A 113,391-nucleotide genomic window follows, 5' to 3' on the forward strand; every position below is an offset into this window, starting at 1 on the left:
ATCACTATGTTGTACACCTGAAACTAATATTGTAAAGCAACTACACTTCAATTTAAATTTTGTTTCTAATTTTAAAAAAAGAAATGATAAATTGAACAAAACCCATTTGTGCATTTAGCACTAGAGGAAACTTTGACCTAGATTAGTTTGCCTGTCTCTAGAATATTCTTAAATTTAAAGGCCGGAAACTGTCTCAATTGCTATGGATTCCTATTTAAGTTGATGTGAGAAAGACCATTAAGCAGTCTACATAAATCCTGGAAGAAATCTCAAAGGCTACTGTGGTAGATCACTGTAATATTGTCCTCAAAGAAATCATACTTCCTATATCCACATCTCTGTAATGTGTCACTTCTTCTCATCAAGAGACAGAGTCTATTTCTTCACACGCTTGAATGTGTATTTCACTTATAAGTTTGTAAAATAAATGATTTGCCTTGACCAATAAAATGTGGCAATAGTGAGATTGTGTGAGCCCCAGAGACTGGGTCATAAAAGGTCCTATAACTCCTGTTGGTTCTCTTTTGACACCCTGACACCACCAAGCTGTGAAGCCCAGTCTAGTCTACTGGAGAACACGAAACCACCTGGAGGAGAATTGAGGACGTGTAGCCAACAGCCAGACATGTTATGCAGACATCTGGGACACTGCAGTCCTAGATGGACCATCAGATGACAGCTGGCAGTCCCATGAGGGGGCCCAGGTAAGTACAGCAGAATCACTCAGACTGCCAACTCCCAGAATCATGAGAAATAATCAAGCATTGTTGTTGTTTTAAGCCACTGAGTTTTGGGGTGTTTTTTTGCAGCCAAAGAAAATTAATACATCTCCCAAGAAAATCCAACTATCCAACCAAACTCTGAATGCTTTAAGTACACTAGCTCTTTAAGAAAAACTTTCCTATTTGGAAAACGAAAGTATAATCTTCATTGTCACCACTCTAATTTGCCCAAATATATTAAATATATTAATATCTCCTATGAACTAATAGTTCATAGGACTAGATCTTAAAATGATGAGATTTTCTACTTGCAAAGGATTTTTCAAATGAAACACTGAATTGCTTTGAATTACAAGTCCCTTGGTTAAAAGTAAATGCCACACTGACAAAAAGGAAAAAAAATTAAATACATATGGATGAGTGTGTATAAAATAATAAATTCTTAATAAAAAATTAAACATTCTTATTCTCTAAAAAAAATTTTATCTAAAGTGTTTTTGGATGAGAATAAAAGAAATATTCCTTTGGTCTAATAACCTCAGGGTCCCTGCACTGTTACCAGAAAAACTACAAAAGAAATGCAAATGGACAATAAGCTAATGATTAGGGATCATGAAAAGGCTGAAGAGAAACTAAAAATAAATACAAAAGATTCCAGGTCTAAATTCCTTTCAAATATATTGTTGCAAATTGAAAGATATTTTAAAACCTTCTTGTCCTAAAATTTAAAAACCAAAAAAATAGAAGTTATGATAGTAAAAATAAATATGAGAATTAAATTTTAATCCAAGTTCAGTCTAATCAAAGTAAATTGATATGTGAATTTTAGACATACAGGATTTCTACATAGGTCTTTTTTTTTTTTGCGGTACGCGGGCCTCTCCCGTTGTGGAGCACAGGCTCCGGACGCGCAGGCTCAGCGGCCATGGCTCATGGGCCCAGCCGCTCCGTGGCACGTGGGATCTTCCCGGACTGGGGCACGAACCCGTGTCCCCTGCATCGGCAGGCGGACTCTCAACCACTGCGCCACCAGGGAAGCCCTGTTTTTTATGTATTATTTGTGTGAAAACTATTAAAACCTATTACAGTACAGTACTATATAGCCGACTGTGTTAGTTGGGTACCTAGGCTAACTTTGTTGGACTTAACGAACAAATTGGACTTATGAACACACTCTCAGAATGGAACTCATTCATATGCAGGGGACTTACAGTATTTGGTTCATTCAACAGGCATTGATTGAACTTTCATCTATTGTGCAAACTGTGAGAAGTCAGAGGGAAGAGACAGCATGTCATGTCTAAGGAAGTGTATCAGTTTCATGATGAGGAGTTGGGGGTAAATGAAATGAGAAAAAAACAAGAAGCTATCACAGTAATTCACGAGAGGATAAACCCCTAAACAGAAGTAATAGCAAAAGTACAAAAACCAGAAGACACTTGTGGGCTTTACTGAGGGGGCAGACCCTGAAGAACGGGGTGACTAAGGAGTGTTACAGGAAAATGAGGAGGAAGAATCCAGACCCACTCACAGCTTTCTCCTAGTAAGTCTCCAGGAGCGCACAAAATGAGGAGCCATGTTGGGGATGAAGTTCCTGTTTTGAATTTGTTGAATTTAGGGTAGCAGGGAAACATCCAAGCAGAGGAGAAAGAAGATAAGTGTGCGATGTATCCAAAGCTGGGGCAGAGATCTAGGCTGGTCTGTTATCACCATTTAAATGGTAGTTACAGCCACAGGTGTGGCTCAGGTCGTCAAAGAACCATGCAAAGCAAGGAAAGGCCAAGAACAGAGCCTCAGGAACATCAGCACCTCAGGAGCAGGTAGACAGAGAGACACTTAAAGGAGACTGGGAAGCAGCTTAGGAGAGAAAATATCACAGAAGCAGGGGAGAGGATTTAAAGAAGAGAGTGGGAGACTTCTCTGGTGACGCAGTGGTTAAGAATCCGCCTGCCAATTCAGGGGACGTGGGTTCGAGCCCTGCTCCGGGAAGATGCCACCTGCTGCAGAGCAACTAAGCCCGCGAGCCACAACTACCGAGCCTGCGCTCTAGAGCCCGCGAGCCACAACTACCGAGCCTGCGCTCTAGAGCCCGCGAGCCACAACTACTGAACCCACATGCCACAACCACTGACGCCCATGCGCCTAGAGCCCATGCTCTGCAACGAGAAGCCACCGCACCACAACGAAAAGTAGCCCCCGCTGGCCCCTCCCACTCTGACCAGCTCACGACAAAGGCCTTTCCTGACCACACTAACTGAAGGTGCTTATTTACTTACTTATTCCGTTGCTCCTTCAACTAGTACATCAGCCGTGAGAGTAGGGACCTTGTCTGCCTTCTGAACTGCATCCCTGGTACCCGACAGCACCTGGCACGTGATAGGGGCTCAGTAAATACTGGCTGAATTTGATGTGGATTCAAGAGGCGCTTGGACCTGACCATGCAAGGAAAGCATCCTCTTGGACACCTTGACGCCACCAAACACAGACAAAGCAGATCAACCTGGAGATTTTGCTTAAACCAGAAGTTAGCTCAACTCCTAAGCCATTTACCCAGCCAGACTTTTTTCCTTCTTGTATCTCCACTCCAGAAACTGCTGCATCAGCCTGCCCAGCCCACTCCCAGGCCCGCGGGCCCTGCACCACTGGCCTTCAGAGCCCCAGGTGGTGGCAACGGATGCCCTCCTCCCCGTGACGTTTTCTTTTCTCTTCTTTTCTATGAAAGTATTACACACAAAGAAAATTTGTAAATTACAGAGAAGTATGACAAAGAAGGGGGGACATAATCCTGATACATTTAACATACTGGGAATTTCCTTATTCTCTTTTCAAGGCACTTTCTTCTTGAGATAAAAACTGTAAAAAGTTTGCTAAACTTTTCTTCTCATTATATTGTTAGCATTCATTGTCATTGGAAATTGTTCCATAAATATAATTAAATAGCTTAATAATATTTCACTGTCTGGGTAATTACTGAACCAGTTCTCCTTTAGACATTTTAAATTCTAACATGACCATGGACATTTATCTCCAAACATAAATATTCATATTTTAAAATTTTTCCCCAGGGTAGAGACCCATCTTGATATGTCTCTCGAGAGCTCCTGATAGAAACCAGGTAGAGCCAGCACTGAAATGCTGGCATCTCAATGCCCTAAGCATTGAAGAAACTACAAAAGTCCTCCCATGTAATAATTCATAATAAAAAATAGCAAACAATTACATCACACCCCATAGTTTCCTGTATAGAAGTAACACAAATGTAAAAAATGCATGATTGTCAAACACTCGTCTCCTGCTAAACCATCAGTCCCATGAACACACGGACCTTGACCACCTTATTCATGTACCTCGCATATAGTAGGTGCTGAGTAATTACTTGGGAGACAGATAGGTAATCAATGTACCAATGAGAATTTGAAAGATAAATCGAGAAAAACTGTTGAACACCAACCTCCAAACAGCAATTCCCCTCCCACCATCCCAACTGCACATCCAGTAGCAGGACTCAAAGCCATGTCTGTTCCATTTATTCCTCATACAAATATTTTACAATTTTTTAAATCATTTACACATATTCATACAAAGAAAAATAAATTTTAGGATGGAAACTTGGGACCACGGTAGTTTTAAAAAAAATCTGACCATTAGCTACCTAAGACAAGGCAAGAGGCTTCCCGGCCGCTTCAGTCGTTTCTGGGCTCGGGGCATCTCCCCGGCAGAACCCAAGCTGCTCACTCACTTCCTCTCAGCCTTCGCCTTGTGGAGGTGATATGGGGGAAGGGGATTTTCCGACCCTCCCCGCTACAAACATTTCAAGGACAGCAAAGGCTCAAGGTAACACTGAACCCTCTCTCTGCCAGGAATTTGGCAAGACTGCAATTTCTGAACCAACTTTCCAGAAGAGCTAGCTCAATTCCTACTCGCAGGTCTTTCTAAGAGGAGGGGGATGGCTGCACTCAGGACATTCCTCGTCCCACCTGCTCTGTCCTCCCTCCACAGGCCCCCAAGCCAGAGCCCTTGACCTGAGCCTACGTGGTCCCTTCGAGGCTCATTCCACAATGAGGTTTCCTCTCCCCACACCCAAACACTCTGTAGCAACTTAACCCCGGCAGCCCCTGAGGACCCCTATGGTAATGACGCCCATTACTGCGCACAGCATTATCCAGGGACTCTGAGCTATAGCCAGGAGAGGTCCAAGAATGACAGAACTACGAGCACCCCTAAAACCTCAGCTCTGCTGAGCCAAATCAACATTCAAATCACACAGGCCAACTCCTAACACGTCCCACCCTACAGTCATCAGAGGCGCTTGACAGAACCTGCCACACACCACTGCGCGAGGAGGCTGGACTATCATCAAGTCCCAGTAAAAGGAGAAAGGAGGGGGAGGACAGACGCTACAAATGTGGTAGACCCAATCAGAAATGGCAGCAGATGACAACCTGTATCTTTGGGTCCTTCCCAAAAAGCAGCACCAAGAAAGGGCGTGATGAGCAGAGAGATCTGGAGCTGCACGGACAGCCCTTGAATTACCAAGGGACTCCGACAACACAGCTCATCTTCCTACAATTATGCAGGAACTAGAACCCAGACTACCCACCCCTACACTGAGGCAGCTCCTGAGAGGCAGTACCGCTTGTGGCCATCAGCCCACCCCCTTGGTAGGCCCGTTTGGGGAGAGGGGATCACATCCAGAGCAGGCACCCCTCCAGGCAAACACTCGCAGGGCAGCCCATCCCACTGTCATTGGGGCAGGCCGAACATTGCTAGGAGGGTGGACAGATCCCGGGCATCAGCCGCCCCGTAGGCGTTGCTCTGGCCTAACATAGACAAGGCTAAACGCAGGGTGCTCCAGATGTTCTCCGACATGGCACCCCCTTCGCCCCGAGGGCCCCGGCTTTTCCTCTGCATGTTCAGGGCCTCCAAAAAGTGTTCCACCGCCTCACTGCAAGGGAGAAGAATGAGAGCTGGTGAGCAGAACCAGTGGAAGGAGGTAGGTCAGCTGGCATGGGGAGAAAGAAAGCTGGAGCTCGAGGTCAAATAACAGGATAGAGAATGAGGAGCCAGGGCCAAAGGCAGGGAGTTCATTCATTCATTCATTCATTCATTCACTCCTCAGTAGATACTCTCACCGGTGGGCCCCAAGGTTGATGCAGCTGATGCCCAGGTTGTAGCGGGACCGTATATAGCCAGGCTGGAGCTCGAGGGCCCGACGGTATGCAGCTACTGCTTCTTCACTCTGGTTTCCATTGGCCAGGGTGGCCCCTAGCTTATTCCACAGCAAATAGTCCTAAGATAGGGATGGACAAGGGTTAGAAACAGGGCCCAGGCTCAGATCAAATTCTGCCCGATCTCCCCCTGGCTCCCCACTCTGTTTCTCTAACGCATGTTACGATTCCACTCCTGTCTCCACAGGTCACTGTGTGGCCACGACGTTGTGACCATGACGCAACCACTCACCCCCCGCAGACTCCCCTAAGTCCAGACGACCCTAGACTCCCGCTCTTCTTTTCCCAATTCTCCCAAGGCAACCAGTACATGGAACACTGGAATGAAATATCCCATGACTCCGAAGGTCCCAACAAACGATTCCTCCATAAGGTATAGAGTCCTGTCCTATCTCCCTTCCTCCCCTGAGGCTCACATTGGGACGAACGCTGAGGGCGGCTGTGAAACAGTCCACCGCCTTGTCATACTCCCCACTCAGGTTGAAGAGGACTCCCAAGCCACACTGCACATCAGGGTCAATGGATGTCGGGTCCAGGCGCACAGCTGCCAGGAAGAGCTCTTTCACTTCGAGAAACAGGGAACTGGACACGGAAGAAAAAAAAAATGCAAAAAAGCAGGTGGATGGATACGTCTATATTCCTACCCCTCCCAAATAATCCTTTCACTAACCAATCGTACCCCCAAGATGCGTCTATCTATCCTCCTTCCAATCCTGAGTCTTCCATCCCACTCTTAGACCCTGAGCCTCAATCTATCCAAAATTCCACAAGCCAGGTCCTCCTTCTACTCGGGTTGCCACTCGTCATCCCAGGAGGTCCCCACACTCACTCGGACAACAGAGAGCCCAGGATGCGCTTGCTGGGGCCCAGTCCTGCCCCGCTGGCCCCTTCTTCCCCGGCTGCCACCAGGTGGGCATAGGCTGGTGTGTAGCGCAGCCAGTCTCGCAGGGTCTCGCAGGCCTGCCGCTGCAGGGACTCGTTGGTGAAGCTTACAGCCAGCGCCATCAGTGCCGTCCGGTTGTCTGGCTTTAGCTCTAGGCACCTGTTTGGACAGAGATGGACAGAGCTGGGCTCTGAGGCTGACACTGCACCTATCAGCACCCTGGGAGCCGAGCCAAGCTTCAGAACGCAGAGGTACCTGCCAACTCCCGCAGTTAAGGTACGGAGGAATCCTCTACGGGTGGCTTATTAATAAAGTTACAGTCCTGAGAAACGGAACATTTCAGCAGCCAAGGAACCAGCCAGGGTCCCACAAATAAAACCAAAAGCCTAGGAACAAATGGAGCCAGTTATCTCCAGACTCACCCCAAACCTTAGAGCTTCATCATGAGAAAACACTCGTGTTAGTAGCCAGAAAGAAGAGTAGGCTCTGTCATTCTAAAGGTTATTTGTAGAGCCCTGGGACCACCCTGCCCCCCACCCTTTCAGTGTACTCACCTCCGCAGGGCGCTGATGGCTAAGAGTTCTTGCTCATTCTCCGCCTGGGTGGTCCCCAGGTACTGCCAGGCCTAGAGGGAAGTTGCCAGATTTCATCACCCCGGTTTCATCACCCCGGTATTCACCTTCCCACCACTGCTTCCTCTGCTCGCCCCACCCACCACCTCACTCTCAGAACCCGACCAGGCTGTCGCCCGGGCCCTAATATCGGCACCACCCTCAGGGGCCTCCCTCAAAACTGGAGGGAGCGTCTCCCATCTGAAGTCAGAAGAACGAGCTGCTCACTTCCATGTGCTTGGGGTCCTGCTGCACAGCCGCCTCGAAGAGCAGGACAGCGTTCGGCAGGTCCCCCTCCTCAAGTCGCCGCAGCCCTTCCTCAAAAGGCTGGGGGTGGTCACGCAGGGGGTTCTCCTCCTCAAAGTGGTACCCCTACGAGGAAGGGAAGCCAAGTGAGACCCCGTCCCGGAGGGGGCCATCACAGAGCAGCAGGAATGGGAGCTGACAACCAAGACTGACGTGGAAAAGAAGCTGAAGGCCTCCAAAAAGGTATCCGGATAAATGCTGGCAAGTTCTCCATGTCATAAAGGAGATCACCTACGACCACAGTGAAGAAATTCCGGGTCATGCCCACAGCGACTGGAAAGCCAGGCAAACTCTGATCCTAAAATGAGCTGGGATTAAGCTCATTTTAGGAAGTTTTTATCAGCCGGTGTTTCCACATCCCTGATCTCTCATTACTGGACAGAGCACATGTCTTAACAGGATCTGCTTACAGTAATGAGATAAGTTCTCTTTAGCTATTCAAGGGGCATTTCTTGTTATCCTGCAATAGTGTGATAATCTATAAAGGAAATGCAATTTGGAGTCAGAGGCCCTGCTATTCAAATGCAACTCTTACCCAGCTCACGGAGTCCTGTGCACACTGACTGGACAGCATGTGTTCAAGCACTTTGAAAATTTTAATTTATTTCCCAATTTCATTCTTAAAAGTTATGAATATTAATCTGTATCTGATAGTAAATTAAAGCTAGATGCCAAAATCCTGAGGGCAGAAAACGCTTCAGAAAGACCAGTCCTCTTCTAGCTGAGGCTTTCTCATTTGAGGGAAGTTATGATGCTCTGTGCAGAGCTCTGTCCCCAGGGCTTCCACGTAGGCAGAGACGTGTTAAGATAAAATGGGTCCCTAGTAAGCGTGTGACTTGGGACAAGGGAATAAAATGCTCCTTTTTGGAGAGCAGTGGTTACCATCACAAAACAATACCCCAGAATGAACACAAGATGCAAAATACAGGGCAGGGCCCTTTCTAAACGCAGTTAAGGACAAATCAGAATGAAACTGTACGAAACAAAGACATGAGTGAGGCCCTTCTTCACTACCATTGTGAAACTGCTCAAGAACCAGAAACGCTCAAATCTTGCCAGCAAAGTTCTAAACCATTATAAGTAATCTGCAAATTATTTGTAACAAATAAAAATTAAATAATTACAATGGGGATTTAAGAAGTGAGACATACAGGAGATGGATTTGGGATAAACGTATAAAACGTATATTCATGTTGAGAATAGGTAATGTTCCTGGGACACCTCCGTGCAACAGGAAAACTCAGAAGATAGGAAAGGACCCTAGAACAAGGATCAGCAAGGGGCAGAGGATAAATATTTTGTCACAACTACTCATCTCCACCAGAGCAGTGAGAAACTAGCCACAGATGATATGTAAACAAGCATGGCTGTGTTCCAATAAAACTCTATTTATGGACACTGAAGTTTGAATTTTATCAATATATAATTTTCACGTTTCACAAATTATTACTTTTCATTTTTTTAAAACCATTTAAAAATGTTAAAACCATTCTCAGCTCACGGGCCATAAAAAAAAAGAAAAAGGTGGAAGGATAGATTTCCCATGGGCCACAGTTTGCCAGCCCCACCTAGACTATTAGAGTTCCACAAGATAAAGCCTTCTGCATTCACCCTCCCATGTTTTAAGCCACCCCGTAGGAAACAGATCATTGTCACCGATAACACAATTTCCTCATGAAAGTAATTCCTGCCTCTCAGAGTTACTGAGAGCATCAGATGAGAATATCTGCCACAGCCTTACCAAAAAGGTTAAAATACGACGCGTGAATAGGTATTATCCTCAGCAGACAATGCAACAAGTCAATTCCATCATGTTGCAACCACAGGGTTCTCTAAGTATGCTCTTGTCTGTGTTATCTATCCTCCTTGAGATTTTATCAATTGCTGATCAGAGAGGAATTTTTCAAAAGTAGAATATTTGTATAGATGAAAAAAAAAAAAGAGTCCTCTGGAGGAACCTTTAACAACCCACAGGATGCAGGATAAGCTTGGGACCACTGTTGCATCTTAAAAAGTCTAATCCAAGCCATTCATCAGGTCTGATCCATCGTCTGGTCTGCTCAAAATTTCATAGGATCATACTGCAAAAATAGGATCACTACTAAGTAGAGTGTGTCCCATCACAGAAATTTCTCCTTCACGCTAACAGTATACAGTATCATATCTGCTCCAGCTGTAGGTGTAGCCTTGAAAATTTAAGGATCATGAATAAAAAATACGACATTCAGATACCCATGAATTTACCTGATAGAGTCAGATCAACATTTGAAAAATAAAAAACAAGTGCTATTGACATATAATTTATTAACAGTTTAACAAAAGGCAGACAAAATCTGGAACCTTAATGCAAATGTTTCTAATCCTAATTTTGCAATATCCCAAGGTATCAATGATATCAAAATAGGGTTCAAAAATCTAAAAACATAATTATGTTTTTAGGTTTTGAATTAAAGAATTTATTCCAACTATCATGTCATTAATACAGAAGTAAAAAATGCTAAGAGGAGGTGCTGCTCATATGAAGTTAGAGCTATGTCTATACTTATCAAAAACCAGGAAAAATTTTTTTTTAATTATTTTTATTTATTTTTTGGCTGTGTTGCATCTTCATTGCTGTGCACGGGCTTTCTCTATTTGTAGCGAGCGGGGCTACTCTTCATTGCAGTGCACGGGCTTCTCATTGCGGTGGCTTCTCTTTTCGCGGAGCACAGGCCCCAGGTGCATGGGCCTCAGCAGTTGTGGCACATAGGTCAGTAGTTATGGCTCACAGGCTCTAGAGCGCAGGCTCAGTAGTTGTGGTGCACAGGCATAGTTGCTCCGTGGCATGTAGGATCTTCCCGGACCAGGGATTGAACCCGTGTCCCCTGCATTGGCAGGCGGAGTCTTAACCACTGTGCCACCAGGGAAGTCCCAGGAAATTTTTATCTAAACTTTATACCTTGCCATTTGTAAGTCGACAGGGCCTGTGCAACTTATCAAGTGTCTATTATAAATTAATAAAAGTATTATCTCCAGGTATTTCCTTCAGTTCTTCCTCATCACAAGTCTATAGAAGAAACTCTTACTATGGAAAAACCAGAGGATGGGGTCCCAAAAGGTAAGCTCCCTTTTCTATTACATCACAGAACAACTCTCAGAAAGTCAGGCCGGGGTAATAAACAAAATCATCTTTTTCCTAGTACTAAGATTTTCATTGGCTTTTAAATCCTAGCCTTTTCTAAGTTATCTTGAACTCTGTTCTTCTCTATCTTCGCAAGATCTACCTCCAGAATCCTGGCCCTCTAGTTCTAGCCCCAACTAGGTCTGAGCTGAGAAAAAGACACCACTGATCACCTCCCCAGTTCCTGTTTTGCCTTTTTCAAAACCAAGCAATCTCTCCCTCCCCAGTCATGCTTCAACTCACAGCTCAATTATTACCCACATGTCCGAATGCCCCACAACCCGCAAGCAGATTTTTTTCACAGTGATACCCCGATATAACATATGCTTCTAAGGCAACAGTATATACTACATGCAAAATTCAATCATTCTTCACCACCGACTTCTGGGAAATTTTCTTAGCATTTGAATTATTTAATACAATTCTTCGAAAATACCCTAAACTGGGGGCAAGTGGTTAGTACCTACAGGAAGAGATCAGAATTTAAAATAAACTTGTGAGTTAAAAAAGTAAATAGATACTAAGGTGGAGGGCAGAGAGATGGCCCACCACCTACCACTCTCTACCAAAGGAGCTATGAATCTTCTTAAAATGTTTTCAACCAACCTCCAAAGCAAGGCCCCTTCCTCTGTGCTCTTACTGCATCGTGTGCAAACCTCTACTCTAGGTATTTTGTCGCTTACTGTTGTTATTTGACGAGGGTGGTCTATTATCATTAACTTCTACATCCCAAGAATAAAGCATACTCTCAATAACTGGAGGAGCGCAGGGGCAAGGGAATAATTCAGGCTGCCTTTCACGGAAAGGGGCTCAAGAAAATAATTACTTAAGAGTGGGTACCCTTCAGATTCAGGATTAAAGGAGAGACAATAAAACAAGGAAATCCTGCAGTCTGAAAAACTAGTTCTTACCTTATCGTAGGAAGCAGCTGTGAGGTCGTCATAGTCAGAAAGCCAGGGGTGGGCCTCAGCATCCCGTTTGGCCATCTCCTCCAACTCCGCCTGCAACTTGTCCCAGAAATCGACCTCAGACTGTAAGGAAGGCAAGGCAGAGAGAAACAGAAGATTCATCATGAGCACCCCGCCCCACCCTTAGTTCCACCAAGATGGAGTCCCTATGGCAGTAGTTGTTTAACGTCAATGTGTTTAAGATCACCTGAAGAGCTTCTTTGCATGCAGGTTCCTAGATCCTACCCCCAGATTCTGACTCAGTAGTCTGTGATGCCCAGGAATTTGCATTTCTGATGGGCAACCACCCATCCCAAGCAATTCTGACAAAGAGACTCCAAGAACACTATGAAATACAATGTTCACCCGTCTCTGATGTTAAGACACCTACTCTCTCCAAAGAAGTGTTTTCTCTTGGACTGGTTACACCTGTACTAGCTGCTCTCACCTCTATAGCTGACTTGGCTCGTTCAAACTCCATATCAAGAGCAGATGTGTTTACTGGTCTTGTGAACTGGTCAACCCAGGCCTCTGAAGTACCCTGTGACAAAGAAGGATGGTCATACCACCACCACCAACTTTCCACCCACTAAATGTCAACTAAATACCCATTAGACACCACCAACCTGGGCACTTCTGAGAAGAACGTTCTCAGAATCTCTTTCCCACCCACTCAGGACCTGGATGCTACCAAACAAGCTGGCAATAAGATCCCTTCCCCATCTGGGACCACTGAACACTGAACCCACGGCCGGGGGCACCAGCCGGCTCTGAGGTAGGACTGGGAGGTGACAGTGTCCTACCTGCTGCTGAATAAACTCTGCTGCCCACTGCTCTGCCTGAGCTCGGCCCGACCCTGCGCCGGACTCCAGGGACACCTGCCCCTCGCCAATCTGCCGCACGAATTTCAGGAACTGGGGCACAGAGACACACACAGGCCACTTGGGAGAGGACTTCCGGGTGTGCCCTCTCAACCACGCCCAGAGAAGCCTGCACTTACCCCTCCCCCTGACCATCTCTAGCTACAGACAAGATAGGCTAAAGACGCTGGAAAAAGCAGAGAGCAAAAAGAAAGGGATTTCTGGCTCGAGAGATCTGAGAAGGCACAGAAAAGACAAAGGGTTAGTAGGCAAGGAAATGAGGGCAAGAATACTGGAAGAAGAGGCAGGGTCGTAAGTCTCTGTTCTCCAGACAGGAAGGAGTGGACCTCGGATCTCATCTCTTTCGCCTTAAACTAAACTGGGGTCAGAGAAGCAGGACTCCTGAGTTCTCAGACCAGCTCTGCTGGGCAAAGTAGCAGCGGGACGTGGCTCACCTCAGAGTTAGCCAGCTTTGGGTCATCCACCTTGGCCACAAAGTCGCTGGCCGTGTGCTGCAGGTCCTCCTCAGGCTGGTATTCATCATACCTGGGACAGGTGAGGACTCGCTCATTTTACACGTTAGTCTGCCACATCCTTCCCCACTCCCAGCCCGTGGCAGTTACAGTTCTCATCGGGGAACAGAGAGGGTGACACTACTCCTCTCTCTGGTTGAGGACCTACTAATTTCAATTTACATTAAAGAAGGACATTTGGGCAGGAGTGGCAAAGCACTAGCTACATGCTTTCACCTCTCTCTTTCCCAAACACGTCTTTTCAGAGAGAAGGAATAGACAGTGGCAGGCTCCAAATTAAAGGGGGAACAGGGTGCATAAGATAAAGTTACAAACTTTTGGTAGGACAGTTAGGATTCTCGACTCGATTATATTTGAGACATAAATGAATCAGGGTAATGATACAAGTGGAAACCTTAGAGCAGAAAATGAAGGGATTGCAACTTGGTTTAAGAATGTGTGGATAGAGGAGCTTGGTGGAGGGGAGCAGGAAAACTGTCCCACTCCTTCCACAGGGAGCCGTCCCGAGCGAAGCGGCTGGACTCACCAGCGAGCAGTGGCGGCCGTCCCCTCTGGTTCTCCCAGCCACAGCTTCTCCTCTGACTGCTCCAGGTATTCCTCAGCCCAGCGGGCCGGAGACACAGACAAAGGGTCTGCAAGGAGCAGACAGGTGGGGAAATCAGTGAGGGATCAGGAAAGGGAGAATATTAACTTAACCAAGTCAAAGCAGAATCCCTCAGAGACCACTGGTCAAAAGAAAACACTACTAAACTTTCAACATCCAACCTGCTCCCAAGGGGCCTAGGGCAGGTGTTTACTGAACTGGGGACAGGAGACCAAATAAGGAGGCTCAGGGAGAGAAGTAGGGACCAAACCCTCTTGTTTGAAGTGCAAGAGTCCTCACTAAGAAATAGTGGGCACTGGGCCTCCACCTTCCTCAAAGGTACTGCAGGGACCCGGCAGGGAACCAGGGGAGAACACAGGAGCTCCCATTCTTTAACCAAACCTTGGTCTGTCCTCCATTTACAGAGTTCACACCCTCCCAACAAAAGGAGCCTCATAATTGGGAGACTGGGATCCACATATATACACTATTGATACTATGTGTAAAATAGATAACTAATGAGAACCTACTGTATTGCACAGGGAACTCTACTCAATGCTCTGTGGTGACCTAAATGGGAAGGAAATCCAAAAAAGAGGGGGTGTATGTATATGTACTGCTGATTCACTTTGCAGTACAGCAGAAACTAACACAACATTGTAAAGCAACTATACCCCAATAAAAATTAAAAAAAAAAAAGGAACCTCATATTTCATCCTAATATACCTACCAAGAGACTCTGAGAAGCAGAATGCTGGGCTAGAACTAAAGATACATGAGTCCACTCTTCCCACTGGATTTTTTTCATTATTCGAGATGTAACATACAAACATGAAGGTACGTAAAGTGGACCAAACTTAGGTGAGCTGCTTCATTAATTTCTACCCGTGAACACGCTCAAGCCACCACCACCCGGATCACGACATGGACCGCCTACAGTTCCCTCACAGGCTCCCGCAGGCCCGCACCCCCCGGATAAACATTATTCTGAATTCTGTCACTTTTGACTGCTTTTGAGGGCTACGTTTTTAAGTCTAATTCCAGAAATTATCTTAGCAGCTCTCATGAAAAAGGGCACTGCTGCAACATCAGAATAAACATATCAAATGAGGGTGCTGAACTTCTCTCAACCTCCAGGACTTTGCTCTTTACTATTCTAGGGCCAGGAAAACAAAAAAGTAATGACACAGATTAGTTAAAGGATTTAAAGGGACCCTAAAGAGTGAGCGCACGCAGAGAAGGATGGGTCGGCGTGTTCTTTCCTTCTGCTCTGCACCCATATCCTCAAAAATGGTCATCCTGTCTCTGTCCCTAATTTAAAGATCTGTTACTGCTTTGAACACCAAGAAGGCAGGTTTACCTCCTCGGGATTCATATGCAACAGAACTTTCTATTCCATTTAACTGAGACTCTGCCTGAGTAATTTCAACAAACTCATCTCAACATCTGAGAAAATAATGTCAAAATCTGAAAAAGAAAGGAAAAAAAAGATCAAGACTCACAGATTTCACCTGATCATAAATAATAAGTGATTTATTACTAATAAAATAAAAGATACAGTTGACAATATTTTTGATCACAGACTTGGTCTCTTAATTTCGAGAACTCCTAACATTTATATCAAGATTTCCCTCACTAGCTTTTACAAGCAACATTTCTCTTTCCTTTGCCCCAGCTAGACTGTTAGCTCAAGTCTGGAGACCTAATAAGGAAATGCTTAATAACCCGTCCCATTCTGCTGAAAAATACCCAGCCCCCCTCCTCACTCTCCAGTCACTCCCTCTCAGCTAGAGTGTTTCACAAAAGCGTATTCTGGCCAAAGGTACTCCACAAATTGCAGAGAAAACCATTTCTGTGAAATGCTCCTCTGAAGGACAAGCAGCAACAGAAAAAGTACAAAGCACCTGGACTTTAAAACAGACAAGAGGTAGTTTAGAAAAAAGAATCGCAGAGATGAGTCATCCTCATATAGCTGTAATTTGGTATTTAGCCACATTGGCCACAAGACTCAGGATTTTCTGGCATTGGGAACCTACTCCAACAAAGAAGTCAAAATAAAATAACGAAAAGAATACTACCTGGCCTTCAAAATACTTTTTGAGAAATTCTTACAGAAAATCAGATTCATCTGGATCCCTGTGAGATGGAAGCAACTAAGTCCTGCTGAGTGGGAGGGACTGTCCTAGGGCACAGAGATCAGAGAGTGACAACCAACAACCTAGACACCAAACCTGATTCAGTGTTCACCTGGCCTAGGTTCTCACTGTGTGCTCACTTCATCTGGGCACATCTACCCCAAGCTCAACAGTCAAAAACTCAGAACTTCCCACCTTTACCCATGAAAGTTTCCACATCCCCTAAGTAACACAGTGATCAAGAATGCAGGTTCTAGGGTCAGGCTACCTGCACTCACATCCCAACTCCACCACTTATTCACTGTGAGTCTCCAGACAAGTTATCAACCCTCTAAGTTTCCAATTCCTTATCTATGAAGTAGATATAATAGCTACCTCACAGGGATTCTTGTGAAGACCAGATGAGATAATGCCTATGCAAAGCACAGAGTAACAAATATTAGCTATTATTATCATTACTGTCTGCTCAAGGAAAATCCATACAAAAGTGGAAAACATCACAATGAGATTATTATTCCTTTTATTCCATAGCCTCTTCCTCTGCCATCCAGGGGAGAGCTACTGCCAATCATCATCTGCTACTGCTGGCCATTGCCCTTCCTATCAAAGTACAGGCTTATCTCTCATAATTGTCATATGAACCCCACACACCATTTTAGCTGAGGCTGTCTAAACTCAAAACCCCTTAAAGATGCGTTTCTTCCCTAGAGCTGAGCAATCACAAGATGGACAATTATTTGGCGCAGAAGATTGGGGTGAGAGGGAGAAGCGGAATTCCACCAAGAAATATTTCAGGCTAAAAAATGAGCTTTATGTGGTAATGGAATAATTCTATATCTTGATTGCAGTAATGGTTATGCAAATCTACATATGTGATAAAACTATAAACATACAAATAAAGGCATGTAAAACTGGTGAAATCTAATAAGATCTGTGGATTGTACCAGTGGCAATTTTCTGTTGATATTGTACATAACTAACAAATGCAAAATGTCACCACCGGCGAAAACAGAGGGAAAGACACACAGAACCTTTCTGTACATTTTTTTGCAACTTCCAGTGAAACTATATTTCCAAATACAACATTCAAACAAGAAAAAAACTAAGCTTCAAGGTTCCTTTTAAACTAGATTCTAGAATCCTAACAATGGGGAGTTAAAAATAATGAAGATTTAAAGAATATAACCTTCTCTCAACTTGCAGTCTACTTATCCACAAAGAAATAGGTAACCTATATCACTACTGTAATAATATCAGCCACAAATGCTATGAGGCTAGTATCCACGGGTTTCACATCCACAGATTCAACCAACTGTGGATGGAAAATTTTCAGAGGGAGAGGAGCAGGGAAATTCTAGAAAGTTCCAAAAAGCAAAACTTTGAATTTGCCCCATGCTGGCGACTATTTACAAAGCATTTACATTGTATTAGATATTATAATAATCTAGAGATTTAAAGCATACGAGAGGGTAGGTTATATGCAAATATTATGCAATTTTATATAATTTTATATAAAGTACTTGAGCAATTTTACATATAAAATTGCAATTTTATATAAAGGACTTGAGCATCCAGGATTTTGGTAACCACAGGGGTCCTGGAACCAATCCCCTGCAGATACCAAGGGATAACTGTACTAGAAAATCAATCCCCGTTAGCTCTTTCTCCCAGATCTCAATTCTCTCATTCAGTAAATTCTGAAGCGCCGCTACATACAAAGCAATATACTACTGCAATAGGACATTTATATGAAGGCAGATCCCACATAGCTCAATATCCCTTTCCAGCTTTCCACATCCCTGCCTCTGTGAAGCAGGCACAGTTCCACAAAAACGTACAGAACAGAGGAAGCGAGAGATCTCCCAAAGGCCATTTAACAGGTCAGACAGGTCCAACGTGTTTTTCTAAAGCAGTTTTTCATTTACAGGTTAAGGAAGATTTCAATGGCTCCAAGGATTCATCTAATTTTAACAAAAATCTCATCGATCTCAATGCTTAGAGTAGTGATGATTTTTTCCTGAATTATCAAAAATGACTGATGCCCATACATTATAACAGAAGTCTCCCTGCGATAAGAAACAGCACTTAAATCTAAGGTTTGTACGAAAAGCTGACTTTCGGTCTGGTGGCGGGTCTTTATTGCAGCTCAGATTTTCCAATTGGGGCAATTCCACACAGAAGATTCTCCATGATAGGGTAATGATTCTAAGTATGGAGCCTGGAGTCAGACAGACATGAGTTTGCATGGAATCTCTGTTACTGAATGATTTCAGACAAAGTATTAACCCTTCCAAATCTCAGTTTCCTTGTCTATAAAATGGGGGAGGAATACCTACCTTGTGTTTCTGTGAAGTTCAACTGGCTCTGAGAATATAAAGTGCATAGAAACCAAGAACACCCATTGTTCTTCCTTAAACTCCAACTTAAAGGAGGGAAAGGGAGTCATGATAAAAGAGACCAACAGCTTTTATTAAAGGTGAGTTTTAGTTGGTACGATTTGGGGGTTTTTCTCTTGTGTGTGGAGGAAGCCCTGTCTTTAGGAGAATAAAAATGATTGGGGGCAGGGGGTACCAATTAGGTCCCATCAATCATGTCATGAAAATTCAGGAACTATGATGATGTGAGCACTCTGAGAGGCCAGAATCTTTGCAACTTTCTCCCTTTATCTCTTTTGTGATTCTTGATTTCTTAAATTGGAAATAGGCTAACAGTGCTCTCTTTGAGAGCAATCAGGAAGAGCAAAGAGGAAGAGAATGCCCTTGCCCAGGCCTGTAATCAGAAAGGCCTGGGGGAGAAGAATCAGTCCCCCAGGATGCAGTGAGCACAGACAACTCAAAGAGGAAAAATTAGGCTGGGACCCTGAAGAGCTTAAGTTGCAGGCCTGGCAGTATAGCTTAACGGGTAAGCCCACAGACTCTGGAATCATTCAAACCCAGAGTCAAATCCCATCTCCACCACTTACAAAGCTATGACTCCTTGGGCAAATTATTTAACCTCTCAGCCTCAGTTTTCTTATCTATATACTAGGAATAATAACTACCTCAAGGGTTCTCAGGGGGATTAAACGGACAATGCATTTAAAGCACTAAAACAAAGCCTAGAACATGGTTAAGTAAACATTAGCTCTTGTTATTAATTTTTATTATTATCATCAAGACCATATACTTCAGGCCTTTGAACTCCAGAATTCCACTTTCCAAGGCTCTAACCCTGTTCAAGATGACTTAATGCCAGAATCCCAAGGGATGTGTTAAACATTTCTCTCTTCCTGGGCAACACTGCCATCCACCCAATCTGTGGATCCTCCCCACCAAACTACAGTACTAAAGTTCCAGATAGCAAAGAAGAAACCCGAACTCCTCGTGTTCTCTCTCTCCTCAAAATCTCTTATCCAGTTCAAACGCACGCCTCTGTTTAATATAAGCTTCAATTCCCTGTTACCACCTAAGAGAAATCAGGCTCAGTGCCCTATAGAAAAGAGTCAAGAGTCCAGAAAGGTCCTAAGCAGTTGAAATCACTCTATATCCTAAAATGAATGAGGGTAACAGCGTAGAACTTTGCATCACAGGCGCCACTGTAGATCTTCCCATAAGAAGCCTCACCCGTAACTTCCGAGATGAACTCTTGGGACCAGTCAGTCTCATTGTAATCCTGAGTTACATCCACAGCGTCTCCAGCTGCAAGGAACTCCTGGGCCCAGTTCTCCGACAGGGCCAAGTCGGCCACACCAGGGGCTTAAGGGGGAGACAGAGAGAGAACTAAGGAAAATACCTATCATTCTATCATGCCTAAGGAACCCTGAGTGCACATGAAGACACTCTGTTCCTTTTGTCTCCTTCTGCATCTCAGTTCCTCAATACCAGCAGCATCTAAATACGGAATCCCCTTGTCCCTACCTGCACAGAAAATGGTGACCCCCCGCCCCCCCAACCCAGAACCAGACTCTGGACCCACCTCTCTGGGGTGCCTGGCGGAAGTTTGACTGTTCAATCTCCTGCATCTCTGCCAGGAGGTCATCCATCTTGAAGGTCTGAGGGGCACGGGATACAAGTGGCGCATTCTGGTCCTGGAGGAATTCGGCCACCAACTGTCAGAAGAGAGGTGGTGAAAGGAACCCAGCAAGAGACAGGGGCCCATTGGATGAGGGATACTAACATCAAACACAAGGAAAGGGAAACACAGAAACTATAGATTTGGAAACACTCGAAGAATACTTAAACACAAGCAGGAGAGCTGAGGCAAATCTCATTTGATCAGGGAAGTCCACAGACTGAAGTACGGATGAGCCCAGTTTAAAGGAAAAATACAATGGGCGAACGAAAAATGCGACAGAAAAGACTGGCATATTTACCTCATCTTCAGAGGCTACCCCCAAAGGCTTAGAGACCTAAGACAAAAGAAAGGGAGACAATATGGTACAGTGGTGAAGACCACAGCCACACAACTCAGTTAACCCTGGGTTAAAATTTCAGTTCTTCCATTCATAAGGCAAGCCACAAAACTTCTCAAAGCCTCAGTTTCCTCATCTATAAAATGGTTGCCTTCGTCTATATAAAGACGTTCAATGTTTAATATAGTAAACACCCGTTGCGTGGCAACTATTATCATTTCCAACACAATAGAGACAGCAGTTATCCCAAAGTGTGCATCCGGACCCTCCATCCCAGGTCACAACTCGAGCTTTCTGCCTGAAGAACACTCACCGCCTCCGAGGCTGGGGCTCCTGGGGGCCAGGGGCCAGGCCTCAAACCCTCCTGCCGAAAGGCCTTGTCCTGGGTGAAGTGCCCGGCCAGCTTCATGAGCGGGTTGGCACCCCCGCATTCCGCCTCCACCAGCTCCCGCATCGCCATGGTGACCGCCGGCTCTCTGATGGGCAGAGGTTTGGAACTGAGGTCCCGGAGCCAAACCATTCCCCAACCCACAACTCAGCCCGGACCTGGGGGAGGCGGTTTTTGGCCGCTGGCCACTCTCCACCCCTGCGCCTTCTGCTGCGGCCCCCACCTCTGCCAGGAGTCGGGGGGTCGCTGCCCTCCTGCCGCCCCCCTGGGCCTCTCCAGCGGCCTCCACGACTGCGGTCTCTGGCGGCGGGACAAGCGGCAGCCGCCCCCCACAAACGGGCCTGAACCCCACGGGAGCGGGAGGACAATTCCGCAACTGAGCTGTACGGGAGCATTGGCCGGGCAAGGGAGAGGGGACACGCCGCGGGACCGTTAAGCCCAGTCCCCTACACCCGCAGTCACCAGGCGAGCACTGCTGGGGGCCATGCCCTCTCCGTAAATCACCTGAGCCCCTCCCCCTGCTCGGCCGGTCCCGGCCCACCCATTCCGCGCTCAGAGCACCCAGTCTCCCCCACCAGGGTCGCTGCTCAAGCTCCGCCCCCCACGACCCGCGAGGACACCGCAAGGGCTGCTGGAAGACCAGGAAGGTGTCCTCGTGCCCCCTCGGGGCCCGGCACTCACCACCGCGCGCGAAGCCGCACGACCCGCCGGGGTACCTGGTGCGGGCTGGAGGGGGAGCGGAGAGAAGGGGTTGGGGAGCCAGGGGCGGGGCTCGGGCTTAAAGGGGCCGTGACCGCCGCGCGACGGTCGCGGTCCTACGGAAGCTGTTTGGAGGGGCGGGGCCTTAAGTCTGCGACGCAGCGTGATGGGAGGAGCCGTGGGTCTTAAAGGAGAAGTCTTGGAGCCTCGACTCTGCGAGCACTCGAAAGGATCGCGGACGCTACGACTTGTTTGATGGAAAGCTCAAAGAAGAATGGAGCTAGCAGGGGCTTCCTGACCTTTGGGGGAAAGCCGAGCACGCAGATCCTGGGCTCAGATCATTCTGCCTCTTCCCGGGGGCGTATTGTGACCCAAGGGGATTCCCTCCCTTTCTGGGCCTCGGTTTTAGAGAAAGGCCCTAATGCGGGAGTGGTGGGGGTCAAATCCGGGGCCTTCCCCAGCCTTCTAGGCCTGCCCGCTTCCAAACTGCCCCTAGCAGGACAGCGTCACGGTCTCCATAGTGACAGAGGCCTGCCCCCAATCCCTCTGCCACATCTGCGTATTGGGGGAAATAGCACTGGATGACGACAAATTCCGGTTACTAAATTAGGGTCCAACGCATCCTGAGACCTCAAGCCGATAACCTACTGGGAAGGTGCACAGTGAGTCACTCCTCTCCCCTCCTTCCTCCCTCACCGCTGGTCAAGGTCACTGTGGTGGCCTTATTCCCACTGCCTCAGACAGGGAATGCACAAATATGATGCAAGAAGTGATCTCTAATCACGAAATAAGCCTCAGGCCCCACCATCTGCCACAGAATTGGCTCTGGTGTCAAACCTCAAGGACACTGGGAAACAAACCCTGAAATCTCACCTGCCTCCAAGTCCAAGGGTGTCCCGATGTCATGAAGAAGGAAGGGCAGGAGGTGCTCAGGGCTGCTGGTAGATGGGCAAGGACAGGTCTGTGCCAAAAGGACAGAAGTACCGTCCCAGCCTAGGATACAGGAGAGGAGGCAGGTAGTCAGCAGGTGGCACCCTGGGCCAGGCTGGCTTCCTGGCTGTCCTGCAGATTTCACAGGTGGAGGCCCCAGGGGACCAGAGGGGCATGGCTGTGTAAGCTCCTCCCTGAAATGGTAGAGAAGCTGTTCTGACACCTCAGGGGAACAGAACAGCAGGGAAAACCTGAGACTGTGCAAAATTTCTCTTTTTCCTTACCTTTTCACCATGGATCCCAGCCCTTGCCTGTTTTCTGGTCTCAGGCTGACATTGTAAAGCAAATACCTAGTACCTAGTAAACTAAACCAAGCCAGTGAGGAAAGGATGCGCTCTGGAAAGTGCATACTTTAAAAAAGAGGATCCCTGGAGAGAGCAATGTTTACCTGAAAGCATATGATACAGCAGAATGTCAGAAAATCAAGGCAACCAGATCCCAGTACCATTCAAACCATAACACACATAGAACCTTCAGCTCTGCTAGGCGTTTAGTAACTGATTAACAATAACTCACTATGTATGCCGCCTGTAGGAGAATCGTAACAATGATAATAACAGATGTTTATTGAATGCTTACTTAAATCCAGGCATTGTACTAAACATTTTATGTGCATTAACACTTTTAATCTTCATAATACCCCTGTGAAATAGGTATTGCTAATCCCAGTTCACAATTAAGACTTAGCCAAAAGTCACACAGCTAGGAAGTCAAAGTTCAATCCAGACATAACTCCAAATACCTATCCATTACAACACTGCCTCCCAGTCTTCCTTATAAGCCCTGGAGAGCTTTGGTCTCCTAGGCCATAGGTCTTCACAGAACCTGGCTCACACGTCCAAGAGGGACTCTGGCACTGGGAAAGCACCACTAGATTTACTTGGGTATTTAATATTTATTGAAGTTCCAGATTTAAAACCTTAGAGTTTGTTACTCCAGATTCAACTTTAAAATCTTATTCTATTCATAACAAATATTTTTATTAAATGGATATAATTATTTTTTACCTTTTCTGTAATTAATATTTTATTTATTCTTTAATTAATATTTGATAAATTCAAGTTTAATAAGTTAAATTCCTCCAATTTTTAAACACTTATACTGTATTTACTATGTGCCAGGCATTGTTCTAAAGCATTTTTCAAATACTGATTTATTTAATTCTCACAGTAACTTAATAACAACTATTAGCATCCCCATTTTATAGATGGGGAAACTGACGCACAGAGAGATTAAGTGACTTGCCCAAGCTTATACTAGTAAGTTGCAAAGCTGTGACTTTAACCTACACCAGGGGCATCAAATTTTATCTGTAAATGGCCAAGCAGAAAATATTTTTGTCTTTGCAGGCATACGTCTCTGTCACAACTACTCAACTCTGCCGTTGTAGCATGAAAGCAGCCATGGGTGGTACGTAAAGGAATGACTATGTCTGTGATTCGATAAAAATTTTTATGGACACTGAAGTTTGAATTTTATATCTTTTTGTGTGTGTGTGTGTGTGGTACGCAGGCCTCTCACTGTTGTGGCCTCTCCTGTCGTGGAGCACAGGCTCCAGATGCGCAGGCTCAGCGGCCATGACTCACGGGCCCAGCCGCTCCGCGGCATGTGGGATCTTCCCGGACCGGGGCACGAACCCGTGTCCCCTGCATCGGCAGGCGGACTCTCAACCACTGCGCCACCAGGGAAGCCCTATATCTTTTTTTATGTTATAAAATATTTTACTTCTTTTGATTTTTTTCAACCATTTAAAAATGTCAAAACCATTCTCTGCTACGGACTGTACAAAAACAGGCAGCTGGACATAGTTTGATGATCCCTAACGTATACAACCTGCTCCCAGAGTTCCTGCTCTTAAGCATTATGCTAGACTTACCTTTTTGAAAAATAAAATTTAAAGATCTCCTTAAATATTTTAAACTACATGGCATTTAATATACATATTTTAAAACACTTTAAATGGCTGACAGGGCACACCACCCCATCAGGCAAAATCTTTCTAAACCCTTATTCAACCCTATAGGTCTAATAAATTTATAAACATTTATGAAATTACCTTAGTCCTCTTCAAATCTCAAGTCTAAAACTTTACTTCCCAAATTGAAGGGTCATACATTAGATTCTCTTAAAGATCAAACGTTTTAATTCATAACGTCACTTACACACATCCGGATAGCAAATTTACTGGCTCAGGTAGGTCAAAATTACTGGGTTAAATTTTTAACCACAGTACAGGTACTTAAAGGGTCAGAGATTTGAGACCAAGACACAACACTTAGGACCTACATACTCCAAAGACGATGCTGTCTGAATCACAAGTGAACACTGTCAACCCATTTTTAGAGATGAGTTCTGTCTCCTGTGTCATGGATCCCCAAGGCCATCTCCTTCAACTGATAACGATACACAACTCACAAGTTACAATCTTATCTAGTTTTGTTTGTTTGTTTGTGTACGTGGGCCTCTCACTGTTGTGGCCTCTCCCATTGTGCGGAGCACAGGCTCCAGATGCGCAGGCTCAGCAGCCATGGCTCACGGGCCCAGCTGCTCCGCGGCACGTGGGATCTTCCCGGACCGGGGCACGAACCCGTGTCCCCTGCATCGGCAGGCAGACTCTCAACCACTGCGCCACCAGGGAAGCCCCTTATCTAGTTTTTTTTTTTTTTTTTTTTTTGCGGTACGCGGGCCTCTCACTGTTGTGGCCTCTCCCGTTGCGGAGCATAGGCTCCGGACGCGCAGGCTCAGCGGCCATGGCTCACGGGCCCAGCCACTCCGCGGTATGTGGGATCTTCCCGGACCGGGGCACGAACCCGCGTCCCCTGCATCGGCAGGCGGACTCTCAACCACTGCACCACCAAGGAAGCCCCTTATCTAGTTTTTATTATCTCATTTAGGTGCAGCTAATTTCTTTCACAGCTTCACTTGGGTAAATTAATGTCTTTACTTCCTAAGTGTTAAGTTACTTTGTAGCTTTTTGTTGGGAGAAAAGTTGGAAATGAGGAATCGCCTCATCTGATCTGATTCTTTAGGGTTTTTGATGATGTTAAGGTGCAGTGTAATGGAAATATCCATGCTCTGGAAATTGCAAATCAAGGTACAGTCTTCACACATGTACCCTTAGAGGGGCTTGTTGGTTATGATTGCCCATCCTCCTTTCACCCTCAGTTGACATCATTGGCAGAGACAGCTTGACAAGGGAGGAAAGCTGTACGTGAATTGAGACACAGCAAATCCCAAAGCTAGGCTCATCTAAATACACATGGACAAAACTCACTTTGCTTTAAAAGTGTTCAGAGTAGTGAAATCTAGATTTACCCAGGTGTATCCAGAACTACCAGCGTAGGTTTGGGTAAAACCCAACATACGTTTGGGTACCTAACTCCATCCCCTGGACACATAGCAGGGAATTCCCCCCAGATAGCAACAAGGACCATCATGCATATTCCCTTTATCCCTGCTTGGAGCGAAACCTTACCACTTTTAGCAATACAGGGAAGATTCAGTCTATGTCACCCTTACCAAAATCCAACTGGGAAATCTTTGATCCTTTCTCCCCGCAAAGTATGGACGGAAGGAAGGAAAAAAGAAATCAAGTTTATTGACTTGGGAGTATTTTTCCCAATGAATGGTTTTGCTCCCTTTTCAGGATTTTTCACAAAACATCTATAGGATACACAGCTATACAATGTGTTTGTATGTTGATCTATTTGTTGGGGGAAGACTTCTGCTTTGGGAAAGATGGCGTAGACTTGATTTTCTCTATTGCTCCCATTAAATACAACTGAAAGCCCTGGACATTATAGGTAAAACAAACATAAGAAGATTCTGAAAGGTGGAAAAAAGAAAGTGGACTGGCTAGGACCTTAGGACCCAGGACACAGCATGGTAGTGAGTTCTGTGGGTTTCTTTTTCCCTCATACATCCCAGACTGGATGCTAGAGAGGTCAGCAACCTGGAAATACCAGCATGCACAGACCAAAAAGAAAGCTCCAATAAAAGTCGGCTCTCTAGGGACTTCCCTGATGGTGCAGTGGTTAAGAATCCACCTGCCAATGCAGGGGACACGGGTTCGAGCCCTGGTCTGGGAAGATCCCACATGCCACAGAACAACTAAGCCCATGCGCCACAACTACTGAGCCTGTGCTCAAGAGCCCACGAGCCACAACTACTGAGCCTGCATGCCACAGCTACTGAAGCCCACACGCCTAGAGCCCGTGCTCCACAGCAAGAGAAGCCACCGCAATGAGAAGCTTGTGCACCGCAACGAAGAGTAGCCCCTGCGCGCCACACCTAGAGAAAGCCCGCACACAGCAACGAAGACCCAACACAACCAAAAATAAATAAAGAATAAATAAATTTATTTTTTAAAAAAGTCTGCTCTTTAGCCAAAAGACCAGGAAAGGGGTAGCCTACAAAAACAGAAACTTCCAGACAATAACCACTCTTCTCCAGCCAAACACCAACTAAAAAACTGTGGCCCCCCCACCAGCAAAGGCCAAGAAGGGAGCCTAGACTACCAACCTCAAGAAGCTATAATGAGACACCCCACCCTGAGGTGGTGTCAGAGAAGGCCAGGTAAGGAGCCCATCCCCACAGACCAGTAATGAGGCTCTCCCCCATTCCTGGCAGTGTTAGTGGAGATCATGTGGGATGCTGAAACTAACCCCCCTGCCCAGCCCAGCAGTAAGGAGAAGTTCCAGCCCCTCAAGTGTCAGTGGAGGCCAAATGGGGAACCTGGACTTCTTCCTCCACATGGTGGTAATGAGGTAGTGCCCCTTCTTTCCCTGCAGGACTGGTGTACAAAATAAGCCATTCAAAACGGAAGGCTTAAATAAGAGCCAGAGTCTATAACAAAATGCAAAAATGTCCAGGTTTCAGTAGGAAATCACTCATCATACCCAGAACCAGGAAGATCTCAAACTGAATTAAAAAATGTCAACCAATAATCTCCAAAATTTACAAACAGTTCATGCAGCTCTATATCAAAAAAACAAACAACCCAATCAAAGAATGGGCAGAAGACCTAAATAGATATCTCTCCAAAGAAGACATACAAATGGCCAAGAGACACATGAAAAGATGCTCAACACTGCTAATTATTAGAGAAATGCAAATCAAAACTACAATGAGGTATCACCTCACACAGTCAGAATGGCCATCATCAAAAAGTCCACAAACAATAAATGCCGGAGAGGGTGTGTAGAAAAGGGAATCCTCCTTCACTGTTGATGGGAATGTAAATTGGTACAGTCACTAGGGAGAAGAGTATGGAGGTTCCTTAAAAAAACTAAAAGTGGAGCTACCATATTATCCAGCAATCCCACTCCTGGGCATATATCAGGAGAAAATATTGGTTCAAAAGGATACATGTTCATTGCAGCGCTGTTTACAATAGCCAAGAAATGGAAGCAACCTAAATGTCCATCAACAGATGAATGGATAAAGAAGATGTACATATATACAATGGAACATTACTCAGCCATTAAAAAGAATGAAATAATGCCATTTGCAGCAACAGGGATGGACCTGGAGATTATCATACTAAGTGAAGTAAGTCAGACAGAGAAAGACAAATATCATATGATATTGCTTATATGTGGAATTTTTTTTTAAATGATACCTCTGAACTTATTTACAAAACAAACTCAAAGACTTAGAAAAAATCTTATGGTTACCAAAGGGAAAAGGTGGGGGGATAAACTAGGAGTCTGGGATCAACATGTACACATGGCTATATTTAAAATAGAAAATCCACAAGGACCTACTGTATAGCACAGGGAACTCTGCTCAATATTCTGTAATAACCTAAATGGGAAAAGAATTTTAAAAAGAATAGATACATGTATATGTATAACTGAATCACTTTGCTGTACACCTGAAACTAACACATTGTGAATCAACTCTACTCCAATATAAAATAAAAATATTTTTTAAATGTCAACCAATAGATGCCAACACCAAGATGACAGAGATATTAGAATTATTTCCAGGTAACCATGATAAATATGCTTCAAGAAGCAATTACAAACCCACTGAAACAAATGACATAGAGAACCTCAGCAAACAGATAGAAGCTATCAAGAAGAACCAAATGAAAACTCTAGAACTGAAAAATGCAATAACTAAATTAAAAGCCCAGTGATGAGCTCAAAGGAAGAATGGATAGGGCAGAGGAAAAAAAATCCATGAACTGGAAGATAGGACAATAGAAATTACCCAATCTGAACAATGGAGAAAAACTAGACCAAAAAAAAAAAAAAAAAAGGAAGAAGAAGAAGACAGAAGGAAAAACAAAAACAGGGCTTCCCCGATGGCGCAGTGGTTGAGAGTCCGCCTGCCGATGCAGGGGACACAGGTTCGGGCTCCAGTCCGGCAAGATCCCACATGCCGTGGAGCGGCTGGGCCCGTGAGCCATGGCCGCTGAGCCTGCGCGTCCGGAGCCTGTGCTCCGCAACGGGAGAGGCCACAACAGTGAGAGGCCCGCGTACCGCAAAAAAAAAAAGTGATTGTCCCAAGCAAACTAGTGTTCCCAGAATCTGGAACAACGCATTATACAATCCAAACCCATATTTACTCAGGTCCGTATTCCCTCATCTTAAACTTCTGGGACCAGTTGTGTTTCGGTATCCAGAACTCGGGGGATTTTCCTGAGGTAAGTGTAGTACATGCATTACAGCAGCGTATATGATCACACACCTTCCCCAGCCAGGCCTGCGGCAGCCCCCGAGAATCAAGCACATTAATACTTCTTCTGAAAAAATATGAATACTTACTTTGAGATAAAGTCTATAAACAGTTTCACCTGTTCAGGGCAGGATGAATTTTGGCATCAGACTCATTAAAAACACTTTTGGTTTTCAAAATTTTGTGGACTTCAGGATGGCTGGTGAGAGATTGTGTGACTATGCAGCCAAAGCCCATAGTAAAGACTTAGAAGTCACTAGAGAAAATGAATAATAGGAGAAATATTGGTTTCAGGGTCCGGCTCTGCGAGTGACTATGAAATTAAACTCTGTTGAAGGGATGCTCCAATCAGGAGGCTGATGTGGTGTAATGCTCACGTTCCATTGGCTCAGCCTTTCGGCCACCTTAATAGAGAAGGAACCTGAGAAATGTAGTTTAGACTAAGGCCCCGAATGGGCTGGACTAAGGTTTGGTGAGCAGCTGGCGATCTCTGCACCAGTCCACCCTTCTGGTCACCAGTGTCAGGCTATACCAGAGACTATGATATTAAACTCCATAGAAAGGATTTTCCAACACAGAAGTTGGTGTAGCTGTTTCAATCTTCCAGTTTTTAGTTGTTCCCTCATGGACTCTACTGCAGCTGACTCCAGGCTCCATAATTAGAATCTTTACACCATCATTGAGAAGCCTCTCTGTGGAACTGCCCCAGTTGGAAAAATCTGAGCTGTAATAAAGACCCGCCACCAGACTGAAACTCAGCTTTCTGTACAAACCTTCGATTTAAGTGCTAGCTCTTCTGCAGAGAGACTTCTGTTATAATGTATGGGTGTTGCCAAATCTGGCTCCCTATGCATCGATGCCGAACAAAAATACGGAGACAGAGAACTGGAAGATAAGAAATAGAGAGGCTTTTTATTTTCTTTGCCAGGCAAAGGGAAGACACAGTAGGCTAACGCCTCAAGAACTGTGCCACCCTCCTAGGGGGATCAGGGAAGAATTCATACGTGGGGCTCTCAGTCCGGGGTATGTGATAAGGATCAAAAGTGGTGAAGGTCTTGCATTTCTTTTCTTCTGCAAACTTATGGCCAAAGCTGGCATCAAGTGGCTCAGCAACCCGGTCTGGTGTCCCTGAAGTTATCGGCCCGTGACCTTCTTTCTGAAATGAAGAGTGCTACACGGGAGTGTAGGGGGAGAAGAAATGCCAGATGCAAAGGGTAATTTGTATGGAGTCAAGAGAGTAATCAGCTTGGTGAAGGCCAAGTCTAGCCTCGAGTGTTTGTTAGTAGTAACAGCTAAAGAATAACCAAGATTAATGAACTCTTTCAGGCCTGTTTACATTGCTTCCCCAGACGATTCATTGTTTCCTTATTTTCCTTGTTTATCAGAAAAGTCTCATTTCTATTTTGGCTGCAACATGGGCATCAGTCATTTTTGATAATTCAGGAAAAAATCATCACTACTATAAGCATTGAGATCGATGAGATTTTTGTTAAAATTACTTGAATACTTGGAGCTATTGAAATCTTCCTTAACCTGTAAATGAAAAACTAATTTAGAAAAACATGTTGGACCTGTCTGACCTGTTAAATGGTCTTTGGGAGATCTCTCGCTTCCTCTCGGTTGTGTCCTGGACAGGAGCTCCCTCTTGGCACCCCCTGTCTTGTCTGGGCCATGCCTTCTCCATCTCAGGTTTCTTTAGATCCCATCACTCTTTCTGATCCAAAAACTGATACCAGCTCCACAAACACCCCATCATTGTGAGTATTCGCGATGTCTAATGCGTGTAGAAAAGACTATTTCCAGTTACCTGGGGTTTAAATTAATATTTAATTTATTAAAGTTGTAAGTATAAAACATGGTTTTGCTTAAACCTTGAAATTCAACTTAAAATCCTGAAATTCTATTTATAAATGTACTACATTTTAAAAAATTACTTCCACTTGTTCTTTGATTGATGTTTAACTCAACTCGAACAGATTTAAATTTCCTTAGCAATTAGTCTCATCTACAAAGTTGGTAAAATTTCCATGACTGTTTTACACCATATTCATACACTTAATATATCTGATTTGTTCCCCCTCATGTACTTCAGTTGCCCGACAAGGTAGTATTTAAAATACTCACAAAATCTTTCTTACAACGTAAGCAACTCTTGTAAGTCTAATTACTTAATTGACCATGTTCTGCTGTTTGATTTCTCTTGAATGTTCTAATACTGTTTATAAGCTTTCGACTAAAAATCATAACTCTAAAATCAACAGATATTTCAAGTTGGAAACAACAAAGTTTAACTTAAATTCATACAGATTTTTAAAAATAAATTTATTTATTTTACTTATTTATTTTTGGCTGTGCTGGGTCTTCGTTGCTTCGCATGGGCTTTCTCTAGTTGTGGCGAGCGGGGGCTACTCTTCGTTGCGGTGCGCAGGCTTCTCCTTGTGGTGGCTTCTCTTGTTGCGGAGCATGGGCTGTAGGCACACGGGCTCAGTAGTTGTGACACACAGGCTCAGTAGCTGTGGCTCACAGGCTCTACAGCACAGGCTCAGTAGTTGTGGTGCTGGGCTTAGTTGCTCTGCAGCATGTGGGATCTTCCCGGACCAGGGCTCGAACATGTGTCCCCTGCATTGGCAGGTGGATTCTCAACCGCTGCGCCACCAGGGAAGCCCCATACAGATTTCTAAACTTAAAGTTAACATCAAAATATTATGATTTACTTCACTGTCTCTATTCTAAATTCTACCCTTTCCCAGAAGAGTCAGTTTGACCATTGGGAAGGCTGAGGTTATTAGGTCAAAAAATTAGTGCCGTAGACCAGTTAGCTGTCAGATTGAAGAGCAGAGCGGGAGAGCTCAGGGCTTCAGGGCTGCATGCTGCAAAGTAATCCTCCTGTGAACTCCCTGAGCGCTCCCCAGGTGGAGTTACCTCTGCTGACCGCAGGGCGGGTTTTCAGCTGGACCGGCTCACAATTCACATGAGCAGGGCATCTTTTGCATTGTACCTTATCCCGCCTTGGGTAGATGATCTGCTGCTGTATCCCCACCTAGATGTCAGCAAATTTCCTTCACTTATTAAGTCCTTTTGTATTTTTCTTTCTTACCTGATCCTCTAGCCCTGTCGATGACCTCTCTTTTCTAAGCCTCTAATTAAGTGTCATCAGACCCACATAAACTTGCTTTTCCCTTTCATATCTGCCTGGCCTCCCAGACCTTGCACTCCTTCCACATGTATCTAGCCTGTCTTCAAAGACCATAGACCTTTCTTCCAGTGAAATCTACCTCTTCCTCCAGCTTAATCAGCCTTGTATTTTTCCTTCAATTTTCACCTCTTTTATTCCAGAAGAAAGACCAAACTTTATGTTGTTATTTTGTTGTTGTTGTTGTTTTTAAGCAGTTCTTTCTTGACGCCTTGAACAAACATGCTTGTTAGAATCAGAATGTTCCAGACACTGACCTTCTGGATTGCCCTGTTGAGCCCTTGGGTTTGCAGTAAGTTCAATTTTTTCTCTATCTTCACAGGAAAATGATACATCCCCTATTAAATAAGGGATCCTCACTCCTTTTGATCTCTTCACTGGAAAAAATATACCACCCTTGGTAGCTAAAACCACAGTCCAAAATTCAAATTCTTGGCCAAGGATTGTATAATTGACTAAAGGATTATAAAGGTGACAATTCCAGAGCCACCTTGAGATGGGTATTGGTAAGTCCTGGGAGCTTGTGGACTGACACAGTTCACAAGGACAGGTAGAGGCTGGTCACGCATGGCCTACTTGGGCCTACACAAAGTTCACGGACACATGCTCAGGAGTGAAACTCAGCTCCTTTTGAGGTTTGAGGGTCAGCCTAAAAATCTGGCTGAAAACATGGCAGAACAAAAAGTTATTCCATCCACCAGTGCCTTACCTGGAAAGCCTTTGTAGCTAATATTCTGCCCATTTTGAGGTAAGACCAAAAGACCATATATTTGGTGAACTAACCTCTATTTTTGCCTTACCTGTAGTGCCAGGTCACCTTTGCCCATGAAATCGGCACCCGAAAGCCTGTGAGCTCTTGTTACCAAGACCCTGTGGTGCTCCAAGGACAATGGTGCTTTAAGGACAAAGGATGACCCTGCCTGAAAATGTTCCAGCTGTTACACCCCCTACCGGACTCTTACTCGCCCTCCCACCACGTTGCAATGGTTACAAGATTCCTGAGCCCACCTGGGCGACGCCCACCTGGGCAACCGGACCTGTCCCAAGTAAGGAAAAGCATCTGCCCTGTCCCACTCCCACCTATAGAAGGAAGGTATATGTGCCTCGACCAATCAGTAAATGACATTTTCACCTCGGACCATTCCTTTGTTTTCTGGCTGTAAAAACTGATCAATAGCACATGTTCAGGCCCGACTCTCCCAGACTATTAGGAAGTCAGCCCGCTGTTCTGGCAGCGACCCTTTCCTCTAATAAATTCTATCTTCTTTACATTCTGCCTTATATCTGGAAATTCTTTTCCAACCCACGTTCAGAGCACGACAGACCCTAGCAGCTCCTGTTGGTAAGGCCCCCACTTATTAAAAAAATAACCTGGGGCTTCCCTGGTGGAGCAGTGGTTGAGAGTCCGCCTGCCGATGCAGGGGACGCGGGTTCGTGCCCCGGTCTGGGAAGATCCCACATGCCGCGGAGCGGCTGGGCCCGTGAGCCATGGCCACTGAGCCTGCGCGTCCGGAGCCTGTGCTCCGCAACGGGAGAGGCCACAACAGGGAGAGGCCCGCATACCGCGAAAAAAATTAAAAAAGCATGGTGCTTAAAAATAACCTGTGCTTGTCTAAATCAGCCTGGTAACTATAAAAATAGCCAATCTCCTATGGACATGAGCCACGGTAAGCTTCCGTAAGCTGCCAAAAGGTAAAGAAAAACCCAGGCATGTCTGGCTCCAAAGCGTGTGTTCAAAACCACAAGCCCGCGCTGCCTGGGCTTCAGGGGGAAGGAGCTTTAGGGATCCTGCCATCCCCGAGTCTCTATGCTTTTCAAGACCCCATTGTCACCAGGCTAGGGATGGCTCTGTCCATCTCCCAATAATTAATGATAATGATAGCTCACGAGTAGTAAGCCGACTCTGAGTTGCTTCAGAAAAAGTGATCTTATTGAAGCCTCACCCAAGCCTCGGAGTAAACAATTCCTTCTGATACCCGGCGAGCCAACACTTAGAGGAGCTAAAGACCAAGGCCGAACACTGAGTGCTGGGATTTGAACGCAGGCGGAACTGATAGCAAAGGCCTCCTGAACCCCTCCTCCCTCCTCCCCACCACCTCACAGTAGGAGGTGCCCTCTGTGCTTTGGGATTTCCTCCAAGCAGCAAGATGGTATAGGAAGAGTAGGGCCCTGAGGTGGCCTGGTGGCCTGTGGGGGGACAAGGCAGCAGAGCAGCTAAGTCACCTGGGCCTGGTACCCTGGGGCTTCGCTCTGTGGTCGTCTGCAAATTGTATCACCCTCTGTTCACCGTTCTGTGCCCTTTGGACTTATTCGCCCTCTCTGTGGCACCCGGAGCACAGAAAGACTCCTCTCCCTTCAGCAGCCTGACTGAAAATCAGGGCTTTTCTCAACTGCTGCTTTTTCCCTTTGGCAGCCAATGGAGAGAAAGGGCAGGATAATCCCAACTCACCTGTTTAAGGGAAAAGACCACATCTCATGGGGATAGGGGAGGGGCTGCAGAGTGGGGATGAGAACTTCAGCCATTTGGGTCAGGTCTTTGAGAATGGATATTCGGGGCGTCGAGGTGATAAATGGAATATTTATAAGTGGAACGGAATATGTACAAATGGAATATTTCCTGCCATATCAACAAACAAAGGATGTCACAGTCACCAATGATTGCAGCCCTCCAGCGTGAGCTGGTGAGCCCTGAGGAAACTCAGGGTGTGAAAATACGGGCCCCAGGGAGCTAAGGTGCCTATCAAAGGAATGATTTCAGTTAGCCCAGACTCCTGCATCTTCCCATCCACAGGAAAGTGCTAAATTCCTTAACTTGAGATGTCTGGTTTTCTTTATTTAACAATAATCTTTTGACGTTCCCAATTACCTGCTCTTTGTTGCAAAACTCCTATATATCCTGGTTCCCCCCTCGTCTACCCGGAGCAGTTTATCACAGTTACCTGAAACGCTGTCTCCCCAGCTGCAGTCCTCATTTTGCCCCAAATAAAACTTAACTCGCAACTCTCACGTGTGCCTTTGTTTAAGTCAACTGAGGCATCATGGGGTTCCAATTCCGTTTCTGACAAATCCAGCTCCACCGCATCCCAAAGTCCCCATGCCCCACCCCCTCCCACCCACTGTTGCTAAATTTAAACCCTCATCTGTCCTTTTCCTGTAGGACCGGGGTATTTTAGGGAGCGACAGCGTGGTGCCGCAGTTGATGCCGTGACACCAGCGCTGTGAAAATAAGCGTGCCAGCTCCCCTCGTGGGTCAGAGGCGCCCGCCCGCCCCGGACTCGCAGATCTCCTTCTGCACCGTCTCCCTTCCTCCTGTTCCTCGTCTCTCCGAGAGGGGACGCCCTTTGAGAGAAGCCTCGGCAGGACGCTGGGTGAGAAGAGGACTCGCAGGGAGGCGAGGTCCAGGACCCCAGAACCCACAGCGCACCGAGGAACACTGTGGATGCAATCTCAGTTCATTCTACAGACACCCGGGAACATCCCAGGGTCTGGGGATTTCACCCATCAACGCAGTCCAGAGGAGCCCTGAGGGGGCCCAGGGGACATGCCTTGGGGGCCAAGGTGGAGGTTAAAATCTAAGGGGAATACGAGATCTTCCCCGCCCCCAGGGCAGGGGCTGGCGGCTGGGGAAATGCGAGTTTCAGGATTGTTGCTGATGGTACATCAGCCTGCAGGTTGCAGGGTGGTATACTCCTGAACTGGGCAGAGACCTGGTGTGTGAGCGCGTCTGTGTGTGTGTGTGTGTGTGTCCGCCCACCCGCCCGGAAGACACAAAAGTGAGCTTTCAGGTCTCCGGTCTGGTAACAGGAAGCAGAACGCATTTGGTTCTTGAGCGCTAGGTTACCGTCTCCGCCTCTACAGCCCGGCTTCTCCCAAGGCCTAGTTTCTCCATCGTGCACTTTTCAGGAAGCTCGTTAATTTTCACTGCAGAGAGTGGACTGCAGAGGAAAACAGCCTTTCAGTGCAAAAGAAAAGACTTGAGTGAGGCCAAAGGAGATGTTTGCTGTTTCAAATTAAACGGGACTAGGGAAATTGGAAACCCTGCCCAAGGCCTGGCATCCTGGGCCTTTGGCATCTTCTGTGAGGGACGTTGGGGAAGAACTTTCCAGGAGACCTTGAGCAACAAAATAAAAACCCATTTGGACTCCTGCCTGCTGCCCTTTCTCTGCACGATGGGGGATGGCATTCCTGTTGCCTATTTCCAGTGTGTGGTGTGCGTGTGTGTGTGTGTGTGTGTGTGTGTGTGTGTGTGTGAGACAGAGACAGTGAGAGAGGAAGGTGGGCCTACAAGCAAAAGCAGTAATTTGGGGCATGTGTGGCTGCGGGGGCACAAGGGCTTCAAAGTCTTCTCCAGGCACCCACACTCCTGCTGACACTGACCCCATCACGACACGACCCCCCAGCTGTCATGCAGGGAGGGGTTGGCAACCATGGGCTGGCCTCTGGAGTGTCAACACTGACGGTGAAAAGGACGGACAGGAGGGACTTCCCTGGTGGTCCAGTGGTAAAGCCTCTGTGCTTCCACTGCAGGAGGCATGGGATCGATCCCTGGTCAGGGAAGTTCTGCATGCCTCACGCTTCAACCAAAAACAAAAGGGGAGGGACAGGAAACGTTACACCTATAAGACACAGTCAGTGCTCGGTGGTTCTGACCCTGGAGAGTGTCTGGAAAATGAATGCAGAACGGCGCATTTCAGAAGAAACCCCCGCGTGGTCCCAGAGACAGATGATCCAGGAAGGCTGGGAGCTGGGCAGATGCTAAGAGATGGACTCTGTGCTGCTGATACGTGTGTACTCAAGAGAGGGACAGAGGGCCCTGCAAGCTCGCCCTCTTCCCCACCCGAAAGCTGGGGCTTGAACTTGAATGGAGACCCCAGCTCCCGAGTCTCAAGCCACAGTGTAGGGGCTCCAAGGGCAAACACTTGGCTTTGGCTCCCCTTCATGGGAAGCTGTGGTCCCTGAGGCCAGGGGTGCGTAAGGACTAGAGGGGACGGTAAGGTGGGAGGGTGGTGAGCACTCTGAAATTTAAGACCGTAAATTAAAAGCTCTCTCTCACACCCCATCAGTGCTGAGGCTCCGGATGTCTGAAGGCTTTGCCCGTTGAGCCATCACTCTGAGCCTCTGAGCAACTCCGGGTAGAACAGGCAGGGCTGCCCCCCATGTGTTATTGCCACAGACATGGAAACGTGACCTTGGCATCTGCGGGGGCCCCTCCAGGAGAGGCTGCTGCAGGCACCTGCTGGGCCACCGCTGTCCTCTGTGCACTGGCCCCCGGGCCAGAGGGCCATCAGGGCATCGCCATTCTCCCCTCCTACCAATACGTCTTTTCTCTTTTTTTTTTTTTGCGGTACGCGGGCCTCTTACTGTTGTGGCCTCTCCCGTTGCGGAGCACAGGCTCCGGACGCGCAGACTCAGGGCCGCGGCTCACGGGCCCAGCTGCTCCGCAGCATGTGGGATCCTCCCGGACTGGGGCACGAACCCGTGTCCCCTGCATCGGCAGGTGGACTCTCAACCACTGCGCCACCAGGGAAGCCCCCGTCTTTTCTATTATAATCAGTCTGAGAGCTACACACGTCACCTCATTCATCATTTATGGAGCCCCTACTGCACGCCAGGCCCTGTGTGAGTTCTGAGAATACAGCGAATCCGGTGGTGGAGACAGACGTGCACCACGACGTAGTAAGGAGGGCTGTGATGGAGGCGTGAACAAGAGGTGCCAGGGCACAGAAGACTTCCTGGAAGAGGCAACGCTGGAACGAGGTCTTCAGTGATAAGGAGAAGATTGCTAGGCACACGGGGGGAAGGGCCATGCTAGACAGAGGGAACGGGACATGCGAAGACAGAGGCGGGAAGGAGTAGGACAAGTTTGGTGAAGGACTAGTGGTTTGTGTGACTAACACCCAGGTGTGCAGGGGTGGTGGCAGAGAGGGGCAGGGAGGGGGTTTGAGGGGCCTCTCAAGGTGTCGGGACTTGACCCTGGCAATGATATGGAAGGTTCTAGAAGGAGAGCTACACTTTATAAAAGTCACTCGGACCCAGAGGCGGGTGGAGTGGAGCAAAACACGGGAGGCAAGGAGAAGAGGTAGCAGGCAGCAGGGAAGCTCCTGCAATAGACCAGGCAGGCATCGAAGACAGTATGATCAAGGCAGTGGCAGCAGTAGGGGAAGAGAAAGAAAAGACACACGTGAGAGGTTTTAAGGGGTAAAAATGAGAAGGTTTAGTCATCATTTGGACATGAGGGTAAGGGAGAGGGAGAAATCCAGACTGGCTCCCAGGTTTCTGTTTAGGTAACTGGGAGAAAGGTGAAAGGGACAGGTAACAGCAGAGAGCAGAACCCGGGACAAGGTTGCGTTTAGGCACAGGATGTCCTAGGGGAACTGCCAATAGTAGTTGGGTGGGAGGTCTGGGTGGGAGATTAAGTATGGACATCAATACATGGCTAGTGGCTGAAGCCAGGGGGAAGAATGGGCGCCTGGCAGAAGTAAGACCAGGCACAGGTGGTGCACGCAGCGGGCCAGTAAGCTCCACTTCCACCCCACTGCGTCCATGAGAACCGCAGAGAAGTAGGGGAAACATTCCTGATACTCAAACACCCCATCCCACAGAAAGGAATTAAGACCTGGATCTCTAGTCTTTCCTGGGGCCGGGACAGCACAGGAAGGATGCTCCCCTACAGCACACTCTTCTGAAATAACCCCATCTGGTTCCCGCCCCTTACAGCCTGGGGGACATGTCTCAGAGCCCGTTCTCTCTTATTACAAACAGCAGGGTTGGGCTTCCCTGGTGGCGCAGTGGTTAAGAAACCACCTGCCAATGCAGGGGACACGGGTTCGAGCCCTGGTCCGGGAAGATCCCACATGCTGCGGAGCAACTAGGCCCATGCGCCACAACTACTGAAGCCCGCGCGCCTAGAGCCCGTGCTCCGCAACAAGAGAAGCCACCGCAATGAGAAGCCCGTGCACCGCAATGAAGAGTAGCCCCCGCTCGCCGCAACTAGAGAAAGCCCGCGCACAGCAACGAAGACCCAACGCAGCCATAAATAAATAAATAAATTTATAAAAAACAAATAGCAGGGCTGCCTGCACTCTCTCCCTAGACTCCGCGGGCAGGGCGCCCCAGCACCCCAGGCTGAAAATTCCAAGAGATGGGGAGGGGTTGACAGTGTCCCCCACAAAGATCCAGAGTCTGCGGCATTCCCTCAGTTGTCTATACTCTTCCCACAGGTGCTGAGGGAAGGAGACAGTGGGAAACAACCAGCCCTGCCCCTTACTTCAGCTCAGAGGCCGAAGGGGCCCGAGACCCCAGAGCTGCCACCCGCACAGCGCCCACCGGGGATCAGCCAGGCCAGAGGCAGCTCACCGAGCTTTTTTCTGGTTGTTTTATTTGAAAACCCTAGGGTGTGTCCCCTTCCTCAGCACACCCATCCCTACCCTAACCCCAAGACGTGACGATGCCACACGCACACGAGGCTGTGAGCTGCACACGGAACACAGGGGCTGCGCTCACGACGACATGAAAAAATATACATTATATATAATACACCCGGGGCCCCTACAAGCCAGCCACAGCCGGGTCCTGTAGGAAGGGCAGGGGCCGTAGGACCTCAGGCAAGGAGAGGAGGGAAGGGGGCCAGGAGGAGAAGCAGGGATCCCCAGAAGGAAATGGAGAGAGGCGGGCTCATAAGAGAAGCAGGGAAGGCCCGGCTGGGGGTCTGGTGGGGGTCTCCGTGGACAGGAGAGTAGGCAAGGGCAGGGTACAGGGTTTCCTTCAGTCCGCCCTACAACCCATACAGCGCGTGGCCGGCATGGGGAGAGACAGACAGGGGTGAGCGAATGGGCCGGCTGCCTGCCAGTCTCCCACCCCGGGGGTGGGGGGGGGGGCGGGGGGGAGGAGCCCAGAGGCTCGTAGGGGGGTGGGCTAGGGGAGAGGGGGAGGGGGTGGGCTCCGGTAGGGCCACGGGGTTCTGAGATTAAAGGATGACTCTTCCAAGAGCTGCTCCCTCTGGGTCTCTCTTCTCTCAGCGTGTCCTCCTCTCTCTTCGGGGGGGGTGTCTGTCTCACCAGGGCGGAATCCTCTCTCTGTCTGGGGAGGGGTGGAGGCCTTAGTAGCGGTGAGGGGGGGTCTCGATGATGCGTCTCTCGTCGCTGCTGGGCGAGTCGGCTGCCTCGGAGTCGCTGCTGTCCTCGTCCTCCTGCTGGCTGCCCGCAGCGCCCGCCATGGAGGTCTGCCGGCCCTGGTAGGACTGGGGACGGCAGGGAGAGGGGGAGCTCAGCGGGACTCCGCATGCTGGCAGTGCGCCCCAGCTGCGCCCCGACGCTGCCGACACGCCCCGCCCCCCCGCCCCCGCGCACCTCCATGGGGTTCACGATAATGGTGAGAGCTGAGTCATCCCAGAAGAGGTCGGGATCCTTGGGGTCACTGGAGCCCCCCGGGGGTCCGCCGGCCCCCGAGACACGGCGGTGCAGCGAGTGGATGCGCACGAGGCCCAGGACGACCATGAGCACCAGGAAGCCCACGCACACCACGATGATGAGGGTCGCAGCACTCGGGACCACTGCGGGGAGAGCCAGGCGCACCTGAGCACACTCCGCTCAGGGGCGGAGTCGGGGGCCTGGGCAGAGGGAGTCCCCGAGCAGAAGGCAGGGTCCATGATGGCCCAGAAGAGGGGTCTGCCCTGCAGAAGCTGGAGGAAAAGTAGAGCTCCCCCCGGGGAAGGGCGGAGACGGGGAGGGACAGAGAGCCTGAGGGAGGGAGATCTGCAGAGGAGGCAAGGGCAGGGGGAAGAGAAGGGCTCCCAGCCCAACGCTGTCCTGAGCAGCCCTGTTCTCAGCGCACAGAGGGCAAGGCCTGGGCCCTGCCGGGTCCTTCTGCCTGTGCCTTCCCCAGGGACCACGTAGTCCAGGAGGGAGGTCCCCAGAGCCCAGCGGGGAAAGGAGAGAGGCGGCCACACAGGCTTGACAGTGCAAGAGGAGAGAATGTTCTTTCTCCTGCATCGTAATAGGAGGAGCAAGCTCCAAGCGTGGCCTGGCACCCAAGCTGGGCACAGGTCCAGGGCACAGACAGCAGCCCCTTCACGCGCCCACCTGGACAGAGCTCACCCCTGCTCAGTAACACCTCCCATCTCCTTGCGGGCTCGAGCCTCCTGGACACCTGGGGCCTCTGCTCCCCTTGGGGTACACCCACCTCCCCCTCGGCCCTGTCAAGCCTCTGGGCCCGCAGCCTCACTTTGAAGCCCGGGCTCAGGGGGCCGTGGACTCTGAAGGGCAGTGAGACGCAGAAGGGCACGTGGACCCTCACTCGGACCTTAGAGCTGATGGCAGCAAAGCAGACATGCAGGCGCAGGTACGCGCCCAGGAAGAGCGTGTGGGCACCCAGCTGGACCGGGCTCACCGTGCCCCACACCTGCACCGGGCCTCTGCCGGCCTGCACGGCTGCCCACACCAGCCACCTGGAGACCTGCTCGCACGGCAGCATCAAAGGGACGCGCCTGAGGGTCTCCACCAAGGCACAGGAGAGCCACACGTGCAGTGCCACCCAGCTCCCCGCCAGCTGGGCAGACCAGGAGAACCCCTGCAGGAAGGTGTAAACGCCACAGACCTGGGCCCTGAGGGCCACAGAGCCAACAGCCGTGAGCACAGCCTTGCCCACCTCCTGTACACACACACACATGCACACACGCACACGAATTTACCCACAGCCTCTAAGACTCACATGCTGAAAGACAGAGCAGAGCGCAGGGAGCTCCCCACCCCTGCGGCACACCCATCCTCCGGCAGCACACACACGCTGCCACGCGCTCCAGAGCCACCCAGGTGTGGGAGCACCCCCACCTGAGTAGCCATACTACCCTCACCCCTCCCTGAGGCCGCCCTGACGGCGCTCTGCCAGGTCGGTCCCCAGCCTGACCTGACCCATAGCCCACCTGGGGCCAACGAGAGCTGACTCTGCTGAGCAGGCCAGGTGGGCTCCCGGGCACTGGCTCCGGGGAGAGACAGGCCTGGCTGAATGAGAATTTCTCAACTGTCTGGGGCTGGGGGAAGAGACGGGGGAGGCAGAGTTGCCCTTTCTGCTCCTCTGTAGGCAACAGCCCCTCCCACGTCTTCGTGTCAGTGGGCAAGATCCGAGGCAGTGACCCCACCAGCAGAATGCCCCTGTGGCTAAGCCCGGGCTCTAGAAGGAGCAGAAACCCCTCCTCAGAGTGGAGGCCATAGCAGGTGAACTCGCTCTAGGGGCACAGTGATGACGAGCCAAAGCTTCTGTTTTGTGTCTTAATCAAATGCATTTGCTCCTCTGAGCCCCTGGCCTGGTGAAGGAAGTGACAAGTTGACTGCCTGGAATAAGAAATGACCACAAGAAAGACAAAAGGCAGACCCTCTATCTGCAGGCAGACAAGTATGGTTAGTTTCTAATCAGCCAGGAGGCCAGGGAGATGGGAGGATTTTTAAATTAGTTACAGACAAAAATCAAGAGTTTAGGAAGTACCGTCAACCTTTCTTTCTACATTAGACCCAAGCAGTTGATTCTGGCCTTGAATGACCTCCAAGGACAACACCAAGGGGTGTTTCAGTTTTAGCCAGTGGCCCGTGTGAAACTCCTGGTTCCGTGTGATTGTGAGACAGGGTTGAAGCCCTGTCCACAGCCCCACGTGGAGCCCCCTTTCTGAAGAGCCTAGAGAGAAACGTCCTTCTGCTCTGGGTCCCCGGGCTTCTCCTGAAGCACTGGTTGGTCCCATCCTAGGACTTTCCTAACTGCTCAGCTTCCCTTCTGCTTCAGCTACAAGGAAGCTCAGAGTCCAAATTCTGGCCATTCTAGCAACGTCACAGCATCTCACAGCAGGTATTTTATGAACTGACTTATCCCTTGGCTTCATCGTCTTCTTTCCTCATTGTCCTTTCCTCCTCGCTTCCAATTTCATTTTCTATTTGTATCCTACCGCACTGCAGGTCTTTCCGCAAAGTCTCGGATACATGTAGGTAACAAACCAGGAAATGGTTCCAAACTTGGCTGCACGTTGGAATCACCTGCGGCTCTTTAAACACCCCTGATACCTGGCCCCCGACCCCAGACCTTCTGATTGAACTGGTCTGGGTATGGCCTAGGCACCAAGCGTTTTCACTGTTCCCCAGGCGATTGTGATGTGCACCAACATTTGGGAAGACTGGATAAATGTTGTCTTCATCGCTCATCTTACCCTTCTCAGACAGCCTCGTTCTCCCTAAACACAGCTCCCCCATACCACCCACCCACCCTCAGTTCTCAAACTCTCATTCTCCCTCACGTCCATCTACGCTTCTACCCTTCAAGGTCCAAGCTCAAGGTCTGAATGCACCACCGGACCTTCCCCGGCTGACTGTCCTGGTTCACGCTGATCTCTCTTTCCTCATGCACTTGGGAGCTTCAGAGAAATGAAGCCCCTGTCTCGTTGGAGGGAATTCTATCTCTTGCTCTTTTGCATGGTCAGAGTAATTTGAAATTGCAAAACCACAATCCTGTAACTCCACTCTTGGGGCTGGGAGGGAGGGGAAAGGGAGAGAACACCTTGAAGAGTCAGGAAGGGCACATAGAACAGGTTTGATGAAATGGATCTCCTGATAAGCTCAGGAGATGTCAATCACCAGGGCCCTCAGGTGAACTATGAACTCTGTGTCCCACTCAGGCCAAAATCAGGGGAAAAGGCAAAAGCAGGCTGCCGCTCTCAGGTGGGATCTCAGAGCAAGCAGAGAAAATAAGGGTGAGAGTCTTACCGAGCCCAGCAGCAACGCCAACCTGGACGCGCCTTGAGCCTAATCTGAGTGGCAGAACCCAGTATCCAGCCCCGAAGAGGCTGAGTGGGATGATTCCCAGTGAAAGAACTGGAGGAAGAGCTAGGGAGTTGTGGCCCCAAAAGTCTATTTAACAAAAACAGGTTTAGTTCACTCACACACCTCGAAAGCTTCCTAGAACCTTTGCAACTTGGTTACGCCTTATACTCCCTCCTCACACCTACTTCCATCTGCTTTGCTGTAGGAATCACAGGAAGAACACTTAAAAAGGCGTCTGCAGTTGTTTTCAGAAAGAGCAAGGATGAAGGGAGCCAGCCCCAGGGAAAGGGAAACACAAGAGACAGTGCAGTGGTGGCCACTGCCCAAGGAGAGGAAAACAGACTGAACTCCGGGGGTACCAGGGAGCTAGGCTCAGTCAAAGACATACTGGGAAGCCCTCAGGAGCTCCCCCAAATTAGGTGCAACTATAAAGTAACGAGACTTTTTTTTTTAAAGCATCAAACATAAATGGACAGGGTATAGAGGGTGATGGTTAGGGCACGGGCTCTGGAATCCTGCTGCCTGGATTCGAATCCTGGCTCCACCGTGTTTTAGCTGTGTGACCTTGGATAAGGTACTTAACCTCTCTGGGCCTCCATTTCTTTGCCTTTAGAGGGGATAATTCTAGTACCTATTCCATCTGTTGTCTGTAATGATTCACTGGGTTAATAGGTGTAAAGCCCACGGGCAGGGTGCCTGGCACACCGATGTGTTCATTATTCTTCCGATTACATGGTTGATGTGCGAGCTGTCCTTTCAGGGTAGGGTTCAGTGACCATGACCTCCCAAGAAAGCATTTTTGGAACTCTTTAGGGAATTGCCTTCAGAGCCTGAGATACGCCTTTTGACTTTTTAAAAAAGTGACAAATCTCTGAGAGTTGGTTTTATGTTTACAAACACAGAGCCAACTCTGACAAAAGTGGATGCTGAAGTCGGGTAATACTGAACTGGGCCAAAGGCAAGGTGTGTACCAAAAGGAACAAAAATAAATGCATCTCATAAATTGACTTTGAAAGCAATTCTCAAAAGGGATTCCAAAAATCACTTCCAGCAACATCAGAATCATTGCCGTTTTTAACAATGGGGGAGAAGATTCATTTTATAATATTAGGTGTAAATATTAGGTTACAAAATAGTTTGATCCCAAGTTTGTTAAAAGAAAAAAAAAAAACAGGCACAGACAAAAGTTGGCACATAATAATAACACCATATTAACAATGGCCAATTGTGGTGGAATTATGGCTGACTTTTCTCCTTTATACTTACAGTTTCCAGTTTTTCTATAATTAAGTAACTCTTAAATTGTGAATTAAAAACTGCATCACTAGTAAACAATCATGGCCAGGGAATGAGATTGCTTTGAAGGGCAGCGCTCCAGCTGGATGTACTACTTGGCGTGTTTGCATATTTTGTTTTAGAAGCAGTCTTATGACTTTATAGTTAGCACATAATTACACACGCAATAGCACCAACTTTCTCCTTGAGGATAGGAACTGTGTCTATCCTATAAATTTTGTATTCTTAACTGTATTGTGGACAGTGCTAGTACACAGTAGGTGCTTAATACATACTCGGTAGCTTCCCTATTGAGGATCCCTAGGTCCAGGGCTAACTTGATACTGTTGGGGGAGGGCAGCAGGAACAACAAAGGCTAAACCCTCACTGACCATGATCCCAGGCATGAGTGCCCCTGTGATGACCCAAGGCTCGGACTCTCCACTAGGCAAAGTGAATGATCTGGGGGATAAAGGGATTGGATCACGGCCGTCAACTAAGTCAAGTTCCACAGGGAACAGAATCCATGGCTCCACCCCGTTCCTCCCCCCACCCCACCCCCACGGCCCAGTGGTGGAGGGGAGGACGCTCGTGCCCACCCACTCCCTCCACCCACCCGCCCGGCTGGACCCACGCAGCCTTACGTACTGGAGTTCCGGTGGGAGCTGGCCAGACTGTGTCCAGCCATCTCAGGTGGGGGCTGGTGACCTCGGTGCAGGAACTGCTGGGAGCTGAGCATGTGGCTGGGGTGAGTGACCCGGTTCACGCTGTGCAGGACGCTGACCTGGGGCGAGGGCAGGCTCAGTGGGCACGCTCGCTTCTCCCCGCCCCTCCTCCAGCCCCCGAGGGCCCAGCTCTCCCCCGCTGCCCCCCAGCTTCCCCACCGGGGCCAGGAGTCCCCTGGGCTGCAATTTCCATCCCCACGCACCAGCAGGTTCAGTCCACCCCACCCCGGCTCCTCGCCAGCGGGGTTGGCTGTGGAAGGAAGGGGACTCTGGGTACCTCCACGACGAATTCATTGCTGGAGTAACGCCCATTCATTTCTGAGCAGGAAAGCCGGAACTTCCTGGCATAGAGGGCAGCCCCGCGTCGCAGCCGGTAACGAGCCAGCCTCAGGATCTCTTCATACACAGTGATGCCCTCCACCCCTGGCGACCAGGAGGCAGCTCAGGGCAGGAGCCAGCGAAGAGGCCTGGAGTCTCTCTCCCAGACTCCCACCAGCTGCCACCCCTCAACAGGGGTGCGACCCGAGTTCTCAGATGGAGAGACGCTCCCCTGCATCCCCACCAGCTCCGACTGACTGGGATAGAGTAACCGAGACTCCATTTCTGCCTCCGCCCTCCTCTGAGAGCTGGGAGGAGGGATGGAGAGAAGGAAATAGGAACACCCTGCAGGACAGAGGGAGGTGGCAGCAGGGGGGAAACGGAGAGAGGATAACACAGAAGTTCTCGGTGAGGCTCTGGAAGGGAACGGAAACAGGAAGGAACTGACCGCCTCATCTTCTATTCTCCCTGATGGAGCATCCTTCAGAGAGGATGAGGCTTCCCTGGGAAGCTACCAACAAATCATTACCACCAGACGGTAAGAGATGAGCACTTGACTTAAAGCTGTGCTGTGTCCATGAGATTAGTGAGATGCAAGACAGAGAAGAGGGCGAGTACCAAATGGCTAGAGGATTAGAAAGCTACTCAGAGGACTTCCCTGGTGGCACAGTGGTTAAGAATCCGCCTGCCAATGCCGGGGACACGCTTCGATCCCTGGTCCGGGAAGATGCCACATGCCACAGAGCAACTAAGCCTGTGCGCCACAACTACTGAGCCTGCGCTCTAGAGCCCGCGAGCCACAGCTACTGAGCCTGTGTGCCACAACTACCAAAGCCCACGTGCCTAGAGCCCATGCTCCACAACAAGAGAAGCCACCGCAGTGAGAAGCCTGCGCACCGCAACAAAGAGTAGCCCCCGCTCGCCACAACTAGAGAAAGCCCGTGCGCAGCAACGAAGACCCAATGCAGCCAAAAATAAATAAATAACTTTTAAAAAAAAAGAAAGCTATTCAGAGACTGAGCCAAAGAAGAGTGGAGACCAAAGTGGAGGTGAGCTGGGATGGAGAGAGAAGCTGGGAAAGAACCATCAGGAGCCCAAACCCCAGCCACCACCTCTAGGGACAATCCGAAAGCCAGAGGACATTCCAGGCAGGGAAGGTGCAAGGGGGCACTTGGCCACATCCCTGAGCCTGGAAGGAGGACCCTCTGAGTTTCCCAGAGACTTGACCATGGGGAGGGGCGCACCCAAGGAAAGAGGACAGGTTCTTGGGCCCCACTGACCGGCAATGGTGAGGTAGGCAGACGTGTTGGTGAGCTCCAAGCCTCGCTGCTGCAAAGACGCCACGTCCAAGAGCAGGCTTTCCCGCTCAGGATCCAGGTCATCCCCCACCAGAGAAATCTCACAGCCATCCAGGTTGTGCACGATCTCATCCGACATGCGTGTGTCTGTCACTGGACAGGAGGCAGTGAGGATGTGGGTCAGAGCTGAAGGGCCCACCTCATGGCCATGCTTCCTCCCCTTCCGGGGTCATCCCCTGAGAGCTGCCAGCATCATTGTCAACAACGTCACTACCCATCAACCTTTTGACACCCGGGGGTCTCCCGCTGGCTCTCGTTCCTAACAGTCAGTGGTTCTAGAAAAGTGAATGAGGGATGTTGTCGCTCTCATGGCCAGCCCCAGAGCTTCTCCTTCACTCTGGTTCCAGACACGGACCCCTTCTCTGGACACTATCACTCCTTGAGGTCACCCTTACCTGTGCCCTGCCAACTCTCGTCCTTTTTGGCCTCCACCTGGTGAGAAATGGAGCAAGTGATTTGAAGATCAGGGAACAAAGGGACCCCCTCGGGTCCCTCGAAGTCCACAGCTGGGAGGGCAAAATGAGCAGTGCCACTCAGCAGGATCTGAGGGGCATCAGGCTGGAGCACCACCACGTAGCCCTCCACGTCGGGGATGGAGACACAGGATTCTTCGCTGAAGCACCTATATGAGAAGAGGGAGAGAGGCAGCCTGTGACCCCATCATCCCCTCCCTTATAATCTATATTCTGACCACCACTCTGGGCCTCCACCTCTACAGAGAGCACCCCATGTCAGGGAGGGAAAGGGGAAGAAAGGGGGATAGTGTCTCTGCACGACCATCACCCCCATAGCAAAGCTGGAGGGGGAGATACCCTTTCCAGGGAGGATACCACTGCAGGGAAGGGCCAGGGACAGAAGGTTAGGCAGCCCTGACCTATGGGGATGATGACATCACCAATGCCCTACCCCCAAGACCATGGAACATCTATCAAACAGTATTTTACAAACTGAACTTACAGAAATATATATACATACATAGTTCTTCACCCAAGATGTTAAAAAAAAAAAAGTGTGTTTCAGTACAATATCTGGTAGATACGTGTCAAAAAATATTCAACAACAGGGCTTCCCTGGTGGCGCAGTGGTTGAGAGTCTGCCTGCCGATGCAGGGGACACGGGTTCGTGTCCTGGTCCGGGAAGATCCCACATGCCACGGAGCAGCTGGGCCCGTGAGCCATGGCCGCTGAGCCTGCGCGTCCGGAGCCTGTGCTCCGCAATGAGAGAGGCCACAACAGTGAGAGGCCCGCGTACCGAAAAAAAAAGAAAAAAAAAAAGAAAAAATATTCAACAACAAAAGTGGGGTGGGGGTGGGGAGCATATCAAAGGATGCCCTCCAAACTATAATTCAAAAAGATACATACATCCCTGTGCTCATAGCAGCATTATTCACAATAGGCAAGACATGGAAGCAACCTAACTGTCCATTGACGAATGGATAAAGGAGATGTGGTACATATATACGATGGAATATTACTCAGCCAGAAAAAGAACAAAATAATGCCATTTGCAGCAACATGGATGCAACTAGAGATTATCCTACTAAGTGAAATAAGTCAGAAAGAGAAAGACAAATATCCTATGATATCACTTATATGTGGACTCTAAAATACGACACGAACCTCTCTATGAAACAGAAACAGAATCACGGACGTAGAGCACAGACTGGTGGTTCCCAAGGGGGAGGGGGTTGGGGGAGGGATGGAGTGGGAGGCTGGGGTGAGCAGATGTAGGCTTTTATACATAGAATGGATAAACAACAAGGTCCTACTGTATAGCACAGGGAACTATATTCAATGTCCTATGATAAGTCATAATGGAAAAGAATATTTAAAAAGCACATATATGTATGTATAACTGAATCATGCTGTACAGCAGAAATTACAACAACACTGTGAACCAACTATACGTGAATTAAAAAAAAAAAAAAAAAAAGGATGTCCTCCTGCTTGGAGTGTCTCCAATTCAGCCCCTCCAGTATCAGAGAAACACATTTCAGGACGTGAGCTAATCTGACCATCTTGGACCTGCATCCACCATCCCATGAAGCCTCGCTGATCCTGGTACCAGACAAACCCTCCCTAGAGGACTGAGCCGGCCCAAACCAACAACAGCACAGCTTCTCGGGGAACACGCTCCCAGGATTGCCTCCAGCCAATCAGTAATTCTCAGAGTGCTTTCTGCTTTGTGAAGCATTTTGTCCACATTCTTTCATTTAACCTTCCGTGGCTGCTGTTGCAATAGGGATAAGAAACCAAAGCTCTCGGGTCAAGCATCTTGGCCACATCAGAAATATGTGTCCCGGGCCAGGCTTGAACCCATTCTTCTCATTCCAAGTCCACGATTCTTCCACTAAACCACAGCCACCACGTGGGTTTGCATGAGTCGAATTTATTTGTAAACAAGTGCCCCCTTGGAAGTCCCTGGTGGTCCAGTGGTTAGGACGTGATGCTTTCACTGCCCCGGACCCAGGTTCAAACCCTGGTCAAGGAACTAAGATCCTGCAAGGTGCACGGCGCGGCCGAAAAAAAAAAGGAAGTGGCCCTTGAACAAGCAGTCTTCACAGGGGAGGTGGTAATTCCAGAGCAGGGCCTGTGGTCCACACACCCGGGCTAACAGAAATGATTTTGTTGAAAGGACTATCACACACACTACCGAGCAGGCCCAGCTTGACTACTGTAGCCAGAGGGAGAAGGTGTAACCTCAGCGGATTCCATGAACGCAGAGCCCCTGAAAATACCAGACCCACAGTCTGCTGAGCTCCTGTGCCAGAAGGAGCAGGACCTGAGACAGTCTGCACAGTCGTCCAGCGAGACCCGGATCAAAGCCTCCTGGAAAACAACCCCAGCTAACTCTGGAAGCACAGACTCCAACAGACACTCCCACTGTGATGGGTGATCCAAAGGGGACCCAAAGGGTACTAGGGGGCTGGTCCAGACCCGAAGGACACTAATGAACTGGTCAAGAGATTAGAAATGGCACGCAAACCTTAAAACAAGAGCCAACGTGGTCACCATCACACAAACCCACGAGAGTTCGGAGTGGGAGAGGTTGTTTCTGGCTAAGGATGGGAGTGGGGCATTTGGCAAGGGAGGGTAGGAATAATCAAGAGAAGTAGCAAGTGAGCTAGCCTTTGGAGGAGGGCAGAAAGTTGACCCTAGAGTGGAGGGTGAGGAATACACGAAGGGGAGTAGAGGAACGTGAGGCAGGAAACGCTGGGCCAGATGGTCATGGGCTTTGAGCGCAAGTTTTGTGCAGTGGGCAGGAGGGAACCATGGACGTCTTCTTCAGCAGGGAAGTGTGAGGGTGGACATTCTGATTTCAGATCACTAACCTAGCCTCTGGGTAGAAACTGAACTGAAGTTAGAATACTAGAGATAGTCCACTAGTTAGGAGGCTAGAGCAATAGGCCCGATGAGAGGTAATGAGAGCTGCTGGAGATGGAAAAAGAGGAGACAGATGCCAGACATGGGCGCAGAGCGGGATCTAGGTGACCTGGTAACCGATGGGGTGTGGAGGATAAAGACGGAGGAATCAAAGGCGATTCAGAAGCTGCAAGCCGGGGTAACTGCAAGGACAGAGACACCATTACAGAAGCAGAGAATTCAGGGGGAGGGGCTAGTTCAGGCATCGAAGTTCATTATTAAGCTTTAGCTCGTTTGTCTGAGGTGCTGGCAGAACTTCTAGATGGAACTTACAACAAGCAGGAAGAAATTCAAGAGCTACGGAAAGAGAACAAAGCTAGAGAAAAGGATGTGGTAGCCAGATGAGCTTTCCAAGAATCCAAGAGATTAAGAAACAACAACAACTTAGGGGAAACCTGCATTGACTGAATGGCTGCATAAATCTGGCTTTAAATGGACAGAGGTCCAAGCACTGAACACTGGAGGCTAGGGAAGCCACATGGACCAGGGCAACGATGTGCATCACAGGAAGGAAGGCGTCGCTGGGTATCGGTCTCTCCCTGTTTCTCACACACACACACACACACACACACACACACACACTCACACACACACCCCTCTATATTTTCTCCTTCAACCTCAAGGAAGTGTTAGGGTAGCACTAACCACATGGTAGCCCTAAAATGGAGAAATGAGACTTCTCTCTTTCTTAACCGCATAAAGGAAAAAGGCCCCTTCCCTCTACTGAAGGAGCAACGTCAGGTTCCCAGTCCTTGGATAAGCCTCTTCCCTGGGCGGGAAAGAGGTTGGAGGAATTCAAATAAGACAGTCAACAGAGAGGGTGTCAACTCCCCCCTTGTGGGGTTGCCCCATGCAGAGCTCCACCATAAGCCAGAAGACAGAGCCCTCCCTCTGCCGTGACTCCTGAGCCTACGAAGGGGATGAAGCCATTCCTTGGTCCCTGAGGGATGAAGCCCTTCATATCTTCGTAGCTGGGTGAGAGCCCTCTAACAGCTAGAGTTCTGACTAGAACACGGTGGGGCGCATCCTCAGCGCAGATCTGCACCCACGTGACCTCATCTGCCGTGGCCTTCAGCTCCCCACCAGGACCACACCGTGGACCAGCAGCCCAATTCCCCAAAGCCCTGCCCCTGCCTTCCAAAGCTCTGGGAGGCCTGACAGTCACGCCCAGTCACTGTCCAGGGCTCAGAGCCCTCTCCTCTCCAAACCCACCCATGCCAGGATAGGGACAAGTCAGAGATGTTTCTCTTCAGATAGCTTTTGGAGAAACTGAGGCATAGCAGGGGAGAAGGGAACACAGGAATCCTGACCCTTACATTATGTGATCTACCCACTGGATGGCAGTAGCTCCTAAAAACTGCCCCATCAACATAATACGGGGTGAAAATGCCTTCATATAACAGTAGCCAGTGTTGACAGAACAGGTACTTCTCTGGGCATTTGATCTGGATGCTATCATTTACCCTCACAACACTTCCATGAGTTAGATTCTATTGTTATCCCTGCTCTATGGCATTTTCTCAGTGCTAAAAAGCTAGTAAGGGGCTTCCCTGGTGGCGGAGTGGTTAAGAATCCGCCTGCCAATGCCCGGGACACGGGTTCGAGCCCCGGTCTGGGAAGATCCCACATGCCGCAGAACAACTAAGCCCGTGTACCACAACTACTGAGCCCACGAGCTACAGCTACTGAGCCCGCGTGCCACAACTACTGAAGCCCACGCACCACAACTACTGAAGCCTGCACGCCTAGAGCCCGTGCTCCACAACAAGAGAAGCCACTGCAATGAGAAGGCCACGCACACCAACGAAGACCCAATGCGGCCAAAAATAAATAAATAAATTTATTTTTAAAAAGCTAGTAAGTAAAAGACTCTGTGTCCATAACTCTTAGGCTTTCATGACCTCTCAGTCTGTATTTTTAAATACCTAATATACTTAAACCTTGAAGTAATGCACAGTTTTTCATTTAAAGAATTCAGAATCCTTCACTTAGAATTCAAAAGTCAGCAAACTTTTTCTAGGAAGGGCCAGACGGTAAATATTTTCGACTTTTTGTACCAGTCTCTGTCCCAGCTACTCAGCCCTGCCATCATAGGGTGAAAGCAGCTCATTTCCATAAACAATATGCAAATGAGCAGCAGGCCAGATTTGTTCCTGGGGCCATCGGCTGCCAATCCCCAGACTTAGATCATCCTGTTTGATCTTGCAAGAGGTTGATTAATCAAGCAACTAGAGGTCTTTGCCCAAGGTCATCCAGAGGATTAGTACTGAGTCAGAATTAGTGTCAGGTCTCCCGGCTCCCAATCCAGTACCCTCTTCTGTCCCACTTTACATATCAGCACAGAGACGCAGAGATTAAAACCCCCCAAATCCTGGAGGTGTGCTTCAGTGGGAAGAGTCATGAACCCTTTTTTGGAAAATCTGAGTCTGGTCCAGGCTCTTCTCCCAGCATTGCTGTGTCAATTGGGCAGGTCAGTTTTTCATCCCTGAAACGAGGGAGGTGTGCCTAGCCGTCGGTGGTGCCTAAGGCCAAGGAGTTCTGACACTGTCTGGCTCTGTTCCGTGACTTGCCCGCCCACCCAACACTCACTTGACGGCAGTAGTGAGGCGCAGGGGTCTGACGCCGGGCGTGGCAAAGCGCAGAGTGTTCATGTAAGCCACATGCTGCAGGGCATGGTTGAAGGTCTCCACATCGTCCCCCTCCAGGGTGAGCAGGGACTGCGAGGGGTTCACGTGGACCTGGGCCCCAGACACAGACAGGGCTGAGAGCACGACCAGAGGCGGGAGAGGAAGGGAGCAGAGGTGGGGGTGGGGAAGGGCGGGGTCAGGGGCCATGCCTGGAGGGAGGGGGCTAGAGGAAGGGGCGATACCTTCATGCCTTTGCCCAGGCTCTCGAAATCCCTATAGTCCAGCCCCTCCCGACATGCATAGAGGCACTCGATGACCTCACGGCTCTCCAGGCGACCTGAGCGCACGCTGAAACCAGCCAGGTAGCCGTGGAAGTAGTGGTGGATCGGCAAGGGGTCTCCTAGGGCAGGAACACAGGGGCGGACCAGAGGTGAGAGGAGGCGTAAGAAGAGGGGGCTGAGAGAAAGAGCAGCAGGCTGGAGAAGGGAGACGGGAAGGAGCCAGGTGGAAGCCAAAAGAAGAAAAGATTGATGAGCGGCAAGGGAGGCTAAGGGAAGATGGGACAAGGCAGAGCGAGAAGACAGAATAAAACCGGGGGTGGGCGGGGAGGGGCGGGGGGAGACGGAGGGCGAAAAATAGAAGCCACGGAAATGAGAAAAGCTTCCGGCAGAGGCAGAAAGAGAAGGAAAGCAGGACCAAAGGGAGGAAAGAGGAGACTCAAGGCAGAAAACGAGGAGAGTGCGCGAGGGGGTCTTCACGGTGCATGCGGGGAGCACCGGGAAGGATGCGCGTGAGCTTCAGGGATGCCCAGCTCTCCCGGCCGCGTGGCTGCCTCCTGCCCTCTGCGCTCTGCCACGCGGAAAGCCAGCACGAGAACCCTCGACTTCACTCCGTGGGCAGGAAAGGACACCGGCGCCCAGCCCGGCTCCATCTGGCCGCCCTCTCCCGGGCGAGCCCGCCTGGCTGCGATGCTCGGAGGCTCTGCCCCCTGGTGGTGGGCGAGGCGGTGAACGGTGAGGCCGGGTAGGGCCATGCGGACGCGGGAGCCGGAGCCGGACCCCTAAACTGAGATGCTAGCTCTCCGGCCTCCAGATCTCACACGCAAGTACCTGCTGTGGCGTCCGTACTGTTGTCGCCTCCCTTTTCCTTCTCTTTGTTCTTCTCCTCTGGGGGAGAAAAAGTGCCAGTGAGCTCAGGGATGTGTGGCCAGATTGACAGAGAGGACGGGGGGGTCTTCCAGGCGTTGCCCCTGCCCGTGTAGGACTTGAACCTCTCTGCTGAATCCCAACCCTCCTTTTGTCATGTCTGAGATTATCTCAGGCCTCTGTTATAGACAAACTCCAAATATGCTGCTGAGGAAACACAAGGGCTCTGGTACAACACACACACACACACACACACACACACACATATACAGAGATACACTATACACACAAACCAGATACACCACATACATACACCCACCACATATGCAAATACACCACACACACACACAAACACACCACATACACACCACACACACACACACACACACACACCCCCTCCCAGAAGGAAAAAATGAAAGAAACAGCTTAAAAGTTAGAAGGTTGCTGACTCTCTGCAGGGTTACTGTCCTCCAGCAGGAGAATGGGCTGTGGAATCATCATCACTGGGATGGAACAAAGTGGGAAGTGACTGAAGTTACAGAAAGAAAGATGCTGGTGTTGCCTGAGCAGGAAACTCCTCCAAGTCAGAGGTGATGACCAGTCCAACAGGAAGGACACCTGAGGGGCTGTGGTCTCCTCCCCAAGAGATCTTTCCCGGCCTCCCTGCCCAACTGCAGGGCGATGAGCTCATGAGGTCAGGCTGCCCTTTTGCTCCTCCATCAGCCGCGGGAGGCCCCAACCATTAGCGCCTCCATGGAGAAGCTCGGCGGGACTTACCAGCCCAGCAGGCCCCAATCATGAGTGCGGGCTCCCGTCGGGGCGGGTGGATGAGACCGTTGTCGTGGATGAGGGCAGGGTCGAAAGAGATGCCATCGGCATAGAGTGTGACCGTGGGGAACTCGAGGTTCAAAGCATAGTGGTGCCACTCGTCATCGCAGACCTGGGGGTGGGGAAGGGCAGGAACCTGTCAGTCACACCATCCCCAGGAAACGAACGCAAGGCACCGCCCCACCTCCTGGGAGGCAGGGCACAGTCCCTCGTAGTGCCTGTCCTATCAACAGGTCCTACTGGTGAATTGCTGCCCACCCAGCTAAAGGAGTAATATCCTTGCCCAGAATCTATCAGGCTCCAACCTCGTACCTAAAATTCCACTCTGCAGGTAAACCTTTAAAAGCATCAACATTCCTAAGAGGAGTCCGTCAGCAGGTGCTGTCCATCCCGAGTCCAAACAGAACTAAAAGCTGTGGGTTTCTGTGCCATTTTCTCCATCTCCATTGCCACCCAATCATTCAAGTCCCCAGTCTCTCTCTGTTACAACAGTCTCGTCTGAGCACTTACACTCTTAGGTGTCTCCGAGACCTTCCTCCCATAGCTGCCAAAGGAATCTTCTTTTTTTTTTTTTTTTAATCTTTAAATCACTACTGAATTTAATGTTGTCAAACTTAGTATTCATTAACAACTCATTACATTTGAAAAGATTGGATTCTCCTCACTTCACAAATGTTCCCAAATATAAATGACAATTGTTGAAAAATCATAGCTAATTGCAAATTAAATAAATTACTTGTAACCAAATCTTTTCTGAAGCAAAATTAGAAAAATCCTTCCTATTTTTGCAACAAAAAAAAAAATTTTTTTTTTTTTGGCTGCGTTGGGTCTTTGTTGCTGCATGCAGGCTTTCTCTAGTTGCGGCGAGCGGGGGCTACTTTTCGTTGCAGTGCGTGGGCTTATTGCGGTGGCTTCTCTTGTTGCGGAGCACCGGCTCTAGGCGCGTGAGCTTCACTCGTTGCAGCTCGCGGACTCAGTAGGTGTGGCTCGCGGGCTCTAGAGCACAGGCTCAGTAGTTGTGGCACACGGGCTTAATTGCTCTGCGGCATGTGGGATCTTCCCAGACCAGGGATCGAACCCTTAGTCCCCTGCATTGGCAGGCAGATTCTTAACCACCACGCCACCACGGAAATCCCAAAAATTTATAGTTAATTTGAGAAATACATCCCAAATTTGGTGGAGGAGCACCTTCAAAATTTAAGATTTTTTTTTTAATTGGAGTGTAGTTGATTTACAATGTTGTGTTAGTTTCAGGTGTACAGCGAAGTGAATCAGTTATACATATACATATACAAAGGGATCTTCTTACAATGTAAATCTGATCAGGTCACGTCCCTGCTGTAAACCCTTCAAAAGACTTATAGGACAAAATCCAAATGACCCCAACTAACAAAGTCCACCATATACCTGATTACTGTCCAGCTCTCCAACCTCAAATCCAGTCTCTGCCCTTGTTCACTGTGCTCTAACTCCCTGGTCCTCTTTCCGTGCTTGCAACATGTTGATCCCTTTCCTGCCTCAGGGCCTTTGCATCTGCTCTTCCCTCTGCCTGGAACTCTCTCTCACAGCTCTGTCTCATCCTTCAGGATGAGCTTACATTTCACTTCTATCAGACCTTCCCTGAGCAACCAATCTAAAGTGAGTTCCCTTCTCCTTGCCTCCTATTCTCTACCTCAGTCCCTTGCTTCTTCTTTCACAGCATTTATCACAATTTATCATGTTTATATGTCTGCTTACTTTTTAAAAATCTATCTCCTCAACTAAAATGTAAGCTCCATGAAGGCAGAGATTTTGTTCCATCTTAGACCCCATTGTATCCCCAGAACCTAGTAGAATGGCAGGGAATTGGTATTTACTAAATCTTTGTTGAATAAATAAGGGTAAATAAAAGAAAACTAGAAAGAGGAATGTTACCAGTATTAGCAACGTGGGAGAAAGATCCAGAAGAAGCAAATGGCAGAATATCTCTTTAGAAGAGTGCCACAACAGGACAGGAATAAAGAGGCAGCCATAGAGAAGAGACTTGAAGACACAGGGAGGGGGAAGTGTAAGCTCGGACAAAGTGAGAGAGGGACATGGACATATATACACTACCATATGTAAAATAGATAGCTAGCGGGCAGCAGTCACATAGCACAGGGAGATCAGCTCGGTGCTTTGTGACCACCTAGAGGGATGAGATAGGGAGGGTGGGAGGGAGGGAGACGCAAGAGGGAGGAGATATGGGGACATATGTATATGTATAACTGATTCACTTTGTTATAAAGCAGAAACTAACACACCATTGTAAAGCAATTATACTCCAATAAAGATGTTAAAAAAGAAATTAAAAAATAAAAAGAGTGCCACAAAAAGCAGCCTTTGGAGACAGCCCTCAATTATCCAGTTTGTGGGTTTTCGTTCCCCTTTTTCTCTCTCTTCCACTTCCTGCCTTTTTTCAGCCATTTGCTTACTCAGCCACTCCACCGGGGCTTACAAGAAAAACAGAAGGAGATGGAAACACAGCTCATCCCCACGGTCCCTGTGGTCAGCTGGGAGAACGAATAAAGAAGAGGCTGCAACTCTCGGCTCAAGAGATTTTTCTTTTCTTTTTTCTTCTTTTTTGCCCATTTTTATTTATCCCTCATAACCATGAAATAGTGAGATTTATGTGCATGGATATATAAATATACCAACACACACACACACATATATATACTGCTTTTTAGTCTATAAAGGTCTACTACATCATTTAATCCTACAACAACCCTGGGATACAGAATTCTTATTATCCTCAACTCATAGGTAAAAAAAAAAACTGAGTTGTAAACATATTAACCAAGATTTCATGGCTAGGAAGTTCCCCTAGCGGGACTCAAACCTAATCTATGTACCTCAGATTACTTATTTCCTCAATTACAGCATGCTAACTGCTTGAGAGTCAGGCATCTGCACTGGTAAGGGTCTAGATAAGAAACAGATGAAAGAAAACAAGAGGGGAAAGATGGTTGGTCGGGTTTGGTGTTCGAAGTAATTTGTTCCCTACTTCCTTTTAATCCAGGAGTGCTTTCTGCAAGAGACAAGCCTTGGAAAAAGAGAACAAGAAAACGGAGCCAGGGCGGGGGGCAGGGAGGTATAAAAATAGTCAGGAACTGAAAGTGGAGATTGAAAGAAGGGACACAGGGCAACCCAGAAAATGCCCACCCCTGCCCTAGGACCTCCTCGCCTGAAAGCAAGTTACATCCACCCAGCTTTCCCAGGAGCCTGGCTCCGGCCTCACCTGCTCCAGCTTCCAGAGGAACTTGACTGGCCGGGCACTCTCCAGCAGAGGCCAGTAGAGGAAGGCAATTCTGCAGCCGTGGACGGTCAGCGAGTAGTGAGAGAAGCCGTCCTCTGAGGGCAGAGGATGGGGACAGAGGTCAAACACAAAGCATGGGCAAAAACAGCTTCAAAGCACCAGGAGGGAGGGGATGCCGGATTCTCTTCATCCCTTCAGGTTCTCTCTCTCTCACACACACACACACACACACACACACACACACACACACACACAGAGTCCAGTGTCGGGCTTCTCTTGGGCACTCTGACTGGCTGAGGGGGGACACTGGCCAGCCTGCCCCCACTCAGATCTTTACCGGTCCTTTGGTTAATACAAACTTCATGGGCAACACTCCTTTTCAGGTCAAGAGAGATGAGCTCCGAGAAGAGGCAGAAATGAAAGAGCATGTGAAGGCTGAGCCCCTCAAGAGGGCTGTGCTGCTGCCATAGAGGGCAGAGGGGTCCTGGGGGCTGGAGCCCACTAGCCCTTAAAGAAGGAGGATGGGGTGGTGGAAGAGGAAGAATGGGCACAGCATTACTCAGGCTGGGACGGGGGGCTTTAAGGGGAGCAGGTCTGGGGGGCAGTCTGCTATACGTGGATGCAGCGTGATGAGGCAGCTGCAGATGAGAAGGGCGATGAGGGTTCCATCACTGAGAGCAGTAGGATCCCAGCTTGTCATGCTGGGAGTAAATCACAGCAATACGAAACCTAGCACTGCTCTCTGACAGATGAAGAGAGAGGAGTGACGCGTCCACAGTCACAGACTGGACGGTGACAGAGGCAGGACAAGAAGCCAGTCTCTCCACACGCAGACGGGTGCCCTAGGGAAGGCTCACCGTTTGGGACAGTGTTACACACGATGGTTTCCTCTTCCTTCTTGCCCTTGCTGGGAGTTACACCATGCTTCATCCACAAGGACAGGGTAAAATGGTCACTGAGGCTGTCCTGGGGCCCGGAGCCCAGCCCAGCGGTGCCACCCAGTGGCACCTGCACAGCTTGGGTGCCGTTGAACCAGTAGATAAGGCTGCTGTCCTGGCTGTAGTGCACCGAGAGGCCCGCCGTCCAGTTGGCATTGGGGCCGGGCATGGGCAGCAGATCCACCTCCCCAGGGGCCGCGCCTGCCGGAGCCCCAAAAGGCACAGGTGTCAGAGCGGAGAGGCAGCAGATGGGGAACAGGATATGCAGGCAGGGAGAGAGGGACAAGGAAAGATTTCCCACAGCTACGCTCACCGCCGCTTCTGGCCTTTCAGAGATGAGAAAGGAATGGCTAGGAATAGCTCTCCAGTGACCTCAACTCCAACTCGTCATCTCTCCCTGCCATTGTCCCATAATGTATCTGGTGCCTCTCTTGGGCCACAATTATGCATCTTTGCCACCCACATATTTATGTGCTCTTTGGACCACAAGAGATAGCCACATGCCGGCAGATATACACATCTATGGATGGGCAAAGGAAGATGTAAGACAGATTCAGTATTTCTGTTTTTGGTTTTGGCCATAACGCACGGCTTGCAGGACCTTAGTTCCCCGATCAGGGATGGAACCTGCTCCCTCTGCAATGTGAGTGCAGAGTCCTACCCACTGGACCGCCAGGGAATTCCCAAGACAGATTATTAAGAAAGAGGCAGAGGAGTTTCAGGCAGAGGCTGGGGGTAGGGGGCACAGGGGACAGGCCCGGGGAGCCAAGGGGAGCACACCCACCACAGAGTTTCCTCAGTGCCCGCTCTGAGTAGTTGTCACGGTCACAGCCCTTGGCCACATGGTTGGTCTGCAGCTCTATGGTGGCCTGAATGTTCCAGAGAGGTTCATCACAGGTCTCCAGGCGGATACCAGGGAACAAAGCCAAGCTCCCGGCGCCTGGTGCATATTCAATCCTTTTGTTCCAGCCTGCAGGGGTGAGAGGGAGCTGGCAGTGGAGATGGAGATGGGCAAGGCAGTCCCTCCTATCCATTCTGCTCTGGCCACATCCACGGACGGACAGTCTCGGACTCCTACAAAAATAGCCAACCAGGGTAGGCAGCTACAAGCCTTCCCCAGATATCCCTCCCCTGACTCCTAGCCTAACCCCTGTGGTTGTCAGAAGGGATGCAAAGGGACACCAAGGTGAAAGATGGGTTACAAGACAGGTCCCAGAGCAGAGCTCCTCACCTTGCCAGCTGGGTTTACAGGTGGGCTTCACCTGGATCTCCACCTCAGCGTCATCCACCGCCCGCTTCTTCCCGCAGTCATAAGCCGTCACCGTGAACTTGTAGAGCTTCTCGCCACTGTACTGCAGCTTCTCCGTGTTCTCAATGTTCCCTGGGGTGGGGGTGGGGGATGGAGAGGGTCAGGCGCACTAGAGAAAGTCTGGGGAGGACTTATGAGCCAATAGGGCAGCAGGTGAATTAGACAGCGGGAAGCTGGGAGGAAGGAATCTAGGGAAGGAGGCTCCACATCTGGGAAGGAGGGTGAGGAATGAGGATGTGAGGGACAGAAGTGGAGGGCACAGCCCCAAGATGTCCTGAGGGACGCGGGCGCCCGGGGCGGAGCAGCTGGGGTGGCAGGCGCTCACCGTCGTTGTCGATGAGGAAGGGGGTGTTGGGCGTGAGAATCTCGTAGTAGCAGATCTGGCTGTACTGGGGGGAGCAGTCGCCATCGATGGCCTCCACCCGCAGGATGCGGTCGTACAGCTTCCCCTCGGTCACGGCCGCGCGGTACAGCCGCTCCACAAACACTGGGGCAAACTCATTCACGTCATTGACCCGCACGTGCACGGTGGCCCTGCAGGTGCCGGAGCAGGAGGAGGACGAGGAAAAGTCAGCCACATCTAGGAGTCCAGACAGGGAAGCAGAGCAGGCAGGACCAGCAGGTCCTGGAGCCCGGGGCAGTGGGCACGCTCATCCCCCCAGCCAGGGCACCAGGCACAGCAAGGGACAGGCACCACCGGGGAAAGGGTGACTGATGTACGGGGTGAGGAACGACCCCAGGGGATACCAGCGGCCGATTTTGATGACTTCTATACAGAATGCTATAGGTTGGGGACAGCCACGCGAGACAGAGGATTCTGTGTCCAGCCGGTTGTTCCTTCATGAGAGTCATATCCAATGGGATAATCAAGGAAGATGCAGGGGCTTCCCTGGTGGCGCAGTGGTTAAGAATCCGCCTGCCAATGCAGGGGACACGGGTTCGAGCCCTGGTCCGGGAAGATCCCACGTGCCGCGGAGCAACTAAGCCCGTGTGCCACAACTACTGAGCCTGCGCTCTAGAGCCCGGGCGCCACAACTACTGAAGCCCAGGTGCCTAGACCCCATGCTCCACAACGAGAAGCCACCGTGATGAGAAGCCAGCGCACCACAACGAAGAGTAGACCCCGCTCGCCGCAACTAGAGAAAGCCCGCGCACAGCAAACAAGACCCAACGCAGCCAAAAAATAAATAAATAAATAAACCTTCTTAAAGAAAAAAAGGAAGATGCAGAATAAAAACCAAATTAAAAGCAAACACATTCAGGGAAGTGGCATTTGTACCAGAGTCACAAGTCATCTGACGTGTGCAGTGAGCAAGCCGGCCGTGCCCCCTCCCCCGCCCAGGCCCCCGCGGGGCAAGCAGAGGTTGGGGAGGGGCTAAGCCCTTCATGCGGAGCCCTGCCCCCAGCCCAGATCCTGGCACCCAGGGCCCAGAGGCAAGGGTTCTGTCTCTAAATGGGAAACTGAGTCATCACAAGGAGTGGTTTATCTCTAGTGCCTCGTAGTGGCCTAGGAGTCCTGACTGCCCATCTTGCTCCCATTCTCGAAGGAGAAGTGAGCTGGGAACAGGTGTCGGAGCCCTGGGCCCCAGCCTTCTTCCCGCCGTAGCCATCTCCTGCCCACCCTCACCCACTGCTGTGTGTGCGCATGCTCTGTGTGTGAGTGTCGCACACGCTGCAGGCGGCTGGACGGTCGGAAGGAAGGTGGGTGTGCGCTGACTGTACCGTCCTCTTCCTCGTTCTCTCAGCATCCTGACTCCGGGTACTGAGCCCTTTCAGTGTCAGGCACTGCAGCGCCTGCTTTTTATACAAACCATCTCCTTTCATCTCCACAGTAACCTGAAGAAGTAGGCATCACCATCACCCCATTTTACAGACAAGGGAAAGCAAATCCAGAAAGGCTAAGACGTTGCCCAAGGTCACAAGAAGCAGAGCCAAGATTAGATCCCACTGAGTTCTACCACGTGCTTCTGTCCCCTTGGCTGAAGGCTCCTGGACAACAAGGCCCCGTCCCTAAACCCCAGGAGCAGAGAGGGGAGGGGGCAGATAGTCAGTGACGGCGAGGACAGAGGATGGTGAGGGGCCTGGGAGGAGGTGGGGGGCCTGCAGCAGAGGGCAGGGGACAGGAGCGTCCTCACTTGTGGGACTTCTTGGTGTTAGCCCCGTCGGGGCCCTCGCCGCAGTCATAGGCCTGGATGGTGAAGGTGTGTTCCTTCTGGGCCTCGCAGTCCACGGGTTCCTTAGCCCGGATCAGCCCTTCTCCTGTCGCCTTGTCCAGGATCACGGCCTCAAAGGGCACCCCAGACCCATGGAGCCGGAAGCCACAGATCTCGCCTGGCCAGAGGAGGAGGGAAGGACGCAGCTCCTGCACCACCTCCAGGGTCTCCTTCCCACACTCGCCAACCCCCCTCAGGCTCCCACTTCACCTCTCCTTCCAAACCCCTGTCCCTTCTCTTGCACATGGAAAAGCATTCATTATCAGACAATCAGCTCCAACACCAGCTTCCCTGAGCGGCAACCTCTCAGAGCCCCCAGGTCTGAGACCCGGCAAAGTCTGACTGCGTTGACCCCCACCTGCCCACGTCCTCCTCTCTGGCCCCCTTTATTTTACCACCGCTCCTCGCTGTGGCCCGTTTCCTCCTAGTCTACTTCTTCCTCTTCCCCCACGTCCTCACTGCTCTCCCTCCCAGGACCTCCCCTCTCCTCCCTTGCCCCTGCCCTCCCACCCACTTCTCTCTATCCTACCCGCCCTCCTCTGCCCCAACCCCACTTACCTGCATAGCGCAGGGGGGCATCCTTGTCCAAAGCAAAGAGTGGTGGGTTCAGCAGAACAGTGTTGTCGTTCTCCATGACGATGCCCTGGTATTCCGCCTCAATCCATGGCTTGTGCTTGTTGGCTGCCCCGCCCCCAGGGAGAGGAAAGGAAGCACCTGTGAGCTGGCCCTCCACCTCCAGACAACACACTCCAGCATCACCACCCTGTCCAGCCCCTGCAGAAGCACCTGCAGGAGAAAGGACTGAGGACAAGAAATCAGCCATGAAGGGAGTCAGAGGGTCTGCGGGAGGTCACAAGATAGACAGTTTCCATGGCCACAGCCTGCCCTGGGGGGAGGGGGACTGCCATGTCCCCTGGGAAACCTGGTCAGAAGGTGGAGACTTTCTTTAGGGATTTCAAGAGCTAGAGTGTGGACACCGGGTCTTCAGGGAGCAGTGGTGGGCCATCAGAAGGCCCTGGAAAAGGGAAGAGATAGATTAAGGGCAGAGTTGAGGTTAGGAAAAGCAGACTAGAAGCTTCCTGAGATCCTGATTGTTTATCATCTCCACCACCACCACCCCATTTCAATCTTGATCCCTTCTTCTCCCTGCCAAGCCCCATCCTAAGGCCATTCTCCCAGAGGAGAGGGAAGAGGAGAAAAGAGAGAAGGGAAAATATATAGGACAGAGGGAGGAGGACAGAGAGAGGCAGGGATGGAGCAGAGGAATCAATGCTGAACGGCTGGGCCCAGCAGAGCCGACATCCTCAGGGATTATCGAAATGGCCTAGAAACACGACAAATCCTCTCCCTGCTTCTCACCCTCACACCCAGAGAACACACTCATAACCAACACGGTCCTATGTCCCCCAGAAGGCCACCCAACCCCACACTCCCTGAGCCCCGCTCTTATACAGACTCATGGCTGAGTCCTAATTCTCGCCTACCCCACCCCTCTTCCCTTCAGCCACCAGCCGATCCACAATGGATGTGGGACTCACTCAGCCTCCAGATCTCCCCATCTGCTACCAGACTCAACTCAATCACGTCTCCTCCCCAGGACCAATCTCCCACCAGCCTGGTGAAGGGCTCCCTTCCCCTCACCAACGCCAACCTCCACGGCCTGCTCTATTGGATCCCATCAAGCCAACCCCTAAGCTCCCAGAGCACATCCACGATGGCCCATCAGCGAGACCTGGGCAGAGGAAGACATATCATCAGAGGGAAACTGAGTCTCCAAAAAGAAAGTCATCCCCAGTATGTCATGGTGAGCAAGCAATCCTGATTTCCATTCTTTCTTCCAGTGACATCCCCCAAAGCCTTCTGGTATCTGAATGCCGGCCCCTTCCTCGCGGAGGACCCACCATGACCCCCTTCTCTAGTGGCAGAGGAGAAAGCCACAAGATGGTGCCCAGAAGCCAACACAGGAAGTGGCAGGAGGCTCGGAAGCCGGCTGAGGTCAGAGACTGAGCCGAGGATGGAGGGGCTGAGCACAGCTCACGCCCCACCCCACCCTTCTGCTGCCTTCCTCTCGGCCCCCGACTCTCTCCTTGTGTCCATCTCCTCTCACTGACTCCTGGGCTCCCTGTCTTTTCCCTCCTGGACTCTCCCCTCCCCCTCTCCTCACCTGTTCTTCCTGATTTCCCTTTCATTCCTCTCTCTCTCTCTTTTTTTTTTTTTGGCCTCCACCTTGACCCTGGTCCACCCCCTTCTCATCCCCTCCCACACCTCATCTCCCTTCTCCTTCTCCCTTCCCCTCTCACCACTCAATTAACACTCCCAGACACCCACCTCTGCCCTTCCCTGCCCGTCTCCACCTACTTGAGCCCTCGGCCCCCACCCCCTCCCTCCCTCCTGGTCCCTCGGACGGCCTCACCCAGCTGAATTTATCTGCTGTCTGCAGAGAGGGCAGCTCTGGTAACCCTCGGCCCAGCTGCATGCAGACGGAAGGTTACGGATGCAGAGGAACACGCCAAAACATACGTGCTCCGAATCGCTGAGCTGCAGGGAACAGTTTCTCCCCAGGATGGATGGAGAGGAACCAGATGGATGTGCTACACACCCTCAGCCCCGGCACACCCCGGTGAAAACGGAGATCCGCCCAGAGATGTGCATCGCCCCTCAGGGGCAAGTCCTTCTGAGACCTGACATAGCTCCAGGAGGGAGAAATTGGGGGAGGGGGAGAGAGAGAGCCCAGGATGGGAATGGGGACCAAATGGGAGCAAGAGAAGCACATGGGTAGAGATGGACCAGAGAGGAGGATGTGGGAAGGGGGATGCGAGGGAGAAGAGAAGGGGGCAGGTCTGAGAAAACGGATGGGAAGGGAGGTGGTCTGAAGAACCACCTGTCATGGGCCAGGGAGCCTTAAGGGCTCCTGCCCACCCCGACCGCCCCCCCCACCCCGCCCTGCCTGAGACCCCTCCTTCAGTGCCCCCGCCCCCCGCCTCACTCACCTTTGTTGCAGGAGCTGGAGGGGAGCCGGGAGCCGAGCAAGAGGAACAACAGCAGGAGGGTCATGGTGTGGCGCGGGCAGCGCCGGGCCCCGATCGCTCTCCCCCGGGAGCCTCAAGCCCGCGTATTCCACCTTGGGGGAGGGATGCAGGGGCTCTCCAAGGAGGGGAGGGAAGAGAGCAGGCAGCAGGGCAGAGACAGAAAGGAGCCTGCCGCCCACCCTAGTCCATAGAGCAGACCTGAGCAGCCCCCCAATCTGGGCGGCTGAGGTGGGGGACTGGCAGTGGCTTCTTCTCCTTCGCTCTGGAGCCCCGCGTCCTGGCTCTTTCTCTCATGCCCACCCCATCCCCGCTACTGCAGGATGACGTCAGCACGGCCAGGCGAGGATTGATGGGGCCGCTGGCCAATCGGGTGACTGGTGGGGGGGCAGGTGCTGCGGGGGGGTGGGGGTGGGAACCAATGGGACCGGAGAGCAGGGTTGGGAGAAGGTGTTAGGGCTTTTTCCCCTGACTGCAATCTGGGGGGGCAAGGGAACTGCGGGGGCTGGGGAGGAAGCTGGAAAGCCGTAGAGGGGGTGGGAAAAAAGAAGGCCATGGGGAGAATGAAGAAGCGAGATGCCCGGGGGTGGGGAGAGGAGACGTCAACGGAGACCTGAGGGAGGCGAGGAGGGACAGCATCCACGTCACCCCACCACCACGATCACCAACTCTGCATTAACCTCTTTTCACAGCTCATTCCATCAGCAAGTCCCTGCTAGGTGCCTCCTGGGAACCTCGCAGTCAAACCCACCACCTGACCCCGACCTATGCCAGCATTTCGTTTCCCAGCCCCAGGTCTCTGAGGAAGCCACGGGGTGGGCAGCCGGGCCGTGGACCCGGCTCTGGGACCGGAGGAAGAGTGAGATATTTGCGCTCACCCTCCCTCACCCGCTCGCCCCAAATTTCCCACCTTAAACCCTGATGAACCAGCCCAGTTGGTTCTGAAGCCAGGGAGGCTGGTGGGTTCGAGAGGCAAAGAAGAGTGCGCGTCGGGGGGAGGGGGCAGGGAGTGCGGGGCGGGGCACACAGTAATTGAGGCGCACCGCCCCCCGCAATGGGAGTACATCTGGTAAGCGTGGGCTGGCCAACGGCTGGGGACGCGGGTGGCTGACGGTACCATCAGTGACTCCAAAAGGAGAGGGGAACCTCTGGGTCCCAAGCCAAAGCGCGTAGAATTCTCCCGAACAGCCAAGCGGCTCCTCCCTCACCTTCTGCTCCAGCCAGACTTTGTCAGGCCGCTGACGGCCCCCTCCGCAGTTTCTCTGCCCCCCTCTTAATGCTCCTATAGGACAGAGTCTGGAAAGCCAGTGTCGGGGGTCCCAGCTCAGCGACGCTGTCTGAGGGAGCTGTAGGGGCCAGCGCTAGAGGATTTTCCTCACTGGCGCTCCCGGCCAGCTGGCTGTCCCCCCTTCTTTCCCCACCTCCTCCCCCTCATACCTTTTGGGATCCCCGACTCACTCCAAGATCTCAGGATATTGTTAGAACTCACCCTTGGGTGAGTCTGAAAGGGCGCGCCCCTCCACCCAGCAAGACCAGCTCCCTCCCAGGAGAGGCTGACTCTGGAGTCTCAGGACGGTTCCCAAACCTGCCAGAAATGGGCTGAAAGCCAAAACTGACCTTCGGGAAGGCTCAAGTGTAGCCTGACCGACAGCCCCAGATCCTGTTCCAGGTTCCTTCCTCAGGAAAAGCCGAGGTCAGGCAAAAACTTGCCAAGTCCCTGCCCCTCTGTGGAGCTGCAGACACCAGCCTCACACTCATCACCGGGGGGGGGGGGGGGGGGGGAGTCTGGCAGGAGCTCTTACTGCAACAGGGCCTCACCTCTATAAAAACCCTGGTAGCACAGACCTTACACAAGCTGCCTCTGTGTGTGCAGAGGCTGGCCAGGAGTCTCCCAGCCCCACCTGTCGGATGACACCCCCTCCCTCCTTGCCCTGCCCCCTCTATTCTCCTGAAATCTTGACCTCCACCTTGGCCAGCCTGGACCATGCCTCCCAACCTCACCGGCTACTACTGCTTTGTCTCGCAGAAGAACTTGGAGAGCTACCTGCAAGCTCTAAGTAACCGCCTCACCCCTCCCGAGCCCTTTCACTCCCGTTCTCCCCTCTCCCTTCCTGCCTCCAGTCCCATTGAGGAGGGGGGATGCGAGGGTCCGACATCGTGGAAAGGCTGGGGGTCAGGGGGCTGGGCTCCTCTTCTAGCCAGGGGCATTGCTAGGAAGGAGTAAATCCACAGTCCCAGACCCAGCCCAGGGGATGCTCCCAGCTCCAGGCTGCTGCTGCGGGTGGAGGAGGCCCTGGCCAGCTGGCTAAAAGGACCCTGGTCCTAAGAGGACAGCCTCCGTAGACATCAACATGGCTCTGCGGAAGATCGCGCCGCTGCTCAAGCCAGACGAGGAGACTGACCATCGGGGCAACCACGTGACAGTGAAGGCCCTCAGCACTTTCCGAAACTAAGCTCTGGAATTCGAGGTGGGAGTGGAGTTTGAGGAGGACTTGAGGATCACGGAGGGACGGAAGCTCCAGGTACCTTTTCTCAGGCTGGCGGGGAGGGGGTGTGGATGGGCAGGGGGCACTTAAAAGAGTGGGGCAAAATAAAGTGACCTTTCCCATCCAGAGCCGGGAAGTGATGACCACAGCAGGCTACGAAGTCCCTGGGATAGCAGGCTCCTGATGTCACCCACGCTGCCCCCTCTTAGCACCAGCCAACAGGGCAAAAGGGGCAGGTCACCCTCAGGCCAATGAGCAAACATGTGCTCACCCTCTAGCCTGTGACCCTGCGGACACCACAGTCTCTCTTCCCTCAGCCTCTTTAACTCCACTCTGGTGCAGTCCTTTCTGCTTCCTTTTGGCCTCCTTTGCAGACCCTAGTTCCCCTGTTAATCCCTTAAACTGGGAATTTTCCCCCAGTATTTTGTTCTTGACCTTCTCTCTCTTGTCTGTATACTATCCACGGGCTAAATCATCTACACCCATGTGTTCGGTTACCATCTATAAACTTCCTTGGACACAGATTCTCCCGCCAGAGGCACCACCTGAGCTCCAGGGCGGAGTTTCAACTGCCTGCAAAATGTTTCCATCTGCATGCCCCAAGGTCAAACCCAAAGTTCTGATCTTCCTACACAAACCTATTCCTGCTTTTATATTTACCGTCTCCATCAATGTCAACAACCAGCAGGACCAAGTCATTACCTTGTGTTGGTCCAGCCGGCTGTTGTCACAGTCATTACCTTGTGTTCCCTTACCTCCATGCTCCCAACACGTGCACGTGTGTGCACACACACACGCATGCACACGTGCACCACATGTAATTGGTCAGCAAGCCTGTGTAACTTTTCTGTGCTGTCCAGTATGGTAGCTACTAGCCATATACAGATATTGAACATTTGAAATGTGCTATCGGTGTGAAATACATGCTGAATTTTAAAGACAATACCAAAAAAGAGTGCAAAACATCTCAGAAATTTTATATTGATTACATGCTGAAATTATAATATTTTGGATATTTTAGGCTGAATAAAATATATTATTAAAATTAATTTCACCTGTTTCTTTTTGCTTTTCTAATGTGGTTACTAGAAATTTTTAAAATTATATATGTGGCTTGCATTTAAGACCTACTGTACTTCCATTGAGCATCACTTGTTTACATGGCTCTTATCTGTTCCTTCCTAACCCTTCTCTTTGTCACCACCTTATTTCAGGCCCTCATTTCTCATCTGGTGCCCAGTCTTGACCCTCCTCTAATCCACTCTGCCTACTGTAGCCTCAAGGATCTATCTAAAATATAAAAGTGGGGTTTCCCTGGTGGTGCAGTGGTTGAGAGTCCGCCTGCCGATGCAGGGGACACGGGTTCGTGCCCCGGTCCGGGAAGATCCCACATGCCGCGGAGCGGCCGGGCCCGTGAGCCATGGCCGCTGAGCCTGCGCATCCGGAGCCTGTGCTCCGCAACGGGAGAGGCCACAGCAGTGAGAGGCCCGCGTACCGCAAAACAAACAAACAAACAAACAAAAAAAATAAAATAAAATAAAATGTAAAAGTGACCAGGACACTCCCTGACTTAAACCCTTTCAGTGACATTTTGTTACATTCCAGGTAAGGGCCATACACTCCACATTGCATCCAAGGGCCTCCACACAAACATACGGGGTTAGAGCCCCTCACAGCTACCTACTCTTCTTTCTTACCTCTACACTGTTTCTATCCTTGCTAGAAAGTTCCCATCATCTCCAATCTAATTCACTGCCTTGAAGACGCACTCCCTCCCCACTCCCACCGTCAACAGTCTTGCCTGGTATCACAGATACCTACCAACTGTTCCTCTATCTGATCAAGATTCTGAGCTCCCTGGGAATTCCCTGGTGGCCCAGTGGTTAGGACTTGCACTTTCACTGCCAGGGCCCTGGGTTCGATCCCTGGTGGGGGAACTAAGATCCCATAAGCCGCGTGGCACGGCCACAAGAACAATCCGTAAGATTCTGAGCTCCTTGTTTAGGGGGGCCTGTCCTATTGGGGGGCCTAACAATGGTGATTGGAAGGTCCAGGCCCACCCAGCTCTGATTTAGGGGGTTGATCCTTCATTCTCAGGGACACTGCAGCTGCCCTCGAGACTGAGAAAAAGGAGAAAGGAGATTCCCTGGTTGGCTCCCAACCAATCTCCCTTCTTTCCCCAAATCTCCTCCAGGTCAGCCAGAAGTGACAGAGAACAAATTCTCCACGCTTCATCCCCTAACCCCCAATTTCACGCCCCCCCATGATCCTGCCTCATCCCTGCTCTGCCCAAATGGTCACTGTCACAAACAGTGACCTTTAGGAGTGGGGGACGGGAGTCCTGGAAGGAAGGGACTGGAGCAAGACAGTGTCTGCTGGAGGCAAAGCAGGCAGCCCAGCCAGAGTGAGCTGGATGCATTTGGGGTGTCCTGCCCCCCAAGTCTTCCTTTATTCCCGCCTTCCCCCATAGACCACTGTCACCTGGGAAGAGGAGCAGCTGGTATGTGTAGAGAAAGGGGAGGTCCCTGACTGGGGCTGGAGACACTGGCTGGAGGGAGACACGTCGTATCTGGTGAGCAGGGTGAGGGCTGGGAGAGGAGACACAAGTGGGTGTGTCTGAGAGGGGGCCCTCCAGCTAGGATGCATGCCCTTACTCAAATCAAGTCCGTCTGCTACTCCAGCCTCGCCTCCCTTCAAGGAAGGCAACTAAGGAGGGAAAACAGAAGCCCTGGAAAGAGTGGAGAGAGGGAGAAGTGGAGTGGCCAAGGTGGGCCCTGGTTGTAAGTCAGACGCATGTCCGTAAATCATGACCAGAGACGTGGAGACTTAGCCACTTCAGTTCCCTGACCCAGCTACCTTCCTTCCTCTGGGGTGGAAAGCTGAGGGTTTGCAACACGATACAATTCCCCATACATCGAGTGCTCTAGCTGATGTATCCTGAAGGATTCAATGGAGGTCAAGGACCTTGAGAAAAAACCTTCTCTGTCCTCATCATTCCTACTCTATCCCCAGGAGATGACTGCAAGGGATGCAGTGCACGAGCAGGTCTTCAGGAAGGTCAAGTAGCTGGAGAGGAGCTGAGGACCCCCCTGGACCACGGCAGTCCCCAGTCTCCTCTTGTCTGTGTCCCCTTCAAGCCCAGATGGTCCCAGGTCAGCAGTCCCTTTCTCAGGCCACTGACCCTCCCTCTGCATCCCCCCTCCCTCCACCCCACGTTAATCTATAACTTGCAGCCCCCAGGCCAAAGCCCTTTCTTTCTCACACTCCACTGCACAATAGTGACCTCATATCCAGTTCAAGATCTGGCCTCCTGGATGAGAGAAACAGGCAAAGGGGAAAGGAGCCCAGAGAATAGCGGATCCCCACCCTCTTTCATTCATCTGGCCTCTTATTTTCCATCTAAGAACTCAGCTTTGAGCATTTGAGCATTAGTGGAAACCATACTGGTGGACCTTCTGGAAAACTGTGACTGGATTCAAGAATTTAAACAGGAGCTACTGGGAGAGGTTTTTGGTCCATTTCCTTGTCCTTCTTCTCGAGAAACCTCATGGGCTCAACAGAACCAGGCCCAAGTCATGGCCCCAGCCACACAGAGTTCAACAGACCACGTTGACCGACATCTAACGAGCCCTGGCCATTGTATGCTTGCATCCTACACGTTGGGGAAGAGGGACGGGTCAGGGCAAGACCTCTGTCCAGTGCTGGGGGAGGCTGGGAGCTTCTAAATAGTGACCTGGCCTCCACGTCTGCTTTGGGAAGGACAGGCGGCAAGAGCGCCAGAAGAGACTGAAAAGGGAAGCAGATGAAGGATACAAGGCTAAGGGCTAGAAAGATGAGGGCATGAGGGTGACAGTAGGTGTGAAGGCAACAGGCCTCTAGGACCCTCTGCCTACAGTCCAGCAAGGCTGCGGACAGAAGGTAAGGGGGACAACTGAAGACAGCACAGCCCCTCCTTTAGGGTCCCAGAATCGCTGCCCTGGAAAACAGCCCAGATGGGTAGGGCCTGTTCAGATTCAGGGCCAGCTCCAGCCTCTGGTCACCTCCCTACCTCCAAGGGCCTTGGCTCTTTCAGAATAAAAGTCCTTCCTGTAGGGCAAGAGCAGAGAGAAGAGGGCTCAACGTGGGGTGGGGACAGAGCCTGGCTGGGGGGGATGAGGGGAATGCTGGAATATCCCTGGCCTGTGCTCACTAGATGAACACCCCTGCCGCCTCTTCCTGCAATGGCCAGGCCCCTGCACATCCGAGATGGTCTCTGGGGCTCTGTCCAAGAACCAGGATTGCAGCACTCATCCCACCGCAAGCCTGGAATGAATTTGGAAAAGAATTTGGACAAGAATGCAGAGTGGGGCTTCCCTGGTGGCGCAGTGGTTAAGAATCCGCCTGCCAATGCAGGGGACATGGGTTTGAGCCCTGGTCTGGCAGGATCCCACATGCCGCAGAGCAACTAAGCCCGTGTACCACAACTACTGAGACTGTGCTCTAGAGCCCGAGAGCCATAACTACTGAGCTTGTGAGCCACAACTACTGAAGCTCGCGTGCCTAGAGCCCGTGCTCTGCAACAAGAGAAGCCAATGCAATGAAAAGCCCGCGCACTGCAACTAGAGAAAGCCCGCTTGCAGCAACGAAGACCCAGCACAGCCAAAAATAACTAAATAAAATTTTTTTAAAAAAAAGAAAAAGAAAGAATGCAGAGTGGACCTGAGCAACTTCATCCCTGCCCAACCTCTCCGCAGGGTCCCCAGCAGCGTCGGGAGGGCAGAGCAGCAGAAGCTCAGAGGAAGTGGGGGAATCCTACCTTTTCCATTCCCAGGTGCGGTAAAGGCACTGGAAGATGCTCCGTGTGTATTCACCAGGTCCCGGCCACTCCGAGTTCACAGTGCATATCCAGGTCTCTCCCCATAGGACTGCTGTCTGTGCTCTGCATGTCGACCCCTCGCTGGGATCTTGCCGGGAGCACATAGGCCTCCATGGTGACTGTTGGACCCAAGTGGAAGCAGCCTCAGTCCCCCCAAGACTCCTGTGACATGAACACCCACACCCTCCCACCTGCGGGTCCACATCCTCCACTGGACCACTCCCCTCCAGGAGCCAAAATCCAACAAGAGGCCTGGAGACCCCAAAGGAGCACAAGCAACCAGAGGAGGACTGAGCTGCTCCTGGGCACCTCCAAGGGGGTGGGAGCGGGATCCACCCAGATGCAGGAAGCCAGGGCTGCCATTTCCCCCGTGGGCAGCAGGGGGCAGTGCTCGCTGCAGTGGGAGTCAGAGACCCACCAAGTTCAGTCCTCGCTCCTCCAACACCCTGTTGGATATTTCGTCCCTGCCCCCACTAGACAGACAGACACACACACACACACACACACACACACACACACACACACACACCAATCCCAGCCCACATGCTCACCCTGCGAAGACCCTACCCCTCATTCCAATCTGGCTGCACCACTGACTGTCAGATGGAAGAGATGATCACCAAGGGCACCGACGTGTGGGTGATGAAAGGGCGGGGGGTGGGGGGGAGCTACGGCCACGGATGGGTGGTCCCACCCCAGCCCTTCTAGGGACACACAAAACTATACCTCCCAGGACCGTCTTTGACCTCATTGACCAGAGTCTGAGACCCCAGGGAGATGATCAAGAATCAAATACGTTTATTTCCACGTGAGACAGAGTGACTGCACCCTTCTAACGCAGCTCCACGCCAGGCCCCTGCCCCCTCCCCGTCCGCCAGGCCCAGAGAGCACCAAATGGTCACAAACAACCTTCCAGCCTGAACTCCAAATGATCCTTTAGCCTTGATTCTTTAGGTCGGTCCAGAGCCCTCTGCTCAGAAGAAACTGACCAACATGGACCCGAGGTCAGGATCGGTGTGTGCCCTGAAGTGGAGGACCCCGTGCTGCCCGAGGACTCAGGCCCCACGTCCTGGTAGGGGCCCCAGAGGAGGCAGGAGTAACAAAGTCTAGCTGCGTATCCCCCTGCAACTGCCCCCTCACCTCAGCCGCCGTCTCCCGCACGCCCCCACCCCACGTGCCCAGACCTGCAGGATGAAAGGGGAGCAGGAAATTCCTCACCTGCAGAACACAAAGGCATCCCAGGCAGGAGCTGATCCTGTAACACTGTGGGACCCCTATTGCAGCAGGGGACCCTTAGAGGCCACTGCAAATCCTAGGACGCCAAGAGAGAGCAGAGTCCTGGCCCCCTCCCCACACCCAAATCTTATCCCCTAAGGAGAAGGAACCACATCTGGGCTATAGGCTTAATTACCCAACAATCAGTGCGAGGCCTGCAGCCCCCGATGTGGCTGAGGATCCGCTAGCTGTGTCTGGCCCTCCCTTCCCACTTCTCCCTGCCCTTCCTCAGCCTTTTCTTCCTCCTCTGGAGACCGATGCTTCTGCCCGGCCTGGGGACCACCTCCAGTACCCCCAGCCAGCTCTCTGGGATGTCTCTCCCAAACCCCCCCACCATAACACCCTCAATCATAACAGCACCTGTGCCATCAGGGTCCCCAGAGACTGACCTGGAGCTGTCCCAGAGCTGCGACCATGATCGTGGACAGGCCAGGATGGGGGAGACCTTGCAGGTCCAGCAGGAGGTGAAAGGTAGTGGGTGAGGAGACTTGATGGGAAAATCACAGGGTTATGTGAAGGACTGTGACATAGCCAACCTGGGTCTGCGAGGAGGGCGGAAAGAAAGAAACAAAGATGGTAGCCCAGGCCTCTGAGGCCAGGGGCGTGAGCCGTGGCCTGACCTGACCAGGGGCCAGACCAGCACCCATCAGGCCGTCCTCATCCTCCCTGAGACCTCAGCCCACAGGACGGCTCTGGGTCAGCTCTGCAGACACCTGGGCTCCATGCTGAACACCCACCCTCACCAGAGGCCATTTAGGTTCCAGGGGCCTGAGACGGAGCTGACCTGTCACACTCACCCCTCCAGCAGCAACAGGGGGCCTCTGTCTTCTCGAGCACTTGCCAGCCCACTGTCCATCTGTGGGTGAGCCTCCTGACTCCCCCGACCCAGTCAGGCCCGAGTCTCACTGCCCTCTGCCCTCACTCTTGTTCTGGCTACCAGGAGAGGGTGCAACCCTTAGGAGCCTCTGCTCTGTCCCCCGTGGGCAGTGCCCAAGCAGAGGGCTGCCGGCATAGCTAGGCCACCGTGTTCACGCATAAACCACTTGCCTCAGAGGCTCTCGATGAGCCTGAAATGGCATCCAAAATTGGGAGGGAATAATACACAGTGGGCAGGTGAGCAGGCTCCGTGTCAAACAGCTACCTCTCGTTCACTGTGTGAACATATACAAGCCACTAACCCTCAGTAAATGAGCCCGTTTCCTGATCACCCAAGGCAATACCAAGAGTACGCACTTCCTGCAAGGAATTTTGGGAAGTTTCTACGTAAAATCACTCAGCGTAGTACCTGGAATAGAGGAAGCACTAATGAACGTTAGCTGTCATTGCTTTTATCATCCCTACCTCTTCACTTGACAGAACTTCTCTTAACTGGACACAAAGCCTTGTTTTCTACAGTTAAGGATGAGAACTCACTGCCCATGCCCTGGGGTCACACAGTTCTGATGTTTTCTTAATTTTTAATTTCCCATCGTTTTTTTCATTTATTTATTTTATTCATTTATTTTTGACTGCATTGGGTCTTCGTTGCTGCGCGCAGGCCTTCCCTAGTTGCGGCGAGCGGGGGCTACTCTTCGTTGCGGTGCGCGGGCTTCTCATCGCAGTGGCTTCTCTTGCTGCGGAGCGCGGGCTTCTAGACACATGGGCTCCAATAGAGGCGCTCGCGCTTCAGTAGTTGTGGCTCATGGGCTCTAGAGCGCAGGCTCAGTAATTGTGGCGTGTGGGCTCAGTTGCTCCGCGGCATGTGGGATCTTCCTGGACCAGCGTGTCCCCTGCATAGGCAGGCAGATTCTTAACCACTGCGCCACCAGGGAAGCCCGGTTCTGATATTTATAACAAAGTGTAATGACTGACAACAGAGATTTAGAGACAGTAAAGGCAGGTAAACATCTGGGGGTGATGGATGTAGGAGAACTGTTGCCCGCACTGGGGCTCCACAACCAGAATCTCACTGCATCCCGTAGTGCCCCCATGCCCATGACGACAAGAGTGCATCCCAGACAGGGCGCCCCTGCCGAGCCCTGCACCAGCATCTGGGCGAGACCTCTACTCCTGTCCAAGGGCTGCAAACCCCAGAGCAGCAGCCACTGTTTACCACCACCCTCCCACCAGCCGAGAGGAGTCTTCAGTGCAGGAGAGAGGGAACTGATGGGTGGACAGGGGCCCGGCCCCAGTGCGCTGTGGTGGCAGCTGTTCACGGAGCCACGAGGCTCCACCCCTGAGTCCCTGGTGGGCCTCTGCCCTGGTCAAGGGGCTGGGCCGCCAAGGCAGGGGCTCTGTCCAGGCCCAGCTTCTCCAGTCCCCAGGTGCGCGTGCAGCCACCTTCCCTTGACCCCCTGCCTCCTCACCCTTCTTCCCCAGGATGCCAACACCAACCAGCGCCCTCCCGGCCTGAGGGGCCTCCACCCTCCTCCCCCTGACCCCCTGCCTCACCCCCCCTCCAGCCCGTCATCCTTCTACACTAACGAGGCTCCAGCCATTCCTCCATTCGTGCCCCAGTTTGGGCCTCCCCTGCTCTCCCTGTCCCACAGATGAGCCAGGAGGCCGAAGGGCTGCTTCACCGTCACCTGCCCAGTTTTCCTTCCACCTGCGTATGTGTATCACTCATTAGTCTGTCTTACACATCTCTTCTACATACTGCATTGTCCGTGTGGCCTTTCATCCACGCTCTAGACGATTGCTGAGAGCCGGCCCTCCTCTCTTTCCTCCCTGCATGGAACAGGAGTTGTTGTAGTGCATGGGTTGTCCCAGGCACGCAGGCAAGACAGAGCTAAAGTCACAGCTATCAGAGCCACTGTCACGCCTTGCTGTGTGATCTTGGGCAAATTATTTCACTTCTGTGCCTTTGTCTCCTCCCAGGACCACTCTGCTCGGCCTCAATGCTCTATAACTGATATACCATCCTGCCTTCGACACCCACCCTTCCCCCTGGCTTCCTCTCTCCTTCCCAACTGTTTGCAGAAAAACCTTGCTCCTGTCCTTGACCCAGCTGTAAGGAAACTGTTGTCATTCTTAAAGGGGGAGGTTCTCTGGAATGGAGACAGAACCCCAGCTCGGGAAGGGGCAGCTAGGTCACAAAGCACTCCCCCACTCCTCAGTGGGGCTCCCCTGTCCTCTGCTGCCACTCACCTCCCCTCCTTTCTTTGTGAGCAGCACAGATGGGACAAGGGGACACTGTTCAAATAAGGGTTTGTTAAAGTCTTGGAGGAAACAAAGGGAGCTAGAACAGAGTATTACAGAAGTCGATCAGCTGAGGTCCAAGTGCACCCTCACCCATAGACTCCTTACTGTAGTAGGAAGGAACGGTGCTGGCCACAGCAGAACCAACCGCCTCGCCATTAGCAAGCCAGGCACGTACACAGTATGTTTAAAGGGTCTTTTACTAAAAGCCTTTATTTCAGGCATGAGGGTCCACACAAAGCCCCCGGGGTGTGGGAGCTTTGGAACTGAGATCTCCAGCCTCTGAACTTGTCCCTTTGGACAATCTGCTGGTGGGGGACCACAGTCCTAGATTCTCGGGACTCAAGCTATGGCTACCCTCCCGAGGTTGGAAAGGGCATCCCACCTGGGGCTTCTCCTTCCTGCCCATCCCTCTCCTTTTCAACAGCTTCTTGGTCCTTTTTAACCCTTTGCTGTCCTCCTAAATCCCCACCTTCTCTTGTGTTTGGTCCCCTGTAGGTCATACTTTGACCTGTGCCGTCTTGCTACTTGATGGGGTGGGTGAAGGAGTATTTCAGATGACAGGGATGAGGTGGAGAGGATCAGAGCCTGACTTCATGTTACTGCATCTGAAATACAACCATACTTAACAAAAATAACGTCCTGCTAGCTGATCTTCTGCAGTTATTGTACTAACATTATCTGTCTACTACTTCTGTGATAGCCAGCCCTCAAGACAGCCCCCAAGGACCCCTGCTTCCTGGAATTCCCATCCTTGTGTCGTCTTTTCTCACATTGTATCGGGGTTGGTCTGTGTGACCAATAGAACACGGCACGGGGATGCTACGTTACCTCCAAAGCTAGATTATAAAAGACACTTGGGATTTTCAGTACGACATTGTGCCTGTAGGTGACACTGTACACTTACAATTTTATTAGGAGGGTAGATCTCATGTCAAGGGCTCTTACCACAATAAAAATTTTTTTTTAATTTTAAGACATTTTGGCCTCCACTTTACTCTTTCTATCTTAGATCACTCTGGGGCAAGCCAGCTACCATGTCATGGGGACACTCAAGTGTCTTAGGAAGAGGGCCATGCAGCGAGGAACTGAGGCCCCCAGCCCTCGGCCGTGTCAGGGGACCATCTTGGAAGCAGGACCACCAGCCCCGTCAGACCTTCAGGCAACTGCAGTCCTGGCCACGACCTTGACCGTGAGAGACCCTGAGCCAAAACCACACATCTAAGCTGCTTCTGGATTCCTGACCCTCAGAAACTATGTGAAATAATACATGTTTGTTGTTTTAAACTGCTAAGCATACGAGTGATCTATTATACAACAGATAACACATATTCTCAAACATGAGTTTCACCATAAATGACCCTCATCCTGTCACCATAGCCTCAATAACTAGCAAAAGGGTTGGGGGCAAGTGACTTAGGGAGATAAAAACCTGTCCATCCACAAAAAGATATGGCTCTACACCCAGTGTGTCATAGGCCCTTCCATCCTAGCTCTAAGCTCAGACACCTTCTGAGCACCCAGCACGGGGGGCCCAAATCTCAGCGTCAGCCCCTCTAGAAGTCTAAAGAGAATGGAGTTCAGAAACAGACAGGTGTCGCCTGTCCCTCCTCTTTGAGGCCCACCTGCTGGACTACTGTCTGAGCACCCACCTCTTCCCAAGATAATTGTTAAAAGGAACATCCAGCATCTTCGGGTGACACCCCACCCCTTTCACCGGTGTGTGACCTTACTCTGTGGCTTCAATAGGACAGGTGCAGCAGAGTCCAACTCAATAAGCCTCATGTCGTTGGAGAGAGTGTCCTTCCGGAGGCAGGGAGGATCTCTTAGCTAGAGTCAGATCCTTGCTGGTGGGAAGCTGACAAATTCTGCAGAGGACAGAGCAGCAGGATCTGAAGACCAGCAGCAACGAGGGGGAGGTGGTGTCCCGACATCCAAGGCAGGGGAGAGCCACACCTGGGCGTGGCTTTACCTCGCAGAGTAAGGAATCTCTGGGGTCCTCCCCTACTCTCCAGGGCCAGCACAGTAATACCGGAGCCAGAGGTTTCTTTGCTGAAAAGAGGGGGATGAAATGGAGAAACATCGGTGGAAGAAAACTTGGTGTAGATGCCAGAAGGTGTAGCCAAATCTGATGACTAGAAAGGGGAAACCACCAAAGAAGTGTTTTAATGACTCTCTCTTCTCTCTCTTCTCTTCTCTCTCTCTCTGTGCTCTCCCCAACAGAGACTATGGGCATCCCCCCACCCCGCCACACTGTAACTTCTGCTGTCACCCAAGAGAAGCAGACTGCTCACCAGGCCACATACACTACCACTGCCAGAAGCCCTCTCTCCAAATGAAGACCAGAGGGGGTAGTAGCCAGGCCCCCAGGTAAGGACCAGCAAAGCTATCTCAAGGACACCGTCCATTTCTAAGGCTGCTCTCTCCGAAAAAAGGCAAGGTACCCAGCAGTGAGGGGCAGGGTTACTGTACTGGGGAACAGTAAAAGGGGCAGGGCTACGGTGGGAGTGAACTTCACTCCCGCCCCCCACTGGCTCAGGAGAACAGGAAGCAGGCTCAGGTACCCTCTCCTGGACCACATGGCTCCACGGCCAACCCCAGCTCCTGGACGCACCTGTCTACCATGGGCTCTCTTCCTCCCCGGGCACCAGCCTTGGAAACTCCAGTACCTGCCCGGTGCACACTCTCCCTCTCTGCCCCATAGCCTGAGCTCATGCACAGATACAGGTGGGTACCTCCGTGTGCCCCAGTAACGGATGAGCAATGTGCCCTGACCGTCAAGGAGCCTGGGCTTCATCTTGAGGATCAGAGGGCAAAGTCATTGAAGGGCTTTAAGCTGGGGAGGGGCATGATTGGTGGATACTGTAGACAGATAGCTGACAGAGTAGGGAAGGTGGACAAGAGGGGCAAGGCTAGTGGCTGACCCGTCTTTGGGGTTGACTCAACCCCTCCCAACTATCCTTAACCTATGGAAGACAACCTGAAACCAGAGATGACTTGGGAAGAGGGGCGGGAGCAGGACAGACCTAACTCCAGCAGAGTCACTCTTACCCCTAAATCCCTGGTCTGCCCACATCTCTACTGGCCATTAAGCACAGAAGCCCAGCTGACTCAGGCCTCCTCTGCCCGCTCTGCTCTCCACCCGGCTCCTGTATCTCTCCTAACCTGGTCCACACGGGAAACTGCTCTGCCCCCTCAGCCCAGGGTCTTCTGAGGTTGTTTGGATTCCGAGAGAGAGCAATCTCCTCTCTAAATGCTGGGGTCTAATGAAGGCTGCCGGAAAACCTCCCTGATCAGGAAAACCCAGCCCCGCCCCTCCCCCACACCTCCCCCCCCACACACACACACCCCTCCCCCGCCATCCCTGCCCGGTTGGGTCCTTCCCCATGTGGGACAGCAGGTGGCAGCACCAATATTTTTTTATTTTAAAAATAAAAGCAAAAATAAAATTCCAAACTCTGAAAATGAGTCTGTGTACTAGGTGCACTCACGGCCATGTTCTCCCCCTGCTTTGTCTCCATTCCCCCATCACAGCTTTGAAGACTGTCCCCGTTCCTGTCTCTGCCCTTTGACCTCTTCAGTTAATGAAAAACACAACTCCATGAACCCAGAAGCAACCTCAGAAAGTGTAAGTGAGAATTGGAGATGAGGGGCCGAGTAAAGACAGCGGGATACAGATTGGTCCTGAGACATAAGCTCCCAGGGTTGAAAGAATCCGTGTGTGGCCTGAGCTCGTATCCAAGGACCAAGAGTTCTTCTCCATTGATCACATTGATTAAAGATGCCCCCAGGGCTTTCCTGGTGGCGCAGTGGTTGAGAGTCCGCCTGCCGATGCAGGGGGTGTGGGTTCGTGCCCCGGTCCGGGAAGATCCCACATGCCGCGGAGCGGCTGGGCCCGTGGGCCACGGCCTCTGGGCCTGCGCGTCCTGAGCCTGTGCTCCGCAATGGGAGAGGCCACAGCAGTGAAAGGCCCGCGTACTAGGGATTAAAAAAAAAAAAAAGATGCTCCCAGAGCCAAGGTCTAGCATCATCTTCAGTATCCACGGCCTCAACCTTCTAATCTCGTCTGGCTTAGAAAGGGCTGTCTGATCACAATGATCATTTTAAATACATTTATTTTGTAATTATCAAAAGGATTTAATAACATGACAAAAATTTCACTAAACAGAGAAACATTTTTGAAACCATCCGTAGTGATATACTCTAATAGACAGTTATCTTAGGCTGGTCCCGTGTTTTCTGTTTTTGTGGACATAGTGTGCTTAGCATTTTGCCTCCTTTATTTCCTTTGTTCAGTCCTCTTACCTATCTTGGGGGCCTGCACGCAGGTCAGAGGTGCTTTTGCTCTTTAGGGGCTCTCATTTGGCTAAGGGAAGGGGGACAAAATAGATGACTGAAAGGCTATAAATTACCAACTGACCCAGTTTGCCTGGGACTGAACCAGTTTTAAGATGGAAAGCTCCATGTCCCAGACAAACCAGGACAATTTCTAATAGGTCACCCTACTAGAAGCAAGTCCCCCCAAATTAAACCGGTTTAGAGTTCAGAATTCCATTTTCTCGCATATAGTGGCCTTTTAGCTCTACCTCTTTGCCTTTCTTTTCTTATTATGTTAATTTATTTTTAGTGGTTGCTCTAGGCAACTGTTCTCAAACTTTATACCCTTAAAAAGTATTGAGGGGTTTCCCTGGTGGCGCAGTGGTTGAGAGTCCGCCTGCCAATGCAGGGGACGTGGGTTCGTGCCCTGGTCCGGGAGGATCCCACATGCGGCCGAGCGGCTGGGCCCGTGAGCCATGGCCGCTGAGCCTGCGCGTCCGGAGCCTGTGCGCCACAACGGGAGAGGCCACAACAGTGAGAGGCCCGCGTACCGCAAAAAAAAAAAAAAAAGTATTGAGATCACTTATTCTTTCTTCTGCATTATTCATTCTGCTATTCAGTACCTTTAGCTCAGCTTTCGTCTCTGCAAACGAATTTTCTAATTTTTCTTGCCTCCTTCTTAGAGTTTCTTGCTTCTTTTTACAGTAATCTGCTCTTCTGTCCATAGCCTTTCTTAACACCTCAGAGAGTGGCACAACATTGTAAATCAACTATACTTCAATAAAATAAATTTTTTTAAAGTATTGTGGACCCCAAAGAGCTTTTGCGTATGTAGGTTATATCTAGTCATATTCACTGTATTAGAAATGAAAACCAAGAAGAATTTAAAACACCAGGATACACAGCACACGTCCCGTTAGTTGTCTGGGGTGATGTCGTCACAGCTCACGTAGCCTCTGGTAACCAAGCCCAGGGTGCCCTCATGAGAAGAAAGAGAGAGAAAAAAGATGTCAAGGACACCCCCGGGGCTTCCCAGACCAGGCAGAAAACCACAGTTCTAGAGAGAAGAGCATCTAGCAATTGGAGTTAATACTGTATGAAGAAACCAGCCCCCAGGGTTTATGCTATAGTTTTCATGTATGTCACATCCACATATGTTATAAACCCCACGTTACGTTATGTCTTGCTTTAAACAGCTATATGTATTTTAAAGACATTAAAAAGAAAAACTATGTCTTATATTTACCTACAAATGAACCATTTCCCATGATCCATTCTCCAGCTCTGCTCATCCACCTGGATTCCTGCCCCTCAGGCTAAGAACTGAAGCATTTTTTCCCAGAGCAGGTTTGCTCACGACAAAGTCTTGACGTTTTCTTTTACCTGAAAATGCTTTCACTTCATCTTCAGACTTGAAGAATATTTCCACTGGAAAAGTAATTCTGAGTTGACAACTTCTTTTTTCTTTCAGGGTTCTAAAGACGTAGTGCCACTGCCTCCTGGTCTATATGGTTTTGGATGGGAAAGCAGTGACGCTGAGAGTGTTGTTCTCTGCTTGCGGTGTGTCCTTTATCTCTGGCCTCTTTCAAGATTTCCTTTTTATCTTTGGTTTTTAGCAGTTTGACTCTGATGTGCCTGGATGTGCTTTTTTGTTTACTTTCAGTTCTGCTTGGAGTGTGTGGAGTCTCTTGAACCTAAAGCTATAGGCCTTTCACAAAAGCTGGAAAGTTCCAGCCATTATTTCTTGGAACGTTTTTTCTGCCTCACTCTCTCTCTTCTCTCCTTCTGGGACAAGCAAAATGGGGCACAGTATTGTTCCACTCTGTTGGCTTTCTCACTCCAGAACATTGCAAATCTCTTCCACAACCCTCTTTCTGCTCTGAGGCTTCCTCCCTACCCTTCCTTCCAGCCACCCTGGCAGGGAAGAGGCAGGAGGGTTCTTTTGGGGGAGGTTCCCCAGCCTCTTTCTCACACTAAGCTCTCAGTGGCTGGTGGACAAACGTCAGAGCCTTGGGAAAAACTCATTCCCCGCCATGAGTACGTTGAGATGACATTTTTTTAGTGCTGAAGAAGAAGCGAGTCTCTGATTTCAGTGGAGAGAAGGGGGTGGATTTCAGTGGCGATTCTAGGGGAGTATCTCTGTGTAGCTCATGGGAGCTTGGTGACTGAGGCACTGAGCTCAGGGCTGCTGGAAAGTGTTCCAGGTAATCAGGCCTCAGACTGGGTCATGGCCACAGAGACTGGGAGAGCGAGTGGGGCTAATGAGGAGGAAGGTCTCTTGCAGCACAGCCGCCATATTGAAATAGCTACCAGGCACCATCCACTAAGATGACCGTGTAACATTGTCCAGAGGGGAAACTATTCATAATTACACTGGAACAACCGGTGTAAACTAGGACTGTTCCAAGCAAACTGAGACATAGGCTCTCCCAAAAGACGATCCTAAAGAGTGTTCTGGAAGATTGAGTAAAGTTAGTCCACCAAAGCTACAAAGAGGGGAGAGTCTATACCCTGGTGGGTGAGGCACTAACAATCTTGCGAGACCTATCAGAGTCCCCCAGGGAGATGAGACAGTGATGCAGAGGAGGAGCCCTCCTTCCTCCAGGAATTTCTTCAAATAAAGTGAATCAGGGTGGGCAAAAATAAATGCACAAGTCACCAGTATCGTGAGCGTAGATAGAGGTTAGATAGGTATAGGATGGAATAGCTATAGTGAAGCTACAGTCAGAGAGACAAAGAACACAGCACATGGCCCCCTGAGCCTTATGATGCCCCTCCTCCCGGGGCCGACTGCTGGGGGCTCACGCCACGGCCCCTCTTGTTCATTGGCAGGTCCTGGCTTTATACCCGCAGGTGTCAGTGGGAGGCTTCCTCTTCTGGGGCTCCATTTGCCTCATCCTTCTGCTGCAATTGCCCTGACCTAGACTTGTAAGGCCGTGAGGCCTCCCTCCCATGGGCCAAGCCATCCGCAGTTGGCCACCTTACGTGTTCTGACACCCAGGGAGAAAGCAGGACCTCAGACACGACTGTATCTCCAGATCTCCAACTCAAGGCAAGATGGAGCAGCGAAGACCGGGCACTGCGAAGGGGTCCACAGAGGTGAATTCCACTCCCCGTCACGGGACTGTTTCTCCCTCCACCACCTCATTTCGATGGGGTCGGGCCCTGGTGTCCCTCCCATGACCATCGTTCCTCTCCCCTGAGCACCCAGCCTGGAAAGGAAGGGCAGAGACAGAGAAAACCATGGACTAGGGGACAACTGATAGAGAGCCAGGACCATAAAGAAATGGAAATTGAGTCTCTAAAATGGAGAACTTTAAGGCTTTCCTGGTGGCGCAGTGGTTGAGAGTCCGCCTGCCGATGCAGGGAATACGGGTTCGTGCCCCAGTCCGGGAAGATCCCACATGCCGCGGAGTGACTGCGCCCGTGAGCCATGGCCGCTGAGCCTGCGCGTCCGGAGCCTGTGCTCTGCAACGGGAGAGGCCACAACAGTGAGAGGCCCGCGTACCGCAAAAAAAAAAAAAAAAAAAAAGTGCTTAGCAAAGTGACGGTGGGGCTGGAAGAAGGGGGGTTGGAAGGTTAGCACAGGGGAGGAAGGGAGGAAGCTGGCTAAGAGGCTTTCTACCCAGGTATTCAAGATTCAGCTACACGCACATCACCATCTCGTATCCAGGCAAGGCAGCATACCAGCCATCAGTGATGGAGAACCCAGCAGCCACAGTCCTGCCTTCATGGAGCCTGCTAGCTGGCCTGGGGGACGGTTTGGAAGGTCCCCTAGGGGTTCCCAGAGAGAATCGTTTTTTTTCACTCTATACCTTAATTTATTCTTTTTTACTTTCATTGGAGTATAGTTGATTTACAATGTTGTGTTAATTTCTGCTGTACAGCAAACTGACTCTGTTATGAATATACATATATCCACTCCTTTTTAGATTCTTTTCCCATATAGGCCATTACAAGGTATCGAGTAGAGTTCCCTGTGCTGTACAGTAGGTCCTTATTAGTTATCTATTTTATATATAGTAGTGTGTATGGGTCAATCCCAATCTTCCAATTTTTCCCTCCCACACTTTACCCCCCCATAACCATAAGTTTATTTTCTACATCTGTAATTATTTCTGTTTTGTAGATAAGTTCATTTGTAGCCTTTTTTTAGATTCCACAAATAAGCGATAGCATATGACATTGCTCCTTCTCTGTCTGACTTACTTCACTCAGTATGGCAATTCTAGGTCCGTCCATGTTGCTGCAGATGGACTTATTTCATCCTTTTTTATGGCTGAGTAATATTCCATTGTATACATGTACCACATCTTCTTTATCCACTCCTCTGTTGACGGACTGAGAGCACTGGCGTGGGTGAGGAGCCTTTCTCAGCAAACGGCAGCCTTTGTGGGTGGAGAAAAGGGAGGGAAAGGGTACACAGGACTCTGCGATGAAGCCACCACGAGCTAAGACCCTGAGCCCCAGAGGTGCGCAGAACTTCTAGACCAGGCTGGAGTCCACCACAGGACATGACCCTGTGACCTCCAGGGGTGCAGGGGCCGCCCACACCTGCCTGCACGTCCTCCCCTCCCCTCTCCGATCACAGTGGGTGTGCGGACTGTTGTGAGCCAGCTCTGTGGGCAGCAGGGTTCCCCAGTGGGCACTCCCCACCCCCTCGCTCATTGGTCAGAGGGAGTCTGCGTCCACAGGGAACAGTTTGCGGGTGACCTCTTAGGACAGGACTCCCAACCTCCACAAGGGCTTCCTGGTCCCCTACCAAGCTGTGGGTGAGAGTCCCCCCTGGGGGTTCAGGGAGGGCAGCCCCTGCCCACAGACATGGCCCCGGGTATCTGCCTAAAGAAGCTTCGGCCTGGGCCTGCCCCCGGCCCTGCGCCGGCCTGACCTTGCTGGACCAGCAGCGTCCAGGGGTTGTGGACAGGATTCAAAGACGACCTAAGTGAGCGCCGCCAGCCATGCTTGGTGAGGAGGGAGGGGGAAGGAGGGCCTCCAGTCCAGGCTTACAAACTTCAGTGTCTACAAGAGGCGGGCTGGTCACAGAATGAGCCGCTGAGAGGTCAGGGAGGGAGAGGTACGGCCCATTAAAGGGGACAGCCTAACTCACAAGGAGCCATCCTACCGTGTGTGATACATGCACATGGTAAAAATTAAACAGTTTTAAATGGTGCAAAAGAGTCAAGAGTCAGTGCCCTCCCACCCCTGGTCTCTCCTGAGGGCCAGCGTGGTTTTCGAGATGTTTTTCCCGAGTTGCGGTGGGTGAGCTATTCCTGAATCAGACAGCAGGTGGCGCTCAAGCCAGAGAATTAGAAAAAGGGAATTGCCGAGAGTTACTCAACGCATTTCCAGTAACTGCTCCCTCCTCCCCCGCAGGGCCTCCTCCAGCCCCACTTCCTGTTCCCTGGCCCGGGCCAGGTCCCCTCAGGGCTCAGATGTCGGCTTCCAGATGCCCGGACTCAGAGCAGGGGAACTGTCTCTGGGGAAGCCCCATTCCACTCGCTGCCCAGGCAACACGTGAGTGTGCCTGGAGAGGCTGGAGAGGCTGGGGAGGCTGCGGAGGAGGAGGGTGGGCATGCGGGAGGGGACCCAGGGGCGTATGAATACACACACGGCCTCCAGCAGCCCTCCCCGGGGTGCTCAGGCTCAACGCTCCAGACAAGACCCCCGTCACCTTTAAATGTTCCTGGGGCTTCCCTGGCGGTCCAGCGGTTAACACTCGGTGCTCCCACTGCAGGGGGTGCCTTTGATGCCTAGTCAGGGAACTAAGACCCCACATGCCATGTGGCCAGAAAAATAAAATTAAAAAATAAATGGCCCTCACTTGTACTCCTGTCGCTCCCTCAGACCCCAGGGGAGTCTGGCTGAAGCAGAAGGCAGCCCCTGCGGGGATGAGACTCTCCCGGGAGGTGGGCAATGGTGGAAAACTCACCTTCCTAGCGCGGGCTGACCAGGAGGCTGAAGGAATTGGGGTGACGGGGGGGGGGCAATAAGCGAGTGGCCAGAGGTGCCCAGGCGTCAAGGGCTGAGGCCGCCGCTGCTGAGCCTTTCCCAGGCCTCTCAGCCCTCAGCACTGCCTGCTGCGTTCGTATCTCCGCAGGCTCCAGGCCGCAGCCATGTGGTCCCATCTGCCCTCGCCCACTCCCAGGTGGTGGCTGCTCCTCTGGGGAGTCCTCCAGGCTTGCCCCACGCAGGGCTCCGTGCTCTTGGCCCAGCCGCTGCCCCAGAAGCTGATGTCCCCCGGGTACCCGGAACCGTATGTCAAAGGCCAAGAGAGCTCCACGGACATCGAGGCTCCAGAGGGCTTTGCCGTGAGGCTCGTCTTCCAGGACTTCGACCTGGAGCCGTCCCCGGACTGTGACCGGGACTACGTCTCGGTGAGCTGGGAGGGCCTCTGTGGAGGGAGCCTCTCGGCCTGGAGCCCAGGGGCAGCCGGCCCCGAAGTGCGAGGCTTACCTGGGAGGCCAGGTGTACCCAGCGCACAGCCTCCCACCGGAGGCCCGGTGCCAACCTGTGCCCCTTGCCGTCTGGGCCCCATAGAAGAGGACAGGACAGCAGGTCTGGCCTTGCCTTTGGAGGTCTCATAAAGGGACACACAAATACTGCGAATCCCTGGAGTCAAAAGCAGGAACTCACACATCAGTCATTAAAAATCCATCATCAAGTATGTTGAGTGCCTGCTCTGTCAGGCTAGGAAGCTGGACGTAAATATAATAAAAGATTAGGTGACTATGAGTTTCCCTTGGAGGCGCTATGGCAAAACCTCACATATGACAAGGGCATTATTCAGAATAAGGACACTTTAAAAACAGTACTTTACGTTATCTTTTTTTTTCTTAATTTATTTTTGGGTCTTCGTTTCCACGCGAGGGCTTTCTCTAGTTGCAGCGAGCGGGGGCTACTCTTCGTTGTGGTGCACGGGCTTCTCGTTGCAGTGGCTTCTCTTGTTGTGGAGCACGGGCTGTAGGCGCGCGGGCTGCAGTAGTTGTGGCTCGCGGGCTCTAGAGCACAGGCTCAGTAGTTGTGGTGCACGGGCCTAGTTGCTCCACAGCGTGTGGAATCTTCCTGGACCAGGGCTCGAACCCATGTCCCCTGCATTGGCAGGCGGATTCTTAACCACTGTTCCACCAGGGAAGTCCCTACATTATCTTTTGGTTTAAATTTTATTTCTATCCAAATAATACATGTGCATAATTTTTTTAAAAAAAATCAGAGTACGCCAAGGCTTATCATCTCCAGCCTCCTCCCCCTGCCCCCATTGCTGCTCCCCAGGGCAGTCATTTATGATTCATGTAGCTGTTTCATCTGGTGTTTATGTTCAGAAGTATAAATAATTTCTCTATTAACTTCCAGCTCTAAGAGATGAGGACTTAGCTTTATCTCTCTTCGACCTTCACCACCCACGTTTCCCCTCCCCCATCCTCTCAATTTACCTCTATTATCGTTTTTAGTTAAAACTATATTCATTTTTTACATCATTATGACTTTGAAGTACTCACATCTGTGCACTTGGTGTACAATTTCCTTTCTCCAGCTTTTGGATTTCCCAGCAGTCTATAACTCCATAGTGTTTTGGGGGTTTGGGGTTTTTTGGTTTGATTTTTAGTTTGCTGAGTTCTCTCTGTAACCAATCTCCCCCAAACTCTCGGCCAGGAGAGTAAATCTCTCGACATCTTCGAGTAGGAATCTCAGTCTCTCGGTCCTCCTTTGCGTTGGTGACATTCCACCCCATCCCACCTGGGGTGACGTCCCCATGACTTATTTCTTCAGTCTCTTTGCTTTCTAAGCCTTCACTTGTCAAGGAGTTCCCTTTTCCCACCTTCCGGAGATTTCCTTTACTTGTCCTGTGTTGGAAGTGACTCTCATCTCCTTCTCTTTCTTGGTTTACTCTCTGCTTTTGGAGGAGCACATTCTCCTCCAGAAAGGGAATGAGGGAACACATTTTAGAGGAACTTAGATAGCCCTGAATGTCTTCGTTCTCCCCTCACACTTGGTGGATAGTTTATCTGGGTTACATTCTAGGTTAGAAGTCATTTTCTCTCAGAATTTTAAGGACACGGTCTTCTAGCCCTAGTGTTGTTAGAACTCCTGAGCCTTAGTGTTTTCTCTCTAGAACTTTCAGCATATTTTCCTTATTACCAGCATCTGAACTTCCATCAGGATGTGCCTTGATGCAGGTCAGGTCATTCTGTACTCATTGTACAGGGTTCTTTTTTTTTTTTTTTTTTTTTTTTGCGGTACGCGGGCCTCTCACTGCTGTGGCCTCTCCCGTTGCGGAGCACAGGCTTCGGATGCACGGGCTCAGCAGCCATGGCTCACGGGCCCAGCCGCTCCGCGGCATGTGGGATCCTCCCGGATCGGGGCACGAACCCGTGTCCCCTGCATCGGCAGGCGAACTCTCAACCACTGCGCCACCAGGGAAGCCCCTGTACAGGGTTCTTTTAATCCAGAGACTCTCTTAAACAAGACCCTTCAATTTGAGAAAGTTCTTGTATTAATTTTTAAATCATTTCCAGACATCTACTTTATTTTCTCCTTCTGGAACTTCTATAATTTCACTGTTGTTAGGTTCTGGACAGATTATCCAGTTTTGTTATCCATTCTGTTCTGTTTTCCATCTCTTTGTCTTTTTGTTCCACTTTGTGGGAGATCTCATTGTAAATCCCAACTTTTTAATGATTTTTTTTTCTGCTAACATTTTTTCATGTCTAAAGGTTCATTCTAATTATCTAAACGTGCCTTTTCGTAGAATCTTGTTCTTGTTTCGTAGAGGCAATATCTACTCTTTTCCCTCTATTGGAATTATTTTAAAACATTTCTCGGGCTTCCCTGGTGGCGCAGTGGTGGAGAGTCCGCCTGCCGATGCAGGGGACACGGGTTCGTGCCCCGGTCCGGGAGGATCCCACATGCTGCGGAGCGGCTGGGCCCGTGAGCCATGGCCGCTGAGCCTGCGCGTCCGGAGCCTGTGCTCCGCAACGGGAGAGGCCACGACAGTGAGAGGCCCGCGTACCACACACAAAAAAAAGAAATTAAAAAAAAAACATTTCTCTGCTCCCTGTATTCTGTCTTCTTCACCAAGTTCCTTTGTACCGTTCATTTGTTCTGGCCTGTGCTTTTCATGTTGGAGACTTTCCTGCAATGTGTGATAATCCTTGGCTGTCCATTCATATTTAAGAGTGACGTGCAGAACGCTCTTGAAGGCTCTGTGTGGACAGCTGAAATCTGTCAGACGACAGGTTTGAAAATCGGGTTATCCACGAGGTGACCCAGATGTACTGCTGGGGGCCTCCTGCACATCCACAGCAGAAGGGTGTTCTCTGGTGACAGCCGGTTTCTTCAGAGGAATCCTCCCGTCTCCTGCTTACGCCGGTTCTGACACCTCCCAGAGATCTGTGATCGGAACCTGCTGCTTTCTGTTGCCCCAGCCCAAGACTCAGGTTACATGTGTCCATCTCCACTCCACCTTGCAAATGTTGTGGGCATCTCTCAGCAGCTATCACCTCCCCTCACCTTTTTGTCCTTGATAACATATCCATTTTTATCCCTCTGCTGTCCTATTAGTGGGATTTGAGGTGGGAGAGGAGATAAATGCATGTATTTATTTCTTCAGATTTAGCTGACGTCGGGACTACACTTTATTCAACTCAGCCTATGTCTGTCGAACACCTACAGTGCCCTGTTCTCCTTAGCCTTGAATCATTTTAATCCCAGCCTGACTCTTCCCTTGTCACTGACGGAGTTCGAGCTCAGAGATAGGATTGTTCCCTCCTTCCTGCTTCCAGAGTAAATCACACACACACACACACACACACACGCACGCACGCACGCACACACATCTCGAATGCAGAATTCAACACACTGTAACCTAGTTCATGTTTTGCCCGTCAGAACCCTCAGCCAGTTTCTGGTCTCCTTGGTAGCAGAACTGTGTCTTAATTCACACAGTTGTATACACAGGTGTATCCCCAGCACCTAGCACAGCATCTCCCACACAGAACATAATAAACAGCTGTTTGTCAAAGGAATAAAGGAAAGAATGAGTGAAACCCAAGCTTGTCGTGCGTGTAGGACACACAACACAGTGGTTTCTGAATGAGCAGGTATTTGGTGTCACTTTCCCCGCTGCTTTTCTGCAGACACTGGAGAGCTGCCCTGGGACACAGGGGTGTCCTGGCTGGAAGGGGCCTCCACAGACCATTTTATAGGAGAGGAGACTAAGATCTGGGGAGAATGAAGGAACGGAGAGCCAGCAAGAACCCAGGATATGTGGATCAATATGAAAGTCAGCAATGAAATGAGCTGAGCAGTGAGCCGTATGCCCGGGAGAGAGATTAAACATGAAGCGGTGGCCAGGGGAACTCCTTCCAAGGTGCCCTTCCTTGGGTTGGGGACCCCATAGAAAGGCATTTGAGCAGGGTTTTGATTTAAGTTAGGCAACAGTAGACAGTGTAACCACACCGTGTACATTTTGTGTTCTTAGATCCCATACCTTGCGAGGGCTTCATTTATAGTTTGTGGGGTAAGAGGAGAGACACTCCAAAAGAAGGACAACAGGGAAGGCCAGGAACCCCAGGGGCTCAGTCTGTGCAGAGGGTCTTCTCGCTTCTCAGATGTTGGCCACAGGAAGTTACTCAGAGAAGTGAAATGTGATGGAGATGGAAGAAGCTGGACGGGAGGGACTTACGTCTGCATATTCATTGATTCAAAGCTGTGATGCTGTAGGTACCAGGTTGAGCATCAGGGACTCAGTGGGGAGCAAAATAGATGTAGTTTCTGCCTTCTGAGAACTTATAATCCAGTTATTATAAGTTTCTATTTCAATTCTTGAAATATTGTGGGCTGTATGAGATAAGCATGGCAGGCTAAAGGAATCTGCTGGGTATCTGGTCATGGACGGAAGAAACCTGGGAGCCAGTAATGGAGCAGGAAGCAACTTGAGGAAGGCTCCGTGGGGTGGTGCGGTTTCTGAGCCCCAGCGGTACGTAGACCTTCAAGGCGGGGCTGGGGGTCCAGGCTGCGGCATGACCCTGTGACCACCTGTGGTGCAGATTCACCCCACGCCTGCCTGCCCCCCCTCCCCTTTCAGATCACAGCCAGTGGAATGGATCCCAGTCGGTTCTGTGGGCAGCAGGGCTCCCTGCTGGGCAGTCCCCCTGGTCAGAGGGAATTTGTGTCCTCAGGGAACAGTTTGCGGCTGACCTTCCGTTCACCCGCCTCTGAGGACAGAACCCCGGGCCTCCACAAGGGCTTCCTGGCCCTCTACCAAGCCGTGGGTGAGTGAACCCCTTGGGGTGCAGGGAGGGAAGCCCCTGCCCATAGCCCTGGCCCCTGGTATCTTGAAGTGACAAGCGGAAGCTGAGGCTGGGGGCTCGGGACACCTGGGCTCAGCCCCCTGCTGCCCGGCCCGCCCTGCTGGTGAGCAGCCCAGTCGCAGGGCACCCAGCTCAGCTCCAGCTCTTGTCTCCCTACATATTTACAGGCCCAGCACTTGCAGATCATCTCGTTTTTCAAGAGGAGCCAAAAATTCAGATTTTTAAGTGAAATTCCAGATTTTCAAATGGTAACCCCAGGTTTTTTGAAAGATAATACATGCCCACAGTAAAATTTTCAAAAAAATAATCTTCCTCTAACCTCTGGCCCCTAATCCCTGGCTATTCTGTCCAGAAATGACTCTGTTCTCTATTTCCTGGGTATTCTTCCAAAGACATTCCAGGCCACTCAAATATAAATATTGTGGGCGTGTGTGTTGCTAATAGTCACAATGTTTTAAATTTGCCATTTTTCATTCAATGATTTTTTTTTTTTTTTTTTTTTGGCCGTGCTGTGCAGCTCTGGGGTCTTAGTTCCCCAATCAGGGATCAAACCCAGGCCCCGGTGGTGAAAGCGCTGAGTCCCAACCACTGGACTGACAGGGAACTGCTTCAATGATATATCTTAAAGATCATCCCATATACATGTGGTTAGCATTGCCTAATTCTTTTTTTTTTTTTTTTTTGCAGTACACGGGCCTCTCACTGTTGTGGCCTCTCCCGTCGCGGAGCACAGGCTCCAGACACGCAGGCTCAGCGGCCATGGCTCACGGGCCCAGCCGCCCCGCAGCATGTGGGATCTTCCCCGACCAGGGCACGAACCCGTGTCCCCTGCATCGGCAGGCGGACTCTCAACCACTGCGCCACCAGGGAAACCCATATATACATCTTTGATCACATATATGAGGATAAATTCTTAGAAATAAAAAAGTGAAAAACATTCGCAATTTTAATTTTGATATTGCTAAATTTCCCTACAAAAGTTTTGCTAATTTACAGTCCCACTAACCATATATGAAAATGCCTGTTTCCCATACCCTACTTTCACAGTTACTTTCAGACTTTTATAGCATTAACAATCTGCAGTGAAAAATAATTCAAATAATAAAAAAAAAAAGAAGAAGAAAACTGTGCTGGGAACTCCCTGATGGTCCAGTGGTTAGGACTCGGCGCGTTCCATGCCGAGGGCCCAGGTTCAGTCCCTAGTTGGAGAACTAAGGTCCTGCAAGCCATGCGGCCAAAAAAAAGTTTTTTTTTAATTTAAAAAATAAAATTAAAAAAAGACTGTGCAGGTCAAACTAAATATGGCCACGGACCAGAATCAGTCCCTGGGTTGCCAGTTTGCAGTTCTGTTCTCTGTCCTATTGACCTCTGTTTCCCTTTAGGTATGAATCATAGTCAGCCCATCAGCCAGGCCAGTGGGGACCCTGAGGCCATCAACACACCTGGAGACAACTCCACTGAGATCCAGAGCCACTGCAAAGAGCCCTATTATCAGGCTATGCCCGCAGGTAAGTCCCCACCTGCTGAAGAACCAGCTCCTACCTGCCTCACTCCCCCCAAGAGGTCTGAAGCCTCTTTCAGCCCCTCCTCCCAATTCTGAGCCTGTTCTGTGCCTCCCTCATTTCACTCCCAGGGACACTCACCTGCACCGCCCAGGTGCCCTGGAAGCAGACACAGGAAAGGGAGGAGGTTCCTCGCTGTGTGCCTGGTAAGTGGGGACCTGTGGCACCATGACGTTGGCTACTTCCCAGACAAGCCTCAGCTGTTGCACAGGGCCTGTCTAAGGGCACAGGACAGCCGTAGAATAGGAAGGGGGAGGTGAAGACAGAAAATGAGGCAGAAAAGGGGAACCAAGAAGGCCCAGAAAAGAAGGAAGGAGCTCATCCCTTCTCCTTCGAGGATCAAGGGATAACTGGGAAACGAAAAGCCAGAAGGAAGCTAATCAGAGGGACAGATGAGTTGAAATAAGAGAAAACCCTCTTTTGACATGGTCTGCTTTAACGATACACAGAGAGGCTCTCTGTCCCCAAAATATTTCCCTACCTTAATGCCACAGTGCCAGAAGGCCCAGCATTTTTTAAAAAAAAATTTTGGAGATAAAATTCATATAACATAAAAATCACTCTTGCAAAGTGTACAATTCAGTAACTTTTAGTGTATTCACCATGTTGTGCAACCATTACTACTTATTCTAGAGCATTTTCATCACCCCAAAAAGAAACTCCAACTCTCCCTTCTCCCATCTCCTGGCAACCACTACCTACTTTCTATCTCTGTGGATTTTATTCTGGACATTTTATGTCAAATGGAATCATATAATAGCCTTTTGCGTCTGGCTTCTTTCATTTAGTGTAATGTTTTCAAGGTTCATCCACGTTGTAGCATGTATCAGTTCTCCATTCCTTTTCTTTTCTTTTCATTTTTTGGCCGAGCTGTCCAGCATGTTGCATCTTAGTTCCCCAAGCACGAATCAAACCTGCACCCCTTGCAGTGGAAGCAGGGAGTCTTAACCACTGTACCGCCAGGGAAGTCCCAGTACTCTATTCCTTTTCATGGCTGAATAGAATTCCACTGTACAGATAGACCACATTTTGTTTATCCATTCACAGATTGATAGACATTTAGGTTGTTTTCACTTTTTGCCTTTTATGAATATTGCCGCGGTGAGCATTCATGTACAAGTTTCTGTTTGAACACGTCTTCAGGTCTCTTGAGTATAGACCTAGGAGTGGAATTGTTGGTTCACATCCTAACTCTGTGTTTAACTTTTTGAGGAACTGCCACACTGTTTTCCACAGTGACTGCACCATTTTACATTCCCACCAGCAATAGAGGAGGGTTCAGGTCCACCATTTGGGGGTTCTTTGGGGGGAGGGTTGGTTTTCTTAATATTTTGGCCCAGCCTAGCGGCCTGTGGGACTGTAGTTCCCCCACCAGGGATGGAACCAGCACTCTCGGCAGTGAAAGCACAGAGTCCTAACCACTGGACCGCCAGGGAATTCCCTCAGGTCCACCATTTTTGAAACCCAGTTTTTTGAGTCAAACATGCCTTTCTAACCCAATCTGAGTACATTTCTCAGATTTTACTCCTGAGTCACAGAAAGCTCTAGGGGCGGAGCCTGACATAGTGCTTTGGGAGGGGGAGATGTTAAAAATGGAGAAATGGGACTTCCCTGGTGGCGCAGTGGTTGGGAGTCTGCCTGCCAATGCAGGGGACACGAGTTTTGAGCCCTGGTCCGGGAGGATCCCACGTGCTGTGGAGCAGCTAGGCCCATGTGCCACAACTACTGAGCCTGCGCTCTAGAGCCCACAAGCCACAACTACTGAGCCTGTGTGCCACAACTACTGAAGCCCGCACACCTAGAGCCTGTGCTCCACAACAAGCCACCGCAATGAGAAGCCTGTGCACCTCAAGGGTAGCCCCAGCTCGCCACAACTAGAGAAAAGCCTGTGCACAGCAACGAAGACCCAGTGCATCCAAAAATAAATAAATAAATAAATAAACAAATTTTATTTGTTTATAAACAAGGACAGGAGACAGTGAAGACAAACTGCTTGCTGCACGGTTTTGCTCAAAGAAGGTCCCACCAAGAGTCTAAAAAAGTGGCTTAGGACTTCCCTGGCGGTCCTGTGGTTAAGACTCCGCATTTCCACTGTAGGGGGCACCGGTTCCATCCCTGGTTGGGGAACTAAGATCCTGCATGCCGCGCGGTGCGGCAAAAAAAATAAATAAAAATTAAATTTAAAAGGTGGCTTTAAAATGGCTGAGGAGGCAGGAGAAAGCACTTCACAGAAGTAGGTTTCCAGATGCAGCAGCTGGTTTTTCACTTTACCCCTCCTGTCTCCCAGTCTGCGGACGGCCGGTCATCCCCATCGCCCAGAACAGGGAGCCCGTTGGTGCCTCCAGAGCTGAGCTGGGCAACTTCCCCTGGCAGGCCTTGACCAGCATCTACGGCCGAGGCGGCGGGGCCCTGCTGGGCGACAGGTGGATCCTCACCGCCGCCCACACCATCTACCCCAAGGACGGTATCTTCCTCGGGAAGAGCCGGCGCGCGGAGGTGTTCCTGGGCCACACGAACATCGACGAGCTGCTGGAGCTGGGCGGCCACCCGGTGCGCCGCGTGGTCGTGCACCCAGACTACCGCCCGGACCAGACCCACAACTTCCACGGGGACATCGCCCTCCTGGAGCTGCGGCACAGTGTCCCGCTGGGCCCCCACCTCCTCCCGGTCTGCCTGCCCGACCGCAAGGCCCTGTACCGCCCGGGCCTGGCGGGCTACGTCAGTGGCTTTGGCGTGGAGAACGGTTGGTTGACCACGGAGCTGAAATACTCCCAGGTGCCCGTGGCCCCGAGGGCGGCCTGCGAGGCCTGGCTCCGAGAGAAGCGGAGGACCGAGGTGTTCTCCGGCGGCATGTTCTGCGCCGGGGACAGCACGCGGCCGCAGAGTGTCTGCCAGGGGGACAGTGGTGGTGCCTACGTGGTGTGGGACGATCGTGCCCGTCGCTGGGTGGCCACGGGCATCGTATCCTGGGGCATTGGGTGTGGTGAGGGGTACGGCTTCTACACCAAAGTGCTCAACTACGTGGACTGGATCAGAGGAGTGATGGGCGGGAAGGATGACCCCGGGGTGCTGAGCAGGGGCACCCACCGTGGAGCCCAGACGGGAGAGGGTTGGGTTGAGGACTGAACCCTGGGCGTGGGGCGGTGGGAACAGAGATTCCTATTCAGGTCACAGCTGCAGCAAACCACTGAGCCAGAGAAATCCTCCGCGTCCCTCAGCCCCCTTCTCACCCTCCACCTTCCTGCGGGTTTGCGCGCTACACCCACACGTCTCCTCGCTACACCCACACGTCTCCTCGAGTTTCCGCTTTGAACTTCATCCCCCGGGACGCGGCGTCTCTCTCCCGAGAGACAGTCACCTCATCCTCCTGCTCAAGTGCAGTGTGGGAAAGTAGTCTCAGTTCATTTCTGAAACACTTGAAATCCCCTGTGATCGACCTTCAAACAGTCACATAGTCTTGGCTTCACCTCGCACAACTCCTTGGCTGCAATTATAGTCACAGCTCTACGTTGTTCTGTATCTTCTTCTATCAGGTGCTTCCCGTGTGTTACTTCACCGACTCCTCACACCAGCTTTGCAAAGGATGAGTTATTATCCACGTTTTACCAAGGAGGAAACTGAAACTCAGGGAGATAAAGGGACTCTTCCAAACCCCACAGCTGATACAGGACGGCGAAGGCATGTCCTTTCCAGTACACCTCGACGGCTCTCAGGTGTCCTCAAGACCTACTGTATCGCCCACTCCCCGATCCCCGCATCCTTTTAGATTCTCCCTCCTGGGAATTCCTGCCTCGGTGAAGCTGACAGCAGCTGGCTCACACTTTCCTGCTGGCCGCACTCCTGCAGACACCTCGGTGAGCCCAGCCCTGGGCTGGACGGTCCTGCAGGCACCCCCAGAGCTGCTGGACACCCTGGGCCATGTCCCCAACATCAAGCACACTGCTCTCCCTGAAAAGACCAACTCTTTAATTTTTAGTAAGGACTTGATGTCACAGTAGAAGACACAAGTAAAATACAGTTGTTCAAATGGAAAACATAAAAAGACACAAATAAAAAACAATTGTTCAACTGGAAATAGAAGACAGATACATAAAACAGAAGAGAACAAATTTGCTAGACTTCAAGGTCGAGTTAGCTATATGGTTAAAGGTTACATTTATCTTTGAGAAAATAGCAGGATTCAAAGTTATACATACATGTGGTTTCTTCAATTTTTTAAACCTATACATAGTACAGAATACTCAAAATATTAATCTGAGGGTTTTTTAGTGGTATAATTTTGGCTGTGTTGTTTTCCCCTACGTTCCACTAAATTTTATTTAATGAGTATATATTAGTTTTGTCTTATTTCTTTAATTTTTTAAAATTTATTTATTTATTTTTGGCTGCGTTGGGTCTTCGTTGTTGCACGCGGGCTTTCTCTAGTTGTGGCGAGTGGGGGCTACTCTTTATTGCAGTGCACGGGCTTCTCATTGAGGTGGCTTCTCTTTTTGCTAAGCACGGGCTCTAGGTGCTCGGGCTTCAGTAGTTGTGGCTCACGGGCTCAACTGCTCTGCGGCATGTGGGGTCTTCCCGGACCAGGGCTCAAACCCGTGTCTCCTGCATTGGCAGGCGGATTCTTTACCACTGCACCACCAGGGAAGCCCCTGTCTTCTTTATTTTTATTATTGAGAACATGATGAATTTCTCCCTGCCAAGGCAAAAAATATATACCTATACATATCTGTATGTCTGTATCTATCTATCTAGATCTAGACAGGTCTAGATATAGATAGATACAGGTAGATATAGTTATAGGTACAGGTATATAGATATATAGATGTAAATATATCCACAGAGGGAAACATACCATTATGTTAAGAGAGAAAACTTTTTTCTCCCCAGAATCACATCTTAAAAGGAATGATCAATATAACAGTGTCTTCAATACTGGTTTGAAAACAAATGCTTGAGCAATCTTCACTTGGCTGTTTCTTCTTGCTGTCCTTGGTATACATCAAGGGTATAACAGAACATGTAAGTCAAGGTTATTTTGTATGGTTGGGCAGAGTGGGAATCCGACTGGGACTGAGCTAATGAGGTCCAAGCTTGTCAGTTTCCAGTCATGCCACATGGTACCAGGACAGAACTCAGAATCCCTAGGAGGAATGGGAGAGTTTCTGCCAAGACTTACCTTCTTGGATCACCTCCTCTACCTGTATATCTGCCATCCTGCCCCGTGGTAAGCGCACAGCACACACATACTGCTGTCCAGATACTAATGTGCAGTTTGCTAGACAAGATTCCCCTCCTTTCTTGCCTCCTGACCTCCTCCTTATCCTTCTTCCCTACCTTTTGTCCTTCCTCACCTGACAAGGCCACGGATCATCATGGATCAGCCCTGCCGGCAGACTCAGTCCTCGGCTCTGATGTATAAACCTGCTGGAGATCCTCCAACCCTCCAACCTGGCCTGATCTTGCCTCTCCCATGTGCTTGCTCTCCCTGCCAAGGCAAAAAATATATACCTATACATATCTATATGTCTGTATCTATCTATCTAGATCTAGACAGGTCTAGATATAGATAGATACAGGTAGATATAGTTATAGGTACAGGTGAGGACCTGGCCACTGCCTAACCGGAAGCTGCCACATCTTGGCGAGCCCAGTGCCTGGGAAAGTGCCTGGCACTTTAAATAGGTAGCTTCCAAATGGATAAGTGAGGAGGTGGGTGGGTAGAGAGACAGAGGGATTCATCTAATAGGGCAAACAAGCAGGATGGACTACAGAGGCCTGAGAACTCAGAGGCCTGTTCTGGATCTGCGTCTCCCTGTGGAGCACACCGCTATAGGGTCGCTGAGCCCTGGAGAGTTGAAGAAAGTCTTCCCCAAAGAGCAAAGGTTTCAAACAGGACACGATGGCCTGGAGGACAAGAGAGACGAGAGCCCTTTCTCCCTCCCGGGGGCCTGGCCTTCTCTCAGAAAAGACCAAGTCACTAGTGGTCGGTCTTACAGCCACACTGTTTGCCCAGCCCTAGGCAGCTGGGACACTCAGGGGCTCAAACTCTTGACCAGTTTCTGAGGATAAGAGGATGTGTCTATCCTGTCCTCAGCTGCCCCTGCTTCTCGAAGAGACAAGTTCATTGGCAGGCCTGAGTTCACTGAGGTGGGGAACAAGGGTCTTAAAACTGAGCCTGGCGCTGCTTTGGGGTCACAGCAATCCTTGCTCTTCGTGTCATTGATGAGTGAAGTAGCCCAGGGCCCCAGGGCAACCGAACTCCATTCTCCTCTGTGCCCTCCTGCACTACCCTTCTCCAGCCCTTGTTCCTGTCACATCATCCTGGGCATTGAAACCCTGGCTGCTCCCAGACCAGGTGCCAGGCGACTAAGGACAGGAAGGGTCCAGGAAAGAGAGTCACCCTCAACTGCATTCTCCACTGCCCTTTTGGTAGGAACCTTGTACAACAACATCAGACCCCAGGAAGGTCCCGGAAGAAAGAGGGAATTCCCATCAGATTTAGAAACGAAAGTCTGGGCCTCCGACCAAAGGCTTTTTTCTGTCCCTAAAAATGCAGACCCATCTCTAGACCTTCCCCATGTGGCCAGCAGGTGGCACCACCATCGGGGATTTCAAAACCAAAACTAAATTACACTGGAAACAGATTTTTTTTTTTTTTTGGTTTTTGTTTACGCAAATAGTTCATTCCCTACAACATTCCTCCCGTAATGGTCCCCCCCGTTTCCTCCTCATTCCCTCCCCTTTCCCTCCTCTGCGTGACTCTGCTCTCCCTGGACACAGAGTGGATGAAGACGCTGTCAGGAGAGTCAGAGACCCAAAAACAGGCCTTGAGAAATGTGAGTAAGGCTAATGGGGACCAAGGAGGGAGGGAGAAGCCAGAGCAGAGAATCCTGGGCACGGGAGGCAACCCTGCCCCCAGATCTACTCAGGGAGGCGGGAGCACACTTCCCCTCCGTATATACCTTACCCCTTCCAACGTGCACATGCGTGCACACGTGCAAACACGTGCCCCCCGTCCCTCCTCCTGAGGGCAAGAGGAGACCTCAGACCCAGGAGGTGATGCCACCTTGCCTTCCTCCTCCAGCTCCTAGGGAGCAGCGAGATGGGGGACCCACTCAGTCCCGGAGAGGCGGCGTTTTGTGCCCGAAACCATCTTCCATAGGTGGTTTCTCCCAGAGGCCTTTGCTGAGCCTTTGGGAGCCCTTTCGGAGAGCCGTGACTGGAAACCCTCACCCCCAATTAACGGGTCCCAAGCCAGCCCTATTCCGGGAAGGGGAGGGGAGTGATGGGACAGGGCAGAGGAGGCTGGGGAGAGAGGTGGAGGGAGCGTGATGACCTCCGGACTGGACACCGCCCCGGGGAGTGTGCACCAATGCCGCAGCTGCAGAGACCAACCTCCACACTCCGCCCGCCCCCGCCCCCCAGAACATCTCTGTGAGGTCTAGAATGGGCCGAGAGGAAAATGCCCGGCGGTATGACCATCCCCACCCCCTCCACAGCCACTGCCCAAACTGCAAGGCTGCTGCACCCCTCCAGCCCTACCGATGCCTTTTTTCTTTTTGGCAGGTGGCTCTTATACGTCCTGGTGCCAGTCCTGTTCTACAGGGTGGGAGGCTCCGTCTTCACCCCTCGGAAGCTCTATGGGGAAGTGACTTCCCCTCTGTACCCCAAGCCTTACCCCGACAACTTTGAGACCACCACTGTGATCACGGTCCCCACGGGATACAGGGTGAAGCTCGTCTTCCGGCAGTTTGACCTGGAGCCTTCGGAAGGCTGTTTCTATGATTATGTCAAGGTAGGGGCTCAGGTTGGGTGGGCAGAGGGAGAGCTGGGTGTCTCTGGAACCTGGGAACCCTGTATAGGACCCCACCTGTGGACAAAACCCCAAGCCTGTGAAAGCTGATGGCCAGGTGGGGTTTCTGAGAGTCAAGTGATGCCGTGGATGAGTGTCCACTGGTTTGACACCATCCACGTGTCATCCAGGGGGAGCACTGAGGGGAGAGACACAGAGGGAAGGTACGGGCCCCACTCTCAGGAAATGTACTGCCTACAGGAATCAGAAAAACCTTCCCCATCTTCTTACTTGCTAGGAGCCTTTGGGAAATCGCTGTGCCTCAGTTTCCCTGTTTCCATGGAGAGTATCTCCTTGGCTGCCACCTCACCAGGAACGCAGGGACGTGGGGAGGGGAGACGTTCATGGTGGTGGCTCAAGCATAGGCTTCAGCAAGTACAGGGAGCTGTCTCCTCACCTCTGTCATGACCAAGGGCACCGTCCCAGTCCCATCTTTCTACATCCAATAACAATGAGATTCTTGACTCAGGATTCGGGTAGGGCACGCACACAGCCCATAAATACTATTCCAAGGAGACCTCCTGGAGGTTATAAGAGAATAACATGAAAATGAAACATCTTCCTAGCCCAGAGGACTTGAGATGGCAGTGTTGGAGGCGAGGGGTCTTGGTGGCAAGGGATGGTGAAGAATGAGGTGGGGGGAGGGATGCCTTCTGCTCTGGAGGGGTTAAGGAATCTGTGAAGAAAGAGGTAAGGGAAGTTCGGCCATGCTTGCTAAGGCTACCAGGCCCCGGGGGCTCACGTTCAGCTGAGTCCATCACGAGGCATGGCTGGACGTGAGTGGTTTGACTGAGGCGAGGTGGAAGGACAGGGCAGAAGGTGAAGCAGACCATCCAGGCTCTAGCGATGAAGGAATGATAGAGGCCAGGTAGAGGCCACCAGGATTCCAGTGGGAGGCGGGCACAGGAGGAGATGGGAGTGAAGAAAGGTCTGAAACATGCTGGGGGTCATAAAAGGGGAAGGACGATGTTTGCGGGACAGGATAACGTGCAGAGTTAGCGGATGGAGATGCAGGGGACAGAGGAAAGGCACCTGGGGAAGCTTGCAACAGCCAGAACGCAGCAGGCAGAGAGCAGCTGGCGGCCGTCCAGCAAGGAGGCATGATCCTCTCGCTGGGACAAGAGGAGGATGACCTTCACTGACCCTCCACGTGGGACGTGTCCCCTCAACAACTGTCTCCCTACCCCACTATCCTTCTTCCACCAGATCTCTGCCGATAAGAAAACCCTGGGGAGGTTCTGTGGGCAGCTGGGCTCTCCACTGGGCAACCCTCCAGGAAGGAAGGAATTTATGTCCCAAGGGAACAAGATGCTGCTGACCTTCCACACGGACTTCTCCAACGAGGAGAACGGCACCATCATGTTCTACAAGGGCTTCCTGGCCTACTACCAAGCTGTGGGTGAGTGGTCCCTGTGCCCGTGTTCCAGCCCTCATGTTGCACGGGGGCCGGAAAAGGAGAACCTTGACTCCAAAGAAGCAGGAAGCCTGGCCTGCCTTGCTTTTCCCAAGAGAGCTTTTTCCAGGAGGGGGCTGTCCACCTGAGCCCTGTCCCCACTGGGCAGTTCCCAGAAGGCGTTAGAGGGGCCGGGAGGCCCAGGCGGCCAGGAGCTGGCTTTGTCTGTTTAGGCCTCTGGTGAGTGACCTCGCTGAGACCAGCGCCACCACAGAAGTCCCCCGGCAGGAACTGACTCCTTCCTTCCGGAATCTCTTCCAGACCTGGACGAATGTGCCTCCCAGCTCAACTTGGTGGAGGAGAGTCCCCAGCCCCTGTGCCAGCACCTGTGTCACAACTACGTTGGTGGTTATTTCTGTTCCTGCCGTCCAGGCTACGAGCTTCAGAAGGACAGGCATTCCTGCCAGGGTGAGGTCAGGGTTGGGAGGAAGAGACCGAGCAAGGGCTCACCGGGCCAGCCCGAGTCTCCGGGTGACCCCCCTCCCGGCTTTGCTCTCACAGCCGAGTGCAGCAGCGAGCTGTTCACAGAGCCATCGGGCTACATCTCCAGCCTGGAGTACCCCCGGCCCTACCCGCCCGACCTACGCTGCAACTACAGCATCCGGGTAGAGCGGGGCCTCACCCTCCAACTCAAGTTCCTGGAGCCTTTCGAAATCGATGACCACGAGCAAGTACACTGTCCCTACGACCAGCTACAGGTGCAGCAGACCTCCCCACCCCCAGACGCCCTGTCCTCTCCTCCCATCGCCACGTGGCTCTCTTACCCCTCCTTCCTGCTGGACCCTCTGGCCAATTGGTACAGCAATGGCCAACATCACACATGAGTTGGGCAAGTTCCTACACAGCGGGCAGCTGGGTACTGGGGATCCCTTTTACCCTCCAGCTGAAAACATACAGAAAGCAGGATCCCCACCACCAGCACCACCGCCCCAGCCCTGGGGAAAAGTCTCTGAACTGGAGAGGTGACCCTCCCTCCTCCCCCATCAGATCTATGCCAACAAGAGGAACATCGGTGAGTTCTGTGGGAAGCACAGGCCAGAGACCATTGACACCAGCAGCAACTCCGTGGACCTGCTGTTCTTCACGGACGAGTCAGGGGACAGCCAGGGCTGGAAGCTGCACTACACCAGCAAAAGTAAGGCTGCCCGGGGCCCCTCGCTGGCCAGCAAGGGGGCAGGATGTAGTGGGTAGAAAGAAGGCCAGTGGCTCTGCAATAAACGCGCCCTCTGCTTTCCCTGACAGTCATCAAGTGTCCCCAGCCCAAGGCCCTAGACTCGTTCACCATCATCCAGGACCTGCAGCCTCAGTACGAGTTCCGGGACTACTTCATCGCCACCTGCAAACAAGGCTACCAGCTCATGGAGGTAAGAGCCACAGCTGAGGGGAAGGAACTGGCCCAGCATCAGGAATAATTCGCACAGCCAGGCCCACAGCAGGCTGAGGCTCAGCCCCAAGTGGAATCATACGTGTTTGAGCTGGAAGGGCCACCTGGCCTGTTCCAACTTGACTGCTCTTTGGAAACACTTAGGATTTTAAAATACTGATGTCCAGGTCCCCCGCTAGAGCCTAGTCTATGGGTCTGGAGTACAGCCTGGGCATCAGGATTACTAAAAGCTACTCAGGTGATACTACTGCCCAGCCAAGTTTAAGAGCTACTGGCCTTGCCCAATAACTCATTGTAGAGTTAGGAACGAAAGAGGCGGGGGCGGAGGTGAAGTGCAAGGAGCAACTCAACAGTACCGGGATTGTGTGCAGCAAGGATTACCACCAAACCCCCTGCCTCTTGCTCCAGGGCTCTGGGTTTTGGGATTTTGGTGGTTTTTTTTAAGACCTAACTGACTTTATTCAATGATTCATGAATCGGGCAGCATCCCACCTAACAACAAGAAGGGGCTTCTTTTCTGTACATTGGTGGTCTTACCCCAGGTCCACCACCCTGTCCTTAGCTTTGCAGACTCAGGAAAGTATGTGGTTTTCTCCACTGCTCAATCTCACAAAAGCTGGTAAATTAAAATGCTATTTTTAAAAAGCATGCAGTTGGAATTACCCCTGGCCAGGGACCTGGGACTGGACATCCCGTCTTTATTCAATAGAGCCACTTGGAAGACCTACTGTGAAACAGAGAAGAGACCTTTGGTTTGTCCTTCAGTTGTAGCAAAGTCACCGAACAAACATTCTGAGTGTTACTGAGTGTCAGGCAGTGTCCCGGATGTGGGAAGTACAGTGAAAAGAAACACATATTCATGCAGGCTTCGTGGAGCTTACCTTTGAATGTTGCATCGAGCTGAGTTAGCCAGGTAACTGCTCCTCGCTCCAGGAAGGACTCAGTGTCCTAGACCCCTCCTCTCTGCTCAGGTTACAACTCACCACGTCCTACGTCCCCCGCACCCTTACCTTGGCATTTGTCATTCACATCATAGAGTTTTAAACAAGTCACATGGTTTCTCTCACATTATTTACATTTCACTGGGACATCCTAATCCTCGTACACATTCTCTTGCAATCAGTTCCAGGGCGAATTATCTGGGATGACTGTTGATCTTAATAAAACTCATTCATTTTGTCCAATTACTTTTCATTTCAGAGGGGGCCATCTCCTGCCCTGGTCCCTGCCATCTGCTCACCTACAACAGCACTTAGCATACGTCAGCATCCTCAAGCACCCTTGAAAGTGGCTGGGCTGCGCTAGTATTTTAGGAAAGGCCCTTGCCCTTAAGAAGACTACAGTCTAGGGGCGATGAGGTGACGACAGGTGTTCCAGAGGAAGAGAAACATGGTTCTACTTCAGGGCAGAAACTTTTGTTTTCCAATGCAGAGAACACACAACTGGGCTTGTTGTTTTTTTAATTTAAAATTGTGGGGTTCAATTGGACCTCAGTGGAAACAGGCAAGAATCTAGAGAGAGGATTATTGGGTCTAACAACTAGCCCTAGGTCTGACTTCCTGCTGTATGGCTCACGTGCGCCCATGTGTAAGTCTGGTCTGAAAGGACCGGCTAGGAAGAAGGACCAAGGAGCCATGTCCATGGGTGCTAAGGTCTGAGGGCTTGAGAGATGACTTTGCATCCCTACTGCTCCCGTGTGGGCGAGGACAGGAAGGGAGCTGCGGCACCTCCTTGTACTAACAGCACCTCTATCTCTGATCAAACAGGGCAAACAGGCGCTCCTGTCCTTCACAGCTGTCTGCCAGGATGATGGTACATGGCATCGCGCCATGCCCAGGTGCAAGAGTAAGTTGCAACTCAGGGACGTGTCTCCCCCGAGGAGAAGGGAAGAGGGGTCTGGCCTAAGCACCTCCCCAAAAAGACCCTCCCCTGACTTATCCTTTGAAGCCTCTGGCCCATCCAGGAACCAGTCAGCCCTCATCTCAGCAGGACTGACAGGCTGTACCCAGGGCTGAATTTCGTTGTATCCAGTTCCCGTACATCACGAGAGCCCCCCACTCACCATAGCCCCCCACTCACCATAGCTTCTGCGGGTCCACTCCTGCTCTGTGGGCAGACTGCTCACCTTCCTCCCACTGAAGTTCCGGTACAATCCTTACCAGCTCTCAGACGGCCCTGTGTTCTCTCCAAGTCAAGGACTGCGGGCAGCCCCGAAGCTTGCCTAATGGAGCCTTCAATTATACCACCACGACGGGGGTGAACACCTACCAGGCCCGTATCCAGTACTACTGCCACGAGCCGTATTACAAAATGCAAACCAGAGATGGCAGAAGCAAGTCTGAGCGAGGTAGGGACCCATGCAAATGGCAGTCTGCTCCCTCTTGTTGGGACATCTTCTGCAATTTCTTCCAATAGAATTCCTACAGAGTGAATATTAAGATATTTATCCAGGGCACTGGCTTCAGAGGTACCAAGAGGCATCTAATAAAGCTGAAGAAGGAAACACCTGAACTGATACAAAGAAAGACTTGAATCTCATAAGCAGCTTCTTCTCACCACCATCACCACCACCACCATCACCACCACCATGACCATCACCACCATCATCACCACTACCATCACCACCACCACCATCACTACCACCATCACCACCGCCACCATCACCACTACCATCACCATCACCACCACCATCACCACTACCATCACCACCACCACCATCACCAACACCATCACCATCACCACAACCATAACCACTACTACCACCACCATCACCACCACTACTGCCACCCCCACCACCATCATCACCACCACCATCACCACCACCACCACCACCACTACTGCCACCACCATCACCACCACTACTGCCACCACCACCATCACCACCACCACCATCACCACTACCACCATCACCAACACCGCCATCACCACTACCACCATCACCACCATCACCACCATCACCACCACCACCATCACCACCACCACCACCATCACCACTACCGCCACCATCACCACCATCATCACCACTACTACCACCACCACCACCATCACCACCACCACCACCATCACCACTACCGCCACCATCACAACCACTACCGCCACCACCACCACTACCATCACCACCACCACCATCACTACCACCATCACCAACACCACCATCACCAACACCATCACCACCACCATCACCACCACCACCATCACCACTACCGCCACCACCATCACCACCACTACTGCCACCACCACCACCACCATCACCACCACCATCACTACCACCATCACCACTACCATCACCACCACCATCACCACCACCACCACCACCATCACCATCACTACCACCATCACCACCACCATCACCATCACTACCACCATCACCACCACCATCACCACCGCCACCATCACCACCACCATCACCACCACCACCACTACAGCTTTATCAGTGAGACTTCCTCAGCCTTCTCCCCACATACCCTCTCAGGCTGCTATGTTGTGAATTTCTGCATTGAGGTTTACTAAATTACTCTCAAGTTCATCTGTGGGTATCTTTAAAACTTTTTTTTTTTTTTTTTTGCGGTACGTGGGCCTCTCACTGCTGTGGCCTCTCCCGTTGCGGAGCACAGGCTCCGGACGCGCAGGCTCAGCGGCCATGGCTCACGGGCCCAGGCGCTCCGCGGCATGTGGGATCTTCCCGAGCCGGGGCATGAACCCGTGTCCCCTGCATCGGCAGGCGGACTCTCAACCACTGTGCCACCAGGGAAGCCCGACCTTGTGCAAATTATTTAAACTCAGTTTCCTCGTCTATAAGGTGGGGATAATGGTGCATATCTGAAAGCCTCACGGTGGTGCTTAAATGAGATAATGCAGATAAAGTTCTGAGCAATGAGCACCGGCACACTGTCTGTGATCAGAAAACATAGCTACCAGGAATTCCCTGGAGGTCCAGTGGTTAGGACTCCACTCCTTCACTGCCAAGGGTGTGAGTTCAATCCCTGGTTGGGGAACTAAGATCCACCCAGCACCGCCAAAAAAAAAAAAAAAAAAAAACCATAGCTACCATTAACATCTACTACCCAGCACCAAGATGCAATCACTGATGGAAGTTTGATAAGTTCCTTGCAGGTTTTGTGTCTACTTTCACAAATGGGGATCATGTCGAATATAATAGTTAAGCATTCTGATTTTTCCACTTAGCATTAAAACAAAAATATACGTATGGAGCCTCTTAACACTTTCAATAGCCCATCCACATATATTTGAACCTTTCCCTTTGATCCTTGACCTCTCCCTCCCGCACTTTTGTGCTCACTGGCCCCTGCCCACGACCTCCCAGCCTGAGCGCAGCCCCTCTCCCCTCAGGGCAGTACATCTGCACAGCTCAGGGCACGTGGAAGAATGAGCTGGCAGGAGAGAAGATGCCTCGGTGTTTGCCAGGTGAGTGGAAACCCTCCACCGTCCTCTGTGGCCCTGGCAGCCCTGGCAGCCCTGCAGGGCCTCAGAGGAGGCATGGCACAGAGAAGGGAGAGACGCTCCAGCTTGAAGCTGAAGGTAGACAGGGGGTGAGGGAGGAATCAGGAAAAAGGCGAGGAGACGCCCCAGCAGAAGGGCAGAGGGACCCAGAGAGCTGGACCTGCCCCGACATTCCTGGACTTTTCACTGAGCAGGTGGGAGATGAGGAATAAAAATGAAAAGACCAAAAGGGACTTCCCTGGCGGTCCAGTGGTTAAGACGCCACGTCCCACTGCAGGGGGCACGGGTCCGCGGCGCGGCCAAAAAAAGAAAAAGGAAAAAAAGAGCGAGAAAAGCCCCAGGAAGAATAAACAAGAACGAGAAGAGGCTGACCGTACACCAAAGACGGAAGGGAGGGAGGAGAGAGAAGAAAGGGCCCTGAGCTAAAAAGAGGGGGCGAAGGGGAGGGAACAGACCGCGGTACCGGGCGCTGACTTCTTCCCCCTCCCCCCCGCCCCCTTCTCCCCCACCCGCCCCCTTCTCTCCCCCCCCCCCGCCCCCGGCCCCCTTCTCCTCCCCAGTGTGCGGGAAACCCGTCAACCCTGTGGAGCAGAAGCAGCGCATCGTTGGAGGCCAGAAGGCAAAGCTGGGCAACTTCCCCTGGCAGGCCTTCACCAACATCCACGGCCGAGGGGGCGGCGCGCTGCTGGGCGACCGCTGGATCCTCACGGCCGCGCATACGCTCTACCCCAAGGAGTACGAAGCGCAGGGCAACGCCACCGTGGACGTGTTCCTGGGCCACGTCAACGTGGAAGAGATCACCAAGCTGGCCAACCACCCCGTGCGCAGGGTCAGCATCCACCCCGACTACCGCCAGGAAGAGTCCCACAACTTCGAGGGGGACATCGCCCTCCTGGAGCTGGAAAACAGTGTCACCCTGGGCCCCAACCTCCTCCCCATCTGCCTCCCCGACAACGAGACCTTCTATGACCAGGGTCTCATGGGCTATGTCAGTGGCTTTGGCATCACGGAGGAGAGACTTTCTCACAACCTCAGGTTTGTCCGTCTGCCCGTAGCTAAGCGAGAGGATTGTGAGAGATGGCTCCGGAGAAAAAATAGGAAAGATGTGTTTTCTGAAAACATGTTCTGCTCTGGGGACCCGACTCTAAAGCAAGATGCCTGTCAGGGGGATAGCGGAGGGGTCTTTGCAGTGAGGGATGAGAAAAATGATCGCTGGGTGGCGACAGGCATCATATCCTGGGGCATCGGCTGCAGCAGAGGGTACGGGTTCTACACGAAACTGCTCAACTACGTTGACTGGATCAAGAAAGAGATGGAGGAGGAGGACTGAGCCCGGAATTCATTAGTTCAGAATCCAAAGAGCAAGGTGTAAAAAAAAAAAAAAGATTATCTAACCGGCTGTTGACAACCACTAAGAATCCATATTAAAATCACTGATGCAGAAAGACACTGTGTGAAATAAATTCTCTTTTCTATAATCCCATCCACACTCTTCACCTAAAATAACCCAAAGGTCACCTTTATTCCCCACACCCCCGCCCCAGGGTTGCAGAAGATATATTCCACAATCTCTAGTTATCATTGTTCTCTTCCATTTTTTTTGTTTTGTTTTGTTTTTCTTTTTGTTTTTGCGGTACGCGGGCCTCTCACTGTTGTGGCCTCTCCCGTTGCGGAGCACAGGCTCCGGACGCGCAGGCTCAGCGGCCATGGCTCACGGGCCCAGCCGCTCCGCGGCATGTGGGATCTTCCCAGACCGGCGCACGAACCCGTGTCCCCTGAATCGGCAGGTGGACTCTCAACCACTGCGCCACCAGGGAAGCCCCTCTTCCATTTTTATAACCATTGGGTAATTGAATAGAACTCCTTCCAAATAAAATTTTATGAGAAAGCCCATTGTGTAAAATGAATTAAAAGGAATAAATGAATAAATAATAAATGAATGAATAAAACATCAGGATAATTGTAGTTTGCCAAGTTTATTTCAGTTCATATCATAAGGTGTTTCAAATAAATTCTTGATTATGTTGCATGGAAAATTGAAAAACAAGAAGAACAGCTATGCAGAAAGTAAAAAGTCACATTTTCATAGAATATTTTTCTGATTATAGAAATCATGGTAAAAGCAACTTTTGAGAATCCCAAAATCCCTCAAGCCCCTTCTGGGCTAGTGCTGTTTCAACTAGGGTCCTTCCCATAAAGTCCTCTTGGCTGCATTTTTTTCCCCCAGCATGAGGAGCTGATCCACCAGTCTATTTTCTTCTGACCAAAGAAATGTGACAATTCACTTGCTTTTTTAAAAGTTAAGTCTTTTCCTGAGTTTCAGGTGAAGCACACATGTTATTCCCAAGCGACTTGCAACGCTGTACGATTGATGTCTTTTAAGCCACAATGAATGATTTTCTAGCCCTTCTAGGCCTTGATGATGAGCCTTTCCAGCTCCAAAGTCTCTGATGATGATTCACTTAAAACCCCTCCCTGCCCCTCACCCAGGGAAATGATCTGGTACTACAGCTGATGATGCAAAAAAACAGCCCCATCCTACTGTCCAAGGCAGCAGCAACAAGAGAATCCTTTCACCAATACCTCGGCCCATCGGCGAGGGCAGAACCCAAACAGACTAAAGATTCTCTCTGGCAGGGATGGACTTCCTTTCACTGTTATTTGTCAGATTCCAGGTTGATTTTTTTTCTAC

The 113,391-nt window shown here is 50.9% G+C and overlaps 6 protein-coding genes and 2 long non-coding RNA genes across 17 annotated transcripts; 4 read left to right on the forward strand and 4 right to left on the reverse strand.

Moving 5' to 3' along the window:
• Positions 1–4,233: 4,233 nt before the first annotated feature.
• On the reverse strand, positions 4,234–22,534 carry PEX5 (peroxisomal biogenesis factor 5). Of its 7 annotated transcripts, none has more exons than XM_060306312.1 (16): positions 22,319–22,534; positions 20,672–20,834; positions 20,320–20,355; positions 19,923–20,055; positions 19,571–19,702; positions 13,777–13,882; positions 13,173–13,263; positions 12,661–12,771; positions 12,306–12,398; positions 11,822–11,941; positions 7,673–7,816; positions 7,388–7,458; positions 6,780–6,992; positions 6,367–6,532; positions 5,855–6,012; positions 4,234–5,667 (listed from the first exon to the last, which is right to left on the reverse strand). In XM_060306312.1, the coding sequence occupies exons 2-16, from the start codon at positions 20,816–20,818 to the stop codon at positions 5,466–5,468; spliced, it is 1,923 nt and encodes a 640-aa protein (XP_060162295.1). In that variant the 5' UTR covers positions 20,819–20,834; positions 22,319–22,534; the 3' UTR covers positions 4,234–5,465. The 7 variants fall into 7 exon arrangements, with proteins under 7 accessions (XP_060162295.1, XP_030690390.1, XP_060162294.1 ...); XM_030834530.2 differs by lacking the exon at positions 22,319–22,534 and adding an exon at positions 21,428–21,575; XM_060306311.1 differs by lacking the exon at positions 22,319–22,534 and adding an exon at positions 21,251–21,346 and having other exon boundaries at positions 19,923–20,034.
• LOC132597963 (uncharacterized) lies at positions 21,524–36,412 on the forward strand. Of its 3 annotated transcripts, XR_009565491.1 has the most exons (5): positions 21,524–22,107; positions 23,785–23,845; positions 32,510–32,604; positions 33,119–33,358; positions 35,470–36,412. It is a non-coding gene; the product is annotated as an uncharacterized lncRNA (long non-coding RNA). The 3 variants fall into 3 exon arrangements; XR_009565490.1 differs by lacking the exon at positions 35,470–36,412 and having other exon boundaries at positions 32,507–32,604; positions 33,119–33,555; XR_009565489.1 differs by lacking the exon at positions 35,470–36,412 and having other exon boundaries at positions 33,119–33,555.
• Positions 36,413–39,345: 2,933 nt separating this feature from the next.
• On the reverse strand, positions 39,346–66,895 carry CLSTN3 (calsyntenin 3). Its single transcript, XM_030834536.2, has 18 exons — positions 66,536–66,895; positions 64,104–64,226; positions 63,468–63,663; positions 61,658–61,866; positions 61,255–61,404; positions 60,808–60,993; positions 59,943–60,224; positions 59,068–59,180; positions 55,758–55,920; positions 54,945–55,001; positions 54,078–54,235; positions 53,798–53,946; positions 48,182–48,408; positions 47,709–47,879; positions 46,388–46,533; positions 46,034–46,169; positions 40,661–40,863; positions 39,346–40,551 (listed from the first exon to the last, which is right to left on the reverse strand). The coding sequence occupies exons 1-18, from the start codon at positions 66,597–66,599 to the stop codon at positions 40,411–40,413; spliced, it is 2,874 nt and encodes a 957-aa protein (XP_030690396.1). The 5' UTR covers positions 66,600–66,895; the 3' UTR covers positions 39,346–40,410.
• On the reverse strand, positions 40,870–45,993 carry LOC115841005 (uncharacterized). The gene has a single exon (XM_030834537.2). The coding sequence runs from the start codon at positions 41,976–41,978 to the stop codon at positions 41,136–41,138; it is 843 nt and encodes a 280-aa protein (XP_030690397.1). The 5' UTR covers positions 41,979–45,993; the 3' UTR covers positions 40,870–41,135.
• Positions 66,896–68,494: 1,599 nt separating the features above from the next.
• Positions 68,495–72,123, forward strand: RBP5 (retinol binding protein 5). Its single transcript, XM_030834443.2, is given in 4 exon segments — positions 68,495–68,628; positions 68,915–69,093; positions 71,528–71,629; positions 72,070–72,123. Coding segments are annotated over 4 exon segments (408 nt in total). The 5' UTR covers positions 68,495–68,555.
• A 10,395-nt stretch (positions 72,124–82,518) lies between these two features.
• Positions 82,519–87,702, reverse strand: LOC132597944 (uncharacterized). 2 transcript variants are annotated; one of them, XR_009565456.1, is made up of 3 exons: positions 87,570–87,702; positions 86,891–87,069; positions 82,519–86,149 (listed from the first exon to the last, which is right to left on the reverse strand). It is a non-coding gene; the product is annotated as an uncharacterized lncRNA (long non-coding RNA). The 2 variants fall into 2 exon arrangements; XR_009565455.1 differs by lacking the exon at positions 82,519–86,149 and adding an exon at positions 86,338–86,455.
• Positions 87,703–88,067: 365 nt separating this feature from the next.
• C1RL (complement C1r subcomponent like) lies at positions 88,068–99,806 on the forward strand. The gene is made up of 6 exons (XM_030834541.2): positions 88,068–88,195; positions 88,779–89,055; positions 93,765–93,951; positions 95,373–95,498; positions 95,624–95,698; positions 97,840–99,806. The coding sequence occupies exons 1-6, from the start codon at positions 88,128–88,130 to the stop codon at positions 98,676–98,678; spliced, it is 1,572 nt and encodes a 523-aa protein (XP_030690401.2). The 5' UTR covers positions 88,068–88,127; the 3' UTR covers positions 98,679–99,806.
• A 2,420-nt stretch (positions 99,807–102,226) lies between these two features.
• C1R (complement C1r) lies at positions 102,227–112,088 on the forward strand. The gene is made up of 11 exons (XM_030834540.2): positions 102,227–102,385; positions 103,116–103,344; positions 104,608–104,800; positions 105,116–105,262; positions 105,356–105,552; positions 105,842–105,989; positions 106,097–106,218; positions 108,005–108,083; positions 108,430–108,585; positions 110,589–110,663; positions 111,260–112,088. Coding segments are annotated over exons 1-11 (2,118 nt in total). The 5' UTR covers positions 102,227–102,383; the 3' UTR covers positions 112,030–112,088.
• Positions 112,089–113,391: the final 1,303 nt, after the last annotated feature.

The sequence above is a fragment of the Globicephala melas genome, chromosome 10, assembly GCF_963455315.2.
Source record: "Globicephala melas chromosome 10, mGloMel1.2, whole genome shotgun sequence".
In the NCBI taxonomy this organism is placed as follows: Eukaryota; Metazoa; Chordata; class Mammalia; order Artiodactyla; family Delphinidae; genus Globicephala; species Globicephala melas.

What these genes read in the sequence shown, in the direction of transcription:
- LOC115841005 (XM_030834537.2), bottom strand. Translation starts at nt 41,978, where the DNA reads ATGTGTGTGTGTGTACAGGAGGTGGGCAAGGCTGTGCTCACGGCTGTT.
- PEX5 (XM_060306310.1), bottom strand. Translation starts at nt 21,291, where the DNA reads ATGGGTGGGCCGGGACCGGCCGAGCAGGGGGAGGGGCTCAG. An exon ending in GTTCATCTCGGAAGTTACGG is followed by an intron (nt 13,883 to 19,570) that starts GTGAGGCTTCTT and finishes TGCTCCTTGCAG; the next exon opens with ACCCTTTGTCTGTGTCTCCG. An exon ending in AGGACCCCAAGCACATGGAA is followed by an intron (nt 7,459 to 7,672) that starts GTGAGCAGCTCG and finishes ACTTCCCTCTAG; the next exon opens with GCCTGGCAGTACCTGGGGAC.
- C1RL (XM_030834541.2), top strand. Translation starts at nt 88,128, where the DNA reads ATGCCCGGACTCAGAGCAGGGGAACTGTCTCTGGGGAAGCCCCATTCC. An exon ending in GGCCCTCTACCAAGCCGTGG is followed by an intron (nt 93,952 to 95,372) that starts GTGAGTGAACCC and finishes GTTTCCCTTTAG; the next exon opens with GTATGAATCATAGTCAGCCC. An exon ending in GGTTCCTCGCTGTGTGCCTG is followed by an intron (nt 95,699 to 97,839) that starts GTAAGTGGGGAC and finishes CCTGTCTCCCAG; the next exon opens with TCTGCGGACGGCCGGTCATC.
- CLSTN3 (XM_030834536.2), bottom strand. Translation starts at nt 66,599, where the DNA reads ATGACCCTCCTGCTGTTGTTCCTCTTGCTCGGCTCCCGGCTCCCCTCC. An exon ending in GCAATGAATTCGTCGTGGAG is followed by an intron (nt 46,170 to 46,387) that starts GTACCCAGAGTC and finishes CCCTCGCCCCAG; the next exon opens with GTCAGCGTCCTGCACAGCGT. An exon ending in CAGCTCCCACCGGAACTCCA is followed by an intron (nt 40,864 to 46,033) that starts GTACGTAAGGCT and finishes CTCTCCCCGCAG; the next exon opens with TGGTCCCGAGTGCTGCGACC.
- C1R (XM_030834540.2), top strand. An exon ending in GTTTCTATGATTATGTCAAG is followed by an intron (nt 103,345 to 104,607) that starts GTAGGGGCTCAG and finishes TTCTTCCACCAG; the next exon opens with ATCTCTGCCGATAAGAAAAC. An exon ending in GATGCCTCGGTGTTTGCCAG is followed by an intron (nt 110,664 to 111,259) that starts GTGAGTGGAAAC and finishes TCTCCTCCCCAG; the next exon opens with TGTGCGGGAAACCCGTCAAC.